Below are 144,179 nucleotides of genomic sequence, written 5' to 3' on the forward strand. Positions count from 1 at the left end.
TTGAAGATTTAACAGAATCATCCAAATTTATCTAACAAAAGCAAGGAACTAGTCATTGCTAGGCTGGTCCATTTAATTTGATCTCCAAAACAAACAAATAATATGATGAAACAAAAAAGGTAAATATTTTCTAAGCAAATAGAACATAATAAGAAGCTAAGTAACAATCAAGATAGACTTCTCCAAATACATTATTTTTTTAAAAAAAACAATGCTCTTCTATTTGGTAGGTATCCAATTTATTTTTTTTTTCCAAGAGAGAAATTGGCAGATATTTTGTGTCTTATCCAGTTATTCTTAAAACACAGTCCTATGACGAAGCTAGGGAAATGGCAACTGGATGAGGCAGCTGCACTGCTCATTGGAAATGTATATTTAGAGGAACAGTCATTCATGTTCCAGTGTCAGACAGGCATCTGGATAAAGATGGTTTCTGTGGGAGTTTCTCCTGCACCTATGAGTGTTAAACACTTCTGTTTTTGACTTGGAGGAATGGCTGCATGCATTTTTGAGGCAAATTTACAATTCAAGATCATCTTGACAAATCAGAGAATTAGTCTGATAAAAACATGCTGTAGTTCAATAGGATAAGTGAAAAATCTATCTTTACAGAGAAATGTTTGTCTGTACAGATATAGCTTGGGTGGAATACACAAATACTTTAGAGCAGAATGTACAGTTACAGCAAATCAGATGCTGAAAATTATGTAAATCTCTCCTATTTTTATTAAAAAAGACAAAAGTGACACATTTGAAATAAATAAAAATGTTTACCATTAAATGAATAAAGTAGGAATGTGCTATCTGGTGTTATGTGATCAAATTTTATAAAAAAGATCTGGATAGACCTCTTGAAAGAAAATGTTATATTTACTCAAGAGGAAAACAATAAGAAGGAAGCAGTAAAAAAAATAAATAAAATCAAAGTTGTTTGTTTGTTTTTATATAAACTACAACAAAAATAGACGTCAAAAAATGTCTCAAATAATAAAAATAGAGTGAGATGCAGGAAAGTTCACCTCAGGTTGTTCTTTTTCCATGGCTGCAAGGTATTACAGAAATATTGATGAATGTTTGGCATGGCTTTTTTCATCTGTGGAAGAAGACTTGCATGAAGTAGTACACAAACTTAATTTGAAGACTGAAAGGGGAAACAGCTCACTAAGTACAGACTAACACCTACTGTTTGTAAGGATTTATATACATATAGACTGTAATCTCTAATTACAAATTTGTGATAGTAGATTCTTGCTCTCAGAACTCTGATTTGAACAATTAAAGGACATTTCAAGATAAACATGGACTGAATGGGAAATCAGACTCAAAAAGACTATTGGACTCCAGCTAAACACTCTAGCAAATTTGATGTTGAACTAGCAGGGAATTTTATATTAATTACATCAATTTATTTTTTTAATATCGACATTTTTGCCTGTTATAATCCCAATTGCCCATAACATAAATTATATCCAGTTTATTGAATTTTTAAGTGGTTAACTGATTAGTCAACTGCAACTGATCAACCAGAAAAATGCAAATATTTTGTATTTGATTCAAAATTTCATGTCCTTTAAACTGAACATAAAATATCTGGCAATTAAAACGGTATAACAACTCTACAGGGGAAAACTAGTCAACATATATGAAAAAAGATTTTGGAAAACAAGTTTTTGAACATCATAAGGAGAATCAGAGTTGTATTGTTATTTGACATACATTCAGGCCTGGTTTTGCTGTCTCCCATTTATGAGTTTTAGCTATTCTAATAAATCCCTTTAGAATAGGAAATGTTTTCTGCTCAATGTGACTCATATTCCAACAAGTTTCCTATTTTATAATCTCACTTTGATGCCCTTCACAACCTATCAATTTGTTATTATTATTTACTTTTAAAAAATTATTTTACTGGAGAATGTCATTAATTAAGCCAATAGAGCATAGATATTTTTCTTATTCCCAATTGTGTCATACAAGTCTCTAGTGAATATCTTTTGATCTCATCTTTCCTTAAAAAGATTCAGTTTCATTCTAAAAATTCCCTTATGTACTAATGATTAAACTAACTTCTCTAGGGTGCAGTAAGAACTGAGAAAGTGATACTTAGCATAAATTTTATAGAACAGTTTCTTGTAACAGCAGGAAAGTAATAAAAGAACATTGCGTATGAAATAATCTATGTACCATTCTTCTACTTAAAAGCACACATGGGGATTGTTAAATAATAATATATTATTAGGTGTTCATCATACTGGATTCTCAATAGAGACAATTATCCTTTTGTTTCCATCAGAAAGCAAATTATTCTTTGTGGTAATGAGTCTTATGCCTTAGTTATATTCCCATGTCTGATAAAATTTTTGAATAATTCAGTTTGCAGCACAACTTAGGAACCTGAGTAGGAGTGGCTTTGGCATGAGACTACAGTCACTGATTGGGAAGCAAAGATTTCCTGACCTGCTTCACTGACAGTAGTCAAAATAACCAACACTAATGGTTTTATAACATCTCGTACCTTACTTTTCTATTGTCTTCAATCCCTTCACCTTGTTTTTCCTAAAAATATCTTTGATTAACCCCTGTGTTGTGTTTCTTGAAAATACAACTACTTTGGGATTTAATTTGACAGTGTTGCTGAAAGCCACAATATCCTTCAATGAGGACAACTTGAAAACCAAGGGTGAGGTACAAATTCTTGTCACCTGCTGTCTAATCCCTCAGCACCTGGAGTTATGTACAGTCTCCTTAAGTGTTGCATGGGTTTTGACCTTCTGTAACATGGGCAGTGACAGTCACATAGGGGAACAGGGGCAGGGCTGCAGAGTCAGAAAAACACAGAATCACAGAATGCATAAGGTTGGAAGGGACCACAGTGGGTGGTGTGCTCCAACCTCCCTGCTCGAGCAGGGCCATGCGCAGTGCATGGCACGGGATTGTTTCCAGATGGCTCTTGAATATCTAGTGAGGGAGACTCCACGACATCTTTAGTTGTAGATACTCAGAATCAACTCCCCATTTGCTACATAAGAAATGACATGACAAACCCTGGTTGAGTTTTTTCTGAGAAGTTCTCTTGGCTGTGATTTTCTCAAGAGAGCTGTTTGGCTTTACAGTGAAGTATTCACTGAGCCAGAGAAAAATGAAGAAAAAAAAATTAAATATTAATTCAAGCAGACTTTGGAGGTCCAGTTCTTCTCCTCCCCAGGTGAATTCCCTCAGGATCTCATGCTTTCTGACATTCTCTTGTTTCATGGGTGTTTGATTCTACTATCTAAAGTGAAGCAGCTTAATGGGTGATAATGAGAAACCTAATTCCTGAACATATAATAACCATGTTTTTCACCCAAGATGGTAGGTGCAACCCAAACTTCTGAAAGTATGGAGGATGAGAATATAAAGTCTACTAGCTAAATCTACAGAGCAATGATGGAAAGGGGTAGGAAGCAGCCCTGATCAGGGTATGGGAAAGCAAAAAGCAGAGATAGCCACTCTGAGATGATTGCAGAGAGCACCAGCTTTTTCTTGTGATTTTTGGCTACAAAAGCCTTGAGAATTGCTTGTTTGGAGATCCCTCTGTGATGCAGTGGATGACATTTAACAGTAGAAGTAGGAGATCCTTACTCTTCCATCCCACACCATCCTGAAGTTACTTGGTGTACTTTCTGCCCTTGGATCCATTGGGGTGCAGTATAGGAAGCACAAGGCAGTAGACCTATGCCCTGTCTAAATTATGACTGGTTTTAGACATGAGACAAATGTCTAGCAGAAGGTGAGATACACCACTCCTGGTCATATCCAGAGGCTGAACTTGAAGTTTCTTATTTTCAAAATCTAAGTGTCCTTAGTATTTTAATGCCTTAGGAATTGGGCAATAACTGAAAAGTGATTTAGAGGGTTTTGAACATGGTGTTTACTTACATATTTTGCCATTTACATCTTTTGTGGACATGGTCTTGGGGCTGCACTACAATGTGTTTTCCTTTGTTTCAGTTAATGAGAACCAACATCTCTATCTATATGCCTGCGAAATATGTTCAAGAGGATTACCAAATATCATCTGCTTTGAAATAGCCTGCTCATGAGTTATTTTGGTAAGTGGAATTTAATTAAATCATTTTAAGGCAAAAGACTGATGAAAAATAAAAACATATCTGGCTTGTCATGGAAATACTTTGCTACTATATTTACATGATAGAAAATTCTGAAACTTGCAAATCTTTCAAAAACATTGTTATACCAAAAAGGGACGTTTCATTTGCTCTGACATAGTTGTGTTCCGACATGTGCTGATCATACTGAATATCATTAGCAACCATAATATTTTGCATAGCTTTGATAAGAGAGACATCACTACTCAATTAAAAAATGCTTCTGTCATAAAGTTAAAATGATACAAAAATTTCTTTTCAGCTTGAGATCCTGTTGACAATTTTCAGTTATATCAAATTAGAAACAGAACAATATGAAATAATTTGCTAAAACCTCTTTTTCCTTCTAGGCCTGCCTCTCACCACCAGTGGGAAAAGGGCCAGTAAAGAACTGAAGCACATCTGATCTCCATTTTGCATAAAAGAAAAAACATAAGAGGTTTTGGAACATCAGAACCTACAATTTTAAGTTGTTTGGTGATAGTCAGGCTCTCTCATGTTTAAATGTGGCTTAAGGGAATTTGGTTGTACTCTCTATAACTGAAACTGATGTTTCTGAAATTTCTCACACCTCCGCAAGAAGAGAAACCACTGAATAACCAAACCATTCATATAAACTGTGTTATGGCCTCTCTAATTTAGAGGTAGAACTTGAAGCTGTGTCTCCCACAGTCTGAAGGAGTGGCCTTGCTGCTAGTTAATGAAACTTTTTATTATGTGTTTCTAAAACAAGTAGTCATTAAAAGTGGAGTCCAATTATCAGTTTTAATTTGTAGAAAATGCAGATAGAACAAATTACTAAATGTAGGAGCTGCTAGAGTCCAAATGCTTTCACAGATATGTGCTGAGCTGCTGCAGTCCCTGCAGGACTGCTGCAGGCGTGATCCATTCTAGCTGGACTAGTTGTCATCAGTTATCTCATCCCAGAACTGAGTAGCTTCATAAAAATTTTGGCTTCAGTCAATCAGCATCTTTCAACAAATCTTATTTCACAGGAAAATTCCTGGATAAATTTTAATTAAGACAGGTTAAGTCTGTGAAGGTGTGATACTTGTTTTGTTGATTAAGTGAAAGAAGTCAGAATGTCTGGTAAATTCAAATTCTGCCTTGATTATCTGTAGGATAATAAATTACAGGATGTGCATGCAAGTTTGGACGAAGCTACATGACAGGCCAAGACAAAAAAGGAAGGGAGAAAAGGTGAGAGGGAGGGAGGGAGGAAGGAAGGGGTTTTTTTTCCAGGGAGAAAGAGGACAGGACCAAAGATTAATTTTACTTTTTATGCATTCTCCCTACAGCAAAATAGGAAGCTTCTAGAAAGAAGGATAGAAAGCAGTCAATAGGAAGAAGCTATTTCAGATGGCAATTCAGAAACTCTCAGATGTTCTGAATTGCCCCTCTGGAATAGCTCATCTCTTTCCATTAACTAGAAAAAGAATGTAGCATGACTTCTCTGGAACTAACCTCTGTGTACAGTCACTCAGCACTGCTGTGCAAAGCAGTAATGCATACATTTGTACACAGTGTCTCTGACTTCTGGAACCCATCACGCATTCAAAACGATCCAAGTTTCTATAGGAAAAGGATGGGATTTGTTTTATATTCAATTTCTAGGGAAAAAGAAAGAAAGAAAGAAAGAAAGAAAGAAAGAAAGAAAGAAAGAAAGAACCCAAACAATTTTACATAAATATTAGACTCTTCCTTTGGCCTTTCCAAAATATTACCAGTTTTGCTTACAGATTGCCAAAACTGCAAGTGCAGTTCTGGCAATCTGTAAGCATGCTATAGAATCCAATGTGGGAACCATGCACACTTTTTCAGCCTCTCTGTTGGAGTTTGGGAGTTGAAGCTAGTTGAAGCTAGTGGGCTGCTGTGGGAAGCTAGAAGACAAATGTCTTTCTCTGGCAACAATTTTCCTTCTGGTTTGTGTTCATGGCTGGTGAAGTGAAGACATGGGCTCAATATTTTCACCACTGACTCAGCAAAAGGAAACTTAGATTTATCAAAAAAATGTGCTAATGGAAATACAACATCCTCACAGCATCGCAAAATGCAACATCTCTCCTTAGTCACATTGTGGGGACAAAGTCGATATCATTGATACGCTGCTGCCACCTCCCCCTCTCAGATCAGGAAGAATGCTCCTTTGGAAGCCTGGTGGGCCTATGAAGCAAAGTCTGAGAAGACTAAATGGCATTCCTACAGAATGCAACCCAGCAGACAAACCTCATCCAGTTGCTTGAGTCTGAAGCCCAGCAGCACCCTGCCACCTACAAATGCAGCAGCGCTGATGGCACGCAGGGCAGCCCCAGCACCGTGGAGAGCTGCAAGTGGCAGGGCAAGCACCTGTTCAGAACTGAGCTCAGGTGACCCCTGCTCGGCTGGCACTGCTGCCAGGGCTGTTGTTTATGATGGTTTCCATTATTTCAGGCTGGGACCAGGAAACATTGGCTGTGTGAGCTTCCCCAGCATATTGTCTTTGCTCCCAAATACCATGTGGTGTGGCACGTGGGAACAGTCACCACACCACCCTTCTGTGGGGAAACAATGTGGATCTGACTGCAAGGAGTGTCTGGCATCTTATTTTTGTTCCTGGTGGTGAATGTCTTTTTGTCAGTAAAATACCTTATCTTTTTTTGTATACCTCTGCTATTAATGTTGCTGTTGTTATTGTGCCTGCCTTATTCCATTGCTTTGTGCTTTTAGGAAGTTTTCATCTCAACCCACAGTTTCTCCATTTTTGTTCCTCCATTACCAGAGGGGTGAGGGAAGGGGAGTGGCTTACTTGGAGTGTAATTTCCTGCTAGTCTTAAAACCAGCACCGTGAACTCTTGGGAGCTACCCTAATCAGCACTCAAAATAGCAGGAAACCTTCAGGCATTCTGAAATCTTTCAATGTATTATGGAAGTCCTGAGTGCAGATATTTCAGAGAAATAATAGGGATAATGTTTTTTTAGTTGCAGGCTCCAGGCTGTTTAGTTAAAATGTTCTTACAGTTGTGGCATTGTTCATTGGGCCACATTCTCATCTAGCGTAAAACAGATACATGCCTTAAAAATCAGTGGAACTCTGCAAATACCTAGAAAGGATAACTTCTAGCATGGGTTTTCAAAAATTGTTGCGAAGGAATGCAGAGAGTGATAACCTAGTAGTTTTGCTACTGTGCTTGTGCTTTGTTAAAATGTGATTCTTCTTAAATTGATTTGAGAAGAATTTATTGATTACTCTTCACCCCCTCTCCCCCTCCCCAGATATATCATGGTATGAAAGAGTTTGCTTCTGGTGTGATTAAAATAGAGAGGAAGTGAGAAGTCAAAATTTAATTATTTTTCCTACTTGGGAGAAATTGTTCTCTCTGTTTTCAGGTAAATAATTTTCCTCCACTCTGTGAAGAGTCACAGGACTGTACGTAAAAGGAAAACATGTTTGCCAGGGAACTTAAATAAATATTTATGGTTTTCGTCAAAGATTTTTCTTTCTACACGAATAGTATAAACTAGAAGGAGATAATCTTATCAATATTTCTAGTCAGAGTTTTAACTCTTATATTTCTAACTAACTACAGAGTAATTAGACAAGATTATTAACCAGATATTCACTCTAATCAGATTAAAAGTCCTACTATTATCTTCTTTACTCTAAGAAGCCCATTAAAAAAATGAAGTAACAGCATTATCATTCTCAATTTGACCCACCTTTGACCCAAAATTCCCCTCACTTTTTACTTCAGTTTTGATATGATTAACTGGAAATTATTTTTAACTCCTCTGAACTAATTACTGGAATTTCACATGTGGGCTGGTACGTGCTCCCTAATTACCATTGAAAACTCTTTGGTTGGTTCCTAACATCATTGTTAGGCAATATAGGCAAATCCTTTGTCTTCTATCTCAGCTAATCAGGTGCTGTAAAGCCACAAAAAAAAAAAAATTACTATATAGGGTGAGTATTCTATTATTTTGGATAGTTTTTGTAAATATTAGTTTCACAACTGCTACATTTTAGCCAGTCTTTCTCAACAGAACATCTGATAGTTGCATTATGTATTGTTCTCTGTATGATCTGAGAAACTCCAGCTGTCAGTTTCCATAAAACTTTTTGCATACCCTGTCAATTGGGGAATAAAATACTATATGATATTTTAATGACTCAGATGCTCCAACAGAAACAGAGTAGGTGATTTTTTTCTCTAACACATTTTGTCAAAGAACATACTTTAATGGTGTTTTAGAAGATTAGCCATATTCATTTGGAGCTAAGCTTATTACTAAGTCAATCTTTTAAATCCTGGCTTCCATGCATCTGATAACAACACAGACACAGCCCTTCAGTGTAAACAGTGCTCCTGTTTAAACATAAGCATCATGATATGCTGAAAGACTTGTAGGTCTTTCGTCCTCTTTTCACAGTGTCTTACCCTATTGAAAGTATATAGATTGACCTGATATATAAATAATTTATATAACCTTCAAAATAAAACTACACAGTCATTCTTTTTACCTCCCTTGACTTCAATACTTTAGACATAAAACACTGGATTGCATACAGAATTTGTATGCAGCTTTTTGTAATGTATTATTCAAGAAGTCTGCCGTTAGCTACAGTATATATTGCAGTACCAGCTGCTGTTGCAACATAAATAGGGAACTGCCACTTCTCCGCTCTGTGATCAGGAGTATGTGCTGGGTTAGTTTACGTAGTGAAGAAAGCATCTGGCAACTAGCTTTGCTCAAGTCTCTTCTAGTGGGGCTGTTTTAAACTCAGAATTTAACTATGTGATAGGCTCCTCAGCTGCAGTGCAAGGCCTTGGTTTCTCCTGGGTATCACAGACCTGCAGATCCAGCTGTCTGACTCATGTAAATGTCAGGGTAGCTGTGAATGTAAGAGAGACTTGCACAATACCGGATTGAGATTGATGCTGCCACAGCATGAAGGTTGTCAGATTAACAAGTAGCACATAAGCAGGAAGGCAGCAGATTTCTTAACTCTTGCCATTAACATTGTATTTATATATCCCATTTCATAAAATCAGCCAGACACAAGTGGCTTGTGCTACAATGATTTGTACCACGGCAGCATGGTCATGCTAAAGTATAAACTCATTGACCATTTCCACTTCCTAGCTCTTGGAATGGCCTTTGTAATATGCAAAGGGCTAAAATATCACTAAGGATTAGATATTAGTACCACTGAGCTATCGTGCCCTCCAAAGATGCCTTGGCCTCAATGACACCAAACCGACTGGAACATCCATTAGCCTAAACAGGACCATCATCTGATAACAGCAAGATGCCTCTTTCCCAAGATATATAACTTGGCATTTTCTTATGGCAGCAGCATTTCTTATGACCAGGGCAGAATAAAAACATGCCACAGACATGGTGAAAAAGTGACAGTCTTGTCTTACATTTTCAAAGAACACAAGAGAGAGTTAGAGAGGTTTATGACTCCATAAGTTCCAGATATTTGGTAATTCAACCAGACTAGAGTTCTTTTCCCTACTCATAACATACAGGAGGCATTCTTACAGTTTCCCTAAAGGGGAACTCCAGAGATATCCATGGCCATGTTGGTCTTGGCATTCAGTCAGAACAGTAGCTATGCTGCCAGAGGCTTCCTGACCTAAAGAAATATCTTTTGTGACAGGCAGGAAGAGACAAGGGAGCGTTTGGGAACTGTGCCTAGCAGGATGCATCCATAGGACAGTAAAGGCCCAGCAGTTTTTTCTGTCCTCTCCCATGGATAATTTTTATTGATGGCTGTCATAGACATTCCAATTCCAGCAGAAGGAAACTATTCTTATTTTTATTAACTGCTCTTTGGCCCCGAGTTACTCCTGTAGGTGAGTCTTTATTCCTTAACTGCCTTGAAAGGCCAAGCAGTAGCATTGCCTTTATGTGTATTCCATGACTTCCTCTGAGAAATCTCCCTACACCATAGCCTGAAGAGGGCCTCTGGAAGCATAAATCTCAAAGGTTTTGAGAGAGTCCAGATGGCCCTGGTAGGAAAGGGTAGTTTTCACTGATGTATTCTCATTGCACTGTGACTAATGTGTGCTGGACATTAGGAAGGCCTGGCCAAGATGTAAATATTCTCTGTTGTTTTCTATTAGTTTTCCAAGAGGGCAGTCAGTCCTTGAAGTTAAAGTCAAGCGCAGTTTTCAGGGACAACATATTTTGTACTTGCCAAAAGGAAAATGTTTTCATATTTGACAATAATATATTTCTGTACTTCAAACCAGTGTGTCTGTTCTCTTGACTTCTAGGGAGAACTTTTAGCTGTCTGCCTTCCATTTCTTCTCCCCAGTTTTGGTGGAGTGCAAAAGCCACTGGGCTGCACCTTGATCTAGGCAAGGAGGATCTCTGCTCCAGCTGGGGGAGCATTTAATAAGAACCTCAAGTCGTGTACTTAGGAGAATAAATACAGAGCGGACATAATGTGAGGCTGGGCAGCAAGCACCAAGGGACAGGAGGCAAGACAGCCCCCACAGGCTTGGGTTTGGAGAAAACTTGGTGGAAAGTAGATGGGTTATATTTTAGCCACTTAATCAGAAACAAGGGATTTTTTTTTTAATGGATGAGAACAGGGAAGACCTGCATGGGCTGAGCCCTCTTTAAAAAATTGTAATGGCAACAGAGAGAAAGCCTCCAGAGGCCAATGAGACAGAGAAGGAAAAGGAAAAACTGTGCCAGAATGAGAAATCAGAGTTGTCTTGAGGAATATGGAGGGTTATGGGATGTGCATGGTGCACATGCAAGCAAGAAGCTCTGGGATGAGTGTTGGATGGTACCATACTCATGGAAGCCCCAAGGAGACCATGGTGTGAACAAGTCCACCAAAGGCAGCAGGGAGCTTGCAAGTCTGCTAAGTTACAAGGAAGGAGCAGCTGTAGTTGGTGGTCAAACACAGCAGCTCAGCTGTGGATATGTTGGGCGAGCACGCATGTAATTTTGCGCTGCAGGTTAACTGCAAAACTTTATTTCAAGTTTCTTTTTCATGGTATACTTTTGGATGGTCCAGCAAAAGTAACTAAATATGTCTCATGAACATCAAAATGAAGGAGATTGTATCAGGGTTGTCTGTATCTAGGATCTTTTTATATTACATGGGGTAAATAGCAAGAAGAGTATAAAAATTTTATGTTAAATTTGGTAACCAAGATTAAAATTAGAAGATTTAGTTTTTTGCACAAGTTTAGTTGAATGTATTAATTTCATTTATCTTAAAATAAGTATTTTGCTTTTGTGATACTTGTGGCATCTGTTTTTTTCAGCCACAATAATTTGCAAATCTTTTTAAAAATTTATGTTTGGGACAAACATCTTCAGATTAAGAATGGAGGTCTTTGGGGTATGATTATCTTATTGCTGGACAGCTGTTCTGTGCCAGTCTCTGCTTGTTTCTCCTGTTAGATCAAACCCAAATTTTAAAAAAACTCCAACCCAAATCCATACATGGAGGTATTGTGTATGACCTCTTGAAATAAATTTTGAAAGTGCTGTTTTTAACTGAGAATCAAAGTGCATTATGTTTACTGCGCAGCAGGGGTGATAACTAGGCCTATTGTCACTGAAGAGTATTCCCAGGGTGGCTCAGAAAGCAACTTCCTAAAATTATTATATTATCTTGACCATATATCAGGAAAATGAGAAGCAATAGGTTATTTATGATTATGATGATTTCAGTAACAACAACTGGAGCTTTCTTCAGCCATGCGTAGTGGAAGCAAAATATATGGGGTTTATTTTATTAATTCTATTTATAGAATAAAAAATTGTATAGGAAAGTATGCAATAATAAAGGGAATTTGAAATTAAATACAGTGCAAGTATCATTAGTGGCACCTTTATTATATTGCATTGACTGACTAACTTGCATTGCTACATTAATGCTGCATTCAATAATATTCGTGTTCATCACTAAAAAACTGAGATGTAATTAATGAAAGAAATTATTTTTCAGTAGAAATCAAATTATATTAGCACCTCACCAGAAAAGTCTATTTTTTTCGCAGATGTCTGCATTAACACAATTTAAAACAGTTAGTTCAGCTTACAAGGCAGCATTCTCTTACTACTGCTCTTCGATCCTTTAGTGAAATGCACTGGGGAACTGAATGTTGTCAGTCTGGACCAGGACCTGCTTTTAAGCTCTCCATGTAAGTAAGAATGGAATGCTCTGGGGTCAGGCAACACACTTAAATCAGCCTTTATCTCAAACTGGGCTATGTAAGAACAAACAAAAGAAGTGTTTATTTACCAAATGTAAATACATGACAGTGTTTCTCAAATATTCAGAACTAAAAGGAAGTAACATATATCTACATAACATTTTAGCTTTTAAGGGCCATTTCAGAGGTCAGCAAGGAAGCTGAAAGATGCTTCACAGCCTTCATGTGTGAAGTCTATTTTGCAAACAACCTGACTTAGTCTGACTACATTTGTGGAAGAAAATCCTGGATTTGCTGTTCCTACTTCACAAATACCATAATTCTCCTGATGAGGTTTAACAGAATTAAAGTTCACTCCATAAGACACAGGAATTTTGGGCAAGGTTTCAACTTTGCTGCCACCAGAGAAGTGTCTGCTTAATCTAACCTGGAAAAGTTAATGTTTCTTGGGTATGATCCAGAGCTAACTTTATGTTTCCATAGAGCAATTGAAGGATTATTTTCAAGGTGAGCTGAGCAAGTATCTAAGTCCTTCATTGCAGGGTAAAAGCATTTCCTATTTCCTAAATCAATGAATGGTATCCCTTCATATTGACCCTGCTATTTTCTAGAAACAGCATTTTCACAACTTTGTTGCAAATCAAGTATGTCGATTGCACCCCTAGATTTTCACAGCAAACAGCATTAGCCTAGTTTAGACTATGCCTACTGGAAAAGAAAGGATTGTGTCATACAGGCAGGTAACATTTGTAAACGTTCCAGTTAAGCAAAAACAGTTAACATAATTTGTTTAACTTAAAAGTATCAGCTTGGGTTAGAACCCTTTCTGCCTTCACAAACAATTGATCTCCACATTCATCACAGAGTGTCTCAATACTTGGCGACAACCCTGAGTTTAGCAGCTTATGCATAAATATGTTCCACAGAAATGAGAAGTGGCAACCTATGCAAAACTCACATCTACTGTTCCATCTGCTTTTCTTCTATTTTGTGTCTTTTCCTTCCTTACAAGGGCCAAGTGGATTGTGCACAACTTCAGGAAGAAAGTAATTTGCATACACAAGTGCAAACAGAATGACACTGGAGATCAAGAGAGCAGCAATTCGATTATCTCTCTTAGTTAAAACCTGAGAAAATCTCTGATCTGAGGGGATTACTCAGAACATCTTAGGAGGCTGTAAAAACCTTACCCTGATAAAAGTCACTTTGAATATATCATGTAACTTTCTCGTGTGAAAAAGTGTTTCCCTCTCCTGTTCTCCTGCTAAATTCTGGGAAGCTCCATATAGTTTCTAGAGCCACTAGGATTTCTGCAGCTTCAGGAGACGATCTACAGAATCCCAAGGAAACTACATTAGCATCTCTTGGGTTTGGCTAGGTTTTGTGTTCCTTGTAGACTGCTCTGGGGATTGTATACACTTTATGTCAGTGTGCTGATGGATGTTTTGCGATGCTATATAAATATTTTCTTACTTTTGTGTTGTATTAAACATTACAGGTGGAGAGTAGGTATTTCATGTCTCAGCTAGGGTGATTGTGACAGACCTTATCAGAAAGGCCAGGTTAAAATGACTCCTTACATTTTAAAATTCACTTCCATTTAGGACACCAGAAAAATGCTGAGAATGCCACATCTACTTATTCTTTGTTTATATGCTTTGTGGCTGTGCCAGTTTCTGTAAATATTCCATTATGAAGGCATATGTACATATTCAGAGAAATGCATATCACACTGCAGGACACAGCTTTGTTCTAGCTCGTTTGCTTTGTAGGGTGTCTGGTGTAGTAATTTTCAATTTAAAAAAGGCACTATGTTCTATTTCTGTAGGGCCACAAGAACAGGATTTTATAAAGAGCTATTCCCAAGGGCAAGCCTGTGGGAAAAGTTGTAATAAACTGCCTCCCACCATTGTATTGTCCAGCAGACAAAAAATAAACAAATACATGTCTTCCTTTCTTTTTAAAGAAACATGTATCATTGAAAATATTTTTTTAATCTCTATGTATTATGAGTAATGTACATGAATAAAAACCATTCAAATATTATTGCAGACAGTTGTAGCATCACCAAAAGTAAGACTGGTCTCTCAGAAAAGAAATAACACAACACTCTCCCAATTCATTGTGAAAAGGTCAACAATCTCAATACCATTAAAAATCTTTTTAAGTGGTCTTCTAGTACTTCTTTTACTATCACTTTTCTTTAGTAAAGCAGCTCTAATTCAAGATGACCACTTAATAGCACATCATTCAAAGCTAATGGCATATTATCTCATTTACTAGAAAATCATGCAGAAGAAGTAAGAAAAACACCACTGATTTTTTTTTCACAGACCATATTTTTTATATCTTCTTTTATTTATATTTTTATGTTATTGTATAAAATACACCAAAAGAGCCTGTAAATCTTCAAAACCTAGAAACACTGAAAGCTGCTTCTTGAGAAAGTTTCCCTGCATGGAGAGATTTTCCAAAATGCATTAAAGCCATAATCTGTTTTGGGCAAGACAACAACAGGAAAAACATGGCTCAAAAAGAGGCGAGGATGATCCCTTCAGCCAAAACACCATTTCATTCTTGGGGAGAAAGCACAGAACAAGAAGTTTAGAGGATTTCAGGCACCCGGGTGCAGCATCACTCCTCCTTCATGCAAGAATTGAGAAAGAAATCTAGTCCAGGAATATGAATTAGCTGTAAACAAAGCCAGGACTTTCCTGAAAACCAGCAGGCTTGGGAGCCCTTGGCTTCACAGAAACCTTCTGGAGGTACCAAGCCAGGATGTGGTATCATACCCTTTTGGACCAAATTCTCCTGGGTGGCTTTTGCTCCTTTACTGGGTAATAAAAGTAATTGCTAAATAAGACAAAACTAAGCCTACCCAATCATTATTCATTAAAAAGAATTTTTCTATTTAAAGGGAAAACTATTTTTTGTACTTCTTTTGGGCAATCTCAGAGGACTACTCTTTATGAAGAGTTCCCTGAAGCAAAGAAAACAGCAGACAGCAGAATCCTGTCTGCAAACGATGTTTTTGATATAAAAATATAATCCTAAAAATAAATCATAAACAGGAACTGTGACAGATGATGCAGACTGTGTTCTGCAATACCAGGTTTTTGTAGGTGAGCAACAGGTTCACAGATCCTCTTTGGAATTTGAAAAAGACAAGTGTGTCTGCAGCTCAAAGCAAGCAGACAGCTATTCAGGAGGACTTCAGTGACTATGACTGCCAGTGACTTCACTCTGCTTTTTCCTCAGGCCTGATTTTCTTCAGCACATAATAAACTTGATAATTCTTTCCTTAATTCTTGTTTGGAATAAACTTGTCAGTTCTCCCTTTGGGATGGAGTCCCTGAAGTGCTTTGGTCCAGTAATGATTTCTCAAAATTCCTTTGGACAAGGTGAGTCTCTCTATTCTGTTCTGCCTTTGACAATGCCCCAGCAAGTTTAGAGTCCTCAGCTAACTCTCCTCACCTTTCCTCCATACTTCAATGTATGGAATGTGTACCATGAGTATCCCACCATCCTGTTGGGCTCTTCAACAATCTCAATTTGGTGCTTTCAAGGGCACAATCAGAAGAAAATAATACAGTTTTCAGCTGGATTCTGCCTCGCCATGCATATTCACCATACTTGGCATGCATACATATTGTGTGCTTCAAAGAGCATCACCATCTGCAGTCAGAACGTGACCCTTGCTCAGCAACTTGGCCTGGGCTTCAGAAAATGCTCCCAGGGGACATTGTCACTGGAAGCGTAGATGAAGCTAGAGTCCAGTTATATGCGCTTTCAGTGAAAACTACTGCTTAAAAAGCTGGGTGCTGTTTCATGGGCAACTTCAGATTTCTAATTTATATATGATGGGGTTAAATGATGGCATAAGAGGGACAATTTTATTCAGTGAAAAAACATCATGTAAACTAAGGTGAATAGATACATGTGATACTTCCTTCCCAGGCATTAATGAAATGGATTTGGGCCAGCCTGTTCTCTCTCTTTTTCTCTCATTTTCAGTACCACTGATGTGACATTTAATCATATAAAACTTCTAGGGATATCTACTTCTTAGATTTAGCTCAATGTGTATGTGAATACTTGATGAGAGTTCTGAGTTTTCAGAAGATTATGAGGGAATTACTTCCATCTTGCATCCTCAAAATAATAGCCAACATATTTTAACAGGAAGTATGTTTTGCTTTTGAAATGCATAATTACTCAAGCAATTACTGAAATGCTGCTTACTTCATAGAGGGTGTTCATGGCACTTCTGTATATTTCAATGCTGTTTCATGTAGTGAAAGATGATGTCAGTTTTGATTAGTGTGATGTGATTTTTTTAGTATTCAGGTAAGACCCTACAAAATATACTCTTTCTGATGAAAATGGTCTGATCCAGCTTGTTAGCAGGCAATGCCTGAATAAAAAGAAAAAGCTGCTTCTATTTGAGGTCGAGTTATTTTTAGTGTGCCTTCCCTCAAATCTAAGTTTATGCAGCTTCATTCACACAGAGTTTTTATAGATTTTTCTGAGGGGGATGGGAAAGGGAGGGTGGGAACAGTGTAGTAGTAACTCCCTAGTTATTTGTGGGCTTTCTGACTAAGATATTTATACTCTCTATCTGTAGTGATTCCTCCAGCTTAGCACATTATGGATTCAGATAACAATATTGTTCATTTAAAAATGATCTGATTATGAAAACTGGCAAAAATTGTGGTTTTATATATAAAAATACTTTTATTGTGTTGGCATACCCAACCCTTGAGTTGAACAAGGGAAAAAGGAGTTAACAAGCTAAACATATCTAAGTGGCTACTGTTGGCTGTTCCTCGCAGAATTTCAGAAATATTCCATATGGAAGGAAGCAGATTTGATAAAGTTCCTCAAGAGGGAATCAAAAAATAAAAGGATGAAAAAAGACAGAGAATCTTCTGTCATAATTAGGAGCATTTGGTCCCTCAGTTTTGACAAGTTTGCCAAGAGAAAAAGTAAGTTTCCTAGGAAGGGATGGGAGAGAAATGGGAAAGAGAGATAACAGAAATTCTGTCAGTCTGAGATACTAGAATCAGAAAAATAAAAAATATTAAATCAGTCTCTGACACTAAGATTTTTGAAGGATAAGTACTACTGTATGTGTTTGAGGTCTTTTTGCCTTTGTCACATTTCTAGGGTGTTTTTAAATTTTATTCTGTAGTATTTCTCCAATGAAATCATATAGATTTAACATTTGTGTGTGGAGTTTTTAAAGCTATGTGTATGGTCTCAGTTAATGACTCTTGGTATCCCTCTTTCACCTGGCCTGTCATGGTTCTTCATGTTTTTCCTCTCTGACCTGTTTCTGTCACATACCTCTTGCAATAGAAAGTATTGCAGAATCCTACACTCAGATTTTTTATTTGCATCCCCCTAGGCTGAAGCTGCATCCCTGCAAGCATCTGGGTTGATCTTGCATCCTGCCAGAGCAGATGGAAGTCAGTTCCTGCCTCACCAGGTCCTCCTCCTCATTCCTATCTCCTCTCACCAGTCTTGCCTGGAAAGGGCCTTTGTGCTGGGTCCTCCCCACACCCTTCCACTTACTGACCCAGCTGCTTCTCTATGAGAGGAGGCAAAGCTTTCTGGGAGCTAGAAAGAGTTAAGTGGAAGCATATAAGAGAGACACGGTGTGTTGAACAGTTTGGTGGGGATGAGCAGAGGAGGAGAGGGCAAAGGGAGATTTTGCCATGTGCAGGATGTGTATGATTAAGGGCAGTAGGAGAATAAAATGAGGGTTGGGCACACCACCATTAAAGACAGGAGAGAGGATGGTCATTGAGGGGCAGCCAGAAACTCTGAGACTCTTCTGGTGTTCTTTGTGGAAGGAGCAATGCTGGGAGCTTGGGGCAGGCCGTGATGCTGCCAGGAGTCCCCCTGAGCTGAGAGCTGTGCTGGCTTCCCATGCTGTGCAAAGCTTTCATTTGCTCCCAGCTTTCACTGAGATAAGAAAAAAGGCTCAACATTAGCTGAATGGATGTGTCTTTCTGTTTGAAGTCTGCTAACTGCTAAGCTGCCCTGAAATGTACTTTTGATCCTGTAAGCTTAGTGAAGGCAGAAGATAGGGCAGGATTATAGAAAGGTCTTGATTTTCTCTTGATACTTGGGTGTTACCTCACTAAGTAGATTGCCAATTTGTAGATTCCCTGGTCTACAACCTATCTCACCCATAAATGTACTGCTGTTTTGGAGTCTGCCCTGCCTCAGTGCTTGTTGTGAGTTCTAGCAATAGGTGATCATTACATATTTTTTATTTTGATCAAACAACAACTTTTTGAGTGAGAAGTTTCAGATTTTAAGTGAAAAATTATTTACATGGTTATAAATACATTAAAATATGAATAGAGGGAGCAGCTCCAAATCTCTAACCTGGGCTTTATGTCAGATTCTGCTTTTCAGATGTTATGGAGAAGAAAGCTACCTACAGTCTTTGATAGTTGCATTTGACGCTCTGCAGCTAAGTGAGGTTCTGAGTATATAAAGAATGGATCTTGTGATCAAGTTTGGCCCTTAATTTCTGGCAAACACCTTTTTACCCAGATATTTTAATTTCTGGTGTATCTACAGAGAAACCATGTCTATAAATATACTCCTATTTCACTTCAGCACAAAATAAAACAAGTTAATTATGTCTTTTAGCAAAAATTTTGCACCAGAAAATTTTGGTGAAATTTTGATACTAAAAAGTTAATTTTTACAAAATATATTGACATTATTAGAGGCCAAAATAGAATTCTGCTACTTTTTTTCCCATTAGGTTGAAAAGTTTATTATATGAAACAGCTATGGTTTTAGTAACATTTTTATTCACAATATAATCACATTGTTTTGCTTGAATGACTAGAGAAATACAATTACCAACAAGCCAAAACTACCAACAAGACATTTTTCTTGCTTAGAAATATTCAGGTATGACACCTTAGTAAGATTTTTGCTGAAGAAGCTTTGGCTTCTTTCCTTCCTAGCATCATGTTTTAAGTCCATCTGCCCTTGCCCTCTCAGAAAGCCACAGTTGATGTTGATACTGTCAATCCTACACTGGATCCTAGACTAGATTTGGAAAAAACTCATGATGAAATGCTTGAACAGTAACTCTTTTCATTTGCATCTTATTTTGTTCTGGGCTTGTTGTGCAGACATGATGGAATACCAAACTAAATGGAGACTTATGAAAATCCTCATTGAGTGTTAGTATCTAACATCTCAGTACTCTGGCATTTCCTTCCAAATTACTTGTTGTTTTAATATTCAAAGGAGATTAATTGTCCTTTTATTGAGCCTGATGATGTGTGGCTGGGAAAGTCACTGGCTTTATGAATTGTTCCTTTTGGTTCAAGAACCTGAGTCAACTTGCAGCTGTTTTCCCCCTTTTGCAAAACAAGATGATGTAAATAAACATAGAAATACTACTCTGAATCTTGGTAATATAGTAAAATTGATCAGGATATAAGCTTTGGTAAGAGCTCTTCTGTGTTGGTTGTCTTAGTGTGTTTTTAATAAAAAAAGCCCTGTATATAGTTTCTCTTTGTATATTGGTAACTCCAGTATTTTCCACTGAAGAAGTAGAATATTCACTTGTATATGAAATAGCTGGTATAAAAAAAGATAATTTTCTAGTGATTATTCTAGGAAAAATTCACACCTCATATGCTATGTTTCCTCTTTTTTTCTTCGCTGGGGATCACTCAGCCCAGGTAATTTTAGTCTCTTTCTATGTGAAATCAGTAAATAATTTCCCTTAACTCTACCTTCTTCTTCCACATCACCTAGCATAGTATTTGTTTACAATTGTCATGTGGGCTTGTGGTTTCTAGTTTTGGTTTGGTTTTTTTTCACTTTCCAATAACTAATAAGGAGTGGAAACTGATCATTGAGATTAAACTCTTTGAAAGCTCAGTATATGGATAGTTTTGAAGTGAGGCAGAACATAGATTTTGACTGTAAGGATAGAGAGTTAAACTTTTCTATGCTTTTTACACTGTCACAGGCCAGAAAGGATTGCTTTCTCCTTGGGAAAATAGAGGCAGTAACTGTAACAACTACAGAGTATCCAGGCTCATGTTTCTGATTCATTCACTTGTCATACACTCAGCACAACACCTTACCACAATGCAATGTAAACTCACTCTTTTAAAAGGTTGGAAGCTCTTTCTCTTCTCAGTCTCCATAGTTAATGCACAAAACTATTTTATGTCTTTGTGCTTACGCAAAAACAAGAAAAAAACCCACTCAATAGAAATAGAAAAAAATAGAAATCTTATTAGAGTGTAAAGTAAATTGTGGAATGGGCCTGAGTCTTACAGCTCTTCATCTGAAGGGTGAAGTGAAAGTATTTATGTAGTGCTTTGTATTCCAACAAATGTTCTATCAAACAGGAGGAGTGTAATCACTGAGTGTATTTCATGACATAAAATGAAGGGCACAGGGACACACAGTATGAGGCAGAGAGCAACAGATCCTAAAAATCTGCTCAGTGTGGGTATTGGACTCTTCTAAAAGTGCACTAAAGCTTGGCAAGCTTGGGACCAGACAATCTCCATGAAGCCCTTCTAACCTACATTGTCATCCTGTAGTTTTGGTCAGATACTGTGATTTAAGCATAGACAAATAGACATGTACCTGTCAATTCTTGCACTTTGGGGACTGAACTGTCCCTTTTATGGGTCTGTTACTGGCTCTGGGGTTTTTTTTTTATGTGTGCACATGCCTGATAAAACAGATAATCACTTGCTCCCCTGCTAATCTTTGAGCTTTCTTAATGTGCTATAGGAAAAAAATCGAGACCAAAACAATTCACATCCCCAAGTGCTCTCAGTATTTCTGTTAACAATGGAGAACTTGTCCTTTCACCCTCCCCTAAAACCCTTTCCATGAGACAGTTAGCCCTGCCTTTGCTTGCCTTCAGCTGACACTGCTGTGTCCAGCTATTGAAAGCTGGCAAAGGCACAAGAATGTTTCATGGGGCTGTGCATGTTCAGATGAAATATGTACACTCCAGTGTGTTCTTCTGCACTCATGTATCTGTCCTGGGGATGAGCAGGAGGAGATGAGCAGCTTCCCAAATAATTTGTTCTGCAACAGCAGAAATTCCATTTGGGGAGCTGTATTCCTGGAAATACAGTGTAAAATAGGGAAGTCAGAAAGGCATGTTCTGAATCAGACTACAATACTAAGCAACAGTCTCATTAATGTTGCCTTCTGCCAAATGCTATTTCACTTGCCTTCAGAACTGTCTGCATTAATGACTACTTCCACTTGCTAGTTATTTACATAAAGTATTGTTCTCATGTCACTGCTAGCAGCCACAAGCTGCTCCTTGCTAGGTGAGATGAAAAAGCTAGATAGACTAAGCTGTAAATGAAATCAGAGAAAGCTGGGTTTAATTTGTTGCTAGGAAGAATGGAATATTCCTCCCGTGTCCCCAGAATGCACAAGGTCAAATACATCACCTCCAGGAATGCCCTTACAAGAGACCCTCACCAATAGGTGAAGGGGATGAGCATAGGTAGTCTGTGCTTCCCTGGATTTAGTCTTACATGTTTACTTTTCCTGGAAAAAATGGGTGAATTTATGGGGATAAAAAGAAAGAAAGGAAAAAAAAAAGGATAATAGCAAGATTCTTAAGGAGAAGACATAGGAAAGAAGAAATTGTAGACCTGCTCAATGTCTGCAGGAGGTATCACTTTTCCATAGTCTCTGGTGGACAAGCATGGTGTCTAACCCTCATGACCAGCAAGAATGTCTTCCTATAGCTAGAGAGGTCACCAGGCTGTCTGCCAAGTCTGCTGTTGCCACACTGCTCCCACCCGTGTTTTGAATCAGCTTCAGGTTCCTGATGGTGGATAAGCAAATACAAATCAGTCTGAAACATTAAACCCCTCCCCTGAACTTAAGTTTCTTCCCAGAGAAAAAGACACCATTCAAATGCATTCATACAAATCCATACAAATATACTTTGGTGTATTTAAATCCTGCTCAAAAGGAGCTTCTTTTGTGCTTTTGGCCTGTGGCACAGAATTGGCTACAGATCCAGAGGTTTTATCTGAGAAGCAAACTTTGTCATATGTATGTCCATTGATAATACAAGTCAGTTACAGACAATTCTAGTACACTTTGAGTAAGTTAGAACTCCAAAGGGTGCTATAGTGGTGCTGCAACTTGGTAGTGAATGACTCTTCATCTAAGCAGGAGAAAAACTGAATGTAAAGCCCTTGTCCAAAAACAGGTTTTACTGCAGTTTGCTGCTGAAATTTCAGAGCCAGCTGATCTCATTCCAGTGTGACTCAGAGAACTCTTTACTGTTTTGATTAATCTGCCCAAAACTATAAAAGCTGATGACTTAGGATGGCTGTAAAGATTGAAGCCCAAAAGTTCAGAGCATTTTGACTTAATTGAAAGGTATTTGGAGACAGTTACTATATAACTTATATAATGTGTACTTTCCGAAGGCAGTGAAGAAAAATATACCAATATTTTGAAAAATTCCTGTAGTAATCACACGTATTACTATATCTTGGTTGAATAATTTGTTCCCAGGCAAATGTGTGTTTTCCAGCTTTGTACAGCCCATTGATCTAAAGGATTTTGATAGTTTTCCATTTTTGGTATTTTCATTGCACGAGAAATGTGCTTGCAATGGTGACTTAGATGCAAAAATTATTCTTATCAAAGCACAGTTTAAATTAAAGGAGAAAAACCCCAAAAATGTAATAACCCAATTTAATAGACTTTAAATGTGTAGAAGGCTTCTGAAGAGAGAAAGGTTCTGTTCTCCATGCTTTAGGAAAGCAAGTAACACTATGCAGCAAGGGAGCAATAAATGAGACACTAAAGGACATTAATTTAAGAATAAAGATTGATGTTATTTGAGTAGGCCCAGACAGATGATGAGCTCTTTAGCACTGGCAAGTAAAAATTACTTATTTCAGAATGATGAAGATAGCACTGACTCTGTACTGGAGAAAGGATGGGTTATTCTTCTAGTCTGTTTTCCTGAAACACTAAAGTAAGGAACTGAGAAATTTGAAAGCTTTACAACATAGTAGGAACTTTTGATAGAACATTTCATTTTATATTTCTAGACATGTGGGAGAGGAGAACTTAGAGACAGTTATAAGCAGGGGGAAGAAAAGAAGGTGGTATGTCAAAATCTGAAATATATGTCTTTTATTACTTTGAGGCTTATTAATATTTGTATCTTGGTTATTCAACATACTTAATATAATGAGGTTTATCTAGACTCACCTTATCATGCCAAACCTGAGTTAGATTCACATAATATAAAATGTCTTCCAAAAAAGGGATGATTTTTTTTGAACTGAAAATGCTTTAACATTTTTTTTAACACTTGATGAAATATTCTAGTTTTTCATTCCTAGAGGTAGGCAGATAAGGTCAAACAAGATTTGAAGGCACACACAACCAAAGTGGGTTAGATTTAAGAGAAAAAGATTTCAAACTATTCTGTAGAAGGAAAAAAAGGAAAAAGAAAAGTATGCTAGTCCTTGGAATAAATAATGTAGATACTATGCTTGGCTGAATTCTAAAGTAACATTTTTGTAGATAGTAATCAATTTTGGACATGGTAAAGTAAATATTCCCAGTAGATGGATAAAATGTAACTAATGTTATTTTCTAGGGCAAAAACTGAGTCTTTGTCCTCAAGGTTACTGCAGGAAACAAAATCTGCGCATCAGTGCTTGCAGCAAACAACCCAAGTGACTCAAAAGCTTTTCTTGAACCTGAGATGTAATGTTTTAGAAAAAGCACTTAAAAATTCATTTCCATTCCATATCTCTTTCCAGCTGCAAAAGACAGTAGGTTTGGTTATTTTGCCCCACTGGTGCTCTGAAGTCCTGGCTGTCATTGAGAAACAGTCTGGAAAGTATGCTTCACTTTCCAGCAAAAGTGTGCTTCAACTAACGGGAAACTAGGCAAGAAGGGAGAATTTAATCTTCTTGATAACTGTAAATCTAGTTTCTAGGGAATTGTTTAAAACTGGAGCTTGTCCTTTGATGTCTCTAAAGATCTTGTAGTACGACCAAGTATCAGCTTTTTTGTTGCTACACTCAGTTTGTTCTCAGGATGGCTGATTTACCAGCCAACTCTGTCAGCACATTTGTGTGTTTATTTTTAGTAGCAGACTGCAGACAGACAATTGCTATTGGCTTTGGTGTGATTTCTTCACATTTTCAGGTGTCCATTATCAGTCCTTTGCTGGATGGTGTCTCTCCCTCCAGAACTGGCAGAATGTATGATGAGAGAAGTCCTCAACCCTTGTAGTGCTCTGCCGCTTACCTCAGCTTCATTCATTAAATAGCAGCAGTTTTTAAAGTATTTCAAGTTTTCCTGGTTGATTTGGTATTGAAACAGTGAGAAAAGCTTACCTGAGCTGTTCTGCCAGCTTTGCTCTGAGAGCAGTAACCTCAGGCAGAAGTACTGTGATAAATGGTGGGAAACTGTAACATACAGCAACTAGAGACTTCTCTGCAGATAAGTTTTCACTAGAACCGTAGCTTTGGTTGATTTCCAAAGTGCTTAGATCCAAAACATGTTGAAACAGAAAGAATCTTTTAATGAGACTGGAAACAATTCATAAAGAAACAGTTACAGTGGAGTTCAGTTCAGAAATGTGTTTGGTGGCTGCGAAGGCAAGTTGCTGACCTTACTGGTAGAGCAGAGAAGTATTTAAGGTCATAAAAATGGTTGTCAACAGAAAAGATATCTTGCAGTCTTCAAAGAAAAAACACTTGTGTTCTTTTGCTGCTTCTTCCTCAAACAGATTTTTACATTTCTATGAAAAGTAACATCTTATCAAGTAGATGTCATGTTCTGATATTCCAAATGCTTTATTTAATTGCCAAAATTAAATGATGCTTGCTTCTGTGTCCTGCAGTTGAACTATGCCCTTACTAAAGCACTGTTATCACTTTATAGAACCACACAGAAAAGTTTGAAGTGGAAATAATATGTTTTTTACATAATGACAGTTAATACTTTTCCGCATACTAAAATCGCTCTCTTATCACTTTCAATTCAGATTAAATGGTTATTTACAATGTAAAATGTCCATTATAAATTGGCAGATTGAATTCAAGAATCCCTGTGTGAAATTCCATGGTTTATATGCAAGTGTTTCATATAACTAACTAGTAAATATGAATTAATAATTTGCTCTGATCTCCTCTTCTTTTATGCTTATTCTGCCCTCCAAAGAAGTCACAGATTTCCAGGACCTGGAAGTAATTTTGTCTAAAAACTAAATGACATTCACACCTCCAAAACTTGATCTCTTGAGTGCATAGCTGCTGTATATGACTTGTTTATTGGATAGGGGTTTTAAAGTTTTTGGGTTGCTTTCTGTCACTATTTACAGAGCTAGACACACTTAGTAGAATTTAAAACATCACCATTTTTGTAAGGGCTACTTAATTTCTCTGCTGATGTACAGTTTCTCAGAGGTGTTTAATTTTCCTGATGTATAAAAGTCAAAGTTTCCAGTTTATTTTTAAGCCACTGTAATCATATTTAAATATGATATTTACAAAACCATCGGGGAATTTGACAATAATCTTGCACTGCATTCAGTCATACTGACTTCCTGCATTGTTGCTTATCTTTACATTTTATTTAGAAATGGTGCTTTTATTTTGCTACTTTCATTTTTAATATTGGGCATGAATGACCTGCTCCCCATCCCACCCCAGCCCCATCATTGCACACAAGGAGAATATATTCCTCCTATTATGCAATAGCTAAATCCTTAAAGCATTTGTCTGTGAAAGAGGGAAAATGAAATAAAGGGCTTCTCAATCCCCTGCTCATCAAGCTGGGTACATGGCCATGCTTCTCTCTCCCTTTGAATCTGGATTGCTGTGCAAAATATATCAGGGTAGATGGAAGCCAAAGACTGGCACTGCATGGCTTCCCACAGCCTGTGGAGCAGCCCTGCCTTTGTGGCGTGAGGAGGCAGTGGACAGTGTTTGCCTCCAAGGACATATGCTTTGTGTCTGACTGGTCAGAACATGCAAGCCCAGCCTGTATGGCTGTAAGAAGGTACAGAAAGTGTTGGAATGTGTCTTTGGTCTGGAAACCTGTGCTGCTCCTCAGCCTTGGTCAACACAGCAAAGTTTGGTAATGGACATGGAGTTTTGGGTGGGAAGAGCACAGAGCTTTAGTAGATCCATGGTTGGATAGGCAAGGGCCACAGGAGGTGGTGGGGATGGATGCAGCAGAAACCTGGCAAAATGGCTGCAGGCTATAGTCAGTCTGAGTAACATCCACACGAGGGTCACCAGAAGGAAAGGTCAGACTTCAGTCAGTTTGTTCAGGAAGTTTTATCAGCAGGAACCCTATGAGAGAGGACTGCACAAAGAAGCATCTGATTAAATTGACTAGCTCTTGCTATCTTAAAATCTGATGGGCGCATATTTTTAGAAGAAAACAGAGTTGACATATTTATTCAGCATAAACTGTTTGTTCCTCTGAGGAAAACTGTGGGAATTTTCGTGCTCGCAGCTGGCACGCATACTGCTGTGCAGTGCAGTCTGCAGTCAGACTAGCAGTACCCTGGTTATAGCTGACCCCAGAAGTCTAATCTTTTGCTAAACATTTTGAAGTGTTTTCTTCCTAAATCCTAACCCAGTTGTTTACTGTCCACATAAAAACTGCTAATGGTAGGGCTGCTAACTGCAACCAGGATACATGATGCTTTAATTGCTGAGTATGACTCAACAGGAGAGCACTGGAAGTCTGGGTGGGGGCTGAAGGAGGGAGTGGATAATAACAGGACACAAAGGTGTGTATATGCAAGAGAGAAAACCTGGGGCTTTGCCGAGTTTCCAGTTATAGTTCAGGTTGAAATACAGAAGACCAGTTATGCAACCCCGAGTTAGATTTTTGGCTCTCAATGAAATAACGTTGGTGGCCTATATGGAAATATAGATGGATCCATTACCTGAACCCCCAGGGAACATGGTAGGTGTGTGTGGTTCTGGCACAGACAGTCATGGAGCAGGAAGGGCGATGGTGCTGAGCTGCCAAAGGCTGAGGAGCGCAGCGCAGCGTGGGATGCCCAGTGAACCTTTTGATCAGTGCATGGAACTTGGCAATCTTGAGGCTCACTCTCGCCAAGGGTTGGATTTGTGAAGAGATCCTGTGATATGCAGCCATTCCTTCAGGGTATATGATTGAAGTTTGTGGCAGTTACCTGATTTGCTAAAAAAATTTGCTACATTGAAGCACCACCTCCACCCCCACCAGTACCCCTCATCCCACACACGTGCACACTACATTACAGGTACATTAGGATGCCCACTTAAACTTTGCCATGTAGCACTGACTGTAGCACAAATTTCTATTTGAAATGCAGTGAGTACCCAATTATAGCACTTAATAGCATTCTTCATTCCCACAACTCTTTGTTTGATCCAGAGGTTGGAACATTTAAAATATCATCAAGAAAACACAGTGCTTACTGACTGAGGCAATTGGATTCCTCTGGAACAATATGAAACAAGACTTAACAACAAATTGCCAAGTGGTACCACCATGTCAATGAGATACTTTCTTCTCAACTTCTGGCAAAGGAGTAATTGCGTCTAAGAACTCATTGCTTTATTCTTGGGGATGATATTTAAAAGATTTAGATGCTATGCCTCTGCCTTCACTGATGCTATTAATTGGTTTTGAGACACATCCCCATTTTTGTCATTTCTAAAGGTGAAGGCTGTTCTGTGTTTTGTTAGTGATGACAGCACTGCTGAGAAAAAGGAAGGTCTAAAATATTTGACTTTAAGAACATGACAGATTAAATAACCTGGGGGGTCCTAATAATCATCATTCACAATGTAGGAGATGACAAGGGGAAATTTCTAAGATGACATTTTGTCACTTGTGGTAGTCACTTAAAATGACAAAAGCTATACATTCTGCTCTGCAGCTTCTTTACTCTAATTGGGCCAATTTTGCTATCATGCTATTATCCTGCAGAGCAGAACTGGTGACAAACAAAGAGGCTTTTGTGATCTCAGCTGAATATTCTTCCATGAGCTCAAGAAAATATCTTGCCAAAAGAGAATGAAAATTGTCCTTGCATTTTGTGACTGGCCAGAAGCCTAAGGCTCATGTCTGTCCGAAAAAAGTCTCATCTGTATTTTTACTTCCTGTTCGCTTATGGTGGAATTTTGCAGAAGGGGCCACAAGTCAGAGGAACTATAACTGCATTTGGGATTTTTCCTGTTACGTGAAATAACTTACCTTGGGATACAGCATGGGAAAAAGAGGGCTAAACTTCTCTTCTAACTCTCTGCAATTTTGGCAGTCTGCTTTAATTTAACCATATTTTCCACTATGCACCATCACATAATAATTCCTTTTAAGTATGTAATGACATAAAAGTTGATTGTGTTAGCACATGCTTCTTTGTAGCTATTGGGAAACTTAATCCATTTTAAAAACGTTTGAACTTTGGGAGAAAAATTGTCTAAACAGCTACATGAAGAGTAGTAAGAAAGTGGTTCTATAAGCTGTTAATGTAGCGCAAAATCCTGAAACAACCCATCTTGTTAAGATGAAAACATATTATTTATTACCATTCAGAAGCTTTGGGAAAAAATATGTTTCGTAACACTCATTTGTTAACATGGAATAAAATTACACTGGAGTGTAGCATGGAGTGTATGTGAAGTGGGCATATATCCAGCTCATCTAAAATACAGTCATTTCATGGAAGTGTTAAGCTGTTAAAACATATTGCTATCAAGAAACAGTTGTTTATTATAATAAGCATTGTTTTTCTGCATGACAGAAGTAGCAAAATGTCATTATTAATGTTGTCCAGGATTTGGACAAAGACAGCCTTTGTTTCCATCTACTGAACAAGATATTTATATTCATTCTTTTGGAGAAACTAAAATTGGAAAACTGAAGGTAAATATTTCTCTCAATTCTTTAGCACATTTAAATCTGCAGGGTTCAGATTAAGCAGTGATGGTGGTGTGCAGTTAGTCAGCATTATGTAAGGCACCAAAAACTGTAAAACAGACTAACAAAAATGTTATGGTGGTGTCACCTTGGCTGAAGGGCTGCACATTTTCCCAGACCTTCCCTCTTGCCCTTTACTCCATCTGCATATGCTACAATTCATAGAATCATAGATGAGTTTGGCTTGGAGAAGTATTTTAAAGACAATCCAGAACAGCCCCCCTGAAATTAGCAGGGGCACCTTCAACTAGATCAGTTTGCTCTAAGCTCTATTCAACCTGACCTTCCAGGGAACTTCTCTGGACAACCTGTTCCAGTATTTCACCTTCCTTACTACACAAAATTGGAAAATTCCTTCTTTATATCTAGTCTGAATCTGTCGTCTTTTGATTTAAAACCTTTGCCCTTTGTCCTATTGCAATGGTTCCTACTAAAAAGCCCCTGTCTTTCTTGTAAGCTCTCTCTAAGTACTAGAAGGCTGCCATATTGTCTCCCCAGAGCCTTCTCTTCTCCAAACTAAATAGCCGAAACCCTCTCACCCTTTCTTCACAGGAACATATTTCATCCCCCTAACCATTTTTGCATCCCTCTTCTGGACCCTCTCCAACAGGTCCATGCCTGTTGTGTGCTGGGGCCCCAGAGCTGGATGCAATACTTCAGGTGGAGTGTCACCAGAATGGAGCAGAGCAGAGGGCCAGAGTCACTTCCCTCAACCTGCTGGCTATGCTTCCTGTTCATGCAGCTTGAGATACATTTGGGGCCACTCAGCTTGGTGCTGTCTGTGAACATGGTGAGTGAGAACATGATCCCATTGTCTGTGACATTGATGAAGATATTAAACACTACCCTTCCCAATACAGACCTTTGAAGGACACCCCTCACCACCAACCTCCATCTGGACATTGAACCAGATTATGAGTTACCAGCTCCTGACTTCAGCAAGAGTTGTTTTGTTAGCTAAGAGTGCTCACATCTCATTTCTAGGTAGCCTACTGTTACTTCTGCCTTCCTGAAATTCCAGGTCAAATTAGAGTTTTTGTTGCATTAGTGCAGCTTGCTCATGAAGTACACTCATTTCCAACTCTGCAGTTACATCGTGCTCATGCAGCCTTAGCTGAATCAAGTGCCATCCTGCTGCTGACCCACCTGAGCCACCAGTGCTGCTCCTCAGGGCATGACTTCTGCTACACCATCAGTGAGGGCTGTTTCATGGCCTTCTTCAAGCCATCAACTCTGCACTTCTGGCTGTTTCCAGATCAGCAGCCACAGCTTTCATTCATACAAATTCCGTCATCTCCAGAATCTGTTCCCCTGTGTCCCAGGCCATTAAACCTACTCTTCCTTGTCAGTCCTGTCTCTACTTTATTCTTATTTACAAATCCCTCTGTATCTTCCTACTGCAATGTCCCCTCTGCCTTCCAAGGCTCACTAGTGCTCTCTGAGGCAGGCTGAAAGTCTCAGCAGGTTTACCTGTTCATCTTTAGCTGGCAACTTTTCATTCTCTCTCAGGAATGGAGAGGTGCCAGAGCTCCCTGAGCAGCTCAGTTTTTTCCTCCCAAACTCATCCCATCCCAGACTTCTTACAGAAAAGCCATAGTAAGCTGCTGAAAACTTAAAGAAAGGATGCCATCCTTTCCAGGATAAGTTCTGGTTTCTACTGAAAGATCCTGGTAAATGCCACTCTCTGCAAAAGAAGTGCATCATCATGAAATGTCTGCATCAAGTGAAGGAGTCCACATCAAGTAGCATATGTTCTGACAAAGAATTCTTTCAGATCATGACAGGACATAGAAATGTCTTAATTGGGACTAACACAATGCAATATACTAATTATGTGACAGTGCATAATATCTTTATTTAGAACAATAAAGCATATGTATATAATGTAAATTCCAAATCTGAACTGGTATAAAAAAGGATCTGGGAAAACATCTATCTTTAAGTGGACACATATGTACATACACATCACATTTTATAAACTTTGTTGATTACCTTCAGTCAGAATGTAACTATGCAAAACTGTGCTGACATTTACATTGAAATAAATGAATTTGCCCATAATGCAACCAGCAAACATCTGTCTCTATCACTAAAGAGTCTGAAGTTTCCACGTTCCATTAATTTGATAACAAAATAGCAACATGCCACCATTACTGTAAATCTGCATTTAAGACAGTTGAATCAGATTTATTAATTGAAAAATGTTGGATAATTCTTAAACATAAATTAAACTAAAATATCAGTATTTTATGTGCACTGTTAAATTTTCAAATTAATAATTCTCTTTTGTGTACTGAACAGTTTCAATATATTACATAGAGCAACAGAGAAAACAGAGCTGCTGCAGAAGAGAATCTAAAACATGTGCAGGTTGTACACATACTCCATAGTAAAGCACATTTTATATGCTTATAAAATGACCTTGTGATGAAATAAGTACCATTAATTCATTCAAGTAAACACACATCTAAAGTAGAACAGTTACTCAGTATAAGACTATCTGCTTTTTTATTCTCACAAGGCCACTAGTAATTGCATGCAAAGTTCAACTATTTCAAAGGAAACCTAAAAATGTTACATTTCTCACCAAGCCACAGATATCCAAAAGCCAAATTTGGTTGACTTTTATATAGAAAAAATAAATCACCCCTTTTTTCCCCAGATTTATTCTAAGGAGTGTGTTGATTTTCCAACTGTGTTAATGCATGGGCTCTGTCTACCCAAAAAGAAGACTGAAAAACTGATCACTGTTTAGAAGTTAAACTCTTTAGAAGTTAAGAAGCAATTAAAGGTCTATTTCTGCCACCCCATCTCCAGCTGAAGAGTACATTACTCTATTTCCATTGATTTCAAAGATGTCTCACAAGTCAGTAGTCTTTCAGAATCTCACTATGTCCAAAGTAAAGATCTCCTCAGTGGGCACAGAAAGTTTCCAGTAAATTCATTATGCCACTTCAAAGTGCCTTGCCACCTAGTGTATCCCCAAATGTCCAGAATTCTCCTTCTTGTTTGCAAAAGGATTGAGAACACCCAATCAGATCTCTTTTGTGTTCAGATCTCTCAAAATGAGGGCAAAGAATGAGAAAACCATGTGGTCCAAGAACAGTTCTGCTAATCCAGGTGTCACACAACTTTTGTGCACATTCAAAGAACAATGCTTGTGATGTGAAGGTCAAAAGTATACATGAGTTTTCTTTCTGATCTCATATAACTTAAAATTTACCTTGCTCCACAGAAAATATTGAAGTGTCTGACATTATTTGAAAGTGACTTACTTTAAGTTGTTGCTCCTGGAAAGTGAACATTTTGTCATAGTCAATTTTTATTTATTTGATGCTTCAATTCATAACTGATATTTTCTATAGTATTGAAGATTAAGAAGCCTAAAATATCATGCTTTTGAATATCAAAGTATAATTTGGGGAACACGAATATGACCCAAATGAAGTGTTACTGAGTATTTAATTTTCTGGAAATAATACATTTAGAAAATGGAATATTTTTTATCAACAAAGAACATTAATAAATACAAAATTTTTGTTTTACTGAAGCTAAGGAAAAAACCCAAACCATCAAATGCATAAGCTAGCCTCAAGAGCACATTGTATGAAGTATTTAATGTTTTCATACAATGTGTAAGGATAATTGCTCCCATTTACTGTGGACACTTTTCCATTCAGTCAAAACCAATACACAGTTATTCTCTTCATTACCAATAAGGTGCAAATTTTCATCAATTAGGTCATGCTGACATTTCTTTTAGGGTACCTCTTTAAAAAGTTTGAAACTCAAAGTCTGAGGGCCTTGTGAGTAAAGAACTACATAGAGTCAAAGGAGACTCAGCTTTATATGGGGAATTCCATTGTTTGAGGAATGCACTTGCTTTTTAGAAGTGATAAGCAACCCTGTTTATTAATTGGTGAGTGCTCCAGCATCTTCAGAATAAATGTGAAGGCCTAATTCTGACACTAAGCTTCTTTTGATCTAGTCTAAGAGAAGTTCCTCAGGTGATGCAAACCACAAAGTTCTGTTATCCTTAATAGAACTATGCTAATTTATACCAGCCGAGTAGGACTTGAAGACCCTTTTCTGACAAACAGAAAGTGCAAAAAGGGCCTGAGTATAAATACAAATTCTGCATGATCAAATCCTTCCATCGGTGAATTCATGAGAAATTTCAGCCTTATTGCGGTAGGGTCAAAATTTCACACAGTGTAGCTACATGCCACATCATCAAGTATGGTAAGGTTCTGAGATTTTTTTCTTTTTGCAAGTCTGAAAGACAGTTTTACCAACAATACACACAGAAACACACAAGCACACACACACATACACACGTATATATTATATGTATGAAATATTCTTTTTAATGCAGGGTTCTCAGAAAATTGAGCAGAAGATTAAAACTTCCACAAGGACTCTTAAAAAATGTAGTAACTATACATTTTAAGGAGAACTCCAACTTTATGCAAAACTTTAAAAGGGTTTGTGTTGGTTTTTTGTTTGGCTTTTGGGTTTTTTTTAAGTTTTCAAGTTATTTAAACTAAAACTCTTGCTGACCTGCTCAGTATCATGACAGATGACACCTTATGTGAGCCTTTACCATTTACCCTTCTGAATTACAACCCCTAATACAGGTAAATAATTCATACTCATTAGCTGGGAAGAGACAAGATGAAAAGATGCACAACTACACTTATAACTTTTACCATGGTATTTTTAGGATTTACTTGAAAATGCACATCTGTACATTAGTCCTGTTCATATGCCATGGATACTGTAACAGTAATAGATGCAAAAGACAGTTGGGAAACAAAGCCTTTCTCTTTTGTTTCAAAAGAATTAACTTTCAAGAGTGGAGAATGCCAGGATATTAAAGCTTACTAATCACTTAAAACACAATGCAAACATTAATTACAGCTGATGTAAGTAAAAGCTAAATACACTCTCAGGATCTTTCAGATTTTCTATGCTATACATTTACAGACAAGGTATAAATGGCATGCATCTTCAGAATTTAAAATGCATTTCATGGGTTTGTCTTTATTGTGATGTTTGAACGCAATTCAGACTCTTTACTTTGCCTTAGCACGAGTGGAAATTTCGCCAGTGTTCACATACCCAGCAGTTATACTTAATTCTTCGAAGCTCCATGAGGTACATTCACCTCCTGTTTACTTTGTCTTCATCCAGTATTTGGTTCTCCTGAACAGAGACCACCAACGCTGATGAATTCTTGAGGCTTTCTGGGGTGGGCAACCAGCCACCTGGCACCCGATAGAGACCACGTGTTGCTGTACACACTGCCTTTGACAGGCATAAACACAGCTCCTTATAAGTCTAAGTCTAGAACACGAGCTCAGGGCATGACTTTGCTTTCAAGTTTTATATACAATATTGAAGAGTATGTTATCTGTATCCATTTCTGCATTTTCTGTCAGTTCAGAGACCTTCATCTGAAGACATCAATTTAAGGTAGAGGACACAGAATTTAAATTAAGTATGCAAAGGTATTTATGACTTGCAATGATTACACACTGTTGGAGGCATTTGAAAGATGCTTTTTATGTCCAGGACATACTTTGTTTGCCAGAGTCAGCTGAAAGTATTAATGCAATTAAAAAACCTCAAATGTCACACAAGGTAGATATTCACATAAGATACAGTCCTGCTAAGTGCACACTCTTCTTGTCATTGTTCAATTCAGTGTTGGTTTCACAGTAACAAACACAAATTGTCCTCATTTCTGTGTCATGTCTATGGAGTCATGGGCAGCAACAACAGATGCAGACTCAGTCTGTCACTCCAGAAGGAATACGAATGTGCTTAAAGCTGCTTCATTTATGAAGCGAACACGGAACTGTTACCTGCCTGAAGAGAAAAACAGAAATTCCGATTTTGCTGATTAGTTTTCCTTTCTGTATTACTAAACCGTAGATCTTTTCAAAGACATACAACACAGACATGTTTTTCTTATAATTTTGGAAATAAATTCAATGACACTTGCATAGGGATTTTTTTACTCAGAAGGAAAAATGTTATAAGATGTACTTTCCTGATGCAAGAACACACTTGCCTGCAAAAGCTCATTGATGTCATCTAAGGTAGTTTCTCTCGTGTTTTACATCTCGTGTTTTACATAATTGTTTGAGCATTTTGGTATTGGCAATCTCTGGCAGCAAACTTCCCTTTGAAGTCATCTGGACAAACCAAACTGAGTTTACATCTTTGAAAAAATAGAACAACTTGTCCAATGCAGTGACAACTTTGCTTGTCAATGAGAATATGGTAGAACAAAGCAGTTAAGGAGAATGAAAAACCTCTCAAGTTGCAGCTAACTCAATCATATTGAACACCTGAGAGTAACTGCTACAGAATGAACTGCAAAACTGAGATTGTCTGTTATACTCTAATGCTGCTCTTTCCACTCATGATAAATGATGAAGAATTCAGCACTGTCTGAATTTTCCAGACTCTTACATAGATGCCATGGGTTAAATATAGCAGAGTTTCTGTGGTAAGAAGCCTCTTGCCAGAGAAGTACTGCTCTGCAGAGGACAGCTGGAACTGAGAAACCTCACTCACCTTTGCTGCTCACTCTTACATATTAAGTAAGACTGATGCATCTGATAAGGCTACAGAGACTACAGAAATGTGCTGACTAAGCTGCAATTATATAAAAGCTCAGCTCTACTTGGCCTGTTCTCCTATACTCACCTGCTAATTTTACCAGATTGTGCTTTTTAGTTCACCTTGCTTTGAAACAGCTGTAGTGTAACAGCTGAAGGCTTCTCTGTATCAGCTCAAACACCAAAAAGGAGAAGCAGTAGCTGTCCTTTATTCTGGAATTCTTGTAAATTTCATTTTGAAGCATTCAAGTTAAAATCAAAGGTCTACATTAATGATACAGGATTAATTCAATTAGCTGCTAAAAATCTTATACACCTACTAAATGCTAAATTCTACCTAATGACAGCAAGATTTCTTTTTTTCCTGAAAATGGACCCTGAATCACTTTATATTGCAGCAGCTGAAAGTAGTTAAGTCTACGCCAAAACTCTCACAATAACCAACTTACCAGTATATGAAACAGTAACAGTGTTGAGGGAGAAAAAGCAACAGCTACACTTGTAGATGTTCCTTTTCTTTTTGCTGCAACATACTGGGAAAAAAAAAAAAAGGTACTTTATTACTTCAGTAATAGCCTTCCAAGGAAATAGAATAGAAGGGTTTATAAGTTAGTTAAAATTTAAAGGAATAAAATAAAAGAATTATAATGCATGTTTGATGTTAGTGCTTCTTACTTATAGATGAATATTCCTAATTTCTCAGGGAGGAGAAATTTGTGATGGTCATCTATGCCATGTATGCCAAAACACATGCCATGTATTTACAAAGACATCTGATAGAGAATGCAATCTGTTTCAAGTTCCTGCAAAGGCCCTCTCCTGCATTTAACGGTGTCATCTTTTCTTCATATAAAAAAATGTTTTGTATTTTCTGTGAAGTTAAAAGGAAAATGTATGTTCCATTTCACAGGTTTTAACACCTATGAGGATGACGCGCAGAATGAGTTATTTGTAGAAACTAATATACTTGGCAAAATAAATACACAGCCTTCCATTCTAGATACTGTATATGAAGAAAATTTGTTTTATGAATGTATAACTTTAGCAAGCTTAAACATGGAATACTTCGGCTCCTGTCACCAAACTGCTAGATCAGAACCTTGCCTATTTGTCCCTTCACCAATGGGCAGCACCAGGCATTTCACACAGTGTGAGGACACTACAGGACACGCCCTTCTGCCACCTGCATCAGATCTTTCCGTAAATCATTCATAGTTAAAATCTGACCAAACATCATTAAACATGAAGTTAAACAATACTCTCAAAATGCTTTAGCATGGACTAAGTATTCTTACTTAAAATGTCCCTAAGTCCTTTCCTGGATTTCACAGAATTCCTTGCCCAAGTCATGTCCAAGGAAATTCAAAGCCTTGAACTGTTATTTCTAAGATATTTTTGATTCATTTAGAGCTTTCTTTCTTTAAAAATCAGACAAATCAGTGTACAAGTAGGAAGAGAGCTGTGAATCATTTCAGGATGACCTTAAGAAGTTATTAGCATTTGAATGAGTTCACATTAACTTTCCACAAATATTAAAAAAAAAAAAAAAAAAAAAAACTGGAAAACATAGTACCCTGGGGAACGTAAAAAAGTGAAAGAACATAAAAAATGTTATTGTAAAAGGTATTTAAAAGGATTTAGTAGCACAACCAGAAAGACATTGCTTTCTATTTATTTCTGTATCTTCAACCTAGCTTTACAATACACAGCAAATAACATTTACTTAATTTTGTTGGTTTTCCTATAGGTCTCAGCAATCCTTTCTCACAGTGGGAAAAAAGACAGACAAAAGAAATGTCCCCATAATAAAATGCTGTACACAGAACAATCCTCCATATAAATTTCTGTGTTTAAACCAGAAAGTCCTTTAAATGGCATACTGTAAGCACATATTTTACCTCTGCAGCAAGACCTTGTGTTTGGGGGATTTTTTTTGTGTTTGTCACACAGGTAAACAGAAAGTAGTTCTCAGAGATAAAATTATACCTGTAAATACAAATTTTAAGTGAAACAATATACCTTATCTCATTTTCCTCTTGGTAGTCATGGCACTGTGTAGTTTCATCACTTTCTGGTCTGGATTTGGGATGTATTTTCTAGGAAGAAAATGCACTAAATATAAATATTCTAAATCTATAAATATTCTAAAGCTTTCTTTAGTAAATAACAATTGTATGTTTCAATTTGCTTCAGATGTTCAATATCAAAGTCATCTTGCAAAATGTAGGCCAAACCTTGTCCTCTAACATACATCTACTAATATAAATTTTACTCTTCAAGTCTTTATATTGCAGGCAGGGGCATAGGGGCCAAAAGCAAAAGAATTCTTTCTCAATATACAATAGGAGAAATGGAAAATTGAGTGAATCACACAATTTTTGTTTCCAATTAGAGAGCAATCATGCTGATAAGACAGGATTTGCACTTTGATGGTAGAATTTAAGAACTTGACACACAGATTTACATCTGCAAGTCACAGTTAAGTCGAGATCAAAAGAGGTATTGCTTACTTTCAAACACAGAATGGTTCTCTTATTCTCACCTCCCCACAGCAAAGAAATGTAGCATCACTATGTAAACAATTATATGTAGTATCTCTTACCTTCCAGTATATGGCTCCCAAAATAAAGCCAATAAGGAGAGACAGCAATGATGTCAGTGCTATGCTGATCCCTTGCAGGCTGGAGTTGCTAATGAAGCCAAGTGCTTCATCTGTAATTAAAGATACTCTCATTAGTGAAGACAGATTTATAGCAGAAAACTGTCTTCAGGGCAATACTATTAGCAAGAGCACTTTCATGCACCACCTACATAACAGCATCTTAAATAGCAGAACAGATACTTCAAAGTGCAATGTACATGAGATGCACTTCATACAAAATCTTACAGGAAATTTCTGACCACAAGGATGCTCCACCCACTTCTGAAACAACAGTGTTGAAAAGTACCAACACCAATTCTCTTTTTGCCATTTGTAGAGAATCATCTCTTTCCCACACTTCAAAGTTTTGGATTTCTTAATTTTTAAAGGTTTTACTTTGAAACACAAAGCACTTATTTGGAAAAGAATATATGCCAATTCATGCATTTGCACTAGTTCATGAGGCAGCTCCCACTGACTGCAGGCACTTTGCCTTGCCACTAATCAATGACCAACATGAGGGCTCTCAGGGGAGGTTAATTTAATAGAATAAACCTGATCATTTCTGAGACTTCCTGGAAAGGTACCGCTGAGTTCAGCAAGATCAAACCCTTGTACCTTGAGGTTTAACAGTGTGTTATTTGGTTATAAGTATTTCTTGATAGCTTTTAACATTTTGTATAGAAGAGCATCAATCCTATTCTTTTATGTACACAAACAATTCCATTTCGTCACTGGGAGCTGTATGCATGCTGAGACTAAAATTTCTCCCTTTGGTTATTTCAGGATGTGGAAAGTCCAACAGAATCACCTGGGGACCCTCCTGAAATGCAAAGTGAACCTCAGGAGACTGGTATTTTAGATGTCGTGCCTGCAGGTTTGGTTCATTTCAAACTGGGTGTCTGCAGCTCAAATGGTGGGTGTATTGACAGATTACAGAAAAAGAACCAAACTGTAAGCACTGGAAAAGTGTAGGTGATTGGATACACAGAAATGAAAATGAACTGACAGCACTCAAAATTTGCGTGACTCATGCAAACAGCAAATGTCTAAGCACACACAGTATGATATTCTGGGTCAAACAACATGTGTTTAGTACATTATTAAACAGCCTCCAAGAAAATACATTAGTTTAGAAAGAAGTGCTCTTATAATTAACTAGCAATTCATTTTCAACTCTCAGATTTTCTTGTTGACATTTTTCAAGTTTTAGACAAATATTCTTTTTATCTCTGAAATTCAACTGTGTTTTCTAGGCTCAACGTTGTTAGAAATAACAAGACAACATAAAGTCTATATCTTATATATTCATATACCACATACATCTCTGTGTCTCATACACTGTTTACAGAGTCTAGGTTCTTACTGTAGGGGCTTGAGTTTCACCTATATCTGGTAGCTTCTGCCCACTAAAAGGAAGCATCAGTCAAGCAGAACTGATACCAGCTTCCCATGAAAGAAATCTGTCTACAGAAGGCAAAGATAGCAGACAACGTTCTGCAGAGGTGAACACCAGCTGAAAAAGAGAGGCTAGTGATTAGTCTGCCTCTCTCTGCTCAGACATTAAAGCCAAGTGCAGACATTCACTGGGGAGACATAACCTTTCTAGCCTTCTGTCCCAGATTAGGCACAGAGGATGTTTGCTTGCAGAACTGATCTGCAAGAAAACTGGGCAAAATCAAGTAGGTGGGGCCAGCCTGAACAACTCTAGAAATGCTCTTGTTGTTTATCTAAACTGTATTCTCAGAAGAAAATTCTGATATTGCTCTTATGCTCTAAGAAAGTAAAAAGGAATCCTCATTTGCCTAATGCCATCCTTCTCAGTGAGAGACTGCTGAGTTTTACAGCTAAATTATGTAAATCATATGGGGATGGCTATGTTTTCTGGATTCCACCCTGAAAACTTCAGAAAAAAAATTAAAAAGTGAAATAAAAATCAAAGGAAAGACTCTTCAGGTCATGTAGAGCATAATGTGTTTGATAACATGTTATGGTAGAGTGCATAACCTCAAAAACCTTCTGCTTACCCACAGTGCTGGGCAGCATGTCATGGCAAGCATGCTGTTTTTCAGATGTACTGCTAGAGCAATATTCTGCATGCAGGATAATCAGTGATAATTTTGTACCTTTGTTTTTAACAGTATTTTTAACAAACTTAATGCAATTTAAGACAACAGAAGAGACTCCTTTAAAATGAGGTATCTAAAACTGGAAAAATCTGACTTCTGAAAAGTTATCTCCAACGCAGATGATTTCTTAATCGTCTATGGAAAACTGAAAGGAATTTATAAATTGCTTTCCATGTGGGGACATACAATCCAGGGATTGAGCCTAAATACAGTCCCATTGTGATTGTCTTCTTAGCCTACCTTTTAAAAATAACAACAGATTTTCCACAACATGACAGTGTATGAATTAATTTGAAAGTTAAGTAACTACCATCCATAACTACCTTAAAAAGCAAGCAAAACCAGAATATTTAATTTCACTTTCAAGTCCAGAAAAAATTCTCTTGAAAGATCTGGAGAGAATGAAATGAGTCATGGCAGGTTTCTTCATGTGCCTATTATTTATATTAAAATTTAAAACAGAACAGGCTGAAGAATTTGCAGTCTGGAGAACCTCCCAAGGACTTGTCTTAATGAAGAAAATGGAGAGAAGGAAAGAAAGCTGGCTACCACAGGGACATTTTGTCTGTTAGAAACTTTGGAGCTCTACAAAGAAAGATTCTGATTCCCATCAGTTGTAAAGGCAGAGCAGGAGAAGGAATAGCAGGAATCAGGTGTACCAATAACTTTATGAACACTTTGGGCAATGCCAGAGGAACTGCTGACTCTATCCAGCAGAGTGAAAAATGGGAGTGGATGCCAGCCAGCATCTCTCAGAGCTCTCACTCTGTATCTTGTGGAAGATTCCCTAAGGAAGTGAACTCATTTGATGCTGATTTATGTATAGTCTTTATGGACACTGGGATGTTAAGCTGTAAAGAAAATATATTTACGTTAAAAGCCACTCAACTACACAATGAAGGTATAGAGCCGCTTCCTACCTTGAGCCATATGTGATTATAATTGAAAGCACTGGCTTTTTTTTTTGCTATATATGTCTCAAAGGAATTTCCAGTTTACCTCTGCTCAGTTCCAACACAATTACCACAAGATCTTATCTGTAAAAATGCAGAGCAGCTCTCACCTGTTCATTAGGGTTTTCCATTAACTATTAAGTTGGAACAAAGGAACAAAGGCACAGAAGGCAGCACCAATTGCATTAAGCCATGGGTGAACATTTTAAAGTTGTTGTGCAATTACTGAATTAAACTATGGTATTTTTTGCTTAATTAAAAAAGGAGACCTTCTTCCTAAAAACAGTTACAGAGATCTCTGTGTTTACATGCTCTTTGAGCTACTCAGTACTAAATAATTGGGCTAAATTATTGTGAGGAAATTACAGACAAAAATGTAAGGAGGCAACACTGAACTCTTCATAAAATTATAAAGAATGTTATGGCATTCAATTGAAGGAGAAGTTTTAGTCACAGCTAGTAATTTCAAGCTTTGATCAGAGCAACATGAAATTCATCTGATGGCTTCAACCACTGAAAGAAGAGATTAGGACTCTAGACTTCTTATCCTTCTTATCCTGAACCTTCTTCTTTACATAGGAACCATCTCATCTACAATCTTTAGACCATGTGTGGTATAATCATGCAGAGAAATATGAGTAAGACTGGAGCTTTAACAGCTAATTGGAACTTCAGTGGATTGCAGTCAGGTAACACAACGAGGAAAAAAAAAGCAGCCTAAATAAATTTGGGATGGTGGCAGTAGTCTTTTGAGAATTTTATGAGAAATAAGGAAAGATCTTTCTGCTTTTGAGAAAAGATGAAGCAGAAACATGTTACAAGTCTATATTCAATATACAAGAATGAATAAAGCACTATTACAATTCAAAAAACAACTACAATAGCATAACTGTTCTATTTTTCATTTGGCTGAGCTAAGACTTTTTGTGTATATTTAGCTATGATTCTACTCTAATATTGTAGTTTAACTTTATTGCTGTGTAAGAACAATGAAGTCATGAAATATGACTCAACAAAAGTATCAAGAATAAAAATCTGTAACTTAGCTAATTTATATACAATTTCTATTATATTTCACAAATTATTTTATTGGATGATGCACTTCAGGCTTGTCTAAGTCGAATTTAGAATTGGGGCAGTTCAAGACATCTGACTACATAGACTGTATTAATAGATTCAAAATATATTAATCTGGAGGGGATCTTTTGCAAACACTGAATGTTTCTAAATGCTCTAGAAAATATTAAACTGAAAAATAACTCAGCTTAAAACTGTTTAAAATTAAAGGGTTACTTAAAAAAATATATACTGTAGTTTGTGTCTGAAGATGCTTTTTTTCAGGCTTCCCCTTTTCTCAATGTTTTCCTTTTTGAAATTTGAATTTAGTGGTGCTTTTCTGAAAACAATACTGAAGCCAGGGCAATGCTATGCCGGAGAGTCTTCACAGGGGAAGTGCTAAGGTTTATTCACTGTCATTCATCCCAAGAAGGTAAGGATTAACTAAAACAAAAAACTTCCTCAGCAATGAAGTCAAGACAAAAGTACAATTGGCACTAAAGGCCATTTCAGGGAATAAAACAGTGATGTCAATGAAGATTCCACAGCTCCCTCCCTGCAAAAAACCTCCAAATGAGTAACTACAGTGTAACAAGTCAGCATCCAAATTAATGTAATTTAATCTGATTATGAGTTCAAACTGTCCCCAGACCCAGCCAGACATGCAGTCCTCATGTAATTTCTACATAAGGCTGTTAACTGATATCCAATTTTCCAATAAATTGCTTAAGAGAATGATAATCAGTTAAAACACACCTGTACAGCATATGGTAGCCAAGCATTTTACTGCATTATTTTAATTAAGCTTTTTTCCTACTTGATTATCAGTTCCAATTATAAAACAAGATTAATAATCCTGCTTCTGCACTCTCCTCCACAATACAGACACAGGTGCCACACTCCACTGCACTGCCCGACACCCCTTCTGTTACTGTACTGGGTCAAACTCCTTTCATCTGAACTGCTCCTGTAATCTCTCTGTCTTTTGGCTTCTTGATCCATTCCCATTGCTTCAGGCTGTGGCTGAATATTTTTCCTCTAGCAATGACAGCAAAAATTATCACATGTTCAGACCTGAGAGAGAGACAGGTATGAATACTTTAACCCCTTCCTAGTGCCTCAGAGTTGGCCCTGGGCTCATCAGGTTATTTGCAGACAGCTCTGTGACCTCCTGGCAAGAAATCTACCACAGCAAGTCTTCTCTTTTCCAAAGACTCGGGCTGGCAGCCAGAAGTGGAGGGGTTTTTTTAATTCCTTCTACTATGAGGGTTCTGGGCTGTGATTACTTAAGACCTACTCTTAATTAGAAAGCAATCAAGAAGGGCTTCAAATCTGATAGCAGCTGTGAGCCAACTAAGAGGTAGCATTCATGGTGCTAAAAGCCCAGAGGGTAACTAGATTACACATTCCAAAGAGAAGGATCATGAGAAAACACTCAGGCCTAGTAGCAACTGTGTCACCAACAGAAGCTACCATTGTGCCCACTAGAATACATCAGGCTGCTTCTCTGCCCATATTTCCTCAAGCACAGGGAGTACCAGTCACATACTTCATCACCACACATTCAGATACCATAGATGTTTGTGAAGTGAAAAGGGGAAATTGTAAAGAGAGCTAGATACATGTTGTCATCTTGACATGTCTGGGAAACGAGAACAAGGAAACAACAAGGTTAAACTTTGATCACCATTTCAGGAACCTCTAAGGAAAATCCCTTCTTGCTCACGTGGGAAGCTCCAGATAGTGTTCACCTTGTTGTACATGATGTCACTAAAAGCCCCTGAAACTTCACTGTTTCCTTTCACCTCAGATGCCTATACCCTTTCTGACCTCATGATAGGTAATGTTGAGGCTCTTACAGCAACCATTCTGGACTCTTACAGGGAGCTGCCTTGTAATAAGTGATCAAGACAGATAAGAAAGGTGTACATGAGTATGCCAGAGAGAAGATTACAGCCTGCCAGAAAGATAGTGACTTTGTCATTAACCCCAAGTGAAAGCATGCTGACTTGTGGAGATAGCCCTACTGCAACTACACCAAACAAATACGGGGACTGTCCTCAGGGCTGGTGTAAAGCTTGGTTGGGATTGACAGTACCCTCAATATGCAATGTACAGGTATCCTCTTTGTTCACATGAGTACTCTCATCCGATTTAGGATAGCTATTCTGTTCATTTGGAGCAACTTCCTTTTCTGAGAGTTAAAATGAAATGTCTGGCCAAATTTTCTGAGGCCATATGACTAGTGAGACCTCATGACAGCCAAAACGAAGAGGCCTGCCCTCTCCAAGTTGTAGACTGCTGTCACATAATTGTAACTCGATAGCATCTCTACATTTTGATTAGATAAGTTCATTGCATTTCAGTATGACAGCTGAGAAACACATGGTACACCATCAGGAACATGTAACTTCCCATTAATTTGCACAATTAATGACATTCTTTTCCTCTGAGCTCTCACAACCAGCTACCAGAACAAAATGGAGACATATATTCAATCACTTGTACTTACTGTTATTGCTAGTGCTACTGCCAATGCTGTCATTCCTAAGAGAGCTGGCAGCAACAGGAGGAAACAAAAATGTTTTTGTGACAGCGACTCTGGAATCTAAATAGAAAATGAATGTGTCAGAATTATGAAACTCAAAATACAGTTCCCTGTATATAGGATGATGGGCTACAGGACTACTCTAATGCAACTACAGGGCTGTTTTAAGAGCTGGCTGTAGGACTGTTCATAAAGTGGATTAAGCCAAAAAAGGCAGTTTTATTAAGAGGCAGAAGTGTCTACATGCTGAGCTGCTGGTGAATAGCTAATCTGGAAAAGTGGTTACTGCTTACAAGTTCTTAAGTTATGGCACTGATCTGCTTCTAGTTACTACTGACGTAACTGTACAACTGCACACATTGCCCTAATTAAAAAGCTAATATGTGTCACTAGAGAGAGTAAAAGAAAAGGTAATACAAACCCTCCATTTACTGGAAGGATAAGAAAGAGCTGCAGGAGCTTGACCTGAGCTTGTTAAAATGTTCATATAAAGTAAACATTTCTCTGTTCAGGAAAAGTGGGATTAAATTGAAGGTGACTTGAGGCTGCTGCGATTTACAGCTTGTCCTAACTTCCTCTCCTTTCAGTTGTGCACTCTTGGGCTCTTTTACCGCCTTATAAAACCAAATAGAGTATTAAGAGAAGATAAGGAGGAGAATGTAAAAAAGACAATTCAGGATATATTTTGGATGAATAGAAACAGAGCAGCATAATGTGAGGTTATTTTGATTATACTGAGAAATGATGTATCTAGGAGTGATGGCACTAGAACTTGACTTCTAACAGAAACACAACCTTCAGTGTCAGTAGTTATTTTAACTTGCAGTAAAAAGGTGACATGGAGGCATGGTATCAGATCTTTAGCATCTCTGAAATCCAAGGAAAATCACACATTTATATCTGCCTAGGTTCTGCTCCACAAAAGGAGACCCCTCTTACCATTCTCTGGTGTTCCTACTGTTGAAGGCAGAATGCAGTCATTCTCATCCAATCTGTCTGCAGACTCTTTGTAGACCTCAATGGTACTATTAAAGTGCCTAAAAAAATCCTCAGGAATGAAGTGACCTTCTTCATAAAGGTGACCATTTTCTTTTACAAAATCCTAGAGTAAAATATAGAATTCAGCTTGAAAGAAGGTCAAGGGAGATGCTCATTTCAACACTTCAACAAACGATAAAAATACCCAAAGATGATACAAAATCATTTATATTTTTAACCTCCAGACAACCAGATTAGCTGCATACAATCTTCATAAAACAAAGAAGCCTTCTGATCTAAGGATTTCAAATTAGCTTTGCAAATATAAATGAATTATTAATACAGTGTTGCAAAATTGCTAAGGAATGAAAGACAGTCTCCCATCCTATACTGAAAACCAAGAGACTTTTTAAAATTCCCCTCATTAATAAACCCCCCTTGATTTCACATTACTTTGCAAAGTTTCACATGAGTCTTTTAATCTGAACACATGAACACAACAATCATTGGTATTGTCATCAAGAGAATGTGGAACAGAATACAATAGCTGGGGTACACCACTGCTCAGAAAGAGGCAGAGATCCCTGATAACAGACCTAAAAATAAAAACAACTATAAACAAGGAAGCCCAGCCACTCTGAGGTCTAACAGACACGTTTGTTACGCCAGACTAAACATGATTGAGATCCATGGTGATGATTGATGGTTTTCTTCTTTTTTTTTTTTTATGTCAGCAAGTCAAGTTTGGCCTGGGGTTACTCTGTACTCTTAAGAAGGAGGACAGTGGTAAGAACATGGTCTAAGTATGTCCTAAAGAAAACCGCCTGGTTTTGGCTCCAAAATTATTTTATGTTTGATGGTGAAAGTACTAGACTTAAGATCATTATTCTCTAAGGAAATCAATGGCTAGTTGTTTTGCTGAACTACAGGATATTTACTTTTCTATTCTACAAAATAAAATTCCTCTTCCCCAGCCACATCCCAGCTGAGTGTTTTGAATCATCAGGACAAAAATAGAAAAGAAAAAAAATATATACACTGAAGATTGGAGATAATTGAGTTTGAAATGGAAAAGTAGGGAATATCTAAATACAGCAGTGCAATGCAAGTACATGGCAAGCTTACAAAGTTATTCCACTCTAAAGGCACCTGAGTGTTTACATATTTGATTCATTCTGGGTGTTGAAAAGCTGCAATTACAAAAACTAAGGACTTAGCTGATAAAAATAACTGTATATGGAATACTTGGATATTTATGGATAAAATACTTGCTCTAAAGGACATGGTGTATTTTACCTGTTTTATTCAGTGGGACAAAACCTTCAACTACAGAACTTATTTTTAATTACTGGTAGTCTGGTCAGATCTGGATAACAGACTAGAAAATTAAGAAATTAATTTTCTTAATTAATTAATTAAGAAAATTAATTTCTTCCCCCTTCCCTGCCTGCACAAAAAATCAGACATCTCTTGAGTGAGAATCCTTCCAGCTGCTGTCAGAATCCAGAAACACATGGAAATGGACAAATATCCTCTGATCTTTGCTGTGCCTTTGTATAAAAAAGTTAATTAAACCATGGAAAAGCTTTCAGAGCTTCACACACTGTGATAAATACTAAGAGTATATTAATAACTTTAGCCAAATCATCTTTAAATTTACATTAAGGTCACTAGAAAAATATATCATTTAAGCTGGATACACAAGGAAGATTTCTGCTAGCTTCAAAAAGATCAGAATGGATTAATTATCTTAAGGAAGATCACCGCATTTCTGACTTTAAATAACTGCATACAGGCCATTGTAATTCCTTCTAAGCCATTTTTCTTTGAAACAGGAGATAAAAATTAACCAATGTTAGCACAGTGTACTCAATGCATTTCTAAACAAAGTAGGATTTCAGATGCACAGGAATAGAAATGAAAACAAATCTAATACAGCCTTGGAAATTCCTAAACTATTACTGAATATTGTGCAACAGAAAGTAAAAAATAAATATCCAGTACAAAAGCTGAAGCTCTGTATAAAATTACCTTGTTTTTATCAAAAGCAAGGCATGCCATAAGATCATTGATTATCCTTGTGAGATTATTGATGATTGAATAGTTGCTTAAAACATCCGACATATCTGGAATATCTGAAAATTTCTGGAGAAGATTATGTAGACTCCTTGAAAATTCAGGCACCATCAAATGCAACCAACAGTGACTAGGCTGTCAGAGGATAAAAGGAGAAACAAATGTATATTGAATAACAGATATTTGTAAAAACTGGTTAAACCTCTCAATGTGCAAAAGTAAATTAGACTGTTCTTTCCAATTTAAACTCTCTCAAAAGTGTAAATTACAATTCTTCTTTAATCTGACCAATTTTCTCATCAGTCCTTTTGGTAATATTTCTATTATCATTGATACTGACATATTTATGGTTGTCTGTTAAATGCCATTCCTTCACTAAATTCTCAATGAATGCCAAGTGTCATTGTGTTGAGCATTTGAGCCTTGGAACGTGTTACTATGAACCTTAGTCCATGCTTTTATTAACCTATTTGTTTTCTTTTCAATTCCTACTGCCCTAACAATTCTTTAAATATCAGTTTTCATTTATTGTTCTTACCTTACATGACTCAGTTAACCCCAAAGATCCTTGATTTAAATTTCTTTTCAGGAGGGATTCCATAAGAATTTTGCATTAAATCCTTGTGTGCTCTCATCCACCTTTAAACTAGTTAGCTGAGTTAATTCTTTCTCTTCAGCTTTTTCACTAAATGCCATTACTGGGAACAGTTTCTAGATCTAAAAGCCTTTCTTCTTCCTGAGTCTTTGATAACAAAAGTGTTCTGCACAGACTGTCACTATACATACTAACACCTATGCAATTAGTTTGCAGACAAAGTTTGTACAGCTGTTCACATGACTGAAACCTGGTAATTCATCTTGCTGTCTTAGGGGAAGTCATTAACTGCTTTTACTTAGTTATATATAACATATATAACAGTAGTCAAATAGAGGAAAAAGTCACCCAGCCCAGGAAATCCCCAGCATGGCATGATCAGCAAAAATACAGGTAATGCATTAGTCAGAACTGCAATTTGTACCTGTAAATAGCTTCCCAATAACAGCTAAATTTTAGTGGCAAATGTTATGAGAATTTATTCCATATATGACATTATTTTTCCAATATTGAAAATGTTTCATTAAAGCCTTCCAGATACAAATATCTTGGCCCAACAAACCCTAAGTACTCTCAGTAACACTAAACCAGTTTCCAGGTGCTGCCCAGCGGATAGGCAGCACCCACTGAATCCACCTTCTGCAACACACAGCAAATATTTGGCAATGTACACACTTCTAGGCTTAATCTCATTTACTCCATTTCTTCAATAAACCTGCATAGAGATTCTTAAAAAAAAAATCCACAGGTGTTGTTCTGCTTTGATGTGTAAATCTTTCTGACAAGAAAAAATACACTTCTCATTTCTGAAGCGTAACCAGACCTATATTAGGCTTCTAGGCTTAGTGAACCAAATGTAAATACATTGCTCAGCTCCACCTGAATTTCCACTTCTGTGTACAACTCTCTCACACAATGATAACCTGTGGCAAGTAAGTAATATAACCTTTTGCAATTATCTCAACAATGACTTAAAAAGGAAAGAAACAGAAAGCAAAATGGATAGCATTTGGCTTGAGTCTGCTTCCCCTCTTTCCTTCGAGAACAACAAGGCAAGGGTGAAGGCAGGAGCAAGTAAATCACAGAAAGTTTGTTGAAACATCTTCTGTTCAAGCAGTGTATGTGGTGCTATGTCCCACCGCTTCCACAAGACTGGCAGCACATTTTCTTTCCTCTGCTTTGGGGTGGGAGCACTGACACAGAACTAACTACTGTGCTTCCCTGAACTGGAAACCTCAAAAACCTTTTCCTTTGAGGTTTTGTGGGTGAGCATTCTCCTCTGGCAAGGACTAGCATAAGCTTGCTGCTTCTCCTAGTGAGCATTTGGCAATTCCAGCAGGGAGTCTATTTTGCTGCTCCTGTGGTTTAGCATGCGTGTGGGAGTCTCCACTAACTGAACTGTTCTGACCTACAAAGCTGTATTTCACAAAAGCTCAGTTCTCTTTTCAGTAATGTCAAGCTGTGCAATCATTTGCTATGTCAATACCTACCAAACACAGGGATAAAACTGCTCTAATTGAAAAATATGACATTATTTGCAAAGAGAAATGAAGGCTCTATTCTGATATTTTGTGTAAACTTTGACCAAGATTTACATTTTAGGGCAATTGAAAATGTGATTTCCCTTGTACTTCAGGGTAGTTCTCATTTGGCTTTTACTTTCTAGATCTGTGCAAAAGTTTGAATGTTATCTCCTCTTCTGAATTCAGCCCTTTGCTGTCATCTCTGCCTTTCAACCTGCAGGTTCGACTACACAGTTTACTCTGTACAAGACTACTTTTAAAGCCACTCAGTTGCCTTGAGCTAGTGCATAATGCAACAACTCTTCTGTTTAATGGATGGGTCAGTCTGTTCCTGTTACATGCACTACACTGGCTTCCCATCTGCTTTGTGTTCACCCTGCCTTCCTACCTTTAGTCATCTGCATTTGGGACTTGCTACCTTGGGTACACTTCCCACTTTATGCACGCACTGAAGATTAAAATCTGTTGAAAAAATTTGCAGAGCACCATTTCAATCCTTTCAGAGTTGAGCAAAGGGCGTTTACTTTAGGCAAAGCCATGGGTTTCCCAGCTTGCATGGACCAGAGCAAAGCCTCCTTATTCAGCAAGCCTCTCTGCGGTATGCATAACACAACCTGAAATTCACAGAGAGGAATTTGGCAAAGTGGGATCTGAATACTGCTGAATACTTTCTCCTGTGAAGGCATATGGCCAAGAGCTGCACCTGCCATTACCATGACTGAAAGTGGTGTGCAAAGGGAACAAAGCCTCAGCTCTGAACTGCTCTTCTTCATTTTTATTTCTTGGCTGCTTGTTGTAAATGTAAACTGGGTCTAAATTCCTGGATATGATGCATCAAGATGACATAGCACTGAAAAGAATGGAAAAGAATCTGCATACTGGCACTCAAAACTGATCCATGGAGAGAGGCAAGAGAGAACAACTAGGACCCACTGCTCAAGCAGGTTCCCTGGCCTTTTTCATCTGCCAACACCCCCAGGAGTGCAGTGAAGGGAACGGCCTCTATCTAGCTAATGGGCTGGAAGCTGGGGAAATAGCACTTAGGCTACAGCTGTCCTCCACAGGTGTGAATATCATCACGTCAGACACCAAGATGAGTGAATTTCAACAAGTCCAGCAGTCAGAGGATGGCGGCAGCCAGTCTTGCTTCCTTTTTCTCTAAATATTGGATATTCTAAGAAATGGAAAATTTTCTACTAGTTTTATTTATATGGGACCTAGTACCTGACTTCCATAGCATTTATTCTGCAGAGTTTTCCTGTCTTAGGAACCAACTTTAAACTGGGTTTTCCAAAGTACTCTAACTTTTAGTGAAAACCTCAAGCTTCCAGCAAAACTCTTAAAAACACTTCTACATCTGACATAACCCTTCATAATCTCATAACTCAGAGCCATTCACTATCCTGCAGCCTCCTTTTCTTCTTCCATCTTCTTGTTATTCAGGATTGAATGTTGCTTCTGGCATCATTTTCCAATATCAATAGGGAATATTGCTAGATTTGCCACATTGTTGTAGGGTAGGTTATATTTTATACATGTATCACATAAAAATTGGATTTTTACAGTGAAAACTTTGTACAGACACAGACAGCTTCTTACATTTAGCAGATATTTTTCAGCTACTGATGTTTGTGTACAAGGATTAATTTTTAAGACAGGCACAGTGTCGTTCAGTTTCACTGACAAAATCATGATTTTCTTACTTTTTTCCTTGCCTTAAAATAATATAGCATTCAGCACAATTTGTACTTTCACCTTGTTTCCTTTCCTCCTTTTTATTGCAATGTATGCAACAACCAAGTTTTCAATACAACATTTCAACTTTTGTTTTGTTAAATTGAGGAAAACAAAAAATATGCAGTAGATTGAGCAATAAAATAATATGATTTTTAAATAAAAATGTTATAAAATTTTAAGATGTATAGATAATGATTATTTGAAAGTACCACTATGTATTAAATATGGGATTATAAAGAAAGAATAACACAAAGTATGTTTGAAATTCTACTGGTTTGTTTAATTAGTGATGCTACTACCATTTGCTGAACTTGGGATTCTCTTTACCGGCTATTTAGTATTTGTTGTGCTGTAGTGGCATTTCCACTGGCTGAAACAAGAAGGACTTCTACAGTGTGTTCCAAAGTACAACTACAGAGAACCTATTTCTTTAAGAAAGCAATATTTTTCCATTGACACAATGAAATAATATTGATGAAATAAGAACACAATGAAAATTTGACTTTTCACAGAAAAAAAGTTAAAAAATTTAATATGAAGAAACACTTTCCTAGAACTCCTGTACTTAAATAAATTTTAAAGTACTGTAGGTATCTCTCTACATTTCTTTTAAATAAATACTTGGGAACCATATGAAAAGTGAAATAAACATTATTTAACTGTAACTTGCTAAGACATAGGAATAGGTAAAAAATGTTACAGCCATCACTGGTTCCAGTGGGCTAATTTATTTGGAATAACCTGAAGTGGTTGTACATACCAGACTATCCATCTTCGGGACATATTTAAGGGTTATCATATAATCATTTGGGAGATTTCCAACCTACAATAAACAGATAATAAAAATGTTATTACTTACTACACAAAGTAAGACTTTATTTCCATTACTGCATTCAGCAAAATCTAGCAAATATAAACACAAATTTTCAGTAAATTACAGGTGCAGGCAAAAATGTTTACTTATGTTCACTTTCCTGTGGAACTGCTATTGACACTTATTTACTCACAAGTGAACCATCTTTCCACAGCTCTGCAATATGCCCAGATCTGATGTGATCATGGTCAGTACTACTGCTTCCCAGCAAAGTTAAAGTCAACAATGGGTTGAGAAGAAGTGATCTGATGTTTTCTATTACTGCAGATACTCCCCTGCCCTTCTGTCTTTTAACGCCTTGAAGTGTCTGCATGACTACTTCTGCTGTAGATATTAGAGGACCCAGAAGTAGCTAGCCCTTTTTCCTTTAAATGATATCCAACTTCAACATACATCTGAACCTAAATACTTGCCTGCCTTAGTTATGTACCAGGTCAGAAAAACACCTGAGCACAACTTTGACTTTGGAGTTGTGCTTCTTACTAATGTTGAGCAATATCATTATATCATAGCAATGTCCTGGGGCAAAGGAGAGCTTCCACACATGTAAGCTGCAGCTTTGCAGATGTGGGTGAGCATGAAGTGTGCTGCGGCAAAGACAACGAGTGGAAGAAGGGTGCCCACTGAATTTTCCTACACAATCTGCCACAGATGGGTTCCAACACTACTGTGAGACATGGTTGAACATCTGGGCAATGTGCTGGGTTGGGAGATGAACAGTCCAACAGTCCAACAGTCACTGGACTGCCACAAATCCACAGTCTTTTGAGATATTTTCTCAAAAGCATCATAATATGAGGCTTAATGATACAATAAACCTAACATCTTTCAATGAAAGCATCAATTGATATTTCTCATCATGGTTTGAAATCCACATAGACAAAAACAATATGCACAGATGTAGCTCCTTTGGTGCTAAAGCATTCCTACTTCAGGTTAAAGATCATTCTGTTATGGCTGCTTTTGATTCTGCTGCTATAGCAACCAGCACAGGGATTTCTTTTCCCCCTGAGCAGTTTATGGATAGTATTTTGTTTGGCAAAAAATAATGTTTTATTTCTTACATTAAAAGTTTGTTTCAATTAAAAATTAAACCAGTTATTTCAAAACATTATGATTCTAGAAATTATCAAGGGCAATGCTTATACACAGCCAAACATAAGTGAATTACAAACATTTTTTAATTTATGTGGGCTAAGCTACAATTTTTCAGCTCAATGACATCTATTTTTCTCCTATAGCTTTAGAACAGTTTCTGTATAAATGATCCTTGAAAATTCCCTCCCATAAATCAGTTTTGTTTCTTCTTTTATTCATCTCTTATTTTTATACCTACACATTCCCAAAGCAGAAGCATCACTAAAATTCTCTATATTAATTTCTATTTACTTGGCATTTTGAGGAGTTGATTCAAGATGCTATAAATACTGAAAAATATTTCAATATATTTGTTCTTTCTTTAGAGCATCAGATCTATTCTAAATCCTCATCCAAATTTTTGTCTATTATTACTTTCTTTAAAACATCATGACATCACAGCATACTAACAGGTATTCTTTTTTTTTTTTTCGAGCTTCCTTTGCAAGCCTAGAGAGGTAGGATTAGCAGCACTTTAAGCAGCACAGATAGTGAAGATGCTACTCTATGTGCCAAGTTTCCCATACTCACTCTAGAGGGATTCCACACTTAGCAATGCCAGCAAAACCACTGTTCTTTAAGAAAGGTCACTGGAAGATTAAATTTGTTCCATATCAATGAACACTACAAGAATTGATATGCATTATGTATACAATCTACTTTCCTGGCATCAGAGCCTCTCAAGCACTTTTCACGCACAGTTAAAAAAATGTAAGTGCCCAAGAGCTCTTACACCTTCTCAATCAGAGCTGGAGCAAACAGCTCAGCCTCAAATATTTCTCTGCTTGACAGACTGTGAATCAGATAAGATATTTTTGAATTTACTACTAAAAATGAAGATCACTGGGAGGAAGGTGTCAAAGACAAAATACATTCACTGCCTTAAGAAAAAACTTGTTAAAATTTTGTTGACTGAAGTCCACATGTCACATGCTGTGCTGGCAAATGATGGATCTCAGTCAAAGTGAGGGAGTTACATTTGTGTCACACTTGGACTTCCCAACTCACACACAGAAAATAGGGTAAAGCCTCTGATGTAAGAGTGAAAGATATGTCTATACTAGGTCTGCATTTTGTACTCCCTTGCTTTGCTGAAATGTATCTTGAAATTTTGTTGAACACTGACCACCAAGACTCTGATCCAAACCCAACCGCTAGATTTTCATCTGCTGAAATGATCCTGAAAGGAATGAATGGACTCTGCACACCCACTCACTGCAGGGTGCCTGACTGCTGTGGCTTCCAACAAGAAGATGACAAGGTGGCTCTGACCTGCCTGAGCAAAGGTGTTTGGAAAAGAACTCCAAAACAACTGTCCCTTGAAACCACCTGAGTTCTGGAATGGCTTTTTTATTAGTTCCTCTACTGAACTCCATGAGTACAGTGACAAATCTGGGGTGCCACAAAACACCTGCCTGCCCAACTTATCTTGGTTTAAACAGAAGAAACAGCTTTGATTATTATAGAGAATGTCAACTGATAATCTTGCAAAGGAATGTATAGAACCAAAATCATCGAACTGCGATTAAAATGTCACAAAATTTTTCTCTGATTTAGTGGCTATGTGTGATTGCAGACATCCTAACAGGCTGAGAAAAATTGAAGAGCAGGGAATCTAGACTTATGTCTTTAAATCCATATAAAACCAACAAAAAGTGCTATATTCCCAGTTGCAACAAAATCTCCAACTGGAGAATGTAAGATTACTTTTGACATAGAGAGGTCTGAATATTTAATACAGCACTCTTAACATTGCATAGCCTAAACATGTTTTAAAAAATGCTCATGGTCACATAGATGTGGAGATGAAAAAACGAAATAAAAGTGATTTGGGTTCCATAAACTACTCTTTCATTGCAACAGCAGACATGAAAGATGACCTATCTGCAGTCACATCCTTTGAAATGAGGGCTACTGCTCCTGAAAATTCCTTTTATTGTGATTGTTATGAAAATTATGAGGAGACAAGCACAGATATTTTTTTTTACACACCTATAAAATATAAAGTATGTTAATAAAGTAAAATTACTGTTTTCCATTGTCAGTGTTTTCTTTTTTACTCTGAAGCATATGATGGAAAAAAACATACTTTCCTTTTGGATATAACTTCTACCTTGAATTTTTCTCTATTTATTACCCTTTTCCTGTTCTTTTCATAGAATAATAGAATGGTTTGAGTTGGTAGGGACCTTACAGATCATCTGGTTCCAACTCCCTACCATGGACAGGAACATCTTCCACTACACCAGGTTGCTCAGAGCCCCATTGAACTTGATCCTGACACTTTTCCAGGGAAGGGACACCCACTACTCTGAGTAACCTGCTCCAGTGCCTCACCACCCTCACAGTAAAGAATTTCTTGCTTATATCTAATCTAAATTTCTCCTCTTTCAGTTTAAAGCCATTCCCCATTGTCTTAGCACTACATGCCCTTGTCAAAAGTCCCTCTCTGGCTCTTTCTTACTGCTTCCCTGGCTTTTCTTTTCCGGCAGGAGCTTACACTGTCTGTCCTTCATCTCTGCAATCCACTCTATCTCATCTGCTAATGAAGCAGTTAATAAAATCTTCATCATTTGGCTTAAGACAACATGCTAACGATTTCCGTTCACACTTTTTACAGTCATAGTGGCAGATTATTTGCAGCATAACAACTCTGGATCATTTTTTTATAACCCCTTCACTCAGGAGAGTTAAATCCATTTAAAAATAAAAATCAAATGTGGCACAGAGTGTAAAGTACATATTTACAGCAAAGATGTAATGTGAAAGCAAAGTATTTGACAGCACATCTCAAGCAAGGAACTGGTCAGTAAATCCTGACTATTGTTGGGTTTACAACATTCAAAAGAAGAAAATTGCTTTAGAGAAGTAGTTCATGGAAGAAGAGGTATTTTAGATTTTGTTAATGGACTAAACAAAAATATGTAGGTATATTCTGTACATTCTGCACAGCTCAGTGAAAATTCTATTTGTATGTAGGTTTTGATGTTCACATTTAACAAACATATATACAACTTATTCCTAATTCATATGCAAAATCAATTGCACAATTACAGAGATACAGCTTTCTGCTGACTTACTGTGCTGAAAAGAACAATGGGGACAGACTTTATTGACAGGTGCTGCAATTACAGTTTCATAATATGGAACATTTGCTCATCAAGTAATGTTCTTCCTTGCAGACATCTTCATTACAAAAGAAGCAGGAGGTCACGTGATGAGTAGTGCAGAATGAATACTGTCTACATACTTTCATTCTCTATAGGTATGAAATTATGCTCTTTTAAACTTCTCAGCATTAAAAAACAAAAATTACTGTTCAACTGTTCTTTGTTTCTTAAGATAATTTTACTTAAGATATATTCTTCATATGACAAAATTATATTACCTAAATGTGATTAAGTTTAATCTTACAGAATACGCAAGCCATTTTTTTATGAAGGGATATCAATCTGGCTTGGTCTTACATTGACTGATGCACAGAAACCTTATGGTTATTGAATTTCCTTCTCTCCAATTCTTTACTCTGGTGTGAGTCTAGCATGGTGCTAGTGAAAATCCTTATTAAGAACACTGAAAACAAGTTACACCATGCATCTATCCTCAATTTATTGCTCAAAACAAAGTTGATTAGGCAAATGACCCACATTTTCAGGCACTGCACAGCATGCCTTACTTATTCTCCAATAACTTAGGCTTAGTAGACATCTAATGTCTACATTCACTGAAGGTCTTGACTGAGGCATGTTCTCATATCCCTATAGTATAATAAAGCTGAGGAGAACACAGCCACAGTCATGCTCAGGAGTTTTCTACAAGTGATGTAGAGTGTTTACAGTACTTGGAGCAAGCCCAGTACCAAATAAACAAAGACTAGGTAGGAAATTGTGGCACTGTTTAGCAAACTGTAGGTGCACTGTAGTAGAATAGTGTCTGTGGGAAACATACTGGAGAAAAAGCCAAATGAGGGATATGGATTCATACTGCAAAGAATTTTAGCATGAGATAAGAGGAGGATGGGAATCTGCCTGGAGTTCATCAAGGAGCATTTTTCCTGTGACCACAAACAGTGTAACAGATACCATGGAAATAACGAGGAGAAGCTGAGCGCAAACTCAGCATGTGTTATGACAACACAGGCAGTGTTAATAGTACCTTTGAAGAAAACCCAAGAAGCTTGCCATTGATAGTGGAAAAAAAGGAGGAGCAGCTTGAAGGAAATAAGTAGAAGATAAAGGGTCAGAGCATCATGTGAACAAACAGAAGAGCAAAATTACAGAAGCTGAAGCTAGAAAAAGATTTTTCATAAGACTGGATTTTTATCCACCAAGAATTTGGAAGAAAAATGTACTTATTTGTCCAGAGAACTACAAAAAATTTCTCCTATTATGAGAAGAAAAACAATGAAGGTTTTAAAAGTGTACTTTGAAAGGTCTGTGAAGCATCAAGAGCCAAATCACACACCTTTGTTAAAGACCTGAATGGCTGGGGAGAGATGGTGATGTAACTTTACAGTGAGGAGAAATGGCTCAGGACAGACTAACATGAAAGAGACAAAAGAGACACACTGTGATGAAAGAGATCATACTCTACCTCTGAGGAGGATTCATGCCAAACTGAATCTAGGCTCTAGACTAGTTATGTTTGATAATTTGTGATGACAAAGGAGGAAGAGAGGCCAATATCCTTAAGTGATGGGATTTGTGCACTACCGCTGAACAGATAGTTTACCAAACACAGAGACGGGACTATACTCACAAATGTGGACAAAAAGGGTTAAATAGCATGACAGTCTTGCTGAGAATAAAGCATTTAGGAACAACTATTATATCATTGTGTCCAAATGTGACAGAGTTTTTGGATAACATCATAATAACTATGAGAAATAACTGTACACATAACACTTCTGTGAAATCCTCGGGACTACAATTTGCTCTCAGTGTGAAAGGGAAGGATATTTATTAAAGACCCTATGTTCTACAGGCACAGATTCTTTGGATGAGTGAAGAAATAAAACTTTTACTTAAAAGCCAATTGAATCAGCAGACAAAAGGAAAGACTGTGGATGTTGTCTGCCTCGATTTCATTAAAGCCCTTGATATTGTCTCCCACAGCATACTCCTAGAGCAGCTGGCAGCTCATGCTTTGGGCAAGTACACCTTTCACTGGGTAAAAACTGTCTGTATGGCTAGGCTCAGAGACTGCTGGTGAATGGGTGCCACAACGAGGTGGTGATTAGTGTTCCCCAGGGCTCATTACTGGGGTCAGCCAGTATCAGTTTATTTGTTATCTTTATTGATGATCTGGACAATGTGACCAAGAGTACTCTCAGTCACTTAGTTGGGTGGCAGAGTTGACCTGCTGGAAAGTAAGAAGGCTCTGCAGGGGGAGATGGACAAGCTCCATCAGTCGACTGGGACCAGTTGTCTGAGGTTCAGTAGAGCAAAGTGCCAGGTCCTGTACTCATCACAACAATTCTGTGCTGTGCTACAGCTAGGGGAACAGTGGCTGCCTGGAAGAAAAGGACCTGGGGGTTGAGGGCTGGCTGAACATGATCCAACTTGTGCTCAGGTGGCCAAGAAGGCTGTCGGTATCCTGGTCTGTATCAGCAATACTGTGGCCAGCAGGACCAGGGAAGTGATTGTCACCCTGTACTTGGCAATTCTGAGGCCACAGCTCAAGTCCTTTGTCCAGTTCTGGGCCCCTCACTGCAAGAGGAACAACAGAGAAGGGCAGCAAAGCTGGGGAGGGATCTAGAGAGTGAGTCATATGAGGAGTGGCTGAGGGGTTGGGTTGAGTTTTGAAGATACACATCATTAGAATATCACTCAATTTAATCAGTATATTATGTTTCAAAAAGCAGAAATGGTACAAAATTTTTACTTCAATTTGCAAGTGTTTTCGGGTCTCCTGAACCATATTTTTAAGTAATATCATGTTGGAGTCCTTTTGGTATGTGCTAAGGATATAGATCATAGAGCATAAAAAAACCTGTACTTGCTACAAAGTAGTATGATGAGTTAGTATTCTCTGTAGGCTTCTCCTTTCTCATATTCACACTGTCAGCTAACAAAGTTTTGTTTTAAAAGTACTTCAAACCTTATTATGTATTTTTAATTTTTTGTTCTCAATGTCTAGTTGACATCTTGTAGAATTTCAAAAGAGAATGATCAACATGCAATTTGGTCATGTTATTGGAACAAAGAGTTCTTATACTAAACTGATGGTACTAAACTTATTTTCACCTTATCCTTTTAATTCTCAAGTGACTTTATTGAAATTATTTCTGCAAATATTAACACAGACAAAACAGGGAGACAGATTTTCCTCAAAACATTCTAAGAACAACTCATGCAACTCAAAACAGAGAGAATCTCTGTGTCTGGGGCTTTGTAATTTCTGCATCTCTCTGTTATTTCTCCAACCCGAAGTATCTTTGAATTTGCTTGGAAGCTTGACCTCAATTTTGCATTTGTATGGTGATCTGAAAGATATGTCTAAGTCAGGAGAATGACCACACAGCATCCTCATTGAGGACTGCCCAAAGAAGTTCAGCCCAACCCCACTCTACTCAAGCTGGGCAGTAGCAGAAGAACAACGTAACCTGGACAGTGTGATTATTCAAGCTGCTTGCACATTTTTTGTAATCTGTATTTATACAATCTTGAAGTTTAGATTGTACTAAAGGGAAAGTTAAAATATTTGTTCTCAGGACACATAACTGAAAAAGAGTTATTATTATCCCTGAACTACACAATTTCACCAGCTCTCACAGGAATTCTGTTGTTCTTGCAGGCTTTCAACGGGTTTACATCAAAGCTTAATACTCTTCCAAGAGATGAAATATTATCTGGAATAAATATGCCAATACTTCAAAATTCTGCAGAAAGGAACTAATTTGAAGCACTATACATTTAAGTAGGACTATAGAGCACACCTAGAGATTTACACCATGTGCCAATGTGTATAAAAAGGACCAAAGAAAACAAGTTAAGAACACTGCACAGGAAATAAATGCTAGGGGTTTTAATATAAGTATTTGATAATAATAACACTGATGTTGCAACTTTTTTCCCACAATGAAGCCACAATTTTCAGCTGTATTCAATACACAGATGTAGATAGGCTTGCCAAGAGTTCAGTATATATTATTTCTTAGAAACTTTGGTATTATATCCTGCACTACTGCAAAACAGCGTAATTATTAACTTCAGTGGAGCTAAACACCAATTGACTTCAGAAGCAGATGCTGTTTTTCAGGTTAATGCAGTGGTAAATTAAGTAACAGTTAAAACTTCCTTAAATTAATTTAGTTTTTATATGAAGCTGTGAGTCCTTCAGACTTAAACTTCTGGGTGCAGCAAGCAGAGAAACATATAATGCCTGTAACCCACTTGCAGCCAAAGACTGCAAAGCCTGTTCAATTGTTACTGATTTGATTGCTACAACGATGTCTAATATCACACTATTTTTATATATGGCACTTGTCTTTCATATACTCGAAGTAAAGAATTCTGCTTCAATTCAGCTGTTTGCTGCCGGTCTGCTCCATGCAAGTCAGTAACACAAAGACAATAATCTTTCATCTGCATGGGGAACAATCTGCTCTGAAAGAATGTTTGAGGAAATAAAGATTTTTGGCAATTTTGACTGAAGTTTCGAGTCAGGAAACTACATATGTACATACACTCCATTTTGGTCAAGGTAATCTCTTCAATTAACACTGGAACTACTTTCACTGCAAAAAATGGTTTTATTCAAGTGACTGATGTTGATGGATTTTCTTTTAATATTCTCCTAGTTCCAATACAGACTTAATAACTTTGATTAGAAATGTAAGTGCCCTTAGACACTATTTTTTTAACATACAGAATAACATAAAATAAAAGGTACTTACCAATTTTGCAATGTCATTCACATCATCTGTGACTGGATTCCCGCAGGAACTCTGGGCTTTGACAAGAGGATTAAGTAGGAGGAGTTGAAGACAAAAGCAAGTGATAATCCAAGTCTGTTTAGCAAAAAAAGAAAAAAGAAACAGAAACCCCAAGTAAGCAATAGCCAAATATGAAGTAACAAGAGATTGTAGTAATGTTTTTCATATGTGTTGTCTAGAGGCACCAATACTATTTATCCTTCATGAAGGCATACTTGTACCATTACAGTATCATCTTCATGGCAGGAATCCACAAAAATGCACTTAATTGATCTTTTCTGGAAGCAATTATCTTTAGAGTGTTAATGGAAAACCTAGTGTTGAGCGATTAGGTTACTTACACAGGATCATGCTTAGCTGGGTTTTCTGTAAGTTTACAGATACCAAAGAAGAGAAAGATACAAATCTTGCAATATTCTTTATCAGGAAAATACAATTGATTATATACTTGTCATTTACTTGATAGACCTGTGGCTCTAATGTGATAAATGATAAGGAACAAAATTATACCAGACTACATCAAGACAAAGGGAGAAAGTTCCTAATCACAGCCATTTCATTTGAGTACTTAAACTGCAAGCAAACCCACAACTGGACTCTGCCCAAATACTGACATCTCAAGCAGCAATACAGTACATCTTCTCCAAGTGACGTGCTCTGGCCTCTCAGAAGTGCCAACTTGGCTTTGGCACTACATTCCCCTCCTAAATCCTGTTGGAAACAGCAATGCAATGTACTTACACAGGCTTGTGAGACTCACACAGAAAAGCACCAGATAACTAGCTGCGATGCACCTGGGTGTCTCCTTGGCTACACTGCCTGAACTTCCTCGCCTTCTGTTGTTCCTTGTGCTTCACTGGTTTCCCACAGAGCCCTGTGCCAAGTTTAAACTGCAGATCTTTATTTCCAGAATGTTAAAGCATTTAAGTTATGGATAATCAAAAGTTGCCTCGGGTTGTGAAGCTTTTTCTGCCAGCTGACTGAAGCTGTCAGCAAAAGCCGATGATGGTGTACATTTACGGCAAGTATGGAATTTGCCTGTGCAGGCTCCTCAGCCTCCATAAGGGCAGGACTCAGATCAGGATTTGCTTTTGCACAAACCAAGATACAGCTCAGCCCCGTCTGTTCTGTGTGACAGGTAGAGAACTCCAGCCTCCACCCTTGCCTTCATGTGCTCTCCAACCTTTCAATTTAAGACCAAAGCAAATGAAATAACAGCAACACAATTCTCTAGGAAAAGAAGAAAAAAATCACAGATTAAAAAGATGTATCATTATAGTAATCTAGAGGGCCTAAGAAAGAATGGTAATAAAGATTGCTCAGGAATTTCATTAACTTGACAGAACAGTGTCAGGCACTTTAGCTAAAAGAGCTGTTAAATGACATGAGTAATCTCTTTCTTGTATCTTTTATCTCTTAAATCTTGTATCTATCCTACAACTAAAACTGGTCGTTTGCTTTCTTAGAATACAGCTTCCTGACATATTTAGGTAAAACCAGTGTGGGCTGCTGGTAGAAAAGGCAATCCAGCTTCCTCTCCCTACCTCTTGCACTGGCAGTGAGGGTTTAGTCAGTTGTACCAGGCAGACAACTTCCATTTTTGTTTTCCTGTATTATTTTTCAGCTTTCTGATCCAAGTAACTGACGCAGCTGAAATGCTCTGTCAAAGATGAGACAAGCCAGGACTGCTGATTTCAGTGGAGCCTGCACTTGCCTTACCCTAAACTCTACCTTCAGACACCACAAAGAAATAAAAAGTATTCTGAGCAAAGTACATTTACAATATGCAACGTCTTTTGGTAATGTCTCTTGCTTCAACAAAACTAGCATTTAGAAATAATTTTATTTTAATATTTGTACAAATAATTACAGAGAATAATTACTAGTGTGAAGGATTGAGAATAATTAATAGCTCATCTTATGAAATCTCTGTGTTTTAAGCCACAGAAAGCTTTGCAGTTATATATATATGAACAATTTGAGCTCTGGGGAAATGCAAAGATGCTGCTTATTTTAGAAAGGACCTTCAAGAGCTCCTTGAAGTGTATTAGAGCTCAAAGCTGTTTAAGAAATGGTTTCAAGTGATGAAGAGAAATGTCTCCCTTTCCTTCATAAGCTCCAGAATCACAGAGGAAACAAAAGGAGACCTCAAGTTAACAGGTTAGCTTCTCATTCACAATATTTAGAAATTATTTGCTGCAAAGAGGCAAGAAGTTAATGACAACTATATACTACAACTATACTATGACTATAATGACTTTGGAGTAAACCAGTGCATTAGCAGTTGCACTGGCAGGGACTTTTCCCTGACATGTTCCTTGGAGATGGAGTTCACACCAGGAACTGACAATTTCTTTATTGGATTCCTCAGTATTGATTAGTATGTAGAGATGGAATTTGTTCACTGAACTGTGTCATGGTCATAGGATGATGTTCAACCCAACAGTCTAATAATCAAAAAAGCAACAAAATTCTTTAACTAGAAATGCTTTTTCAGCAGATCAACTAAGTAATATTAATAAACATTAATCCAAATTAATGTTTGGATTAAACAAATAAAATCAGAACTTTGATGCACATTGTCAATTTTTGTACTTCTGAAGCTTAAAATCACTAAACATTCTATAATTATGGAAATAAATAAGAATACTTTTGTACATGAAGCTTAAAATCACTATACATTATATAATTATGGAAACAAATAAGAATACTTTTTCTCCTATGTAAATAATGGTTGGGATTTAAAAGCATAATAATTTTATAACTGCTATTAAAACCAAATGATTTGTAAATTTTGAGATTATTTGAGGTTTTTCCTGCATATTTTCTCCCTGTGTCATCCAACAGGAACTGAAAAATCTTCCAAATACTGCTAGTTTCAACATGTCTATTATACAAAATCTTTTAATTATTTGCACTTACAAAATATTTACATTACGCATGCCTTCAGGCACATTATATGTAAGGACTGTACAGATCAAAGGGTTGAACTATTTTCGTGTTATTTACTAATGACCAAACCTGCTGTTTGAGCAAAACTTGAATAGACTGAATTAAATCAAGGACAGAATAAATGGGAACCTTAAACAATAGCTTTATAAATAGAGATGCCCATTTTATACTTTACTAAGCATAAATAAAAGTTACCTACACAGCACTCATAACAGATTTCCATATTTAATTACCCCTAAGTTAACATGGGATTTTTCAAAGCTGGCCTCAGAATTTAATCACACATCATTTGTTAGCAGGAAGATATATGGCAGACATGAGGCAGACCTTTATACCAAAGTGCCTCTTCCTATTTTTGGCTTTAAAATGATTCAATTGTCTTTAGATTCTGCAATCTATTAAATAGTGAATATTTAAGTTTGTGCAAGGGGAAACAAATAATGATGAGACTCAAAAGGATAATTAAAACTAAAGATTTCAAGTATACACATTTGTTTATTCTGCAAATTATTTGCACCATTGCTTGTAAACCATAATCTAGAATTTCAGTAAACATCATTTTAGAAGCTCAGCTAGTGATCCAATGTGTTGATGACCACCCTTTTAGTTGTAAATCAACATCCTTTTCATTTATTCATTTCACTTATAATCTGAAGTGTTGACAAAGGCTGCTGACTGAGTGGTTTAGCATCTCTTGCACAGTATGCTATGAAAGATACTCAATCATGTTAATGTTCAGCTAATTCCTTAAGTGGAAAGCCGCAAGGGGAATACCACATTGCTAAATAAACCATACTTTGGAAAGTCTGGACATTCCCAAATATCTAGTTTGTCCTGATAACACTTGTAATCACAAGAAGGTAGAAGACATTAAAAAAAAAGCAAATAACAAACCACAAAAAAACTTTTAAGCACAGGGAGAGGTAGTAACTACACAGATGAACAGGTTCTCCATTTTAAAATTTCTTGTATTCAAATCATATTAGCCATGGAATTTTTCAGCCCAGTTTCCTGAGCAAATCACCCAATTAACCACAACCAAGCCACAGCTGAAGGAGGTTAGCTGACAATGTGGAACAACTTTCACCCTGGGCTAGGCTTCCCGAATTTATTTTTCACTTCTGTTAACGTTGGAGTAGGAACATATTTCAATATTGGCCCCTCAGACAGTGTTTATATGCTGCTTTGCTGAGACACAGCTTGTGAACTTCTGCCACAGACAACATGGGTTGGTCAGTCATGTACAGGTAAGTTAATTTTCATACTTATGCCTTGAAAATCTTCGTTTGTTAGAAGATTTAGAGAAAATGTAAATAGCAAGAAAACATATTTCTCTGCTATTTTTTTTTTTAACCACAAAGCATCCAGATGCATAGAAGCACAGTAATTCTTTCCTACGTCTATTTAGTTATTCAGCTGTGATAGAGATTAAATAATTAAAGTAGTGGAAGAACTGTCTTAAACCAATTAAGAAATTAACTGCCAGCATAGAAAAATCTTTAAATGAAAGAAGAGCATTTATACAGAATGTAATCCAATTACCATTTACATGGTATTCAGTGACACCTTCACACCTGCAAATGGCAGTGCTAACTTTAATCCCCAACATGGCCATGCCTAAATACCGCTTAAGTGCTAAACATTGCTCAAACCCCTGAAAAAGTGAGTTAAGTGTGGAAAAAGAAGTCATCCACTCACGACCACCTAGCTCTGAAATAATGAAGTACTTGGCGAGCACATTTGGAACTGGCAATGTCACCTCCACAATCTTAAGTACCCAGGAAATGACTTCAGAGTAGCTGAAGGAAGCACTGCTGAATAAAGCATAGGTAAGGATTAAGTCTAGCGCACATCCCCTGGTCATCAAAACTGGCACTAGACTCACCAATTACAATAGCTGATCACCTAGGGTGCTCTCTGAGTGACAGAGCTGGGTTACACCTCCTGCAACCAAGGTCATTCAAACTCACAGGAGTTGAGCTGTGGTCCTCTGATATATCTACCTTGTAATTACCATGGAACATAGATTCATTTCGGTCGGAAAAGACCTCTAAGATCATCAAGTCCAACCATAAACCCAGCACTGCCAAATTCACCAGAAGGCCACGTCCCCAAGTGCCACATCTACACATCTACCACTGGAGACGATTTCCTGTCTATTACGGTTTCCTGGCTAAAAGGGGCAAACGAGGGGTACACTGGTACTCCTGACCCTTATTTTTCACAACATTTATGCATTTTACATTGTGAAGCCAATATGTAGAAAAATAGACATGTTCACTGAACAGGCATCAGAATGTCTGTGTGTATCCTTGTCTCACACATGCTCTTCCATCTGGGCACCCTAACTTCTGTGAAGCTCCCCAGTCAACTTGTGAGTTTTCTTGAACAACCTTTTGGCAGTCCAATGAACAAAATGCATAACTCCAGCTCAGTGAGTCACTCTGCAGGGGTGAGCCACCTAAAAATCTCTGGATCACACCCTCCATGCTTTGTTATGATTACAAAATCCAGATACATTCTTTTCTAGTGACTGATACCACTCTTAATTTTTTTAACAATGATGTGTAGTAAGGAGTATGATGGTAAAAGTAAGCAACAGATAGTGTCAGAGTTATTTTTCTGCATTTTGATTTAAACACAGATTATAGAAATACTAATCACTCTTTTTCAAAGTAAGTTTTAGAATGTTTTGGACACAAAATATTTGACCATATATTTGGTTACTTACAACACTGTATATTTTCTACTCAGTTCTGCATATAATATCTAAAATACATAACATGAGGTATTTCAAGGGGTTGAGGGGAAGGAAATTAACAAGTTCATGCTACAGATATAAGCAGGGAGAGGCGCCATTGCTACCTACATTCAAATGAGTTCAACAGGCAAGCTGCTATCACAGCTGTTTGATCTTTTTGTGGCAATACTGTATTTGCCTTTCTGTGACTTTCCCAGCCCTAGAAGCTCTTTCCCCGCATCTTTACACTCACTTGTGTGTCCACAGGGCACTCCTCTAGAATGACAAGAATGGGAGTTTTCATCTAACTGTTCATTGGGTGGCAGAATGTTAAAGTGGCACTTGCTGGATTCCACCAGCCATATGTGCAAAAGCAAAGCCATTTGCTTTTGCAAAGCCAATTGTATTCAGATGCTTATAGGCCAGTTCCCTTCCTAAAGTACACTCTTAATGAACTGGAAATAATTTTATTCAGGTCAATGGATAAAAGGTAGTCCCAAACCTGTTAAGTGCTAATGCAGTACTACTTTTTCTCCAGTATTTTTCTTTTTCAGCTGGAAGGAGAAACCATTCTCCAGTTCTGCCAAGTTATTCACATCTATTTCCTGAATCAGACAAATTTAAGATATGTAGTCTTGACAGTGCTGAGAAAATGATGAGTCACACCATTCTTTCCCACCATCTAGACCTTGGGAAAACCGGGAAGCTGCTTAAGACTATACGCCAACTTCATTTCATATGACCTCAGGCCAATTGCTATTATCCTCTACCCCTTGCAGCTCTTCTTGACAGATGTGGCTGGCTGTTCCAGCCAATGTGCTACTGTTGCACTTGGTAAGGAGCATCCAAACTCCTGCTGAATTTGGTTTGTGTGTTTCAGCTGAAACCAAGATGAATGTGATAAGCAAGAACTGTAAATTGATAGAGAGTTTGCCTTGCAAATCAATGCAATTCAGGTATTTTGCAATTACATTCATTGACTACAAAAAAGTCTTAATTTGTGAATTAACATATTTCTTTTCAATGTCTATAAGGATACCATTGCAAAATATTTGGCTGTTCTAAAAATATAAGCTCTGGTTCTTTAAAAATATTATCTGATCCATAATAAATTTTGTCCACTCTTTAATCTCACTTGACAATCAGGGATTCAGGCAGTTTCTACGCATCCTAAACTTGTCCTGGATGACAGCCAGTTTGTTTAGTTCCCAAGTACTGGGAAGTGAAGTTACCAAGAGAAAGGTAATTATACAAGAATGTTGCCTCTGGAACTCTGAGCGTCTGAATAAATATTTAGTGATAATAATCCATCAGGTGGCATTCTAGTTCAGTAAAAGAGCCAGGAGATTTAAAGGACAAAAGTGTTTCTGTTGGAAGAAAGGATAAGAATTTAAAAAATGTCTATATTTTGAAAGAAATCTTCCTACAAAATCAGAATAAGAGATTAGTAGGATGTCCAGAGGTCCTGCACTTAGCAGTCTTTTTAGGACATGTGTACTGGCAAGAGAGATTTTCTTTTCCACTTCTTGTAAAATTCTACAGCAAACCTCCAGGACTGATACTGAAATTTCGTCATCTTTCTATCTATAGAGTGATAAAGGCTAATACTTTCTTGTCCTGTAACAAAGGCACTGAGATCCAAATACATGCACAATCAAAACAGAAATTAGCAGAAGACCAGACTTCAGTTGACTCAACAAAACCTCCCAAAAACTTCAAAGAGGAAGATGTCTTTTTTTTTTTCCCTACTGGGAACTTATGGAATTCTAGCATAGATCCAAAGGCATTTTTAAGTAATTTGAAAGGGAAGGCAACATAAGATACAAAATTATCTTTCCAGGGACGACAAGCTCCTCACACTGTATGGAGGTGGATGATCTGTCTTCCTCAGGGAATAAAAAGTCATCCTCTTAGATCAAATACTTAATTAAAGATTTTTTTTCTAAAGATCTGTTTCAGAGATCTTGCTTGTTTGCCAAGTTCATGCAAAAAAAAAAAATCCACCATATTAAATATTCTTTTGAATTATAATGAAAATATATACCAAGCAATCTTCTTTAATCTTGGATTTTCAAGCACCAGTAAAGGACAGGAAATAAGACTTGCTATAGAGATGCTGTACTGGATCTTTAATTCTTACCATCTGCTACAAATTATATGTTGTTTGGGTTGGAAGAACTATTACACTGGCAAAATAAATTAAAATAAATAAAATCATCTAGAAAAGTGAAAACAGCTATTTTGATACTTGGCATACACCAGAATACATGTACATGATGAAAATGTCCTCCCTTCTATATCATTCTTAGTATGAAGCAAAAAATGTTCTCTCATACACAGAAACTTTGCCTGATAATAACCTGCATTATTAATCTGAAGAATTTTCAGTTTATGCTCAAGCCTGTGGAAAGGAAACAACAGGAAAAAAATACTTATACAAAATTAAAAGGAGTTTAGGTGCTTTTCTCTTTTTTTCCCCTTTATTTTGAATTATTTTATACTTTTTTATATAACCAGGGGATGATTTTTGAAATTTACATCACAGAATTGTCAACTTAGTTTTAAATCAAAGACATTCTCAGAAAGACACTGTTCTGTTTCTGGACTCTGAATTTTTTCGATAACATCCCTGACAGGCTGTATCTTTATAGGGATATAAATCCAGAACTAATTTCTCTGACCTGCTTGATATGAGACCTCGTGACAAAAGGGTAATTGCTGAACACAGACTGAAACTAGATGCCAGTATAGTCGAGACTGTGTTTCAAGCACCTACCTTAACTGTATTACATTTACAATTACAAGCTTAGCTGTGATTAAAGGACACTCTTTGATATGCCAACACCAGTATAAGCTCTGGCAGTGCTGATGGATGACAGTTTTTCACATCAGTATTGTACTACATATTGCAAGACTTTTCATTTCCTGACTTTTTATAGTTGCTGTCTACATTAGTGGTCTACAAGAATACGCAGAATAAGGTGAGGAAATAGAGTTTGCATTAATGATATGGTTTTTATCAACACAAATATCATGGGATCCAACCCCAGTGGCTTTACTCAGTCCCTCTCTCATTGTGAAGGTCTCATGACCAACATCAGACAATGTGGTTCTCTGCAGTCCATTCAGAATGGTTTTGGCATTGGCATCATCTGCTACTAAAGGCAAACTATATTCGTAACCTGAATTGCAACATAGAGGGATAGGTCTAGCCAGTCCTCCTTGACAGACATTCAGAAGATTGGTATTCTTGGAGCAAGAATCTCTTCAGTAACTTTATCTGCTCTGTGCCACAGCAGGTATCACTTTTCAAAGACACTGTGGGCTTCAGGTAACTCCTGCAATACGTAGGATCCAATAACACTTTTTTGTATCCCACTCCTTTGAAAAGATAGCTTATATTTTTAATAGGACTGGATAAAACCAAATAGAAAGAGTGGAGTGATATGGAATTGGAGAGAATAGTCACAGAATCATTCAGGTTGGAAAATATTTCTAAGATCAAGTCCAACTGTAAACTGAGCATTGCCATCACAAAATAATGTCTCTAAGCATCACATCTATACATCTTCAAAATACCTCCGGGGTTGATAACTCAACCACTTCCCTGGGGAGCCTGTGCCAGTGCTTGGCCACCATTTTTGAGAAGAAATTTTTCCTAACGTCCAATCTAAACACTCCATGGCACAACTTGAGACCATTTCCTCTTGTTCTATTGCTCATTACATGGGAGAAGAGATCAATTCTCACCTGGCTACAAACTCCTTTCAGGTGACTGTAGAGAGCTTATTACTCTCCTGAGCCTCCTTTTCTCCAAGTGAAACAGCTGCCCACCGCCCTTAGCTGTTTCTCATAACACTTGTGCTTCAGACCCGTCACCAGCTCTGCTGCCCTTCTCTGGACACACTCCAGCACCTCAGTGTCCTCCTTGTAGTGAGGTATTCAGAATTGAACAGAGGATATTAAGTGCATCTTGGGAAATTATCCCAGATTTTCACTGTTCTGATGGTTAAAAGCCTGGTATATCCAGTGTAAGTGACAGTGGACAATGTGTTCTCATGGAAAAGCTGCTCTTTTGCTTCTGTACTTATACTCCCATCTTTCTGGTGTGTTGTCTTCATGTAATTATGAAAATCAACCCTACTATTTGAGTCTTGGCTACGCATAATTAAAAAGTCCATTTGACTTTCATTGCTTCACGACAAAAAAGCAACACAAACTCCGCCCAAATCTCATGGAAATAAAGAAAATTTTCTCTCTTACCTCTTCTCAGATTACAAATTTTATTTATTTACTTTCTACAGTACCTTAATTTCACAGACTCTCCTCTGTCAAAAAGTATAAATATAGGATTGCCCTAACTCTTACTAAGTATTGCTACAACTGTCACAGTGGGTGCAGCATCCAACCAGGTGTTACTTCTGAAGAGAAGACAAACAATCCAACACTAAGACTGGCAACCTTTAAATGGGATCTCTCCTCATTAGTCAGAGTAGTTTCACCCATTGATAAGTAAATGTTGACACAAAAAGTATTCCCAGTCTACTTTTCACAAAAGCTGGCTTCTTTGGATATATTCCATACAGCAGCACCTGCATCAACTTTAAAAGGTTTGAAACAGGAAATAAGAAGTTTTCACTTTGATCCCCCAAAAACCCCAGCTGAGAACTTTCCAAATTATGATGTAACATGTATGTTGGTGAGGAAAATGATTTTGTATTTTGAAGAGTGTTGTGGTTTAACCCCAGATGGCAACTAAGCACTACACAGCTGCTCATTTCCTCTTCCTCCCCAGTGGGATCTGGTAGAGAATCGGAAGAGTAAAAGTGGGAAAACCCACAGGCTGAGATCAAGACAATTTAAGGGAACATAGAAAGAAGAAAACAATAAGGGTAAAAATAGTAACAAAATAATTGGAATATACAAAAATTAGTAATGCACAATTCCAGTGCTCACCACCTACTGACCTGCCAGTTCCCAAGCAGCAGTGGCCCTCAGCCAGCTTTCCCTTCAGTTTACATGGTGAGCATGATGCCATATGCCATGGAATATCCCTCTGGCCAGTTTGGGTCACCTGTCCTGGCCACGTCCCCTCCCAGATTCTTGTGCCACTCCAGCCTTCTCACTCTTCTCACTGGTAGGGCATGAGAAGCTGAGAAGTCTTTGACTTAGAGCAAGGTCCACTTAGCAACAACTAAAAGCATCAGCATGTCGTCAACATTATTCTCATACTAAATCCAAAACACCAATGTTATACGAGCTACTAGGAAGAAAATTACCTCTATCCCTGCTCAAACCAGGACAAAGAGATTTAGAAAAATAAAACAACAAACAAATCAGATAGCTAGCCAGGCCTGTGGTGAAAGTTTTCAACACCAACTACAACACTGATGAAAGAAGGTCATTCTGCTCTACAGCTGCATTAAATCTTGGATCTTTTGGGAAATAAGTAAGAGATATTTAAGTTTCCTTCTATCATCAGTAGTGACACATAAAATTTTAAATATAAGTAATAAAAACTGTCATTTATTCTTTCAGAATTCAAAAGATGCTTTTTTAAGCATTATTCTAAACCTAAATTATTACCCTGGGGCATGTATCAAGGATGAAAAGTATTTTGAAGACATTGATCTCCTGTAGTGCGAGAGAGTGCCATTACACAACTCAGCTACAGAAATGGGGCAAGGTTATGGTCTTCCATAGTGAAGCCTACATTTCTACTGCTTCTCACTATTTTTCATCACAAAACTTATTTTATCTCATGTAATGTCTATTAATGATGTGCCATTCATGATTTAGAAACGTGACTTTACAGATTGAATGCTATGTTTTACAAGCATCTTGTACACTGTGCCATAAAAGAATAAATTAGGAAAATTATTCAACAAAACAGGGCCTTGTTTGCCAGAAACAGTCTGAGATTTAAATAAAATACATAATCCTTTCCACATCATGTTCTGTGTGTTTTGAATAAAACATGTTGTTAGGCAATGAAGTCAGCTTCTGGTCCCATAAACAGCCCCTGTGGACATTTTAAAAATTGTCCATAGTCAATTTTTACAAAAACTGCCAAAGGTTTTTGTAAGATACTTTGGTAGGGCAAAAGATTAAAAGCATTTACAGGCAAGCTGCTTAAGAGCCAGCATATTAAAAAAACAAAAAAGTGAAAAATGGAACCTGAATCTCCTGTTCTTGCTGTTAAGTTTTCATCTTCATTCATCAAGAGATACAAGAAAACCCCTGAGGACTTTCAACATGTTGAACATCTTTGTCACAACAAAAACTCTGTTCCTTGTACAGAGCATTTCTTGGTACAGTAGTTACCTGTCCATTATCCAGCATAATGTCTGTCAAGGTATTTCCCTGGGAAATGTGTAAGTTTAAACCTTACCATTCAAAAATTTGGAACACATGATTCCATATTTGTCAATCACCAAAGAAAGTTTCATTGAGATGATCACATAAACACTGCTAGGCTTCCACTTCCCCTAAAACTATACATTTCTGAAGTTTAACTAGATCTCGAATATGTACTTCTTATCAGTTTACCTGAGAAGCTGAGCTGCATATACTAGTAGTGCTCCAAGAAATGTTTACGAGAGTCATGCAAGTTTATCTTAGCTGTTTCCAAATAACACAGAATATGACAAAATCAGGTTTAAAATGCTTTCTGACTGGGAAAAAAGCCCCACAAAATGCCATAACTTTTTCCAAATCCTGATTTCAACTCAGTTGAACTCAGTTCTCTCATATGTCTGACAATATTATTTTTTCCTACATAATTTGAATTGCATGTCTTCCTACACATATACAAAACCAAAGTGAACAATTTAGCTATAAGGTAATGATCTGTAAAAGGATACATTACACTTACACTGTTATTAGAATATATGTACATTAAGAATGGATCTACATTTTTTTTGTGAAAAGAATATTTATCCAAAGCAATAGACCAACGTATGAGATTATTCTCAAATGCCTTGAAGCTTGTGAGACTGCAGACAAATCAGGTAAGAGACACATCAAATTAGAAACTAATCTTCAAAACATTTAAGTATGCTTGCAAGACGACGTAAGCACTGGGCAGCCAATAAGCCATTTACCTCAGCAAGCTGGAATTACAAACACATTATGCCTTGTCTTAAAGTAATTACATTAGTATATTAGTAAGAAAAATCAACTGCATTTTTTTTCAGGTTTTTTGATCTAAACCAAAAGCATTTTCATATGCCAAAAATACTTTAGTTGTTATTATTATCCTAACTGCATATTTCTACAGTAGAAAACAAGCATCAATTTCTTTTTCAAGATGCACTAAAATGCATCATGTCATTGTTAATTCTAAAAATTCTTTCTGAAATTATTTCCTGGGGCATATGTTGCTGGTTTTTTTTAAGCAAGCAAATTGTCAGAATAGCCATTTTAAGAATTTCAACCCATGTGTAACGATTTTCCAGGAAAATGTAAGTTTAAGATGGCAAAAATGGGGTGAGACTGATCAAAATGCTTCCTTTAACACAAAAATTCAGCAACTGCATTACTGCATCAGAAACTCAAGCATATTTTTAATTCCTATGCACCTCTAAAAGTGCACACACTTTTAAGTGCTTTTTCCTGCTAACACTGAAGTGCTGTACAAGCATATCTTTCATTGATGGTACATGGAAACTCCACTAGTTTTCCATGGCTAGAGCTGTGCGACAACTTTACATAAAATTTTGACTTCTCACCATTGATAGTCACATAGTAAAAGAATGATCTTTCAGTGTAAACATCTCAGCTGTCACTAGTTTCACATGTAATTGAAGTTCAGCTACAATGTATCTTAAAAGTGTTTTCCTTTCCTCTAAGCTAAAGGCTGAATTGTTACAGATGGTAATTTTGGCAGATGGTTGTATATGAAACTGAGTTTATAATTAGGCCAAACCTGACTTCTACAATTAAGGCAATGAAGTTTTGAAAAATAAGAAGTGTCAAACCAGTACATGATTAGTCTGGTTCCCACTGAAAACTGAAGAAACCTGATAATTCAGATTTACAGAATACATTGCCTATATGAACATTTCATCAGAATTACATGAATTAGAAGATAGAAAACATTTCATGCACGGAGTGTAAACTGAAATAACCATGGCGTTTTACCTACTTAAGTGTATAATCCCTTTTTCTTCAGTCGAGGCTAATGAGATGGTCTGAAGCCATCTAACAGCTCCCTGCTGCTGAGAGGGGGCTCCTTCTCCGCAGCTTCCCTCCCTCTGACATTCACCCGACCCCTGAGCAAGCCACTAAATTCAAAGACAGTGACTAGCCAATTCAGCTGAGAGACAAAAAGTAATCCCTGAGGAATGAGCAGAGGAGATGAGATGAGCAAGGATGAGAAGACTTGGACTACCCCTTTCTGGATGTGACCTCTTGGGCTTGCTCTAACATATATCAAGCTGCATTTCAAGCCATATTACATCCAGTGTCAAAAACCGTTCCAGACCGGTAATTTTGTGTTAAGGTGGCATTGCCAGTTTTAGCCTCTTCAGTTAAATATTTATTTATTCCTGTACCAAGAAAGGATCAGTAATGTCCAGCAATCATTCTTTCTACTACTTTCTGCATATCATTCAGTAGTTTCTTGCAATCAACTTTCAGTCTCTCTTCATATGCAAATTGCTCCCTTATAATGCTTTTGCCTATCTTAAGATTCCTATTTCTGTTATGTTTCTTTTTTCAGTGGGAAAACCAGAACTTTTTTCAGGATGGCTGATGAACACTCATAAAAGCACTCTTCGTTCAAATTTCTCTTTCTGCTCCTACTTCATCCTGCTATGCTGTCTGATTTGTTCTACTACGGGCACAATATAGGGATTTTTCATTCATTTTCCTGACCAAGCATTGCTAAAAGAAAATAAATAAGAGCTTGTAAGTAGCTTTCAGAAGTAATTGAAATGGCCGTTATTAATTCAGTTACAATTAGTTCAAAACATTCCTTCCAAAATGCATCCCCCTTGCTCTTCAACACAACAAACTCCACTTGCCATCATGCCATCTGTTCTCCATCTCCTCTAAACCTTTACAAAGTTCCTCAGAATCTCTTTTAGTTTCAATTAACCTGAGTAATTTATGTAGCTTGCACATGTTGTCATCAATCTGTGAACCCTATTACCAGATTGAACTGTATGAGGTTACTGACAATTAGAGAACATTACCTTTTAGGTTTTTGCCATGTTACAAATTAATGACTTGTTCCTACACTTTGCTTTCTGTCCTAATTAATTTTTTTCCCTCAAACTGTTATGATAAGAGAGATACACAGTGGGACTACTTAGGTTTTTTATTAGGTCTTTATTTTTTAAGAATCTAAATAAGTAATTTCCATTCTTTCTCCTTGTTCATCCATTTCAAAACACAAATATATTTTGTGCATTGAATGCATTTCTTTTACAGGAACTGGGCTTTTCTTTTCCTTTCATTAAACTCTATTAATACAGAGTTCCCATCTGCCTTCTACCAAGCAAATTAAATACAGCAAGATCTGCTAGCAATGCAACAATAGAGGCAAGCTGGTAAGAAAAATTCTTTCCAACTCTGGACATATTAATTAATTAATAAAGACAAGAATTAAGAGTTAATGTGTTAAGAGGTGCTATATATTTAATAAAACGAAAAAAACCCACCAAGCTCACTATTTCTATGAAGTTATAATCACCTTGTCTTTACCTTAAAATTAACCCGACTTACAATTTGTATCCTGCCCTTAACTTTACATCTCTTCGCACAAACTGTATTTTTAATATCCTGGTGGTTTGTGGGTGGGTTTAGAGGATTTTTGGGTTGGTTGTGTTTTTGTTTTCTTTTTTTTTTGTTTGTTTGTTTTGGGGGTTTTTTGTTTGTTTGTTTTGTTTTATTTGTTTGTTTTTGTTTTTGATTGGGATTTGTATAGATCAAAAACAACAAACTCCATCAAAGTGTTTCTGGTATTCCAGTGTTTCCCCACAATTCTGCTATGTGTCCAGGAAGAACAGGCACATTACTATGATATATACCAACATGCAAGTGCTCTCAGCTTACAGTTAAGAGACACAGGATAAACCCCAACTAACTTCATCATCACAGATTTGTGACCACAGAATTAATATCGATGTCATTCATGTCATATCTCAATGTTTTTGTTTGAGTTATGCTAACTAGAGAGGACTTTAAATATCTGATCTTAAACCTGAAGTTTCACTTGTGGCTTTCCTTAAAAAAAACACAGAAATTGTGGGGTAAACATTCAAAAAAGAAGTTAAGTCATTCAGCTTACACTACGGAAATGCACACATAACTGGACAGAAAAAAATCTGAGAAAAAAAGCTCCCTAAGTCTGTACAATTCTGAAGAAATATAAATGCCTATTAGATACAAATGCCCATAAAACATAACTCTTATACCAGTAACACAGTATTATGAATTTAGTTAAATAACTGAGATTAAATATTAGTTATTATCACAGCATCTGCAACAATACAAGACACAAAACTTTAAAAAAACACCTATTTTACCTTACTTTTACTGATAACTTTCACAAGGGTTACTCATTAAAAAATGGAACTGTAAATCACATGTAGTACAGAGCTTTACATTTGGTCAAAAGTTTTCATGTGAATTAGAAAGAATGGCAGCTGTCAGTAGGGAAATTATTCTGGCACATGTTCAACAGCATTCTTGTTACACTCACAGCATCTGCAACAATACAACAAGACACAAAACTTTGAAAAAAACACCTATTTTACCTTACTTTTGCTAATAACTTTCACAGGGGTTACTCATTAAAAAATGGAATTGTAAATCACATGTAGTACAGAGCTTTACATTTGGTCAAAAGTTTTCATGTGAATTAGAAAGAATGGCAGCTGTCAGTAGGGAAATTATTCTGGCACATGTTCAACAGCATTCTTGTTACAGATGTGCTGATTGAAAAACTCATACAAATATTAACACAATATAATATGCTTTCTAGGATTATTGTTACACCTAGTTCTCAAATGCTTCATAGGATCATTCTTATTAAAGAAAACACATTAATTTTCCTGGCCTATTATGAAATTTCTTTGGCTTCCATAATTAATCTCACAGAAAATATAACCCATTGTTGAGATTAGTGTAAATATCCTTAGAACATATACTTTTCAATGTCTGCACTCTAAAATTCCAGTAATATTAGCTATGCATTTTCATAATTAATACAATTTTTAGCAAGTTTACTTGCGTGACACTTTTCAATTTTTACAGGAGAAAAAAACTTCCCTGTTTTACAGGTATTGTGCCATTTACTTTGAAATAAGTAATGGAGCATGTATTCTAAGAAGATGACTCCATCATAGTGAATAAAGCCAAAAAGAACACAATTGTTTGACAAATAGCATTTTTAACAGGTATTAATTCAACAGTAACTGAAATAGTGTTCTTGGATGCAATGGACTGGTTTCAATAGAAATAAACCAGATTTTAGTAGGCTAAAAGCAGATTAACTTCACATATGTCTCAGGCCATTTACAAATGTCAACAACATTCTGTTACAGTGGGAAATGACCAACAGTACTGTAGAGAATCTGACCATTACTGGCAAATGTTGAGCTCATCCCTAAAACCTGCATGTGAGATTTTTTTTAATGCACTGAGGAGAATGAGAAGATAAAAATTCTCTTCAATTATTTAAAGAATTTATTATACCAGAACTTTTTAAAAGTAAAACGAAAACACCAAATCAGGCATTTCTCACTTGGTCAGGTAACAGAGCTGAGAGGCAAAGGGGAAAGCAATAACAACTACTTCTAAATGGATTCCTTTTAAAAAAATTAAAAGCAAGAATTTTCTTAATATATTAAGAAAATTACTGACTTTACAGAGAAAAAAAGTATTATCACTTCTAGAAATGGCAGACCAGTATTTCAGAGGGCTCTTTCTAACTGTAATAATAGATTGCAAGCATTGTAAAACAAAAAAAACCCAACATATTCCTCAGAACAATGGATTCATTCTAATTCTGTGTAAAGAGACACTTTGTTCCTGCAGATGATAAAAAATACAGCAACAGGTTGTTCAGAGGACTCATATTTGAAGTGGGCGCCAAAAGGTAATGGGAAATGAAAATGCCAGAGAAAATACAGAGAACATACACTGGGCATGAAGCTTAAGGCGTACGGGAGCAAATCTACAGATGATAAAAAATACAGCAACAACAGGTTGTTCAGAGGACTAATATTTGAAGTGGGCGCCAAAAGGTAATGGGAAATGAAAATGCCAGAGAAAATACAGAGAACATACACTGGGCATGAAGCTTAAGGCGTACGGGAGCAAACAAGATGCTGACAGACACACCTGCAGTACTGTGGATACCAGAAGTGCAGGTCTGTTGTCAGAGGTGAGGACACCGACTTAAACACAACAGAGGGTAGGAAAGCTCCACAAAGAAATGAAGATACTTTTCTGTCTTAAGGGGAAAAGGTGATAAACTTGCTGTCATTTTCAGATGTGGCCTTGAGCTATGATGGTAGGGAAAAAAAACGCAAAACAAAATGGAGTATTATGAACATCATCTGACTTGAGATTGGAGTCAATTTTTAAAAATAACAAGTTTTTCACTTATTTTAGTAGCCTGAAACACTACCTAGTATTACACTATTAATGGAACAAACACTGAAGAAATACATCTAAACAGTTTGGAACAGACTACAATTATGGCCAGAATTTTTAGAGTGCATGGCAAATCTAGGGCACATTCTTCGCCTTCGGGATTATAATACAGAAGATCAAAGCACCTTCAGTGACAGTATTTAAATTTATAGTTTATAAGAAAGGTTTGCATTTCCTAGATAATAAAGCAATGCCCATCAGAATAATTTAAACTGGTGTCAAATACACCACTGGCAGTTTTTGCTGTTAGAACAGAAATGCAATCCACACATTGCTGAAGCACAGTAACTTGAAAAAGACACCAATTATGAATACTGGAGATACATTTTTTCCCCTCCTTTTTAAAATAACCACCAAAAAGTTCTGTTTATTCAGGAACATGTTTTCTAATCCAAACGAAAGAGGGTGCCAAGCAGTGTTATACAAGCTTCCTAAATTCATTTGGCTGACTAATGCTCCTATTCCTGCATGCTTCAAAGTAGTAAAAGAAAAACAAATCTCAGGAAGAACTGGCATTCAGATCTGTATCAGCTTAAAGACATAATGCATAATATTGTCTGCTTGCTATTTAATGCAAAAGACAAATTTTGCTGAGTTCACTTAATAAGGAGCGAATGGAGGGTGGAAATTAGAGGGTTGGAACTTAGGACGTTTTTACAATAGAATATTAGCATGTTTAAATTCCAACCTCCCTAAATTTCTAAGCACTTCTTTTCATTTAGTGAATTATTTTGCATATAAACAGCATATTATTAATTTAAATGTATCATGCCTGACTCCTTAGTGTCTTACTTCAGTTAGACCACAAAAGCCAGCACCTTGGTATCATACTCCCATTTTATACAATTATGAAATCTCCATAAAGAGACAGGAATTTTTTTTGGACCAACATGAAATGGTGGAAGAAACTTTCCTACACACTTTAAACCCTCCACATTTACAGGCACTTTACAACATCAAACATTATACACTATTTTATATCAGTATTATACACTAATATAATATTTAAAGTTTAAATATATTATAGTAATTTCTTTTAAATTAAATTTTTATATCAGTGTATTACACCACATTTTCAGAATGTGTTATATACACATCATCAAGTTCATTCTTTTGTTGCTGTATGCTTTGCACAGAGTTCATTTTGTGTTTTAAACGGAGATAGATTGCCAGGACATGCACAACTTGGTTTTACAGTCTGACTTATATTGCCAGAATAACTTTTTTCCAAAAGTAATTAAGAGGTCATGTGTTACTAAACAGACCAAAGAATCCATCCAGTAATGATGTATCATGCTGCAAACATAAAAGGAAGACATACCTTGGTCTGCTGCTACAGAGCAAGCATAAGCTTAAGAGAAAAGTTACAAAACAGTGTGATTCATTTAGGAGGAAAGGCACTGGAAGGTTATCAGTACAAGTCATCCTGACTACATCAAGTACAGCAATTCCAGCCATAGCAAATGCAGAATTTAGGTCCACAATAAATACACTGCATATGCTTCACACATCTCTAAAGCTGTATTTAGGGTGCTTCTAAAAACTTCTCAAAGTATATCTAAAGAAGAGATGACAGAGCTAATTGGACTAAATTTATCCTCGGCCTTAACTGTCAGTGAACTGATGTCCCTGGAGCTGATGGCAGCAGAACAAATGAAAGGCAGAAGGTCTGCTAAATAAGACACTGGATAAGGGTTTATTGTCACTAAGACATTTAAGGTGATTGAAGCCAGGTTCAGTCACATGGGATTGGCTAAGCTACAAGAACAGATATGACAGACAGACTGATACTTTCAGACTGACTTGAAAATGCTTACATGTTTCTGAATGGAGGTTCAGAGGGTGACATGATTCACAATCTGTGACTTAGGAGTTGTGGTCTGAAATAGTCTCCCCCACATTCTTAGCTCATGTGTAAGCCACCCTCAAGATTGAACAAATAAACCTTCAACAGAACAGCTTCAACAAGATAAACTAGATAATCAGAAGCTTCCCAGAGACTTAGGATGCTACCCAAGAAAATATGTGAACGTGTGTCTCTCTCACTCTAGTGCTCACGTAAACTTTTAGAGATTAGCTTTTCAGTCTGGATTGAATCAAAGTTGTTCACAAACTCAGAGTTAATTGCTGTAGACCATGCATGCATCCTTTTGTGACAGCTCAGACTAAACCTGCATACTTTGCAGAGCATCAGTCTAAGCTGAAGAGTGTAGCCCACTGCCTGGCCCAGCTCTGAGGCTGCCAGGACACAACACCTCTCTCTGACTTCCCAGCTCTGCTGCCTAAACCAGTGAGAAGACAGTGAAGGTAGAAGAGGACTGAAATACCCAGCTGGACTCCTAGGAATTTTTCACTGGTACATTAACAAATACATGTTATACAGGTGCCAGATCACAGGTGGGAGAAAGGGTGGCTCTTGTGGCTTAGGTTAAATATGATCTTGAGGGTCCTAAACTCGATTTTCTCCATTGAGTAGGTTTTGCAACAAAAGTGAAGAAAAAGAAAAATAACCAAGTGTTCTTTAGCAGCAGTGAAAGTTTAAGGCTGGAAGGTAAGTGAAATGTGACCTTTCAGAAAACCTGCTTGAGAGATCCTTCCATGAGCACTGACCACTGTGAAGTAGCAGTTAGCTATTGGCCCTGCAACAGAGGAGCCTGCACTCAGTCCCCCAGCCTGCACCACATGGTCTCACTTTCACTGTTGCTTCAAGTGGTGATTAAATAGCTCGAAGCTAAGCATTTACCTCCTCACTTTGCAAAACATTGTCCTCCACAGTATGGCTGCAAAGCAGTGAGTCCCATAAGGGACTTCAGGCAATACCTGCAGTGGTATCTTGCTGATGCTAGATCTGATGCTATTTTCACCTTGCACACAAAATTAGGTCTGCTCCACATAGCAACAATAATGGAAAAACACATATAGAGCAGAAAATTCCTAATGAGATTTAAAATCATTACTGTATTCATCTACTTTTTATAATTTAAACCTGGTTTAAACAGAAACAGCAACCAATCATTCACTCAGTGGTTATTAGATAAGTGTAGGAAATTAGATGACAATTATTTCCTATACTAATGTGATCCAAAGTGTTCATAAATCTGAACTCCTAAACTGGCTTTTATTCAGACATACAGTGTAATTAATGTGTCCATTATCATACTATCAATGACCTCTGATATTGTACATGCTACCAGCTTTAATAAAATAAAATACTTAACACCATTTTTGTTTTCTCCTATTTTCATTCACATACTAATAGATGTCTGACACTATTTACATTTGTCAATAAGTAAAACCATCCAGCAAAGAAATCTGTATTTCATGTGCTCCCTGCAGCCAGTTATTTCAGCACTGGTAATATTTACGAAAAATCAGTTTTGCAGGTTTACATATGACTGGGTAGGCAATACAAACATGGGCCAAACAATAAAATTAAAAGAGAAGCGCTACCCCTTGCCACTCGCCTTACATTCATCCATCTCCTTTTCCCACAAACACACGGAGAAAAACACAACTAACAAAAAACAGGCGGTTTTACAATGTGTTTAAAAGGCTGACTAATCTCAGGTTTGGCACACCAAAGAAAGACCAGGGCAAGAACAAGCACTTTCGTTTTCATGTCAGCTCCCACAACACTCAAATGGAATTGCGTAGGGAGATTTTTCCTTCCTTTGCTTCTAATAAATGGGTGTTGTGTTTACATACTGCATACTGAGCATTGCCCATCCGAAGCCAAGGGCTGCATCTTGCCAACTCTTAACTTTCATACAATATGGTGATTACATGAGCCAGCATACCATTAAATCACATAACAAAACTTGGAGAATGGCACTGTCAGCTTGCAGAGCCATACCTGAAGGACTGACATGCAGTGCATAAAGGGAAAAACCAGATTTCAGTGCAATGGCAAAACTGGGTTAGGAGAAGACTGGGTTACTGGCCTCACTTTAAACGACAAAGTGCCAAATAGTTCACAGAGATAAAAATTTGCAGATGCATAATAAAAGCAGGTGACGAAAATAAATAAATAAAAAGATCACTAAACATTCCTTACAAAATGCTCCCCCACCCCTGAATCCATAGGACTCTTTATTCCAGGATGTTCTTTCCAGTTGCAGTACTTGCAAACTAGCTTCCCTTGAGCAGAGGCCAAACCAGGGGAACAGAGACCTTAGTCCATTGCTTAACATGAATAGCACAGCATCTTTCTGGCCACAGCAAATTCTCTTTTTCTATTTAATGAGCAGCAGATCTATACCTGCCATGAGCTCCAAATGTCTTCCAGTTCCTCGTGTTCATTTGTTGCGAAATGAGCAAGAGAGACTGATGATCAGAAGTCGCTCTTTCCCCTAAAAGCAAGCTCACACCAAGGTATCAGGTATCTGATTTGCATTTCTGATTCAGCCTGCTGATAAGAGACTAGAAGTGCCAATTTAAGTACAAATTCTTTTTCCAGGTACTGGTCCACAATAATCTCTGCAGAGGCTTCCACTTTAGTGACACAAACATATAGATAGAACAACCTAAGATGGTAATTTAACTGTCCATAATTTCACGTTCAGAAGTAGAAAGCTGTGCTGAAATCTAAGACACTTTCAATACTGAGGTTTCTAAGAGGATGTGCATCTAACTTACTGTAGGAGATCTAGAGCCTGAACCATGTATCTGTGATACCTTATCAGCCTTCAGAGCTACCCCATAGGTGACCCCTCTTTGCAACATATTTCTTAGTAACTTAATCCTATTTAGATTGTCTTCAAATCACACAAAGAACAAGCAAATCAGAAAACTGCTACATGTTTTTGCAAGATCATATCACACTGGCATCACTAACCCTGTTTATTCAAATTGTAAAAGGCTGTCCAGACATCAGTGATATTTTATTTGTTATCATGTTAGCATGCAAAAGGACAGAAACTCACTTCTGATAATAGTTTTAATTACTAAGTATATAAGCCTACAAATCCTCCCATCCAAGTAATCCTTCAATAAGATTAATTCATGGAAATAGCCTCATTGAAAAAGGATTTGTGTGACTGAACCCTAAATGCTTAATCACTTCTTAAAGGAAATCATGACTTACAAAGAAATATCCAGGTGTTGGTATGTTTAAAACAGGGGGGTTATGTATCCATCAAACCGGAGAGTTTCATAAACATCACTTCTAGGACTGACACTGTTAGGGAATGTGCTTCTGCAGTTCCTGTGGTTTCTCAGGTTAAGACTGATTTAAATAAACGGACCAACTTGCTCACATTGAGTCTAGTGCTCTACAGAACTCTTCTTTCAGCACTTTTGTTGTACTGACGTATGACTCAGCTACTCCTTCAGCTGCACTAGTTATATATCACTCCGCAACATTACTCCAAAGATCAAAATCTCTGATTTATTTTAAACAATATCCAGGCATTACCAAGTGTTTGCAAGGCTCAGTGAGTGTGTGGTTCTTGCTATCTGTACTATGTCTATTGCAGAATATTTTATTGTAAGAAATATTAACCTCTTTCCCAGTTTTCCGACCTTGTTCCTTCTATTATGACAGTTACCAGTCTAGACAATGACTGAAGTAGCCACAGGAGAGCACATAGATTAAGGTTTACTTTAATGTGTTGAGTGCCCTCAAGTGCTTAAGTCCTTTCTTGTACCCACTTCATTTGCTCTCTTCCTTTGCACAGGGTCTTCATGGCAAGTCTTCTTGAAGTACCTCCTGCTCTGATCCCCTTGGAATGATTAATGGTTTGGTATCACATTTGTTTGCTACTCCTTAAAATATAGGAAACAAGCCTTTGGAGAACTAGGAGTCTGTCAGTGCCTCCAAAAAGCAGTAAGCATAACTGCTTGAAGGCTGACAGATGCTTCACCACCATGACAAGAAGCTGTTCCACAGGCTACAGCTTGTGAGCCCCTGAGTCAAGCCATATGGTCCTGAATGCCAAAACTGCCTGTCTTTCCCAGTTTACTGGGAGAGAGGGATTGTTCCTGCTTTCCTCTGAATTTGCAAAAGTAGTCTGTTGACTTTTGTAAGTTTACATTTCAAATGTAATAAAATGCTTGACTGCTTCCACTCATAAATCCTGATTTGTAAATACATAAACACGGCTCTCAGACTTTAAGAGACCCTTCACAATTAATAATCTATTCAGCACATGTAAATAATTGTGTATACAGGGTCTGGAACATCTTTGTTCTAGGCATCTATAGCAATCTAATGTGAATAACAGCAATGGATATACATTGCTAAAATTCAGAGCTGATAATTTAAGATGAAACCCCAATATACTTCAGCATCACAAAAATTAAGTCTCCAAATTTTAAGTTCTTAAACATGGGTACATTCTCCAGTGCTTCGGTCAGGTGAAATTAAAATATTTCAGAAAGTGAGAATTTCTAATTCTTCTATCTCTTGAAAAAATATTTAACTACTCGAGATACTTTGGTAGGATCTTTTTTAAGATATGTTTTATGTCTTTTCCAGTGACTGTATTCTGAAGTGTCTTCACTGGTGTGTAGGTGACCCAGCAATTGCCAAGAAACAGACGAAGGCAAAAAGTATCTCGCCTCTATCGCAAAAATGTAGGAGGAGGGAAAAGCCCCCAGCGCAGAGGCAGCGAGCAGTGTGCGTGTCCATGGATTGTTCCCTCCCGGAGCAGTCCTGGCTCTCGCTGGGGTCTGCCCGGATAGAAGGTACCGGCACCTTGCGAAGTCCAGCCTTAAACTTTCTCCTGTTAGTTTCCTTGAGCCATTTCTCGTTACAATTTTCCACTCGTGCCTGTCCCTTGCTTCCTTCTAAAAAACGTACAGCATAGTGATGAAATCTCTACAGAACCTGCAGAAATAATGGCAAGGCCCCAGCAGCGGCGGGATGCGGGAGGACGAAGGGCGAAATGCCGGGGTTCCCACAGCACCCGCCCGGCGCCGCACGCTGGAGCGGCGTGCGGAGAGACACCGGGAACCACAGCCACCGCACCGCCGCCCCCGATTATTTCATGTTCTCGCACTCGTCAGGGTAACACTGACAACTGATTTACTACGGCAATTTTCCCAGTGCCTTCCGAGATCTCCCAAGGTTCGGCCGCTGGTCCGGCCGCTGGCTGCAACTTTTCCAGGGTCTGCGGAACGCCGAGGGCAAGACCGGGCGGCATTTTTTTTTCTCCCCCTCACCTCGCTCCCCCAGCCCGTTCCCCGGCGGCAGCGGCTCCCAGCCCCGGCGGGCACCCCCCATCTCCCGGACAGCCCGGGAGCCGCCGCGCCCGCGGACGCGCCCTCCCCGCCCGGCGGCTCCGCGCTCCCCGCGGGGCAGGTGGGTGCCCCCGCCGCCGCCGCCCGGCCGCACTCACTTGTGCCTTCTTCATAAGGAACGGCAGCGCTGCAGTCCAGCCCAGCCGGCCGTGTGCAAACTCCCTTCAGCGGAACTGTAGCTCCAGCATAATGCAGCAGCCGATAGTCCACGCATTGGGGTTGCCCACGGCGAGCCCCGCGCTGCCTCCGCCCGTCCCGCCGCCGCTCCGCGCGCCCCGCTGCGCCCCCTCCCCACGGCCTGAGCGTCCGCGCTCACTGAAGCCACCGCCGGCCCCCGGCCAGGTCTTTTATATCTCCGATCTGCCTCCAACAGCGGCGGCGGCGGCAGCCCAGGCAGGACACGCCTTTCCCCTCCCTCCCGCCCTCCCGGAGGACCGGGAGCCCAGGCAGACCCTGCGGGGCGGGGGAAACCCGAGTTAACTTGGGGCAAGTTGGAGGCAGGAACAAGCCGAGCCTGCCCCTCGCCAGCGCCGGAGGGGAGCGGGGCCGCGGGCGGGCCGCCGGGGGAGCGGCGGGCGGGGATGCGGAGGGGGGTGTGGGCATGCGGGGGTTGGTGTCTTTATGCGGGGCGGGGGGCGCCGGGTACCGGCCCCGGGGGTGGGTGCACGGGGCTGCTCCCGCCCGGTGCCGGGGCTTCCGCCGTGCCCGGGACGGGCGATGCCAGCCGAGCGCGGGGAGCGGGGCGGGGGCTCCGGCCCTGCCCGCGGAGGGCTCCGGCAGCGTGCGGGGAAGCCGCACGCCGCAGCGGCATTTGAGGTCAGCCAGGCTGCGGGCGCCGAGCCAAGTCCTTGGGTTGGGTCCCCCCACCCACGCTGGGGAAAAGGGGGGTGCCCCCCGGCTGAACCCGCCGCCGGGCGCCGACTCGGCCCGCGGCGCGGAGGGCAGCGGGCTCGGGGGCTGGCGGGGCTCCCAGCGGTGCCCGGTGCTCCCAGCGGAGCGGCCGCTGCAGCGGCGCGCACAGCCGAGGTGGCAGCCCGGCGTTTGCCATTGCCATTCCAGTGCTGCTTTCCCATACTCGGTGAATGCAAGTTAAGCACTGGGATGAGCATTTCAGCTGGAGCTTAGAAACTCCTTTACCTGCTCCAGACACAGAAAAAATTGTTGAGCAGTGCCTCCTAACGCTTCTTCAAAGGTGATCCTGCGGGTCTTTTCATATGCTGTTACAATTTGCATCCCGTGTAAATAATGCATTAGTGTTGGGTGTGGAAAAGTGACTTGACTTACTGCTTGGTGTCTTCTGGCCAATCCATCACAGCAGTAGCCACAGAATTTGAGTCCTCTTTAGAGAAGGCAGCTCCCAAGGTTAATATTAATTAAATTTGGGTGTGAATTAAATGAAATGTAGAGCAGTCTATGGAACGAGTATCTCCTGGAACAACCATACTATGTGAAAATTTAAAGACCATTAAAAGGAGAAAAGAATAGTCTGACCCAGTCAATGGTCATTTCCTAAAGGAGATTAGGCATGCTCAGAGTATACAATAAGAGAAAAGTTAGTCTAATTTTCACCTAGAATTATGATAAGTTTTGTAAAGACTTGATTTCTGCCAAAGTAAAGATGAGCTGTTCGGGTACAGAAAGGTTTTGAACTCCTCCCCAGTTTTACTAAATATTTGGAGTTCATCAGATAAACATCTAATATAATTTTGCAGATAAAAATCTAATATCATTTTGCTTCTGTATCAAATCCAGAAAAATGGGTCAATAATTTTCTTTTACAGCATGACAGTACTGATGGATTAATTCCCTTTTTGTCAGGTTGGTTTTTTTTTTTGCATTTCATGATTATTACTGAGCTGAATTTGTCAGACTTTTATATGCATATAGTATTAGTCTCTTCCTCTAAAGCAATAGATAATAAGTGAAAGGGCAGAAGCCTGTAACAACAAAAGAAATCAAGGACCTTCACTGGAAGGGCAGTTTGTGTGTCATCTAGCAGTGATCAACCAAATACCTTTCACTGTCTACACATTTAACCAAATAGGGCCAGGAAATTAAAATGTTATGACATATTTCCTCCTTAGAACAGGTGACCAGTTTAGTGTCCTGGGGAGAGGGCCTGGAAAGTGTGAAAGAGCAGTCTGTCACAGCAGTTACCTATCTTATGGAAAACACTTCTGGTCTTTCTCTGTGTTGAACTCTATCACATTTCACCATTAGTCATGACAGGAAAAATTTTGTGGATGCCCTTGTTACATTTTTACAATTACATTTTTGGTAACTGTGCAGAGTGAATAACACTCTTGGGCATAATTAGGTTTCTTTACCACCCTGGCATCATGCACGTTTTCTCTCCATTCCCAATCTGACTAATTGAACCTGCCCTTGTGTTTAATGCCCAACTATAGTAAAGTAGAGCCCTTTTCATCTCTTCCTTTTGTGTTTTCAATTTTCACGTGTATTACTGCTGACACTGTCCTCAGTTTGGTTTGGGAAGACTTTTCTATGAAGTTCAGAATTTAATAGTTTAAACTTATTAATATCTTGTGTCTGTATCCCCTAGGAAAGCATGTTTTTACTTATTAGTCTTGTCCATTTCCAACACAGTAGCAACTTTTGATTTCCCAGAGGTGAGAACTGATTAACCATGGACTGTTAGTGCATTGACTGGGAGTTTTCCAAAGCCCAACTGCAAACCTCATTCTGTCTTCTATGGCCTACCTTGTTTGCATTTCTAAGTGCTTGGGGGTGAACACAGGCCCTGTCATAGTTTTGTGCAAACCTGTTCCTTCACAGGGAAGATATGGAAAACACTGTTAGTTATCCCAGCTCTTCACAGGTTTAGTTCCACCCATTCAGCAGGATTGTGCTCACCAGGAATACTGTTAAACCTGTATGGAAATACCAGCAACTGCAAATTAAGCCTTTCCAGTCTAACATGAATGGAAAAGCCTCACCATCTTTACCACTGAGAAACTGCTGTTAAATGGCTGTTAAATGTTTTTGTTTTTTTTTTATTCTGTAATTTTATGGAATATCTGCTGTGCTTTCCATAGCTTCAGCTCTGCGCTCAGTCTGTTGATAGCTTGGCTGCTGGCTGGAACAGCAGGAATTTGGGAATATGCAGGATCACATCCAGCCTCAGCTGCTGAGATTGCTGGATTAAAAAGTGTTCTGTGTCAACTTGGAAAATTGAAAAAATTTCTCCTAGGAAGCCATTTAAGCTGTGAAGGCAAACACCAGTGTGTGCGTATTAGAAAGACAGCACACTAATCCCGTCTAATCGGTTACAGACTGAGCATGTGGGCGCTGTGCTGGCACAGAGACCTGGCCTGTAGCATCAGCTCAGTTAAATCCCCTCTCACCAGTCTTTTTTTAAGGACATAGAGTACTAAGCACACACATTCCTAACCTAGATCAGATGCACAGAATTGAAAAAAATTATATTTAAAATGGAGGTATGAAGAGCCAAGAAACTCAAAAGGTGGCCTCAGACTTCTTTAGGTTTTATTTACAGAAGTACATGATTGTAGAGGAATGACCTTCTATAGAAAAGACAAACCTTGCAAGATTTACAGAAAATTACATTAGTTACTTTGACATTGAGGAAGTACATTGGGATAACTATCTCCTTAAGAAGTCTTTTATCTTTGATACCACAAAATGTTCTAGGTGTTATTCTGTGATTGTGAACTCGTACACTCTAATTTCAGAGCACAACCAAAACCAATACTTAATATTCTGTCAAAGCACATATTTTGAATTTTTAATTGAGCCTTATGTTCAACAGTTACCAAAGGGACTGTTAGTTTATTCTAAGCATCATACATCTTTTGTGTTGTATACAAGTGACAGGGGAACTTCAGCTGATATTCAATATCACTGGTCAGTAAGTAAACAGATGACTCAATCAGTACTTAGTCCACAGGGACATGTACACTACTACAGAACCACTTTTTTTTTCATTGAGTACCATAAAAGCACAGGATTCAGGTGTATTTTTTTAATTCACATGATCTACTTCTAAAGATTGAATTGCAAGAAGCAGTTTCCATGGAACTGATTTTTCATAATATATTAGTGCAGACTCAGATTTTAAGGATAATTAAGTTATTATATGGTAAAATCATAATTTATTTGGCAGAGTAGTTGGCAGACCAGCTGTAAGGACATAAAGAGCACAGCTGCCTGTTTCAAACACTGTTAGGGCCACAGAAGGACTTTGTCACAAGATAAGCACAGAATGAAGCAGCAGGATGGCACTAACTCCAGGCCTGGTGGAGATGACATCCTGGTTAATGCATCCAGACAAAAATTCCCTCTGTGGCAAACTGTGTAAAAAGGCAAGTTCTCATACACATATCACTGGCCAAAGAAAGATCACCCCAAATTATGGGACAGATGGCATCTGTCACTACCAATAGCCACTGAAACCCCCCTGAATATGCTTTCATGGATCCTTGGAATTTAGACTGTAAATTAAGCCACCACAGGGAACTTGAGATAAGAAGAAGATGGGTTTATCTCAGACCTAGGGAGAGGTTAACAGGCTGGGGGAGAAGAATCTATCACTGATAATGGATGTAAAGAATGCAGAATTTACAGAACACAAGGAAAGCCAACTCAGCAGCTGTGCTGAAATCAGCTCAGACTGGGTAAAAGTTAGTTTTGGCAGGGGGAGGGAGCAATCACTGACTCACAGCCCATTGACCCAAGAAACCCACTTACTCAGAAAAAAATACTGAGCATGGGACTAATTAACTTTAGAAGTGAGAGAATAATTTAACCAATAGAATGAGAGAATTTTGTAGCCAATGAGTATTAATTCATTTGCTTGTTAAAACTTATAAATAGTGAAGTTTTGAATGCCCTCAGAACCCTCTCCACAGAGAAGCCCAGGGTAAAGAAGGACAAACAGAAACACTGATTGGATCAATGGGTGGTGACTACCTTCTGCTTGAACTGTCTCTCTCTCCTCCCACCCTATGTCTCTTTTCTGTTTCTATCTCTCTGATTTACATTCATTGATAAATCAAATCTGTCTTCATGACTTTGGCATATGTCCTCATTTGTACCTTAATTCAGGCAGGGGCATCTCTCACGAATCAGATGTTAACACCAGCTGGGGAAAAAATGCATATTCTGGATGAACAGAGATATCTCCAAAGAAAAGAGAAAAAAAAAGATTGAAATTCAGTTATTTATTGAAGTGGCAGAATTTGTAGCTCAGTATCTCAAGCTCAGTATCTCATTATGATGCTTCTCCAAAACCCATCTAAATGGAAAAAGAAGAAACAGGCAGTACATCATAGGAGAGGAGCCAGGGAGCTTCAAACTATTAGAAATCTGTTCAAGAAGTGCCGGTGAAGGAGGCTGGAGTTACATGATTGTGTGTGATATTTATTTGCCCAGAAGCAGATACGGAGACAAGCAGGTAGAAAAAGCTAGAGTGTAGTCTTTGTTGTCAGTAGAAGGAAGGTGGGCTTTGTTTATTTGAGTATGATCCTGGTCTGAAATACTGATGGAGTGAAGGAATGATGGACTTTTACTGGATGTTTAAAAGTGCTTCTGTCTGTTGGTGTCTTTAGTGGTTTACTTTGCAGTAACATGACAGTTTAATTAGCATGCAAAGGATACTGTGTTTTACTAAGAGAACTTTTTGGCAAGGAAGACAAGCCCAAAATAGGAAGTTGCACTGACGCTGTTAAAACTCAATCAGAGCCTGTAAAAATATAGTTGTAGATAGTAAAAAGTAACCATTATCTGACTTACCAGTAATCTTGTTTCTACTACTCTTTCAGTATGCTACAGTTTTAGCCTCTGAAGATCTCACTGGTATAGGTGGATTCTCAGCTAAGAAAAAAATTATACTTGGAGAACAAAACCTGGCAAAAGCTGATGCTGCTGAAGTTTTTTGATCCTTGGCAATCCCCTTTTGGCTTCTGGTGACCCTCATGATGTTCACAGATGTTAGCAAAAATGTGAAGCTCCTTGAAACTTGTGTAAAATTTTGCAGCTACTAAAGTTCCAAGAAGATCAGAGGGCAGGAGCATTTCAAAGATGTTTTTGGTCTTAACTCTCAGGGTTTTCTTCACATGTGTGCCAAGAGGGGTCTGAATCTGGGATTGAACTAAAAAACACTATTCTTTTGAAGAATTACTTATGTGTGTTCTCCTGAAAGATCAGGGAGACTCTGATGGCATGCCTGTTTTCTTCTCTTGGGAGGGAGGTAGGAGGGATAAATGGTGTCTGTCCAAACCTGATTGTTGGCATTCAAAAAGAGAATACCTGAGGATGGACAGATCAGCTGTTTTCCAAGCCTTGAGGCTGTGTACACCATGCTGTGGTAGTTGCTAGTGGTTTTGTTCAACAGTGTTCAGCATGGCTCAGTTTACCAGAGCACAATCAACACCTTTTTTCTTTTTCTGAAATGATGGTATACCAAGCCTACAAGGACTATTTGCTTTTCCTTGCAGAGGTTTTTGTGTTGGAGTTTTGGAGATCAGTGCTCAAATCTCTGATCAGCAGATGCAGTTATTAACTCTAACTCTGAAAAATATTCTCTTGCTGAAGTTTACCAGCCATCTGCTGAGGGGTGTCCCCAGAGATGTTGAATGAAAATAGAGCAGTTATTGTATTCTGCAGATAGCAATTCCTTCAGAGCGCTGTAATTAATGTGACCACAGCTCATGCTTCCAAGGAGCATATCCAAGGAGAGTGTAAAACACACTGCCTACAGCAATCGCAAGGACTTATAGGTACTGTATTAAATGATCATTATTTCCCCAACATTTACATGATTTTTCACTTTCTTGACATTGTGCTTATTTTCCAATTCGTGAGAAAAATAAGATAATTATGCACTACAATCACCAAGCCAGGCAATGTTGGAGGTAGTCAGGTTCAAGCTGATACATCCCCTTGAACAACTGCAGTGCAACTAGATGTTTATTACAGGACAGGACAACCACTGCTTATTATATCTAAAATTCATATTTTATGCCTCTCATAACATCATGCATAATATATAAATTATGGCTATACAAGCTCAAAAAAAGGCGTTACTTTGCTTGTACAATTCTTTTTCCAAAGAAAATAGCAGTTTATAATTTGTACCATAATTAAGTAGCTCCTTGTTATATTCACATTTTGGTTCCAGTAATTTGGAAGTGATAAAAGTATGAGAAATAAATATCTCTGTTCCTAGATTTGTTGCCTACATCTCTTGATTTGCATTAGTCTGTGTCATCCTAGTCACAGTAATTATAACCCTAGGGACTTTCACAATAAAATGGGTTCATTTGGAAACAAAATGAAGTGTAAGTGGTATTGGATGTAAATATTCACTGTTTACAGGGAAAACTGAGACTTTCCTCTTCAATGAAAAATTGACATCTTTTTTTCATAAAATCCATTTAGTCTGAAGGAAGGGAGAGGTACGGTATCAGGTAGAGTGACTTCACAGCCATATTATGTTATCCCTTTTCTCTTTATTTTGTAAAGTCTGGTTGTGTTAGGACTGTAGCAAGGATTAAAACATAGGTAGGAGTAGAAGGACTTCCTAGGCTGAGATTCATGCCATCAAGAACTGCATCATTCAGTCCTTGATTTGAAGTTTTATCCACTTTCAGCATAAAATGAGTTAACCTTCTTGCTCTTGCTCTTCTATGGGAACGTTGCTTTAGAATTTGACTCATCTCATGGTTGGAAACCATCTTTTAATTTGAAGCCCAGTATATTAATTGTTAATTTATACCTGTTTGTTCTTGGGCTGAAGTTATGCTTTACTGTAAATAGCTTTTTCCTTTCTCCACTGCTTTTTGATCCTCCTCCTCAGCCTACTGACAATATGTACACTAATAAATGAAACAGAGACCAAGCCTGCGCTCAAGTACTGGCATGCAATGGTCTCTGCAGCTTAACTTATAGCACTCATTTTGGCATGTTTTCAGTCCAGCCATCATTGTGATCTCCAGGCCTGAGCTCAGAGGAAGAATACAAGCCAGGACCTGTTCCGAGCAGGCAGTTTCTGGGGAAGGAAGAAAGTTTTGCTGTGTGGATGCAAACCATCCCCTGCCACTTATCCTGGAACCAGAGAATGTGTCCAGGCCTAAAGCTGTGGTTTGGACTTTCTCTCCTAGTGCAAACTCTATAAATAGTATTTGCAAATTATACTGAGGAAAAAAAAAAAGGTTGGTAAAACAGATGTTCAGGAAATACCCAACCGCAGCACCTGTGCTGTAAAAACCAACCTTAATTCTGGAATTTCCTCTGTTTTGAGGTTTGGAAATTCAATCAAAGCATTCTATTAACAAGCAGAAAGGGAAGAATGCAGAAATGACCTTATGCTGAAGTATGCTCTCCCATACTAATGTTCTCTGCTCTTGGATCTCACTAGAGGAATGAGATCTTGCTGTACTGACAAGGTGCTATGGTGCACTGAGGTACGGTCATCATCCTGTATTACTGCAAGGAAACACTTTGCTAAAGCTTCTAAAGTGCTGAAGAAGGGAGGATGGGGAGATGGTCAGTGAATCGATGTTCTTTGCAGGATAAAGAGAGAGGAAAGGTAGAAAGTTAAGGATTTTTTCCATTTACAAGGAGTCACTGTCACTCGGGTGTTTTCAGTGCTGCTCCAGAGAGGCACCCTATTCAAAACAGGGGTCCTGGCAAGAATGATGAGAAATGTTTGAAATGAATTTTTTGTCTGATAGTTTAAACCACCCAAACTGATGGTTCAGCTTACAGCATAAGGAAATGCAGAACTAAACTCTTTTAGTTTGATTTTCATTTTCATTAAGATGGCAGTACTAATCCATGCAAAGCCTTGAGATCTGACAGGATACATCATCAAGAAATGTGAAGATGACATTTTTCTCCCACCTTTCAGTTTGAAAATAATGCAAAATGTAAAGCTATGATACATGAATTAGCCCAAGTCATTCCTCAGATGAATTTCATGTGGGGTTAACCACCATATTTCATAAAATCATACCATCTGTATGTTGAAAGGATGATGTATTTTCTGGTTCATCTTTCTTAAGACTTTGTGTAAGAGTGGTAGCTCTCATTTAGTACATCCAATCTGTGAAATATATGTATTTAGTACATTTAATAAGTAATTCACTCATTTTAAAAAGTGGTTAAAAAAGGAAATGTAGTTTAGTCTGTTTTCATTTATGAAGTAATATGAATTCAAAGTATTATTGTTATAAGGAAAAAATCATGTCGCAACTCTTTCCCCAGAGTTTACAGCTCTGGATGACTGTGTTAAATGACTTTCACTTTCCTTTTCTCTCATCGTGTAATGCTCACTGACAGCTGTTTTCAGAAAGTTAGTTTTCCATATTTTCTTCTATAGTCATAGATTTAGTACAGGGTTATTTCAGAAAACATTAGGAAAGCATGAGCGAAAAAGAGAGGAAATGCAATGAAAATATTTTGTTATCCACTTCATTTTAATCTTAAAATTTTCTGAAGTTATTCTTCAATTATTGTATTGCTATCAATTTCACAAGCTGACTATGCATCTTGTAAAATATAAACACCTTTCTATTTTAATCCAGCTGCCTTTCAATATCATTTAGTTACCTTGTGTTCTTTAACTATTGTAGAATGTACAGAAGTGCACTTAGTATACTTTTTATAATTGTTTGTTACACATCTAACATATACCTGTTTATATTTTCTCTAGACTAATGACGTAACCTTTTTAGTGCCTTTTTACAGGAAAATCACAAAACCACATAGATAAATTCCATTTTCTACCTTTATGTTGTCATAGCTCACCCTCTTAAAAAGAGGTGGAATGAAGGCATGCTTTTTCTGTCAGACAGGAAAGGAGTTCATGTCGTGATGCAGACAGCATACTTCAGGCTGGTACTGGAAATGATGTGGTTAAATCTGACGGGAGCCAGCAGCTAAAAACTCCTATCAAAAAATTCTGCTGCTCTAATGTCAACCTTTCCTCAGGAGCTTTGGCCCTCTGTGCTTGAATGGCCTTTCCTCCTCCTTCTTCTCAGACTTAGCCCTAGCTGTCCCTGCTTCCCTGTGTATCCATTTGTATAGAAGGAGGAGGGTATCCTTGCCAACTTCTTGCCTCCCAGCCCTGGCACTGAAATTGGTTGCTGTTCCCTTGGCAGTGTGTGATCCTGGAGCTCTACAGCTGTATACTGCAGCTAGTGACAAATAGACAGCTTTGAGCTGCCAGCTTCAACTTCTCTAAGACATTTACTTTCTCAACACATTTCTTTTCTTCATAAAATGAAATATTAAGTCCAATCCTAAAAGACAAAAATCACAAATATGGAAAGTAGAGGTTTTCTTCACCATTTGGAATAAAATTTTTCAGTGGGCAAAAAAGCTTTGTAAATGAAATAAAGTAGGATCATCCAAGCTTTTAAATATTTCAGAGTCACTTGTAGCTATGGAAAATGTAGATAAGGTAATCGGTCCCCCCCATATGCCCTGAGAGCAATACCTGTCAGGTATGAGGCTCTCCTGAGTTCTCACCCTTTATAATGGGGTGATTCTATCACCCCATTATTCTATTAATACTGTCTTAAGAAAAGTTTGTTAATTTTGAACACCTGTAGAGAAGGTTTATTTTGGAAAAATAAAGACATTGAGGTATTGGAGTGAGTCCAGAGAAGGCAGAAATGTTGATGACGTCCTGGAGCATTTGAGTGATCTGGGGGTGTTTATCCTGGAGAAAAAGAGGCTCAGAGGAGACCTTATTGTTCCCTAAAAGGAGGGTGTAACCAGGGGTATGTTGATCTTTTCTCCCAGGTAGCAAGTGATAGAGCAAGAGTAAACATCCTTAAGCTGTGCCAGGGGAGGGTTAGATTGGATATGAGAAACATTTCTGCACCAAAGCAGAAAGCAAGCACTGGAGAAGGCTGTTTGGGGAAGTGATTGAGTCAGCATCCCCAAAGGTACTTAAAAGAAGTGAGGATATGACACAGGGAGATGGTTAAGTGGTGAACATGATGGTGCTGGAATAATGGTAGGGCTTGATGATCTTAGAGTTCTTTTCCAACCTAAATGCTTCTATGATTCTATGGAGGGGATGATATGTTGTGCTGGTAGGAAAGAATGATAGGTGACAAGAACTGAAGAACAATGCCATCTCTTGCTCTCCTGCCAGAAGGGTAATAATCATAATTTTCTGGTGAATATTAGTGCAGGAAATTCTTTGCTATCTGCTTTTTACTAAGAGCCAGTATGCCTCTATAGAGTGCTGTGTAATACATCCCGACAATGAGAAGCATTTCCCTCTCAAGCATAGAGCCACCTCAATAGAACCACCTGATGTGATTTTATGTGGGATGTAGTGAGTGATGCAAAAGAAATAAAGTCTAAGAGTGTTCTCCCTAGCCTGCACAAGATAGTGGCACATCTCTTGGCTGCTGTAAGGATCAGTATGTGTTCTAAGTTCTTCATGTTATATGTTGCTATGCAGTGAATCAGGATAAATGCCTAATCATACAGTAAAGGTAAGCTAGAAATGAAATAAATTGTGTTGGAAGGAGCTGGGAATATCTTAAACTTGTCTTTTACAAGACAGTAATGACAAGAAGTAATCTTTCAAAACATTTATGAATGTGTCCATATTTCATATTAAGAGAGGCTGATCCTTTGCTGGTGTTGTGACATAAACTAGCTCCTCAGCCTTCTAAACCCCTTCTCTCTGTGCTTTCCCTTTGTCTGGGGAGACATGACCTCTGCCAGGCTTTGGATGTTTCAGACATGTTCAGGTATCCTCAAGCAGTCCTGCCTATTTAAATGCTCTGAGCAGGTGGAAGGGTGCTAGAAACTGAAGAACTAAGAAAGATGCTGGAAACTGGTCCTATCTCTAATCCAGGGTAAAATGTCATGGGCACATTTAGTAAGGGGTCTCACCTCTGTTCATTCTTAAAAAAGCCTTCAATAATCATTGACCAAAATAGAGGATTAAAAAGGACTGTTCTCAATTCTAAATCATAATTACCAGTTCTCTTGGATTAAGGGAGTAGTAAAAAAACTGCAAAACTAAACTAAATGGTTTACAGTAAAATGTATTCATCCTATTGGAAAGTTATTTTAGCCAAATGAGGTTTTTATTTAAAGCAATTTAGGCTTGATATTGGATTTTCTTTTAAACTATTGCAAAATGCTGTCATAGTCTTTTTCTTTTCCTATTTGCTTTTTAAGAGAAATCTAGTTTTATAGCAAGATAGTATTATATATTCTAGTGACTGTATATGTGTCCATGTGTTTATTTCTAATTGCTATTTCTGTGAATGCCACAATAATAAATTAGATCTTTGGCCAGCTATTCCAACAATTTCATCTTACTCAGTGGAAATATTCTTTATTTATATACATAGTCACATGATCAGAATTTGACCTTCTGTTTAGAATTGTGTTATGCTGTATGAACAATAACAATATAATGAACTTCTGCCATTTCAATGGCTGCTGTGACATTAACAAATGATCCTGGAACACAGCAAAGATTCCTCAGCAAGATAAGATACGATAAATTTAGCTACTAGAGCACTGCTAGTAACGATGCTGAGGTTTGATTTTTAAACAGGATAGCTGTGTTAATCCGATCACCATTGAATGTATAAAGAAAGAATTCATGATAATTAGGAAGAGACAAATGGCAGCATTCAGTTCTGGAATTCTGTGCCCACATGAGCATGCAGTAACCACTTTAGGTCTTTCAGTTTCTTACTTGGCAGAAAAGGAATTATATACAAGGGGAACTAGCATACTGGAAAGAGGCTCCACTCTGTCTCCAGACATACAGAATTTCTACAGGATGTGTGGAAGCAAGTTTATAATAATTATACAGGGAGATGAAAGCAGCCTGGCTGCCTACAATGTCCCATTTTCATTGTACATTTTCCTTGTATTTCTGTTAAATGTTCTAATATCTTCTCTAAGGATGCTGCAAATCAACAATTAAGCCTAGAAAAATGTGTTTTCCTTTGTCTCATGAAACTCTCTCTTAAGTTTGTCTAAATTAGAAGCTGCAAAAAATGCAGTTTCTTTTCTGGGACAGGTATTCACCAGGAAAACCTTAGCAATCTGGTAAAATGCTAGCTGAACATGAGCAACCTGGAAATGAACCTGTTCTGATCTGTAGGGGTACATGCAGAGCTGCAACTGCCCTAAAGCTTTCAGAGCCTTGCTAATGGAAGTGGAGGGTGAAGGAGAAAGATGGGTTTATTGTCTCTGCTTTTCAGCCTCAACAAAGTGCAAGATGCTAATTATGGGACAGAAAAGGAAACAGGATGGACTTGGCTTTCAGGAATGGTGGTGGCAGTGGCAGTCACTTGAACATTTTCTGATGTGTAGTAGAAACTGGCCTTGGCTGCTAGCTATTCAAATTAGACTGGCAGCTTAAGCTCAGGTCTGCTTATATGCTGAAGAATTGAATTTAGGGGTTTTCCCTGGTCATGTTGCTTAATTTGCAAATCAGATAATTCTTCACCCTCTCCTTTTAAATTAAAGATAGAAAATTCCCTACAGCAAGTGACCATTAGCCTGTATTGTATCAAAGTTCCAAAATTTAATAAATGGTACATATACTGTGTCTGTTGAAACCACATTTCTGGGTCTTTGATGAATTAATTGTACTGAATGTCTAATTATATGTCCATCTACTGCTTCTCCTTTTCATTTACCATGTAACAGATGCATAAAGAGATAAAATGTCCTGACTAACAAATGCAAAACTAAATATTGATTTGGCATTTCCTCAGATTCTTAGTCCTTTTGCATTCTAAAAATATTTTAATAAAAGCAGGATAGCTTTGGGTTTAGTATTTCATAGGCTAGAAATTGCATACCAGAACAGCTGTAATCTCTGCATATGGTTTAAAGAGATAACTCGAACTTTGTGGTTCTGGAGGTTCCTTATATACAGACATTTTGTATTAATGTTTCTTGAGGGAGCAGACACAAAAAAAATGCTTCACTCAGAACAAAGTTTCCCTCGCTGTGTATGTATACATAACATTTCAATACAGTCAGAGTATGTATCACTCACTACAAACAAAAAATTTAAAGTGTATTAATTATTACATAGATATATTAGTGATTTTGAACAGAGTAGAATAGGAAATTTGTCACCTTAGAACAAGTATCCCCAGGAATCAAAGCTAAACCTCATAATTTTACACATTTTTACACGGGAAGAATTTTTACCACACTAGGTGTCAAACAGCAGAATACAGTAACAGAAATGCATCAAAAGAAATTAATTTCCTTGCATGTCTAATGATATCTGAAATGCCTCCTGAGCACAGAAAGAGTGCTCTATTGCAAAAGCTCATTCAATTGATGTGTTTTAAACCTTGCTTGTGTGTTGGTATTTATATATTTGGGGTTGAATCCCATACTTTGATCCTGGTGTAGAAAGTCTTTGAACTTTTACAATACAAAATACTAAAAACTGACATTTTAAGGAATTCTCTTGAGGGCTTATATTCATGTGGCCTAAATCCCAGTACTCTGCTCATGCTTGTACTAGGAAAGAGTCCTTGTATGTGGAGTGCACAGCAGTTTAATGTTTGGCCGTGCTTGCTCTTATATTTGGGATTAGAAGTCTCTTAAACAGCCAGGAAGGAAGGATGGGTATTTGTCCCTATAATTTTCAACACTTATTAATTGGGAGTAATCCTTATGTACCTACTCTATTGCTATTCACCTTCTGTTAACAGTAGTCACAGAAGTGTTTATTGTATTAGATTCTTGTATTGTGATTACAGGTCTGTTATAAAAATAAGTTAAAAGGTAGCCTAGCAATTATTTACATGCACTGAAATGGGAAAGGAGTGGTGAAAGAAAACATTTGTTTTGACCTAAGCCCATGATACCAGAGTGTCTGAGAAGTATCATATCTTCTCAGACACTCAGAAGAATAATCACCTGAACATACCGATTGTCCCTAATTATGAAATAAAGTGTTCTCACATAAATGTGCTCTTTAATTTCTGCGGTGATTACAGCATGGGAGCAGAGGAAAAAAAAGGCAGATTCAAAAATCCTTCTCCTAGAGCATCAAATGTCTCCTTGTGAAACATTGGGAAAGAAAATAAAAGCCTGATTTTAATTGCAAAAAATTTTATAGGGAGCTACTCATTTTATTCATATAGTCTTTCAAGATGCTAGGAGCTTTGAGAAACCTAGTCTAGTGGAAGGTGTCCCTGCCCACAGCATGGGGCTGGAACTTGATGTTCTTCAAGGTCCCTTCCAATTCAAACCATTCTAAGATTCTATGATGGCGTGATTCTGAGATTCTGTGTTTTAGTCATGAGGAATTTTAAGCTTAATAGTACTGTTTGATGTTGTTGCCATTGAAAATTTACTTCACTGACTTCCATGGAAACAGGATGAAGTCAATAGTATTGTCTCTGTTTTTTCTATTAATTTGGTATATTGATTTGATTAGCTTTTGAATCCGGTCCTAAACATCCTTTGGATCTGCACTAGTGGCATATTTGGAAGGAGAGACCTAGGATATCACTCTGCTTTTTTTTTTCTTCATCATGGCAAGAATCAGCAAAAAGACACCTGAGAAGTAAATTATAATTAAAAAATAATAATAATTACAAAGTTCCTCTCTGATATCCCAGAAGAAACACTTGGTAAACATTATTAAGAAAACAGTATAATTAGTGCCATAACCTAAAGTCAGCTTTGGAAAACTCCTGATTTAATTCTTGGAATCTTCAGGCTGCTGACTTGTTTCTTCTGTCAAGGGAACACCAAGAGGTCTTGTAAAATATTTCAAAAAAACTTTTGTGTCAGAGACATATGTGATTCTTTTCTAATGACTAAATCAATATACTTACTGTAATTAATGTAATCGTCAAGCTATGGTGCTCTTTGTGCCTTGGTAGAGAGCACAGCCTGGCTTTCTACTGGAAACCTAAAAAAATAATATACCTGTCATCACCAGAACAGTCTTCAACTGCCTGTTTTCATTCTCTTGATTTATGTTCCTTATGAGTTCATTCCCTTTGGCAGAGACTCAAACAAGGAAATCTGTCTCTCCTCTTTCAGGTTATATTTCTTTAAAAAACATTGTAATGTTTTCCTCCTGGAATGCTACAAAACAGCAGCCAGAATCTCAACCAATGTAAATTGTCCTGCTGTGTTGACCATGATAAACTTTGCTAGTTTACATTCACTGATGATCTGGCCTATGTTTTTTAACTTTCAAAATGCAGAGAGCTTTTTCAAGGACCAAAAATGCTGTGCTTGACCTTTAAAATTACTTACACACAAGCGAAACTAGAGGAGAAATGCATGTGTTTGTTCTTAATCCCTTACTGCTTTAAAATTTAAACAAGGGCTTTAAAAATAGTTAAGGCCAGTGTTAAGCACTTCGGGAGGGCTAACAACATTCTCACTTTTTTATCTTTTTTTTTTTTTTTTTGTCCGAGACCTTCTCCAATTTAATTTCAGCCAAGGTTAGACCTATAAGTGCTGAGCTAACTGCACTGGGCAATAGAGGAAGACATATACCAAGAAAGACATTTTTGTGTTTTCCTTTTTAATATCTAAATAAGGCTGTAAGTCAATAAAACATTAGAGCAGTTGACCCAGAAAAAAAAATCACAGATTAATTGTAAGTTTTTCTAGTGCTACTTCTTAACCTGAGAAACAAAATTTCTCGACATCCATGCTGTCCTTCTCTTCCTTAGTTTTCATTCCATCAAGTCTTCCAGTTACAATTGTTTTATCACTCCTCTGGCCTTTAGCACCCACCATTCTGCCTTGACAATGGTAGTGATGTGCGTCAGACAATTTTTGTTGCCTGTTAATACGAATTGAGTTGCCCGAGTTGGAGATTTGGGGCTTTCATTTCATTACCTTGTACAGTATTTAAATTCTCCTCCTAGTTTCCAGGTCAACACTGCTTGGCCAGGATCAGTTTTGCCCCAGGTTAATTTTGCCTATATCTTATTTTCACAGCAGAGTCATCTCTATGCAGGGCAACTTCTGAAGTCCAAAAAGCACAGAAATTTATCACACAGTAAGTTAATGAGATCAGACAACACCCTTACAGTAGTTTTAGAGCTAGGTGCCTGAAGCTAAGAGAAACAGGAGTATAGTGGCTTGCTACAGTTGGTGATTTTCCAGATATTGTCATCCTTAGACAGGACCAAGTGGTTTTTCTTGTTCCAGTAACAGTCATAACATAACCCTGCTGCTTGCAAGGATGATCCTGCACTTCTCTGATCACTCACTTTCACCCTGTCCTCCTTGTGCTGAGGTAGGGAGGTTGTGAAAATAGTGAAGACCTCCAGCAATGGAAGGAAGAAGATGAAGCATGGAAGACCATGTGTTTCCTGGCTATAAGCCCTCCTCCCTCCCTTGCCCTGCAGATTGCATTGCAGCCACACCAGCCCTTTCAGCAGGGTTTTGCTTCCAACCTCCAGAAAAGGGTTGTCAATGGAGTATGTCCATTTCTCATACAAAGGCAAATTTTGCTGCTCTGAAGATGAAGGTAGAATTTGGTTTCACTTGCACAGAGGAAATTCTGAGCTAATTTTTTTTATAAGTTTTAGTTTATGTGCAATTTTATGTGCTTTAGGTTCAAATCAGAAGACTGTTGACAGTCCCATATTGGAGACAGTCTTTATGTGCTTGAACTTGTTGATTCAGTGCAGTACTGTAGTTTTGAAACTAACTCTCAGTCATCCCCACTTGATTCACATTGACTTGGCTATAGAGCAGCTTTTGTGCATATGTCCTAGTTTTTATAGGTGTGAAATTCATCCAGAAGCTTTTCTGCAGGAACTTTCAGATGTGCTCTAACCTCCAGTGAGGCCCCAAACAACTGACCAGTCCTTGGAGTAGCTATGAATCATGGACATGATGAAGATGTTCAGTTCAAGGCATCAGATCAGGTCTAGTCTGAAGGATGAGCCCTGAAGCACACATAATGTGGATGTGGGGACACCAGTAGCTTCAGTCTGCCAACGTACTATTTGATAAATTATATGTTAATGTACATGTAGGCTTAGATGCCTAAGAGAGATTTATGGGCTCTTCAGACTTTCTATGGAACTAGCCCAGAGCTAGAAAGAGGAAAGCTAAATAGTCTGTGGTAGATGATGTCTATGGGAATACCTAGAGGCTTATGTTTTATAAAGTTGTTTGGTGGGAATGCATACTTTGTGCCTTCATTTCCTGGGAAGCAAAAAACACTCAACAAAACAGAGGCTCTGTTTTTAGATGCTCTTCTTTCATTCCATGTTGGGAGCTTAAACTTTGATCAGTTCTTGAACTTGCCAGTGGATATAAAAAGCTCAGAGGCATAAGACTCCATGTACCTTTTGAGTCTTGTTTATTGGCTGAGTTCAATGTGATGAAAGTGAAGAAATTCATGTCACAGAATATAAAAGAAAATAAATTCTAAGACATTATTTTTATTGACTTCTGCTTGGTTCCTGAATGTCTCTAGTGCTTCACTCCTCAATACCTATATTAATAATGACATTTTTCCATCCCTATGCATGGCATGATTATATTTATTGTTATACAAATGTATTAAACATATCCTGTATTTGCTTGGTGCTCACAAGACCAGAAGCCTTTTTTTCCTAAACAAGCTTACACAATTCTGCAGTTTCCACTACTGCATATTTTATATTTGAGTGAGACCTTAAAGGTCATTCTAAAATATGTTATCATTTTGCATTGTGACACATCTTAATAGCAAGTTTCAGGTGTATCAAGGACGTATTTAGAAAATCCTCAACTTCCATTAAAAAAATGTGAATGAAAGACTTCTATACACCCATGAAGTAAGCCACATGTTACTGAAACATATTCATGGATGTATTCATCAGTCTACAAATAGAGTACAAATAAAGACATTGGATTTTGAGTCATTCTTATATTCGGCTGAAGTTACTCTGAATGCAGTACTGCTGCATAACTCTTGTGTGGCCTTCCTGTAGAAACCATTTATGTGTGCAGAAGTGTCTGTTTATCCTGTGATGTGACAGTATGAATGTTCTTTAAGACATAAATGCAAATCACATCATCACCCATCCCACCATATACCCAACCTATGCCTTTGTCATTCCTGGGGATACCAGCTTTCAGCCAGTAAAGGCCCAAAAGGCTCATCAGTGAGTGCAGTAATTTCTGCGATTAACATATTCTAGCTTCCCACCAGCGCAAGCTACTTTGAACAGATAATTATTCAGGAGAACCTGAGCCAAATTATTGAATTTACTGGACCTTTTTTCAAGTCTGACTGGATTCACTTTCTGCACAAAGTGGTACAAATCCTGAAATGGTATAAAAAATGGCATATTCTTAATATGGCTTAGGTCTGCAGTTTCTATATAGGTCCTGATTATTTCCCATCCCAGCTCCTGCACAGTCCGTTTTCTGTAGAGTTAAGCGATATGAACAAGGACACTTCTCTTCTGGCTTCCATTTAAAACCATGTTGCTTTGTCTTTTAGCACCCTGCTAAATCCTTTCTCTTCTTATCCATCTCTCTTCACCTGCTGCTTCTCAATGACTTAACTAACACTTGATTTACCTCGTACACTTCTGCTGTTCCTTTATACTGATTCATTCTGATGTATATTTTGATGTGTTCCACCTCTTGTATGATTTGTTTCTGCTTCAGTTGCACCTAATGAAGCAAAAGCCATTCCTCCTCTCTTCTTTGTGTATCAGGTTAATTGTGTGTTTCATAAGGTTTCTTTCAGTAAGTACTTGCTTCTATGCTTTTCCTTTTATCTCCCTTAGCACGAGATCAAACCTGCACACGCCTGAGTTAGATTTTAAAACAACTGATTTATTGTCATTGTTCTGTTACTTTCACTCCATCCTTTCTTTGCTCTTTTTAGAGTGGTACTTCACTATTTTCTGTTCAGTTGCATGCAAATTATTTTTCATTTTCATATTCTCAACCACTTCCTTTACCTATTATTCTTCTCTAAGGCAGTAGCCTCCTAATAATTCCCTCTACCTTCCAGATAAAATAGTAAGCCTGAGCATATTTCAGTGTCTTGCTGGAGAGTCTGGGGAACAACACTTCTTTCAAATTTTCTCTTAAAGGACTCAAATAGGATATTTGAATCTATATTATTAGTGAGGACTTCGATATAATTTCTTATTGAAAACATGAAGGTAAAACTCAGAATGTGAGTCTTGTTTCTTGAAGCTGAAAATATAAGTGACACATTCAGCTTGCAGAGATGGTGACTTCTTACTGAGCTTCAGTTTGACCATGGGTTTTTAACAGTCTTTCTAATGCATACATATGTATAAAATGAGAATTAGTACACTGGATTGGACTAAAGCCCAGATAGCCCAGTAACATATTTCTAGCAGTTCTGAAACTTAATGCCTCATAGAAATACAGAATCATTCAGGTTGAAAGGCACATCTGAAGATCTCTAGTTCAATCGCTATTTTCTCAGTAGGTATTGGAAGGAAGACTGCTATTAAATCTATCCTGTCTTCCTTTCTCCAGGGGCAACAAATACAGTAAAGAGAGCTTACAGTATTACTTCTCTGGAATACTCTCTGGACTTCCAAGAATTTGTGGCTCGGTGCCTAAATTGATGTGTCAGGGATGATATTTCTTTTAGTTGTTCTTGATTATTTTGTCTTTTATTAGCTCTTTCAAAATTTCTGGCATAAAATTTCTCAGCTCAGCTGCATTATCTTGTTTGTTTTCACTGAGCCAATTACAAGTTTTATGTGATGATTCTTTTTGTCAAAGAAAGATGGTACAGTCTATTCAGTAGTGTACTGATGTCTTCTGTTTTCTTCTTAATACTTTTAAACATTGTTAGCTTTTCCTGACAGTTGCTGAGTACTAAGCACAGAAACATCTGCATTCTTGTAGTCATTCCTGTGGGGTCCATCAGCATTTTTTGTCTTCTCTTGTGCAGCACTTTGATGAGTTTTGTCTGCCATTTTAACATCCAGTCATTATGTCTCCTGCTTTCCTTCTACAATTCCTTGCTAATGTTTGTTTTCACTCCCCTTCAGTACTGTAGTAGTCACATGAAATACTGTATTGCTATTATCTAAAAGCTTAAGCAGCACAACCTCAGCACACATACATGTAGACCTTCTTCCAAGTATCAAATTGATCCTACACTGTTTTTTATCTTTATCTTGTCTTTAATTCATGTGTAAATATTCACTCTTATTCTGTGTCCCCACAAAGGCTTTTGATGGAGAGCCTCATTCAATGCTTTTTGGAAATTCAGGTAGACTGCAGCAGTTGTGTTATGGTTTAACCCCATGGTAACTATGTCCCATGCAGCCACTTGTTCACTCCTCACCCCCATAAAACAGCGGGGAAGTGAACTGGAAGAGTAAAAGTGAGAAAATACATGGGTTGAGATAAAAAAAAAAAAAAAAAAAAAAGGTGTTGAAAAAAAAAAAAAAAAAAAAAAAAAAAAATAGTAATAATAATATTAATAATAATAATAATAACTACAACATAAAATAACAAAGAGAAACAAGACAGAGAAGAGATGCAAATGAAAACAATTGCTCACCACCAAATAACCAACGCCCATTCAGTCCCTGAGCAGCAGCTCCTTGGTCAGCCTTCCCACAGTTTTTTATGCTAAGCATGATGCCATATGGGCTGGAATATCCATCTGGTCAGTGTAGTCCATTGTCTCAGCTGTACCTCTCCTAGCTTCTTGAGTACCCCAGGCCTCCTTGCTGCTGGGGCAGTATGAGGAGAAGAATGTGCCCTGATGTTGCTCAACAATAGCTAAAAGATCCCTGAGTTATTGACACCTTTTCCAGTACAAATCCAAATATAGGCCCATACTAGCTACTGTGGAGAAAATCAACTCTATCCTAGTAAAAAACAGCACAAGTTTGTTAACTCCTTCACAGAATGCCAGGACGCTTGTAAGGTAAAGTCACCCTTTCCAATAGTGCCTCGAACTCTTCTGCACTCTGTTGTATTTGTTCATGTGCATGCTGATTCAGTTCATTGCTGTATTTACCAGCAATTTCAGAGAATGACTTGGGTTGGAAGGATCCAGTAAGATCATCTAGTTCCAACCCCTTTGCCACGGGCACAGGCAATTTCCACTAGACCAGGTTACTCAGAGCATCATCCAACCTGGACTGGGACACTTCCAGGTAGGGAGAATCTACAATTTCTTTGGGCAGTCTGTTCCAGTGCCTCACCACACTCAGTAAAGAATTTCTTCCTATCATCTTATCTAAACCTGCTCTCTCTCAGGTTGAAGCTATTCTCCTGTTGCCCTCACTACATCCCCATGAAAAAGTTTCTCTCTACCCTTCTTGTAGGCTCCCTTCAGGTATGTTAGGCTACAATTAGGTCACCTTGGAAGCTTTCTCTTTACCAGGCTGAACAAGAACAATTGCCTAAACCTTTTATCATAGAAGAGGTGCTTCATCCCTCTCATCATCTTGGTGGCTTCCTCTGGACTTGCTCTAACAAGTCAATGGGACTTCCTGTGCTGGCACCCCTGAGCTGGATGCAGCCCTGCAGGTGCAGCCTCACAGGAGCAGAGGGGCAGAATCCCCTCCCTCCTGTGCTGCCCACACTGCTTTGGATGCAGCCCAGGACACGTTTGGCTTTCTGGGTTGTGAGTGCCATGGCTGGTTTGTGTCCAGCCTCTCATCCAGCTGCACCCCTGAGTCCTTCTCAGCAGACCTGCTCTCCATCTCTCCATCCCCCAGTCTGGATTGGTACCGGAGGCTGCCCCCACCCAAACGTGACTCATTGCACTTGGTCTTGTTTGACCTCATGAGATTTCCATGGACCAACTTCTTGAGCTTGTTGAGGTCCCTCTGGATGGCATCCCATCCTTCAGGTGTGTCAAAGGCACTAGTCCAGTTTGTCCAGTGAAAATTTTAAGCTTACTAGTCATTAGTTCATTGGTTCTGTCATGGAATCTATTTCAAAAAATGGTATCACACCAGCTCCCTTCCAGTCTACAGGCTGGAACATTTCAGGCATTTCTAATTCAAAGATTATACATCTTTGAATTATACATTTACATTATACATCTTTGAATTATACATTATACAAAGATTATACATTTACTGGCTGAACTATTTTATTCTTGAGTTCCTTGGTGAATGACGCTTGGTCCTGACTGTTATCATTCTTTTTATATATTCCTTCCATAGCTAGCACTTAAATTTTAGTCAACTCTTCAATGAGTTCTCAGCAAAGAACTTTTCTGATCTGAAAGTCTCTTCACGTGCAACCACAGTAAACAAAAAAAATTAAGGTTCAATTCAGTTTCTTTTTTTTTATGACCCTGTCTTCCCTCAGTACTTTTTTTATCCTTTGAATATCTGCTGGCTCTTTGGAGTCTCTGACAGATTTCCTGTGCCTGATATATTTGAAAAAAATATTTATTATATTTTTGCAAATTTTTTTTCCATACTGTTTTGATATTTAACCTGCCAAAGTTTCATCCTCTCTAGTTTCCATATTTGGACACCACTTCAACATTTTCAAACTTGCCTTCTTGCATTTGCTAATCTTCCTTGTACTGTTGTTTAGCCATGCTGGCTTCCTTTAGCCTTTCTCAAATCTTTCATGACAGGAAGTATGCATATCCTTTTTACCTTTGGTGTAGTCTCTAAATTGTGCTCATTCTGCTGGCACAGATTTACCTCTTCTAGTCAGCTTTTTATCATCATTTAGCTACCCTATTTAGCATATTTTTAACTGGCTTCCTTACTCTTAGGTAATTCTTTTTGAAGCTGACTGCAATCATTATTCTTCTACTTTGTTTTGTTTTGTTTTATTTTGTTGTTGCTGCCAATGCTTTAGAGCATATTGTGGTCACTTTCATAGAGTTCTTTGTCAGTAAATCATGATGAATATAGCTCAGATGAATTGAAATAGAACATTCCTCCTGAGGGTAAAAACAAAATTTTTGTCCAGTTTCCTAAGTACAATTATTTTTCCTATGAGTCTTCCTAGAATTCTGCATTTTGGACTCAAACTTCCCTTTAAGATCCAGGCTAGAAACAGGCTAAACAATTTTGTGTAGTGCAATCTACTGCATCAGCATCTGTTTAAGAGTGTAAGTGGAGTGTACAGGCAATTATTTTTAAAATGTTTTGGTATATCTGGTTAGACTCTGTTGCAGAAGCATCCTGCCTATGTCTTGGCACATTCATATGCTAATAAATGTCAGAATAGGAGAATAAAACAGGCTGCTTGGACCCTAGGGATTCATTTAACCTTCATGAGACTCTTTGAAACACAGTTATAACCCTTTTGTTTCACTGCCTTCAATTACACTAATATAATTCAAATATAATTAACAACATATGTTCAAAGTACATATAAAAAGTGTACGTATTTCAAATGGATTGGTCATATCTACCTTTACCTTCACTTTATATACCTTCTCTTGTCTTCCATAACTGACTTGAAATAACCTGCTGAATTTACTCTGGCAAGCACTGTGATATCCCTCAGAACAGCAAATTTCACCTTTGTTTCCAATGAACCAAAAAACAGTTGTGTAGTAGTGCTGGCCACCCTTGACTAATTTTATCAGTATGGAATGAGATTCACTGGTCATTGAACATATGGTACAGAGTACACCAGCTTGTTTTCTTGCTGTTTCTTACAGAATTAATAACTCCTATTATTTTTCTTTAAAAAGTAAACTGCACAGCTTTGCCTTTTCTGTTCCAAATAAAATCCACATAGGTATGGTATAAGAAGTTTCTTCTTCAGCTAATCAAACTATACTACAAACTATGTATATTTTTAACACATATTCTTCAGCCCAGTTGGAGTCCTTGCTTAAATAACACTTTATAGCCCCAGGAATTAACAAATTATAAAGTATTTAAGCTAAACTGTATCTTAAACTGAGGACTTCAAGCAGGAACATAAGGCTGTAACATAATTGTTAAGCTAATCTCTACTGGCATTGCCAGGATTCTATTTGTCCACTCCAGCCCCATACTGCATTTCTTGTCAGCATTGGCAGTCATCTGATTCTGCAAAACAACAAAAATGCTTAGTTCAAAATTTCAGTTTTTATTTAGAGGAATTAACTTTATGCTGGGCTGGCTTTCAGATCACCATGGAGTTAGAAAATAGTGGGAACTGGTGGAGAACTCAGAGAAGGAAACAGCAAAAGCAGAAGTTTCTGCAGTTATGTATCCAACATATACAAACTTTGTCTTCACTGTTAGCTAGATCTTTGTGACAATGGGTATTAGTAGAACATTTGAGATTGTTAACTGCTGTCTTCCAAGGCACAATCTATCCCTACTTAATGGCAGCTACTAAAAAAGAAAATAACCTGAAACAACAAAACATATCTGATTTGTTGCAGTGACTGTGGTAGAAAACTGTATTTTGAAGTGTGGACAGGGATATTTTTTTAGAAGATGAGAAGACTAAACAAGAGTTTTCAAAAGTACCTTGCTCTCAGATACAGTTTTTCCTACCTGCTTTATAAAACCATAAATTTTGCCAATTTCTACATTCTCTTAGAACCCTGAGAACTACTATATTCAGTGAGACACCACAGTTATTTTCCCTGTATTTACAGTTGGCAGAAGGCATTTTAGAATAAATCTGGGTGAAGGGATTGGCACTACCATCGTTTACACTACATGTTGTATTTTTAGGAAAGAAAAAATAAGAACATTTTCTTTCAATGAAAGGGCAAGCTATGAGAAAATTGCACACCAGAAGTTGTGCAATTCAGATGATTATGAAATCTTCACATTTTTGTCCGGGATGTGATGTATTTAACTGCCAAGTCTGGAACTTATGTCTTTTTGTCACAGAGGAGGCTAACTCCCTATTTGCCACAGAAACTATCCCACAATGTACTTCAGAAAATTGAGACTGCTCACTAAAATTGAAAGCTCAGAGACTAGATATCAGATCTCTCTTCTTTCTCGTCATGCACTACCTTTGCAATTGCATATGACAGTCTCCTGAGTATTAATTGAATTTATTGCCTATTGAATCTGTGCCTTCTCTTTTTATGTTAAAAATAAAAATTGTTAATTCTTTTATGTTCCCAGTTTCAGTAGCTGGATGACTTGATCAGAGCCTGTTGCTGCTGCAGCTACTTATCAACAACAGATCATGCTTGAGAGAAGAGTTTTTTAAAAAAAATCCTTCTTTCCTCTTTCCCCTCACATGAAGGAGTAATAGCATATGTTGCCCTGCTCTTACTGGATGTTTCCTCTGTCTTTCTTGGTGAATGGGGCTTCACTGGATGACACTCTAGTGATTGAAGAAGAAGACTTGAACTTACTGCCTTAAAAACACTGTTGGCTGTACAGTGTCTCTGATTGAAGTATGGAACAATTAAACAATAAACCCATGTACAAGTTCATTACCTACTCGTTCATAGCCTGTGTATCTGGATGGCTGCTTGGTTTTTGGCCACTTCCACCCCCAAATATTTTGGATTTGATCTGCTTTTGTGGTGAAGAGAGAATATAAATCTTCAATTTACTGATATTTTCTTTGCTTTTTTTTCCCCTGTATAATAAAACAGCTTGCTTTAGCCTCTTGTTTTTAGAATTGGATATTCACATTAGAGACCAGTTTACCATCAAGATGTTGATGGGAAATGTTTCAAATATTTTAGCTTAATTAGCTTGATTGTTTACCCCAAAGTTAGTATAATCTTCTACAATATTAGTTTGCAATGTAATGCAAAAAATGAAAAACTTTTTAGTTTTCAACTAAGCTATCTTCCTGGTACTTTTATGATTGCAATACAAGGAGTCAGAGAGTGCTAAAAGAAGGAAACTAATGAGAAGATGAATCAAAATACTTCAAAAATCTTAAGAGGATTCAATTAATTTTATGTTGGAAGCAGGACAAAATGGACAATAGAAGACAATATTTTTTTAAAAAAACCCGTGAATTCTAAATTGTAACAAACAAAAAATTTTCTTAAATTTCAATCAGTCAAAAAAAGGATTTTTTTTTCTTATGTTGTTGCAGTAATCCTGCTAACCACAGAAGGAATTTCTTTGCCTCATTCCTCTGAAAAGAAAGAAAGAAAGAAAGAGAGAAAGAAGAAGTTGTGGGGATTTAAAGGAAGCAGATTGAGAAAAAGGGGACTGGGGTGCTGGTGCATAGAGCTTGGGGCAGACCAGGAACTTGGTAGATTGGGAATGGGACTGCTGATATGATTGGAAGAGAAAAAGGGCTGAAAGAGGAGGGCTTAGTCCTTGTAAAAAGCAATTTTACAGCCTGCTAATTGTACAAGCAATCTTGCTAGTGATCTGGGTTTGGTTTTTAGGTTGATGATATAGCTAGAGACCCATCTCTACCTGTGATATCATCACAGAGTGAGATGGAGAATATTGCAAATGTAAATAACAAAAAATGGTGCTGTGAATTTAACTAATGAGATGTAACACTTCAAAGTGTTTATTGAGGGTTTTTTGTTTTGTTGGGTTTTTTTGGGGGGGGTGTTTCTGATTTAAAGTAAAAGCTAGTTCTAAAATTTCAGTTCTGGATTCTCTAATGTTAACATAGGATTACACTGACAACAGTTATGTTGTTTTACCTAACCATTATTAGGATGTTGTTAATTGTATTGGCAATACAGAGTCCTGGAAACTGGTATTAGAGAGATTTGTAATTAAAATTAGGCTGTAAAAACAGCACACTTACTCTCTGCATCTGATTTCCACATATTAGAAACTAATGCTTATTTCAATGCCAAAGCTGTGTTTTATGTGTTTTTAATAAGTGTTGCTGTGCAAGATAAGTATCTGGTTTGTAAATTCAGTGATGGAAATTTGAAGATAAAATCACATATATTAATGTTTTGTCATTTCCTCTGCCCTTAACATGTAGTTTTTCTATGATTATAAGCACTTCTACACAGGGGCTTTGGATTGGATGGCACCCCAGGCTGTGGTGCTGTGTGAGGACAGCCAAGGCAGCTCTGAGGATAGCAGCACCATTCTGCCATGATGCTCAGGGGAGTTAAATCTCTGACATACAAAGTACAGTGCTTTTCACTGGATCTTGTGTGTGTGGCTAAGTATGTTCTGATTCTTGTTTACAACAAGTTCCTGTGTCACATCAGCACGCTGTCATCTGTTTTGAAGTCAGACTATTTTTCTGTGTTCTGGACACTTGGACAGCTCATTGAGATCTAATTGGATCAGGAAAATGGGCACACTCATATTTGATATTTATCTTTTCTATTGTGATAAAGCAGTTAATTCATATTACACTGTGAAATTCTGGGATTATTTAAACCTATATAAATCACTGGGATTATTTAAACCTATATAAGTCACTGAAATTACTGGTTTTTAGATTAAAATTTCCTCTCTGGAACCTCTGAGTCTAGTCTTAAGCCTGTTGAATATATTACAATGGATATATTCCTACTAACTTCAAGTCACTTTTGTGTCAGGTCTTTGATACACACATGAGAAAGCCCACAGAGTGACATTTCAATATGCGTATGCAAGTTTGGCAGAATTACAAGAACATTTATTATTTGTAAACTGAACAGATACAACACCAAAAAAAAAAAAAAGCACAATGCCAGTTCATCAATTTATTTTTTAAGATCATAATTTTAAAACCCCATATGTACCTTTATGATTAGATAGCAACAAAAACAGTCTTTCCTTTCATGTGCAGATATAAGAGGTGATTTTTAACAGTTTCTGTCCTTAACTTTCTTTTGGAAAACCTAGATTAAGATTCCTGATGTTTCCAGTGTAGGGAATTACTTCATTTCCTTCCTCCTAAGACAATAATGACAAAAATATTATATATAACCTTTCTATATAGGAGAGGAGAAGGAAGTTACACCTATTAAAAGTGTAATGAATAATATCATCATCCTTGGCTGTTCCACCCTGGATATGACTTCAGGGACAGAAAACTGTGAAAGCAGTTGTGACTCTCCTTTGGCCATCTGAGAGATTAAATCAATATTTAGTTCTGCCTCTGTTACCATGCTGTTTGTATGGAGCCATGCATTTTGCAGCAGAACTAAAGGAAACCTTTAAGATGCATACTAGCATTTACTTTGTAGCCACCAGAGTTCTGTTGCTAGAACTGAAACACTTCATTATGAGATTTTATTTAACTCTGGCCAAGAGTATATCCAAGCAGATTGTGCAACATTCTGTTTTTACGGTTTCTGTTTAAACATATTAAATAGAATTTTTAAAAGAAATTCATGATACAGTCATTTATTAATAACAAACACAGAGTTATATGTCTGATTTGTTATTGACTTTTAGAAATTCTGATTATAGGAAACTTGCAAGATTAAACCTGAATATTATTATTCTAAATACTACCAGGATTAAGCTGAGTGAGACTCAGGCCATGCCAGCTCTACTGAAGGCTTTCAGAAAGTATATCTCTTGTGAATACATATGTTTCTGCCCATTCAGTCAAAGCCTGTTCTCTTTTCTTTTTTTGTGTGTTCTCTAACTTGAAGCCAGAACCATTCCTATCTCTTTCCCACACTTGATTCTCTTCCCAGTCCCATTTTTCTGGCACAGAAAACTCTACTTCTTTCTGGGTTTCTTCCAATCTACATATCTCTTCCTTTCAACTGTCTTCTGCTTACAGTCTTTCTCTCAACTCCACATTCTACTTCATCAATCCTTCTTCAACTCCTCAGACTACCTTCCTAATCCCCACCACATTTTGTCTTGTCCCCACTGCTTTGAGAGTTGTCACTCTCCTAGGTTCTCAATCATTCCCATCTCTGGGCTACACTCCCCCAGCTGAAGCTGTACATTTCAACCTGTCCTAGTGCCAGACTTATCATACAATCATTAAGGCTGGAAAAGACACTGAAGATCATCAGCTCCAACCTTTGAGTACCACCATGCCCACTAAACCACATCACAAAGTTCCATGTCACTCATTTTTTTAACACCTTCAGGGATGGTGACTCCACCACTTCCTTAGGGAGCCTGTTTCCAATGTTTAACCAGTGTTTCAGCAAATATTTTTTTCCTAATGTCCAGCCTGAATCTCCCTTGGCACAAGCTGAGGCTATTTCCCTTTTTCCTATCTCTAGATGCCTGGGAGAAGAGGCCAACCCCCACCTTGCTACAACTTTCTTTTAGGTAGATGTGGGACTTCCTTTTGGGCAGTTGTAGAGAGTGATAAGGCTTCCCTTAGCCTTGTTTTCTCCAGGATCAACAAGTCCGTCTCTCTCAGCTGCTCCTCATAGAATTTATGTTCCAACCCATTAACTCTCTTTGTTGCCCTTCTCTGGACACACTGGAATGCCTCAGGAGTCCGTAGGGCCTGCTTTCAGTTTCCCATTGTTTACTCACCTAGAGGTTTGTGAATACTTCAGCAAGTACTTGGGCATTCAGCTAACATGGTTTGCTTCAGTGCATAAACAGTATGCACAATGGTAGAATTGGAACTCAAGTGTGAACAGGGAGCTTGAGCTAATACAGCAGAATAGAGGCACCTACTCCGTCTCTCCTGTTGCATCTTCCATTTTGTAGGGAACAGTCATATTTACAAGGGCAGAGGGGTAAGAAAGCGAGCGAGTGGAAAACTTGTGAGCCTGCCAAATGGGATGGCACCATATAAAAGAGAAGATAATAAAAATTTCTAAATTACATGACTGTGTCACAGGGAGAGTGCCCTTCTTTTAGCACATGCCAGAATTAAGATTGTTGCAAAGAACAGTGCTGCTGTTAGTTCCTAATAAACTATAATAAACACTTTTTACAGGTATCAGACAAGGCTGTCTAGCAGGGCATTGAAATATTTTTGTTGTAGTTTTCTAAACTATGATGATTTGGTTTTGTTTGTATATATGTCAGAATAGTAATTTCAGAGACTATGAATCTGTGGTGCTTATTGCCATATATAAATGTGAGTAAAAGTAAGAAAAACACATCACAGCCTCAAGATCTTTTCATTGTCTTTTTGCTTGTCCCCAGAAATTTGAAACAGGAAAAGAAATAATCACAGTCACATTGTGTTGATCTTCACGTGCACCATTAAGAATTACAATTTATGATACCTTTACTTGCTTAGTTATAGAAGTATCGATTGGTCAAATTCATTTGTGAATCTGTTCTAAAATGAAATGGTTCTTTACAGATTGTGTTTTTTCATTATATTCTACTAAAAGTCTCTTCCTTCATCCCCATATCAACTTATATTTTACTTCTTTTCTTAGTTCTTTACCCTCCACAAAAAACCCAGCATAACTGCTGTGTTCTCAAATAAACTGCACAGATTTATATGAGCTGAGGTTTTGTTTCTAAGCATTTAGACATAAATAACAACTGTGAATAATAAGTCTTTTCTCTAACCATATCTTAATAAAGAAAAAAATAAAATCTCCGTTAATTTCTTCTTGTAAGTCTTGCTTCTTTAAGCACTTATAAAATTTGTGGTTCTCTGAACACCTGCTAGTCTGTCCATGTTTTTATTTTTTTGACACACATTTTATTACACATGTAGTGTCACCATGTGTCTCCACACTAATAGAGGATAATTCCTTGTAGTGTGACAATTCTTCTCTGTGTGAAGCTTCAATGGTGCCAGTATTTTTGCTGCCAAATCTCTCACATTTAATTTGTCGAACATGGCATCTTTCAGTCATACAACACATCTCAACAAGTATGTTGTCTCTGTATGTTCTTCTCCAAAACTTATTGTAGTTACTTGTTTTGGATAAGATTCTGATAGTTCTAATAAAGCTGGTACAATTGGCATTTTATTTCAGAAGATTTGATAGTAATATAAGACAATATTGATTGTCAGAATGTGTAATGGTCTGTTTCTTGAGATATTCTGCTCATGTTTATACCCTTACTCATGTCTTTATACTAATCTATTATTTTCAATTGTGTTAAAACTTCTAAATTACTATAACCTATGATTTTTATAATTTATTTTATATATCACTGATATTGCAGTAAATGGTGTTTGTAGAAACCTCAAAAGACTGAGAAGGATGTCATACAAAAATAAAGAGAATTCAGATAATTGGCGTATGATTATATATTTTTATGTATTTTCTTTTTAGATGTGTGGAAAAATATCATATGACTACCCCTTCACTACTTTGGAGTGCTTCACCTTCTTAAAGATATCATGAGGACTGTAAAGAAAAACACTGATGGATTCTTTAAAGAATATTGGAATGTTTTAATGAATTAAATAAATTTAAAATAATCAATTTTTTAAAGTGGAACTGTAGAAAATGGAAAGATGTCTAATCAAATGTTGCATTTCTGGAAGAGCAGAAGGTGTCTTGAGATATGGCTGAATAAATTTCAGGATACTAGATTAGCAGAGAGAACAAAACCTTTGATGCTGAGAAGCAGCAGATTGAATTGTATTCAATGGAGAGTTCAGAATAGGTATAGAAAGGTCACACTGGCAGGGAAAAAAATGTGTTTAGAATGTCTTGAGCAAAGTTAGAGTAAAGAATATCAGAGATGAAGATTTGAAAAATTCTGTGCATTCAAAAAGAAATAAAAACTCAAAGGCAATTAAAGCCACTGTGCAGTAGAAGAACAAGATTTTTAACGAAGCAGTGGTTTCAGTTGGACTAAATAAAATAATTTTAATACCTAAGCTGACAAAGATACTATACAAAAGGTGTGACATTACAGATACAAGAGCTCCTGTATCTGCAATGACAGAAAGAGTTTTCTCCCTTTCTGTCTGCCTATAGAACAGCATGCCTTTTATTCATTTGCTTCTTGTCAGCTAGAGGTAAGCACTTCTGTATTTCTGGCACTGAAGGAAACAAAGGAATGTAAAACTGAAATAATATGAGCATTCTTGAATTTCCTGGAATAGTGTAAGAAATTTTTGTTTGTGTTACAAAGGTAGAATGATAGAATCATAGGTTTGAGTTGGAAGAGGCTTAAAGAACATCTCGTTCCAAGCCTGCCATGAGCAGGGAACTTCCCTTTAGATCAGGTTACCCAGGGTCCCATTCAACCTGGCCTTGAACACTTTCACAACTTCTCCAGGACAACCAGTTCCAGCGCCTCATCACCCTCACAGTAAAGAATTTCTTCCTAATACATAATCTAAATTTACCCTCTCTACCCTCTTTTAGGAGTTGAGGACAAAAAGATATCGAAGGGTGTGTGTCAGTGATTGACAGTGTCAGGCCTCCTGCATGAGGCTGAGAAGGAAATGGTGTAACTGGCTGTCCTGTCATCACTCGTTTTGGTTTCTGGTGATACCTAGCAAAAGAACAGGACTTGCAGTGAGCACAAAAGAGTTTAACATTTAACAGACTATTATATTTAACAGACAGTGGAAGAGAAACCATGAGCAGTAAGGAAGCTTTGGGAAAGAATGTAAAGAAATGTTTTCATGTAAAAAAAAAGTCAAAGATTATTATTATCATCACAACCAATGATGACAAAGATTTTCTTAGCAGGAAGACCTCATCCATAAAAAGATTCTAAGTGCTTCCTGCCCTTTTCTTCTTAGCCTTTTCAATGCTTGTCTTTTATCTGCTTTTGGATACTACAGCCATTCATTGATAGAAACCTTTGGCTGTATTATCTGCTTTTGGATACTACAGACAAAGGTTTCTATCAATGAAAGCAGGGGAGAGAAAGCTGTCTGTTATGCCTCCTACTCAATCTCTCAGGAAGCAGAGGTAAAAATACCAATAACATTAAGTTAGATTGGAAAGCATTCAATGGTATTTGGCATAATCAGACAAGTGTAAACAATGGCAAAGCAGTAACAAGGATAAATTGGTTGGAAGGGGCATTGCTGAACAACCTCAGAGGGTGAACCAGCTTCTCTACAGGGATCAACTCACCATTTACTAGTCACCATCAATAGTGGCAGATTTAAAAGTCCAAGAGAAGAAAAGGACAACCTAGAACAAGAACATTTGACTTCTTAGATTATGGTACTGGGAAAGGCTTTGGTTTCTTCAAACAAGAGTGAAATTCTAAAGAAGGAGCAGAGGCAGAGAATGCCTTTGTACTCAGATTAACTAAAATAGTGAGGATAGCATTAAAATAAGACTAGTAGTTTCAAATAACACCACATCATCAATGTTAACAAGGCAAATTGGTAAACAGAACTAAGAAGTAGGGGACATCTGAATAATTATAATATGGTCATAGAAGACACGAAGAGGTATGATAGTATGATAATCTGAAATATCCTCAGAAGCACATTCAGTAAATGAGAAGACTTTAAAATCTTGATACACTATTTATTTCCACTATTATTTTCATCATTTACACTTAAAGACATTTGATTTGGAAGAAGTACTTCCTGTAAAACCTAAAGCCTATGACAGTTTTAGTAAACAGTCCCAGAAGCACTCTGGGACACAAGGATGCAGTCACCTCCTCTTTGAAATTAGCAAGGTATTTGGCATGGTTTTGGCTTTGAGCATTTTTGGCAAGTACTTTCGATAACTTTGGAGTGGTGTCTATAGAAAAGTGACCCTGGTTCTGAATCCTCTAACAGGCTGCTGTGGAATGGTAAAACCCCCAGAGCATGGCCAGAACAACAGGCAAGCGTCTCTTGGTGAGGGAAGTGATGAAAAGGAGGAGATTGCACACTTTAGTCACCCACTTGCTTTTATGAAAAGAGGGAGAGAGACATGTGTGAGGAAATGCTGAGGCTGCAGATACTGGGGTGTAATATCACCAAGTAAACAACAATTCTGTCAAGACACACAGCTCAGTGTGGTTGCATCCAGTGCCATCAGATAGCACCACTGGATATGGGTGGCCATTGATAAGATTAATTGCTGACAACTGCCCAAGAATACTTTGATGGTATCCCTTGTGTGTGGACAGTGTAGCTCACAGTTACAGGATGTGGCATACTTTGTTACCAGGAGCAAGGGCCATGCAGCCCCTGTGGCCCAGGCCCTCTCATGTCAGGCCTAGATTTCCCCTTTGGAGCCAGCAGAGAGAAGGGAGTGGTGGGAAGAGGCAGAGGAGAAGAAGCTGAAATCTTGTCCCTCTGCCAGGATATTACTGCCTTTTGGGTCCTGGCTGCCAGACCTGTTCAATGACTTATTTAGGAGGTGTCCCTGAAGAAAAGCTTGCATGCATCATATTTTTCATCTTCCAATACCTTTTTGCCCCAGTTTAAGAGTATTTACTCTATCTGTTCACCACAACTCATTTTGCAAAAGTTCTACTATCCTACTTATCTGGAACCCATTCTGTGGAGAAAGTGTTAAGGGAAGGGTGGTAAGCCCATGCTGGGCTTCCAGTCATCTCAGTCTGCAGGTGGTGAAGCAGGCTAATTCCTGGTGCTCTCAGTCTTTCTCATGTCGTGTCCACTGGTGGTACTGTGAGCACATCCAGAGGAGGGCAACAAGGCTGGTGAGGGGCTTGGAACACCTATGAGGAACGTTTGAAGGAGCTGGGGTTGTTTAGCTTGGAGAAGAGGAGGCTTAGAGGTGACCTCTTTGCTCTCTACAACTCTCTGAAGGGAAGTTGCAGACAGGTGGGTGTTGGTCTCTTCCACCTGGCAGCAACTGACAGAACCAGAGGACACAGTCTCAAACTACATCAGGGAAGGTATAGGTTGGATATTAGGAAAAATTTTTCACCAAAAGAATAGTAGAGTACCGGAATGCTCTTCCCAGGGAGGTGGTAGAATCACCATCTCTGGATGTGTTTAAAAAAAGGCTGGACTTGGCTCTTGGTGCTATAGTCTAGTTGAGGTGTTAGGGCATAGCTTGGACTCAATGATCTTAGAGGTCTCTTCCAACCTCATTATTCTGTGATTCTGTGTGGCTCTGTGTGAGAGGAAAAATTAGGATTTTTTACAAGTTGTCAGTATAAGTGGGAAGTATGTTGTTGTGGGGTGTCCCATGGCAAGTAGAAGCATAAAATCAGTTTGGGATTTACGTCTTTGGTTTTCTAAAAAAGAAGTAATATTCCTTACTTCATCTGCACTACCACTACAAACAGACCACAGCCATTACTCAATTCCAGAGACCCGTGCACAAGAATTAAAAAGCAGAAAATCAAGAAGCGGGAAAATATTATTAATTTTTATAAATTCCTAGACAATTGGGGTGTTTACTAGCAAAGGGAAAATTCATGTCATTGAAAATTCCCCGAAACAATTTAGAAGAATATACATCAAGAATGTTTTCAAGGATGGTTAGTTTGGCCTTGGAACAGTGGACTGAATTAGCAGATACTTTGGGTTTCCTTGCCCTTCTTTCTTTGATATTCTATTCTAAAAAAAGGAAAAAAAGCAAAGAAAAATGAAACTTTTTTCCTTATTTGAGCATTATTTTATTTGCAGAATGTGAAAAAGTACTACCAGAGAACAGCTAAGAATATTGACTCCTTCCAGAAAGATCAAATCCTTATGTGACAGCAACATGAAAAGAGGCAAAAGGGTAATAGTATCATTTAGTATTGAAACACACAGCAAAATAAAGAGTAGAGAAATTAGGAAGCAGTTATTATTTGCTATCAAAAATAATCAGAAGAAAATATTATGAAACAAAGCTCTGAGTTTTGTTTGCATAACCAAAGCTGGCTGTCATGTTCAGGATTATTAAATGAGAAAAAGCTTTTAAGTGAATAATATCAACACCCTTTTTAAACAAGTTCTTACAGAACCTTTGATAAAGAAAGAAGTCAATAAGCTTGTAAAAGCCTCTGGACATCTACAATTAGCTAAACCAAAGAAGATTAAATACTTAATGAGGGACAAAATATTGAAAGTATTTTTATGTGTTTGAAAATGAAATCTGTGTTTATTTAATGTATACTTTTGATGCTAGACTATTACTGTTATCATCTATCTAACACTTGCCCAGAAAGAAAATATTTAAACAGAACAGCATTTATTAGCCTCTGTAAATAAAATCTGAAGTAAGGAATACATAAACTAAAAGGCATTTTTATTTGAAAACAACATTTTTTCAACTTATTTGGCTTTAATAATTGAAGAAAGCTGAAGACTTGTAACTTAAGTTTCATGGAAGTATATGAAGCTAGAGCTTCATCTCCCTTGTTTAATATGACAGTCTCTATCCTGACCTGCAGAAGCCCCGTTTTAATTTTTAACTCATTCTTTGATTATTTGATTCCTTTGATTATTTGATGAGAACAAGCCCATCATTAAAATGGGAAATACAGTTTTGTGACTTGAATGAAGATGATGTAAAAAAAGATCATTTTGTGATATTAAGCAAAAACAGATCTGGTTTTTAGCTGGAAAGGTCAGTCATGAACACTGTGAATCTCAGGTCTAAAACCTGAAAGGTTCTCCATTAAATTTTTTGAAAATATGTCTCGATGGGACATGAGGGCATTTCTTAGCCTACAGCTAGCAGCTAACATATGGTAAGCCATATTAATTTTCTTCATAATGATGAAAAATGTATTAAAACAAGAAATATCAGAGGTGAAAAAGGTCTTTTATTTATGCAGTTTATGTACATTGTAGAGAGGAGACTGTTTATATTCTAAGAAAAAAATGGATTTAAATTAAAAACATTTTCTGGATGCAAGTCTGAACAGCATTCACAAAGATGTACTTTAAATAAGACCCTCAAATGTAAATATTAATGCACTAAAATAATGTTTTCTACTACTCTGCCAAGGAATATTACCATGATGGAAAGTAGATGGTTCACCTTCTGCTGGGAAGAAACTAAATCAGAACACTCCAGATATGAACAATAAGAGACACTTGAAGACAGAATGATCTTGAAGCTCTGGTACCTGCAGCTGCTTTCTCATGTCATGGTGGACACTGTAGAGTGAAGATGTTAGCTTGGAGTTCCATTCTCTACATCTTCCATGGTTTGTCTGAACTCCAGTAATCTCCCCAAAGGGGGCACTTTGACTAGCTTAAGTTAGGAATCTTCAGTGTAAAGCTTCCAAAGTCTTTTGGCTGGCTAGACAAATAGTTCAGGAAAATTAGCCTCTGAAATTAGGTATTTGTGGTTAGGTATTTAAGGGTCAACAATGTAAATTCCTCCACTTTAAGCTCTTTTAAGAAGAAAGAACAGGCCTACAATATCAGGTATTTTCATACTTCTGAATGAGTATACATAAAGTATAATTTCAATATATTATAGTAAAATGTGTTGAATGAATTTCTAATTACAATAACTACTGAGTACAGGGCACTAGCACTATACTGAAGCAAATAATTTCTGAAGTGCAAAGCCGCAGACAGTGTAGTAAAGTTAAATCCAACCAAAATTTGGCACAAGGATAAGTCCAGCAAATAATCTCCTCTCATATAAAATATGACAAACAAAGGAGAGTGGGGCAACAAGAGTTGCACATCTTAAAATACATTCTTGTTGAAAAGCCACTCCTGCTGATCGACATCTGCTCCCCCTGCTTTGCCACATACAGAGTAACTTTCTCTATTTACACAATTTGATCTAAGAGAAGAACAACAGATGTTCACTGAATTGCATTTTCTGTCTATTGGTAATTTGATTTTAAAAAGGAAATAGGAAATACACACTTTTGTTTAAAAGCAAAACACTGGTTCAGCCCCCACTTCATCTTTATATACAAATTCTACTGATTGGAAACTTTCTTCTGCTGAAAAAAATTTAAAAACACCTGATAGGTGTTTTCATGGATTTTTTTTTTTTGTATCTTCCTTTACATTAGGATATTTGTGTTCAGGTACCTAAAGACCTAAAGAAAAAACAAAACAAAAACCCAAACCAATGCTGTCTAGAAAAGAAAATTCCGGCATTGATAAATAAATTATTTATTTAATCTTTCTTTACATTAGGATATTTGTGTTCAGGTACCTAAAGACCTAAAGAAAAAACAAAACAAAACAAAAAAAAAGAAAAAACCCAAACCCAAACCAATGCTGTCTAGAATTTGAAATTCCGGCATTGATAAATAAATTATTTATTTAAAAGTTTTAGTTTAGAATGAAATGAAATTAATTGCAGTAGGAATCTGGAAAGCATCTCCTTATTGTTTTTATAAAATAAGATTTCCCCTTCATTTTAATCAGTTTCCTCTCACTGAATGCCCATCCCTGTATCCAATGCTTTTAGATGGCGAGAACAAATGACATGGTCTATTTTGAAATACATTAGTGATTGCTAGACTCTCATAAATGTAGAAAATTTCTGTGCAGCTGCTATGGAAATCAATGTACAAAAGTACATTGTTGAGTTCTTAGCTGAGATCATCCCATATCTACTGAGGCTGGAGACTCTCCTGAATTCATTAAGGGAGTGTAATTAAATGTAGAGAAATCACCACTCAAGTAGATATAGAGCAGTTTTAAGCAATGTGCAATGACTTTCAGAAGACTGTCAACATGATGCTTTAAAAAAAAACCTGCCAGTGTTAATAACTAACACATTATTAAAATGTAATTAATTTGTTTTATAGCAAGTAAGTCTAACACTGAAAATTCTTCTTTGGTGGAAATTTGTTAAACTAAATCTAGGGACTTCATTGTAGATTTAGTTACATAAAGTCTACAGTATGTCTCAACTTGTGTTTAGTGTGATTTTAATGCAGAAGATCAAAAGTATTTTTACAGAAAAACTAAAGTGAAAATATCTCTGGTATTTGAGGAGTATAATTTGCATAACTATATTACCTTTTGAACTTGTCTTTCAGTACATAACAATCTAAGCAATGAAGGGTGTACTATCAGTCTTCCTCATTAAAATGAGTTAAACACAAAAATCCACCTTCTGGGCAATAACATGCTTTCTGTAAGGTGGGAGGCCAAATGGGAAGGTATTAATTATATTGCAGTATGTCTAATTTTATGTTTATTATTCAGAATGAATTTCTTTTCACTATTGGCTGGGTATTGAGTGTGTTGGAAAGATTAATAACCTTGTAGATTAAAGGCTTAATAACTTTGGAGAGGAGATATCATATTGCATGTAGCTCAAAGTTGTTATTAATTTTCCACAACTTTTCCTTCATCCTTGTCAGAGAGTAATAGTGCTTGCTTTGCAACTCTCCAGCTGACCTGTTGCAGTGAAACCATTTAAGTGCTGCTGAAAGAAATCTGAGGTTCTGATCTTTTCAGCTGTGAAAAGGTGAGGTGGTCAAAGGCCAACAACTCGCCTTGCACATCCCTTTGTTGTCAACTTGTGTATTCCCCTCCAAAAGTCTTTCTAGTCTCATATCTTCTCCCAGCTTTGTTTTTGTCAACTCTTTTTTGCTCTAAGCAAATGTAAACAACATTTTCCTAGCCGCTTTGATTGTAATTATATTTTCTCGCTGTACAATTTGTAGTTTTCTTCTCCTACATCATAGTTATTGATGGTTATCAATATGATGTAGAAGAAGGTCCAACTGCCGGCCAGAGTTTTGCATGGCATATTCTTACTTTGCCAGTAATTTTTCATTTAGTCCTGAGATGCTGGTAATTCACTCTGCTAAGTTTTTGAAGGCAGCCTCCATTTCACTGTTTCTCAACATTTTAAGAAGTAATTCTATTTTTCTTGGCCAGTCATACACACATGTATTTCTTTCCAGAAATTTTTGAAAAACCAACTAACTCTTCCATTTCTCAATTGTCCTCCAAACTTTCTTTTGCCATATTAAGAAAAAGAGCTAGACAGTCATTCTAAAAGGTCTTGCCAGCATGAATGCCAGAGGAGAAATATATGTAGAATGTAGAGACTATATTAAAAAGGCAGTAATGAGTTAAAGAAAATTCTCTTTATAGTTGTGCCCAATTGTGGAGTACCATACTTGATAATTGAAAAATACTCTAAAAATTGGATAAGGATACAGGAGCAAATCAAGAAAATGTTCTGATATCAGAAAATTTCTCTATACAAGAAGTTCAGTCTGATCACATTATTAAAATTTAGATGAAGCAAGAGCCTTAATAAGATTTTCCTCACATGAAAGAGACTGTATTTTTCAAGGAAGAGGCGTATTTTTCAAGAAAAAATAGGGCTCAAGATTTTAGGAGGCATTGTAATCGTAAAATGTTTCCATCTCTTGGAGTTTTTATTGCCCAAATGGAGTGTCTTTTTTAATCATACTCTGGATAAATGCCAGTTATACCTGTAATGGAGTTATTATTTGTGCAGTTTGTAAGACTCACTGATCTAATGAATTTGTATAATTTAGTTAATTTTTGTAACCAAAGTAAACACTTCTATAGGAAATATGGAATAATGTCAAGTATTTATTTCTGATCACTGCATTCTTCGTGTCCCAATCATTTCCAATTTGGCAAAATAGACAGGTATCAGTAGTTAATTCATCAGCCATTATGTTTTTCAACATTGGCTTTCTTCTCTACTATAAGAAGCCATTTGATGCCTTAATTCTAAGAATATGGTGGGCTTTTTTTTTTCCCAAAGTGAAGCTATGTATTATATTTACAACAGGGCCTTTCCAAAGGAGCAGGGTACATATTCTCACTCTGTGGAAACATGAGAGAGCTTATCCTCTGGAGAGAGGAATAACCTCCCTGTCATTAACCTGCATGTGCCTCAGGGTAAGAGCATTACATATGGTAGTTCCTGAAGAGAAACTGATGTGACAAAGTTTCAAACACTGATGGCCCTTGGAATAACTTGTTTGTCTGCTCATGTCTTTAATTTTCTAATTTCAGGAATGTTTTCAAATGCATTTTTTCACAAGCAGTAGGATGGCTACCACAATCCTATGAGTTTGGAGAGGGTATATGATATGAAAAAATATTTTTGATAAAATGAGAGAATATGCTTTCATAAGTTTGTACCAACTAATGTTGCAATTTTTTTTTTTGTAAAACAGAAAAGAAAAAGCAACTTTCTCCTTATCCCCATTTAAACCTCACAAAATCAATGTAAAAGGTGTGAGAGGAAGATTTGCTCTTCAACCTCCTGTTGGTCCTATGGTGCTTCTGGTCTTAATTTTTGTTTATTAATTCAAAATTTATGCTGATACCTTGAAGTGTTTCAATATTTGAAGATGAGGTGGAACTACTACTACTACTACTACTACTACTACTACTACTACTACTACTACTACTACTAAATATTTCACCTTGAAATCAGAATAGTGCAAAATTCCTTGATATTTTTTAAAGGAAACAAAATTCTTTTTGTTTTTGAGAAATACATCCTGTTTGGCACCTGGACTATTCAATATTCATATATTGCTATTGATTAAGATGTTTCATCTCTCTGCTTAATTAACTCCTTTTGATTTGTGGTTTTTTGAGCTAGAGTACCTTACATCCTTCTTTTATGGCTAAGCAATTTCCCTCAGGTTTTTTTTTCCTTTTAATTGACATAGGTACTACAGATTCAGGATGTTAAGTATATGATTATTTTAAAAGGTTAGTTGGTATTTGCTCATAATCATGTTTTTAGGTAAAATTAAGGCCTTCACTGAAGTCTTTTATATAAGTCATTAAGTCATTTCAATATTTTCATTAATCAGTGTCCAGGACTTATTCTTTCCAGTCTTGTCTCCTGTAGATTTTTTATCTCTAAAATTATGAGCCTTGATGTAGACTTGCTTGAGCAAAACCTTATAGTTTAAGGGCATTAGATTTTAATAATTTTGAAAACATAATTTTTTAGAACTGATTTTAAAATTACACTGATTCACAGTTTTCAGCATTATACAATATTACATTGTTTTCCCCAGTGTGTAGGGAAATTCAACAGTGTTGAGAAAGAATAAAGCAAAAGTCTAAGCTGGAAAAGCATGTTTCTGTGACGTTTCTTCAGATTAATTTTCGGTGTTATAAGAGCCTCTCGAATGTAAAAAGAGGTCCTGAAAAATTTTGCAGATTTTGCAGGAGTTAAGAGCTCATAGGTTTCTTTGTAAAATTTCTTTCCAGTTTGTAAAAAGGCAGGGGGAAAAGTTTATTATCTTGGTGGTTCAAGAGATGCATATAACTCACAGTTCACAGGTTTTGTGAAAGTTTCACTGAACAGATTTGGAAATGCATTTTATAAATATGCTTTTACTTACTAATCTCTGTAACACTATACCATGCAAGAAATATCTGCTTAACTGTTACTTTTTTACCATTTGGAGTATGACTGAGTGTTTCTTAGCATTCGAATTTCTACTTATAGACAAGGAATGAAATTAAATCATGATTTTAACAATTGTTTTAAATCAGCAGAAGGGCTTTTGGAAGCCGTGTAGAATACTTATTCTGTGATCAGAAAGTTAGTGAAGGCAATCCAAGCCTAGCTTCTTTCATTAAGAAGCAGAAAAAGTATTTGTTATGCTCCTATGGACTATTTAAAAAATATTATTGTAGAAAATTATCTCTAGTAATGTGCTGTAAAACTTCACTTGCCAAAATGTATATTATCTAATTTTTCTTTACTTTTTAATTTTATTTTTTTTTTTGCATTTAGGTAGCAATTTTGTTTTCAGATGTTAGCTCTTTAATGTTAATTGTTTGAATGTTTACAAGGATCTAAGCTTCTTTGATGATGTCAGTTTTCGAGCATTTCAAATGCAAAGAGTCTAATACTGTTGGCACCTCTGTGTAAGCAGTATTTTTTCTAATATAGCAATGGGAAACCAACTGACCTTTAGATAACTGTAGCAAGGATCTTAATGGCTAAACAGATAAAGGGTGCTCTTTCAGAGCCTCATTTATGAATCTCAGCTGCCAAATCTCGGTCCTGTGAATAAGATGAGTCAGTAAAGAAACTAAAATTCATAAATAAAAGCCATTTTTTTTTGGTCTGTTTTTTTGTCGGTAGAGAAGGAACACCTGGATTGCACAGAGTTGAAGAAAGGCTTGAAAAGAAATGGCTGCTGTATATGGGGACAGTTTCTCACTTTAAAGGAGGCATGCTCCATCTGGCCTGTGTGTGAAGCCAGAGAGGGATTTTAAAGATTTTCCAAAAAGACTTTGTTGCTTAGGTCCAATGAGATAGTTGTGGGAAAGGCTGATACCATAACATGGTTCATCTTCCTGTCCCATCCAGGAAAACTAGCTTTCAGCCCAGTCAGTATCCAAGGGAATAGCAAATCGTTCCTCTTATCAGTCCTCATCAACTCATTCATTTTCTGGAGGGGCAGGAAAAGCACTAGCAACTGCCAAAACTTTTAGGGCATCCTGGAGAGAAAATTAGCCCTCCAGGGTATAAATGCAAAATCTCAGACTCTTTCAACCAAATTAAGAGTTCAGACTGGCAAAGTAATGAACAGTTGCTTATGATTATGGATAACAAGATAATCTGTTTTATAGTACAGTGAATTCTCACCCCACATCTTTGTTACACTTTAGCTTTATTAGTATTTTAAATACAAAATTTATTTAGCTGTTTTTCTTTTTAATTTTGATCAAAGGACATTAAAATATTTCTCTTTACCAATAGTCCTGTGTCTGTATTCCCACACATAGAAGCAGTGTCATTACATTCCCATTGAGCAAAGCCCTTATTTACCTCACATACCATTAGCTGTGTGTCTGCTGATGCATTTTGCAAACTCCTTCAGAAAGCATTTTTCAAACCTGTGAATTTAAATTATTTTATGTTGCGCCAGCAATAATCCTTATTCCATCTGCTCCGATAGGTATCCCATTATTAGCCTTAGTATGGGAGCATCTGCTGCTAACAACTGCATCATCAGCAAGAACAGATGTGAGGAAATCTTCCTGCTTTTTCAGTATTAGGAACTTCATAAAAAAAATTCTCAATTACTACGGCAATTATATCAGTTTTCATGTTAGCTCAATCTTGCTCAGCAAAGAAATTGTGTATTATACCTATTTTGATCTCAATAGGAATACCTAATGGCATCTAAATCTAATGCATAGGAAGAGAAAATGCAAGTTTGATATGAAATCTACAGATGAAAAACCTATATATCTATGCTAAATAGTGATTTTCATTTCAAAATTGACCTCATCTAAGGAAGAGTCACTTAAAGCATCATTAAAGTCTTTTAAGGATTTGGGGAGGGAGGGAAGAAAAAAACTCAAATCAACCAGAAATTAAATACTTTCAAGTATTATTAATTTGCCAAATTTCCTCTTCCCATTTTTCCTTTATAGTTCAATACGAGCACATCCCCAAATTCCTCTATATTGTTCTTTGCTCTCTGTTCTGTCATCAATAATGATGATTTCTTCTCTTTTGTAGTGTGCTATCTTAAAGTAAGATAACCAAAGGTAGATGTTTATGTTCTTTCTAAGCCCCTTTCCATAATTTTTTTCTGTACCTGTTGGCAATACTATTACTTTTAGATTCAGAAATATTTTTAGTTAAGGTACCTTCTTTCCTACACAACTAGATATACAAATTTTATAGAAAATTTAGTGCTTTTTAAATTATTTATTTCCAGTATCTAAATGTACCTAACTGCCTAACTTTTACCCTGCTGTTATCACTGCAATTGCCTCTTGGTGGCCTTACATAAATCTGTTTGAAAAATTATTTGTGTTTTTCTCAGAGCTTACTATTTTTGCCATTAGAATTCTCCTATGAATGACTAGCATTATCATATTTTACAGCATCAGGAATAAACTTACCATATCTGTTTGAATACCCTTCAAAATTTTGCTCCTAATTATTAAATAATGAGTCTTACATCTTATCGGGTTTCCCAGACCCACTACTCTGCAAGTGTTATAACTGCAGCTCATTTTAATTAATTTTCCCTTAGTTTCCTTATAATTGATCCCCAAAGTTTGTCAAAAAGTTTGCTGTGCTTCATATCAAAGATTATCCAGTTTGTTAACATTATATGCCTGTGTATATCTTTAAAAATAAGTTTACAACTTTGTCAAACAAAGTGTATGTACCTAATCCTCCCAATTTTAGGGCATTTCATTGGAACTTCGTTTTGGTAGAAATGTCTAAATGTCAATTTTGTCTAAAAAAAAGCAAAGCATACTTTGGTATTCCTAGAAATTTCCAACTTTTCATCAAGAAAGTGAACTCTTCAAAATCACTAAAATTTAAGGCATTTCATAATTCAAATTCAAATCATGTCTGCCCATGAGTGTTTCAGTAATCACTTATATACACTGAGTAAAATACAGGAGGCTTGCAGCTTGGTCACAAAATGAAGTTGCTTTGACTGGGGTCTGCTTGTGCTCTCTTTCCTTCTTCAATGTTGGATGGTGGGCTGCTCTCTTCAGAAGAAGGTCTCTGGTTGCATAATCCTTTTGACATTTGGAGCTGGTTGCAATTTTTAACATCAAGTTGCAGAGGAAGATTACTAAGAAACAGCTACCAGTTTTGGAAGTTTATTAGGACAGTGTGAAGTAGTCAAGTGACCAAGGTATGCTTAAGAGAAAAGAATGGGAAAGTACCAGAAGCAGAAAACTGGATACACAAGTGAGACGGGATCAGATCAGGAATCATGAGCTACAGCGGCAGAGATCAAAAAAACCCTAGGGGATTCTAATCTGAGATCAAAGAAGTGCTTCAAAATGCTGAGGAAACTGAGACAAGGGAAAGCATGTAGGTGTTTTATCTAGATTTGTATACTTACCCTAATGTCGGAGGTGTAGAGATTTGGTATCCTCAGAGAGCCTGTAAAGCTGTTTGCTGTAGCTATCATTTGCCCTGGAGAAATGAATTATCCCTCGGCTTCTCTTTTCTTTCTTCTTCGTTCTTTTTTTTTTCTGATTATAGACAATCCTAGTTTAACAGTTGCAGTGCTATAACACTGTGTTCTTTGCTCTGTGAGGAATAATGATGAAGACTGTGTTTCATAAAATCCAGTGGTGGCAGATGGAAACAAGGATTCATCAGCACTGTGCAAGGGTTTTTACTGAGGCAGAATCCATGAACATATTTTTGAGAAAGCAGTATCAAAGCTGATTTGACTCAATATGATTGTGGTAGTACTTCTTGTGGGGGAGGAAAGAATTGAAAAGGTGAAAAAATTGAAAAGGTAAAAAAATCCCAAACCACCAAAGCTGGGCATTTTTGATGGACAGCCTTATTTCACTGACACGTTACTGAAACAATATCCCAGAAAGTCCCAGGGGTGATGCACTGTTTTAATTTTGTCTTTTCAAACAGAATTGAATGAAATTGTTCATTCAGCATGTCCCCCATCTTATTTGAAAACACATATTTAAAATATAAAAGACCCAAACAAAATATATAGTTTGCAACCATTCTTTTTCTTTGCAGGATGAGTTCCCAGGAATCAGCCCCCAGGAATTCCAGCATTCATTTTAGCATCTGGTATGTATGAAAGAAAGAAACTTGTCAGAACAGGTGACGTGAGGATGAAATTCCCTAAATCTGTTTTAGCCTGTGGAGTCACCTTTTGCTTGATAGTAATCTCTCTGTGATTTAGAGAGAGGTTATAGTTTGTAGTAGTTTGTTGGTTGTGTAGAATAAGGTTCTCATAAGTTCTACCCAGTAAAACTGGCTTGGTATTAAGACCTATTTAAAAGATTTCATGTATTTTTTTCAGAAATCAAGTAACATCTATCTATGGAATATTGTAAGACACAGTGTTATGTGTGTTTGTAAAATCTGAAGCTGCAGATGGGCATGTGTATAAACTCTGTGCCTTATGGTACATGTCAGCTAGCAGGACCAGCTCAAAGAAAATTTTCACAAGTATTTTGTAAGTTTTGGAACATGTAACAGGAAAAAAAAAGTCCCCTTTTCAGTGAAATAGCAGCATGAATTTTTGGGAAAGAAATTAATTTTCTTCACTATTGACCTAATTGACAAAATATTTCTGCCTTGAAAAACTTATCTAATAAACCCAGCAGTATTCTGCATTGTTTACTAATAATTAAGATAGCCTTTTGTGAGAGCTATTTATTGGAATAGAAAAAAACCTCATACATATAATAATCCACTTACATCAGTCCAATTAGTTAAGAAATGTGTATGTTACAGTTTATTATTTTATATTGAACCATTGACACTCTGCAGCATTGCAAAGTGCACTTTTAAAGGCACTATTTTAGCAGCTTCCAAGAAAAGGTGGGAAAATGGTCATTTAAGAAAGACGCATTATAATGCTTTGAAAATGTTTTGTTTAGTACTAAACTTCTTACCATGCAGATAAGATTGCACATTTTTATAAAACTTTTATCTTCTTTTTGGTTCCTTGATAAGCTTGTAATAATATGAAAATTTGTTATAGGAGTATTTATAATTCCTTTCTATAATGACTGCTTTCTGTTTCTTTATACCCCATGTTACTCTGCAAATATGTGAAGCAAAGTTATTAAAAAATCCGAATTAACAGAAATGTACATTGTTAATATTGAAGTTTATTATATCAACATTAAAAAAAAACAGTAGTGGAACTATTTCCAAAACAATTCTTTTACTACAGCCAAAAATATTCCCAGTATTCAGAAACTACAGCTACATGTCTGAAAGAATGCAAAAATATTTGGAAGCATATATGAAAGTGTTTGCTATAATTATCAAATTATTAAATGATCATCATTAAATATATTGAGTGCTGAGTACATCACTTTTCAAAATTATATTGAATAGATAATGGTATGATGTTTCAAAGATATTCCAGGAGAAATGAACCCCTTTACACATTTGTAACAAGTTTTTGGAACAAGATCAGAAGTCAAATAAAGAAGATCAGAGGTTTCCATATTTTAATTCTGTTAAGATAATTATTGTAGCAATAGATTTAGATCTCTCATAGCATTCTGTGAAGAATTCTCTACAAGTATGTTGTTCTCATATTTAAAGTGTTACTGAATGTATATGAATTTGAAAGTCTTGATATATTGCATGGAAGTCAAATAGTTGTTGAACATGACAATATCTGAATTATTGATTGTCTAAATTGCCCAGAAGTTTAACCATCATTACCACTCCTTATTTAAGAGAAGGTATTAGTACAGAAGCACCCTGCAGACTTGGGCCTCCCTTAAATACCTTTGCCTCATTCTATAAAAAGAGTAAGCAGTAAAAATCAACTCTTTAATTATTAAATCCTTTTATTTGATAAGGTGGTATTGCAAAATCTTTTTGATGTGTGAATGGATGGTTGCTCAGAATGAGATTTCATTAATGCATTACTAAAAAGATATTGTTAGTACATCGATTTGTATCTCTTCCTTTAATAGATAGCATTAAATATATGGAGGAACCCTGCTGATTATTGTGTGTTCAGTTTGATGTTTGCAGAAGCACACCATGTGTTAATAGAGGGAACCGTGTACTTATTTGGACATCTAAATTTGAGTCAGTAAAAATTCTGAGAAGCTACATGTAAAGTTCATAACTAAATTCCTTTTTAATTCTAATTTTTATTAGTATTTTTAGATAACAATATCAGATTTATATGCTACATATGTGCTTAAAACAAAAGACTTACCCTTTGATATCCTCTGGCTGTGAAAACATTTTCCAAAGAGTGTTGAGACTATTATTATTTTCTTCAAAAAGATATTGAAATAACAAAATATGTAAACCCAAAATATAGCATAATTTTACTTAGATGTGGTTTCAGTAATTAAATATTAACTGAAATGGTGAACAAGACTTTCTCAATTATTCAGCTGTTGGTACTTTAATATTTAACACTTTAACTCTTGTAACATTTTCTGCCTTAAACGTCTTTTCCTTATTCCGTCTGTGGTGAACTTTCCTTGTATTTTTTCTAGTGTCTTCCCTTGCACAGTGCAGCTTCTCAGCTGCTAATTCTTTTGCTATTCCTACAATGTCTTTTTAAATCTTACTTGTTCTTCATTATACTGAGAAATCAGAAAACATCATATCAAGATACCTAGGACAAATCTAATTTATCCTCCCTCCTCATCCATGAATATATATTAGGTGGTGCAGTCTTTAATTAGATGTTTAAATAGCTTTTTTCCATATTTTCCATTTTCCTTCTGTGTGTAGGATGGTTGATATCTTTAAAAGGGGCGAGCCAGCATTTTACTCCATTACTCCATTACAGCAAATGGGACTACATTAAGGCTCATTTCTAGAAGAGAACTCAAGGTTCCAAAACTTGATTTATGTATGTGCCTAAGCCTGACATTCTAGAAATCTCCCTCAGGTGCTAAAAAAATTCTGAAGCACCAGAAACCTACCTCAGGGAACTCTCTGCACAGTGCTGTGGTTTTCAGGGCTCCTGAAGAGACAAATCCTTTGCTTTTATTCTGTAGGGCATATTACCTACAGCCACTTCAACAGACACAAGTTCATCCTGCTTCTGTTCCTAAGGAAGCAAGGCCAGGAGACTGCACAACAAACTGCCACCAAGCCTAATGTGCCCTGGTGCAAGGCAGACAACCTCACTTATGAGGAAAGACTGAAGATTTTCACTGAAACCTTCAATGAAGTTGTCAAGATGAGATTGGACACCATGCTAGATAATCTCATCCAAGCTCCCTTTCCCATGAAGAACCCTTCAGGGTGATCCTTTTAAGCTCCCCTCCTACGTGGTCTGTTCTGTGATTTTGTGATCCTTCCAAGCTCTCTGCCTTTTTCCCAAGGTCACATGACTCTTGGATAGCTCAAGGCAGTTCATCTTCAGTTTGCATTTGCTGAGTAACAAGATATATTTTGAATGCCAGCATTATACTGGGCAAGTATTAACTCTGAGAGCTGACTCTGCTATGGTGTTCAGCAATTCAAACTGGCTTGGTTTGGTGTCAAGTGCTCAGTTCCTTATTTGAAAATGTAGCTCTTTTTTCCACTCTGATTGAAGAGGCAAATGGGATCCCTTCCATCATGAACTATACTACCATCCTTTGCCTTCTAGAAATACTAATTCTGGAGATGGGGAAAGATTTATAGTACACACTTTGGTTTCAGGGTTTCTGAAGTCTTGTCCTTGCTGAATGCACTGCTTTTACACACAGCAGTCTAAAACATCTAATTCTCCCTCTGCATTTTTTGAGGATAATAAATACAAACTGAATTGTCCACAGAAGCTGCAAGCAAAATATCACACACAGTAAGTAGGAGTTTGCAGAGAAACATGTATCCTTCTAAAACCCCCTCCTAACAATACACAAATAGTCTATGTTGCTCGGCCTGTTCAGCTATTTCTGATATTTTTCTGATATTTCTATCCAATAACTTTCTAAAACTCATCCATGTACTGTAAAAGAAACAAAAAAATAATTTCTGACCCAGTGAAAGAAACACGATTTTTAATGAAAATAGGTCCAACATGTTTTGCACATTTTTTTAATTAAAATATTTTAGTCTATCATGCCTTCATACTCTATGTAAAACACAGAGCAGATGCATTATGAAATTCAAATATTAACATGGTATCTAGGAGAAAAAAGTCTTCTTATTGAGTTAAGGGAAATATGGAGAGTAAGATAACATCATTTTAATGGAAAAGGTTGTCCTCAGCTTTTGGAGCTGAACACAAGAGTGGTTCATTTCAGCAACCACTCTAAAGGTATATTTTAAAGAATTTTAGAAGGAAAATAATAGAAATCCTCTCAGAAACTTCTCTCTGCAAGATAACCTTTCAGAATGGAAAAAGGTCAAACATCTTAAGTAATGCTGTGAACCACCTTCTGTTTCCACAGGACATGTTCTCATTCAGGAAGTCTGATGCTAATTACTTTGAATCAAAGAGCCGGATGAGCATATCCTTCCAGTCTGGGAGATATGCATCTGGTGGTAAGAAGGGATTCTGCTAATGCTCAGGTAACTGCTACATGGGAAAATATTACCACTTATTCTTCTGTTTAGCAAAACTTATTACTCGTGTGTGAGTCACAAATAAATGGAAGAGACAGAACGACATTTTAACTCTTTATCTTCTTATTTCAGAGGTTTGTACAGGAAAATTTTCTGGGGTGCTGGATGATGTAAAATAGGAATAAAAAACACAACAACACAAAAAGGAAAAAACAATTGGATTTTTTGAGTACATTTGCTGGTGATTTGAATGAAATTGCTACGTCAAATCAAAAAAATGTGGATTTGATCCACAAGATCTTGCAACTAGCCTTGAGGAATTCCACTGTGATATGCTGGTGATAGAATCATAGAATCACAGGATTGTTGGGGTTGGAAAGGTTCTCTGGATATCATTTAGTCCAATCCCTGATGCCAAAGCAGGTTCATCTGGAGCAGGTTGCATAGGATTATGTCCATCCCAGTAACTGCCCACCTCTATATTCTACCCAGTCCCTAGTGGACTGAAATGAAATGTACTCCTATGTCACCATAGCTCTTAGAAGTTGCCATAGTATAGCAGTAGTATAGTAGTAGTAGATATATAGTCATAGTAACTTGAACCTTTGTGTTCAAAGAAATGTAACTTGTGTACAATGTGCAGCTTTGCCAAGAGCAGGGCTTTCATAAGTTGCTGAGTTGATCTTTGGCTACTCAGGATTCTTTTCTAATTTAACTGTAAGTATGTATAATATTCTTAGTGTGACATGGTGCCAGATTTCAAAAGTCCAGGAGAAAACCCATGAGTTTAAAAAATAAACAACAAATTTTTAAGAAGCAAAATGGTGATGAGTCACACCATGTTTTATAAACAATTATTAATTTTAGGTATAATATTTTTGTGGTCTTTATTATATTTAAATGAAGGGGTGATGTTATTGTTATTTTTATGGGTAGGCATGCATGTCTAAAAAATTCTATTTGAACACAGTCAGGCTTCTTCCTGTACGTCTATCTATTTTCAAGTAAAATCCCCTGTTTTTTATTACCTATTTTTCTGTCTCAGAAAAGTCAACTGGGAGTTTTATGAGCTTTGACTAAAGGAGCAGAATCACAGAAAACTTTCACATAGGTACCTTTGTTTCTGAGACTGTTGTTTAAATAGACTATAAGCATGAAAGGCTTCATTTATAGAATCATCTCACTTTGCTTTGCACATATGAAGCTTCACAAAACACATAGAAAAATGCCTAAAAGCATGAGAAGATTATTTTGATGAGACTCATGTCAGAAGATGAAGAAACCCATTCTTGAAGATCAGTCTAAAAGCTGTCTGCAATGGCCAAAGTAATATGGATGCAATTAATCAATTCAATTAACGGTAATTCCTAGGTTGCTTTACTGTAGGAGCTGAGCTGTTGTACCTTTGGGCAGCAGTGATTCAGTGGAACAGAAATGTTGTCTTGTTAACTGACATTTCTCTATATTTTCTTAGCAAAACTGAGGCCAAGCATGGCACAGCTGATTTTCCAAATCAAACAGTTTCACTGAACTGAATAAAAATCTCTTCTGCCTTCTGCTAATTAATTTCAGTCAGCAGATGCTTTAATTTCTTAAATATAGTCTCTTGCTCATCTTCTGAATGTTCCTGAATTCATAATACCTTCATTTATCTTGTCAAAAGCAACCTGGAAATAAAATTAAGTTGATTCTCTTAAACAGAAAAGAAGAAATTTGTCACAATTCTATTAGTAAACCAGTCATCCAGCACTTTCTGCAATCCATTGGAAGATGGTGCGGAGATGGTAAAAGATGAAAAAAAATTACGAGTTCATTATTGATTTTATTTTTGTCTAGAGATCTTTTACAGTTACAGGATTACTATCCGCACTCTTAACTGAAGCGTAAATGACAGCATCAGCATTGCTATTGTGATCTTTTTGAGGGGGTTAAGTCTAAAAAAACAGGAACAATCCTAATATTTTTTTTTACTATTAGAATATCTTTTACTCAATTTTTAGTATGTTATTTATCTATTGCATGCCAATTCTGAACATGTGTTTAGACAATACTGTTGTCCTTGTATTAGTTATTTAGCTATTCTATTTTCATCATCACTGGAAACTAATGGCTTAGATATCTGTATCTCACCAGACAGAGCTTTTAGTAGAGCTTTGTTTCATTTAACTTCTGGTATACCTCTCCAGGACTGTGTGAAAAGAGTTCCTCTAATGTTGTCTAAATAAACCTTTTGAAGGTGGAATTTTCCTTACTTTTTATTGCTCGAAAGACATAAAATTTGAAAAAAAAATCAGTAACTAAATATTTAGCAAAATGTTAGCTTAAAGGTTGTACCTGGTATTGTTTTTCATTTATTCCATAATACACACTACAATTATTTGGGAAACAATATATCTATAACTTAAATAAATGAATCCATAAGTTTGGCTTATGATGCAATATTAGCTGACCATGCATTCCCAGTAGGCACACATGCACACGCATCACAAATACTCATGTGCACACAGCCAGCCATGCACGTAACAGCCAGGCATGCTCAGCACTCACAAAAACAGGAACAACAGCCTCATCCACTCCCCTCTCTGGCTGAGCAGGATGGAGGTCTTCTAGTGGGAATGTATACAGGGTGGATCCACCTAGCAGCTGAACTCAGATATTCAATCAAGCCAGCAGTGGCCCCTGGCTCCCAGTAGCCTCAGCTGCTGCCAGTGGGACACACTGCAGGCCCAACCCAGCTACTGCTCCAGATACACATCTACTGTCCAGGTGATCTCACCCTCAGAGCCCCCCAGACCCTACAGCCCCAGACCCTATAGTCCCGCTGACAGTAGGGGCTTCTCTAGTCCCTACCATATCCAGGTCCTCTTGTGGTCTCACCCTTGCAAACACACACCCCTGCCTTGCTCCCAGTCCACGTCACATACTTGCAGCAAGCCCAGCTTGTCCAAGGCCCTGCTAGTCCTCACACACCTACTTGCACACCCTCACTCACACCATGAGCACATGGGCTTCTGAGCCCTGATCCCTTCCCAGGGGATGCTGCTTGCTTTCACTCAGGGTTTTACAGATGTTGTACCCAGGCAAATGAGCCCTTTGTGCAGAACATGAACAGGCAAGTCCACTGATCACCTACTTTTCATGCACTGCCTGCTCAGTCCCTTTAATTTCCCAGGCTTCTTTCTGCTTCAAACCCCATTGATCTTTCCTTTTTGCTACCGAGCACGGTGCTAAACCATAATGACTTATGACCAAGGCTATTTTTCCAACACCCATGGTTCCACTGGGTGGGACGTGTGGGTTGCTCAAATGAAGACAACAATTTAGTGCAAAGCTCTGGTCTATCTGTTATCGCACCATTGTGACTAGGTGCAGCAGTTGCATGAGATGAGAGGGTGCTGCTTAGGATGGTGTGTCTGGTAGTCAGCACTTTCCTAAGAGAATGAACACAGCCACCCATAAACTGCATCTCTGAGATATTGTGTGGTTAATTTGCTCTGAATGTATTATGTTAGATAAGTGAGGAATCTTCAAAGAAACAACTGGACATAGAATCTAGAAGGTTGGATACCAGAGACAGTGGATGAAGGTATCACCAATGTGGTTATTTTGCTACAGACACGTAAATCTGTTATTGTGTCTTCCAACATCAATGCTCTCATCTTCTCCTGCTTCTGTAGAGTTGTTTTTATTTATCCCCAGATGCAATGCTTTCAAGAGAGGATTCTGGTCTTAGCCATACCAAAAACAGCTGTGTATTTTCCCCAGATTTCTGGGTAAGGCTTTAGCTACTTGTTCTGTTAAATTTAGTTTAACCCTAGATATTTAAACCTAACCTTTTTAGCACCATCAGTGCCTGGCCACAAAAGCAGAGTTATACACTTGTGAAAATGAATGAGCAAATGAATATTAAAACTTGAAAGGCAATTATTACATATCCTCAAGGATTATGTCAAGAATAGTAGAGTCCTCTGATACATATTAAGACTATTAATAGTCTTATATTTTTTCATGATACTTTAGAAATTAAATGTGTTGACACTTCACCTTTTATTCAGCTAATCCTACTCAGTAAAATACTGTTTTGATATCCAGCCAGACTGCCAAGCAATCCTTCATCATAACTTCACTCATGAATTTTACCTGTGGCAGTATTGTAAAAGAACAAATTATTTTTAAAAGAGCCTTGATCTTTGTTAAGACTGTCTCAGCTCCTCTTATTAGCTTGTCAGCTATAAATTGTGGCTGCTCAGTGTAGGGCCATAGCTCTCAAGTTCACATTGACTCAACATCAATCAAATATAACTGGTTTGATTGTTATTTAGAAGAGTAACCTCCTTGCTCAGAAATTATTAAATTGGTTTCCATGCAAAACATTATGACAGATAGACATAAGAAAAACAATAGAGGTTTTCCTCTGGGAAACAGATAATGATCAGATATCCACACCGATCTTTCATGAAATCTGCTGATCTTTTCTGCTGACTAGCTTTAAGATACACCTAAAGACCTTGACACAAGCAAAGAGAATAATTCTTCAATGTTGTCCTTAGATGAAATCTCAGCTAATACTCTATCCTAAGAGATGTTTCAAGCATAGATTCCCTTTTTTGTTGTTAGTGTATATTCCCATTTTTAGGGGAACTCTTAGGAGGCAGAGGAAATGATATCACCATTGAATTGCTTGTATGTAGTTTTCTGTCTGAGGCTTGGACATTGGCAGAACAGGACTGCAGACCTTATCTGGGTATACTGGCAGCATGGAAGGGAGCAACTTGTCTGAAACATAGATCATGACTGATATTGTCAGAACTCAGATGTCATATAATGAGTTATGGAAACAGATACAGAAAAATGAAAAAGAGGA

The 144,179-nt window shown here is 37.4% G+C and overlaps 1 protein-coding gene across 2 annotated transcripts; it reads right to left on the reverse strand.

Annotated features, from left to right (window-relative positions):
* Window positions 1–31,161: 31,161 nt before the first annotated feature.
* Window positions 31,162–88,156, reverse strand: KITLG (KIT ligand). Of its 2 annotated transcripts, XM_039704168.1 has the most exons (10): window positions 87,834–88,154; window positions 62,100–62,213; window positions 52,952–53,014; window positions 48,292–48,471; window positions 46,222–46,384; window positions 45,247–45,342; window positions 38,558–38,667; window positions 37,975–38,051; window positions 36,405–36,488; window positions 31,162–35,197 (listed from the first exon to the last, which is right to left on the reverse strand). In XM_039704168.1, the coding sequence occupies exons 1-9, from the start codon at window positions 87,846–87,848 to the stop codon at window positions 36,449–36,451; spliced, it is 858 nt and encodes a 285-aa protein (XP_039560102.1). In that variant the 5' UTR covers window positions 87,849–88,154; the 3' UTR covers window positions 31,162–35,197; window positions 36,405–36,448. The 2 variants fall into 2 exon arrangements, with proteins under 2 accessions (XP_039560102.1, XP_039560103.1); XM_039704169.1 differs by lacking the exon at window positions 45,247–45,342 and having other exon boundaries at window positions 87,834–88,156.
* Window positions 88,157–144,179: the final 56,023 nt, after the last annotated feature.

This window comes from Passer montanus, unplaced genomic scaffold, assembly GCF_014805655.1.
Source record: "Passer montanus isolate IOZ18808 unplaced genomic scaffold, ASM1480565v1 scaffold17, whole genome shotgun sequence".
Lineage (NCBI taxonomy): Eukaryota > Metazoa > Chordata > Aves > Passeriformes > Passeridae > Passer > Passer montanus.

What these genes read in the sequence shown, in the direction of transcription:
- KITLG (XM_039704168.1), bottom strand. An exon ending in TGAATGACATTGCAAAATTG is followed by an intron (nt 53,015 to 62,099) that starts GTAAGTACCTTT and finishes TGTTTATTGTAG; the next exon opens with GTTGGAAATCTCCCAAATGA. An exon ending in TCCCGAAGATGGATAGTCTG is followed by an intron (nt 48,472 to 52,951) that starts GTATGTACAACC and finishes ATCCTCTGACAG; the next exon opens with CCTAGTCACTGTTGGTTGCA.